General features: G+C 36.3%; 4 protein-coding genes and 2 long non-coding RNA genes across 10 annotated transcripts; all 6 read right to left on the bottom strand.

The window, feature by feature from the left end:
* Window positions 1–23746: 23746 nt before the first annotated feature.
* Window positions 23747–27281, bottom strand: LOC104886919 (ABC transporter G family member 6). Its single transcript, XM_010671472.4, has one exon. The coding sequence runs from the start codon at window positions 26244–26246 to the stop codon at window positions 23958–23960; it is 2289 nt and encodes a 762-aa protein (XP_010669774.2). The 5' UTR covers window positions 26247–27281; the 3' UTR covers window positions 23747–23957.
* A 3049-nt stretch (window positions 27282–30330) lies between these two features.
* LOC104886920 (protein RDM16) lies at window positions 30331–38487 on the bottom strand. 5 transcript variants are annotated; one of them, XM_010671474.4, is made up of 7 exons: window positions 37771–38487; window positions 36486–36767; window positions 35847–36278; window positions 35567–35761; window positions 35318–35478; window positions 30816–31733; window positions 30331–30697 (listed from the first exon to the last, which is right to left on the bottom strand). In XM_010671474.4, the coding sequence occupies exons 1-6, from the start codon at window positions 38281–38283 to the stop codon at window positions 30851–30853; spliced, it is 2466 nt and encodes an 821-aa protein (XP_010669776.2). In that variant the 5' UTR covers window positions 38284–38487; the 3' UTR covers window positions 30331–30697; window positions 30816–30850. The 5 variants fall into 5 exon arrangements, with proteins under 5 accessions (XP_010669776.2, XP_048494907.1, XP_010669775.2 ...); XM_048638950.2 differs by having other exon boundaries at window positions 30331–31733; window positions 36486–36604; window positions 36687–36767; window positions 37771–37831; XM_010671473.4 differs by having other exon boundaries at window positions 30331–31733; window positions 37771–38486.
* A 3053-nt stretch (window positions 38488–41540) lies between these two features.
* LOC125494808 (uncharacterized) lies at window positions 41541–42776 on the bottom strand. Its single transcript, XM_048638630.1, has 2 exons — window positions 42454–42776; window positions 41541–42297 (listed from the first exon to the last, which is right to left on the bottom strand). The coding sequence occupies exons 1-2, from the start codon at window positions 42774–42776 to the stop codon at window positions 41541–41543; spliced, it is 1080 nt and encodes a 359-aa protein (XP_048494587.1).
* A 34226-nt stretch (window positions 42777–77002) lies between these two features.
* Window positions 77003–80679, bottom strand: LOC104886921 (probable receptor-like protein kinase At5g59700). Its single transcript, XM_010671476.4, has one exon. The coding sequence runs from the start codon at window positions 79600–79602 to the stop codon at window positions 77173–77175; it is 2430 nt and encodes an 809-aa protein (XP_010669778.2). The 5' UTR covers window positions 79603–80679; the 3' UTR covers window positions 77003–77172.
* Window positions 80680–88951: 8272 nt separating this feature from the next.
* On the bottom strand, window positions 88952–89323 carry LOC104884418 (uncharacterized). The gene is made up of 3 exons (XR_008968455.1): window positions 89286–89323; window positions 89124–89193; window positions 88952–89030 (listed from the first exon to the last, which is right to left on the bottom strand). It is a non-coding gene; the product is annotated as an uncharacterized LOC104884418 (long non-coding RNA).
* Window positions 89324–89985: 662 nt separating this feature from the next.
* Window positions 89986–90688, bottom strand: LOC130590608 (uncharacterized). The gene is made up of 3 exons (XR_008968454.1): window positions 90588–90688; window positions 90177–90455; window positions 89986–90053 (listed from the first exon to the last, which is right to left on the bottom strand). It is a non-coding gene; the product is annotated as an uncharacterized LOC130590608 (long non-coding RNA).
* Window positions 90689–110000: the final 19312 nt, after the last annotated feature.

The raw sequence follows: 110000 nt of genomic DNA, 5'->3' as shown, positions 1-110000 counted from the left end.
CTGCCCCTAAAGCATCGAAAGTTTATAGAGTAGGAGTAGCTATAGAACAAGCTAGACTTCTTCTAGCTGGATTTCTTACTAGCGGTAAGATCTTGTTCATCTGAACTTCAGGAATATCATTTTGCTTCCTGCCCTCAGTTTGTACAGGTGGCTTTCTCATTCGCCATTCATGTCTTACTACATGTTGAGTCATGTAGTATTTTGATGATTGTAAACAAATGATGATTATCTAACTAACATGTGTGTTTGAGATGTGCATATTACATTAACATGAAACAAGTCATCAAAGGTTGAATATATCACATCATGAAGGTTTCCAACAAGTGAAGTTCCTAAAAGAGTTCCTATAAGGAACACAAATAGAGCGGTTCCTAGGTACATCCTATGAGGAACATTGAATATGAAGTTCTGGAGCAGTTCCTGAGTGGGAGCAGCAATATAACGTTTCAGAGTTGAAACAAGAAGTTCCTGAGCAGGAACTATGAGTGCGAAGTTTCTTAAAGGAACTAGCACACTGAAGTTCCAAAGGTGGAGCTATCAACATGCGGTTCTTGAGTTGGAGCAGCATGGAGCATGAAGGCAGAAAATATGAGTTTATTTTCTAGGATTCATGTAAGTATATGGAAACATGAAAGGTAATGGAACAAGGTCTAAAGGAACTCGTAAGGTCAAAGGAACTCGTGGAACTTAGAGTCAAAAGTATTTAAGAGTCAATAAATCTGATGCATATTATTATCTTAATCTATAAGAATTTATTTAGAGTTTATTTCTTAATAAATCTCTACGTGGTTAAATATTTATAAATAATATGCGTTAGTTTGTTTAGGATAAGTTTTAGTTTTAAAATAAAAGATAAGTTTTAATTTTAAAATAAAAGATAAGTTTTAAATAAAATAGTTTAATAAAATCGTTTCTTTGGAATCTGATTTTAATTAATTTAATTTTATCTTTTCAGTTTTTGGAAAATAAAAAGCCTAGATTTATAATACGTATAATGATGTAGTTAAGAAATTGTTGTGTTCCTCTCTAAAGGAACAGACGTGGTAGTCTATTAATCTAATTAAAGGAACTAACTATTAAAAGGAACTAGACTTAGGATGGAGCATTACAACGGTCATTATGTCAGTTGAGTAAAATATGCCTAGATTATAGGTAACCGTTTTATTTAAGGAAAAATCTGATTTTATGGAAAATCTTTTTAAGGAAAAGATTTGATTTTCAAAAGATAATAAAAATATTATTTGGTTTTTATGGAAGAAATTTAAAGATAATATTTTTATTAAAATGATTTAATTTCAGATTTAATAATTAATATGTTTTTAATTAAATCAGATTTTCAATAATGCTAAAGTGGTTGCTAAAATTAAGGAGCAGTAACTAAACTCTCACGTTTAACAGTGATCATGGAGATCATGGGATGTTAAGGAACGTGTTCCTTCGAGTAAGGAACATCATGGGATAATGTTTAACCACTAACACATGATTAATCCCACGTTCATTCTAAAAGACTGCTATAAATATACAAGTTCAATTGAGTTTCAAATTGTCTGACTGTGTCTTTCCATAGTGTTAGACTTATGTCATTCCATAAGTTTGGCTTAAGGAATAGGTTACAAAAGAATTAAATTTTCTATTCCTTGTTTGACTCAGTTCCTTTGATTTCAAGTTCCTACGAGTGCCATGTTCCTTTACAGTTATTCAGTTTCTATATACTAGAGTTAAACCAAATTATCAAGCGTCTGTATTTGAGTTTGGGGTTAAAGGGTTTGAGTGAACTCTTGTAATGGGAACTTGGTAAAGGGTTTGAGTGAATTCTTGTATCAAGTTCGAGTTAGGAACTTGAGTAAGTTCGAGTTAGGAACTTGAGTAAGTTCTTGTTGTGTATGCGTAGACTTAGGGTGAAGTCTATCTAGGGGTGAAGGGTTTGAGTAAACCTTTTGTAAAGAGTTGTGGGAACTCTTGAAAGACTTAGAGTTAAGTCTAGAGTATAGAGTGGAGATTGTGAGAGAGTTGGAGTTCCGAGTGGAACTTGAGTATGTAATAGGTTGAATCATAGGAGATTTCCTATTATAGTGAAGAGTTTAAATCCTGAGTAGGTCGTGGTTTTTCTTCTTGTATTGAGACAAGAAGTTTCCACGTAAAAATCTCTCTTGCACTTTCAGTTCCTTATTGCTTATGTTTTAAATTCCGCATTATTTGGGCAATAAGTTCCACACTACAATTCACCCCCCCTCTTGTAGTGTTCCTAGTGAAATAACAATTGGTATCAGAGCCGGAACTCATTGATAAGCAGGAAACCCTGCTGAGTTAAGTTCCTGCAAGAAGAAAGAACACGTACGAGAAAGGAACTCCACCCGATGTCATTCAAAGGAACAAGTGAAGGCAGACTTTTTATACACAATTAAAAGTCACTCAGGATTATGAACAACCCCTTTGATGTAAGTATCTCTTCCTTGAGATATTCTTTATACGCATATATTACATTGGAACTTGTTCCTTAAGTATTTCTAGTAAGATTGTTTTATTTGGCTTTGATGTTTTTATAGAAATTTAGGATAGCTTTAACATTGTTTTCTAAAGACAAAATTCAGATTTCCAATTTTTTAAAATAAAATTCAAAGAATCATATACTAGAAATAGTTGAAGGAACAAGTTATATGGAACAATGCATATTTGTGTCTTGGAACTTGGTTTCTCATCTTAAGGAAAATCCATTATTTTTGGCATGTTATATCACACTCATATTATTATTCATTTGCCAAATGATAGTTTTATTATGCATCATGAATATTTGAAATATTTCTTATGTCGGTACATGATGTTCCTTGTTAGTAGTGGTAGATATGTGCGTACATCATGAATATGGATTTTATGTTCTCCTACTAACAAGAAAGGACCCAACATATATTTGGGTACCAAAAACCAAGAACTTGCTTATTTTGCAGGTAATGTGAAAGGAACTGACATCTCTTGATGTAGAGGTTAGTTGTTTCTAGAATGTAGTTCTAGACATGAGTTCCTATGACTACAAAAGCTAGAAAAAGTATGTAAAAGGTGAAATATATTTCTTAGGAAATTGGGTAATAATCTTTACATACTATATATCTTGGTCATTATTATTATCAAATTTGATTTTTGATATCTCTTATAAATACATGATTGAAGAAGGTTATGAAAGAGAAGTTGTTTTATGGTTGTTACATATATATGAATTATTTCAATCTAACTTCTCTTCAAGTTTTTGTGCAAGTAAAATTATATCTTGTAGGTTGTCTACGGATATAATTAATATTGTAAAGGAACTTATAGATGTAATAAGAGAATGTATCAGTTCCTCTGAAACGAACAAACTTCTTGGCACAACTAAATTGATTCAAACGAACTCTAATATAATCACATGAGTATAGTAATTAAGCATGAATCAACAAATCTATTAACTGATGTTCATTTTCAAATAATAATAGAAGCTTAATTAAGGCTATAATTTAGGAAGGTTTTAACGAAAAAGATTTTGACTAAGTTAAATCATTTTAAAGATTTTTTTTGGTTATGGAAAGATTTTAATAATAAAAAAAAAAATTAAATCTTTTATATTTAAAGAAAAACCTTCTTGGATATTATTAAAAAGAACTAATATTAATTTTTTATGCTTAACAATTTCCTAGAATTTAGGAAAGTGAGATACTGGATATAACACGTTCAATTGAACGTATACAAAGTGGCGCATGATGTGCTTGTTCCTCAAGGAAAGGAACAACGTGTAAATCCATGATCCTATGATCTAATCTCATATGTTAATCTAAATAACTATTATATAGGATCTTAATTAATGAAGTTCTAAGTGTCTCTGACTAAGTGATTAAGTGAGTTAAGTAATTAAAGTCTCAGTGCCTTTATTCTCTTATAATAGCAAATTGTTCCTATTGCCTACTTATTCTATTTCCACCAAATTAAATGCATAAAATCAGCTTCTCAAATCAAGAAACATTGACTATTGATTTGAAGGAAGTGACGATAAACTAATATCAGTGGAACTACTAAATGGTATAGAAAATACCAACATTTGAACAAGTTTCTAATTCTTTTGAAATTAATCTTAGTTCACTTGAACAAAGCAGAAGTTCCTTTCATATGAGACTATATTTTTTAAGGACTTTATTTCATTATATGCTTTAATTATATTATCTCTTTTGACTAACCTACTAATATTAAAATGCACAAAGTATTTCTTTTTGGGTTCGCTTTAGGATTATATTTCTTAGTTTATGACCACCCAAAATGAAGGAACAAACAATATTTAGTGAGGGGAACAACTCGTAAGATATAGCTTGACAATGAGTGTTCCAAGCATATGATCGATGATAGACAAATCAACATTACTCTCGCTATATGCTTATTATGAAGGAACTGTAGCTTCAAAAACCAACGGAAAAATGGTTAGACTGTTTAATAATCAAATATTGGTAAGTTAAGTTCTTGTTTCATTGTATATATCTTTATTGTCGAGTTAATGAAGCACATTACGTTTACAGTTTTTAAAGTCACTAACTCTGGTTGTTTTGAATTAATTGTTCATAAAAAAAGCTAGAAATGTCTACTTGAAGGGAATCAAGTAGGGAACACATACTTTGTGGATCTCAATTTGGTTCCTAACAACATGACATGACTAGTCTTATTAGGATGATCTACTTATATCTATCAAAATAATAACATTCTAACTTCATCATGGTTGACAAACTTAGACCAATGAACTTGATTATAGGTATATCTTATATCTGTTCCTAAAGATAAATGTTTGTATACTTTGTCCATGAAGATATATAGTATGTGATCTTATCTTCTTTCAAAATTTGGTGTGCATCACAAATTCTTGGAACCTTTTCATATGAATTTGCGTGACATCTTAAGTGTTTAGATTAGAATTTTGAGAGGAGATTTTCTTGTTATAGTTATTTAAGGAACACTTGATTCTTTTCTTTAATCGCAAAGATAAGTATTCCACATAATGTGAATCATTGCTAAGAAGATTAAAAGTATAAGTGTTCATAAATTATTATATTCAAGATCTAACCATGGAACCAAGTTCCAAACAAGTTTGATGATGTATGCAGGAACAAGGAACAAGTAAGAAAAAACAATCGATATCACTTGCTAAATCATCAACAAAGGATGATTATAAATTGATCAACAAGACATCCTATGACATCTTCAAACGAGAAAACACTGGTATTATGTTCTTAAGCATTTGATTTAAGTGTTTTGGAAATAATAGCAATAAGAATAATCTAAGGAACTTTAAAAATAGAAGCGATGAGGTAGTGTTAAAATGCACCTCTAATTGTTAAACACAAAGAGCTTATAGCAAAATGATATATAATGTGTTATAAAGAGTTGACATATTTATCATGAGACTAACTTGTTTATTCCCAGTAAACAGGTTAAAGATGATTTTTAAATTTTTTTTGTTGAACTCACAAGTTCTTGTGGAGCTAGAGTTCTTAATATGAAATATGTCACTCTAAAAAGTAATAATAGCCAGCTATATGGACGTATGGAGAAGGACTTAAAAATGAAGATCAAGTTCAAGTTCATCAAATAAAAGTTCAACTCAATGAATATGTGGAAGCAAAGTTCCTGCCAAATTAGTAGGAACAAACAATTCCAACAATCGAGTTTCTTGATTCTAACTGGAACATAAGAAGTATTCCTATGGCTCATTCACAAACATAGGAAAAGAAACTCTATACAGGTTAGTTGTTGAGAGGAACAACTAAACAAAGGTATTGATTTTGAGGAAACTTTTATAGCTAGGTCATGAAATAGTTGAATATTCTTTTTGTTGCCTACATGGGATTTAGGTCGTTCCAAATAGATTTTTAATGTGTTCAAAAGAATTTTTTCTGAAAATCTACAAGGAACAACATCAAGTTTCTTCTTGAAAAATGATTTCAAAATTAACAATAATTTCTGTTTTCAAGAGGAATTGACTTAGTAGTTGTACATCGTAATATGGATAATATGCTTGGTACACTAACTATTTTATGCAAGAGTTTTTTCTAACCTTATACGCAAATGAGTACACGAGCATGATAAGGGAACTCAACTACTCTCTTGGAGCATAATGATACTATGACAAAGGTAATTTTATATTCATGGTGAAATATGACTTAAGTTATGATGTTCCTATTCACATTAATATATTACATTGTTAACATTTATTAATCTGAATGCATAAATTTTATAAGTCTTGCTTTAAAAATTTAGTGAATATATGTTCTTTATTATTTTCACCTATTCATGGACTGTTTAGAGGAACAAGACTTAATGAAGTATGACTTGAGCATAAACATGTTCTTTTCCAAAAGTTTTGTCGAATTGGGTTCTTACATATACTAAAATTGAAGTGATTATATGCACACTAGAGTAAATATGTTACACTTAATTTTTGTGTCGTAAAGGCATACTCCCTTGCTAAGAGTGTTAGAGGTCTCATTAGAATGGGATGCTGGCAAACATGAAGTCCTAAGTTGCCAAAATACAATGAAAGAAACCTTGTTGGAACAAGATGGTAAATTCCCTTAATATATTTCGTTTCATTTAACTTTTAGAGGGAACAAACCTATTCTAAGCCAACTATCAACAGTTCACACCACATTTCTTCAAACACCCTTTGATTAATTAATTTATCATTCCATTCATATCATGTCACTTCAAAATACCTAACCCGTGTGCTCTAAATTAAAATTCATGACTTTTTATGGTTCAATGATACATAAAGAGTGATAAATGGTAAATACATTTTGAGGGGAAGTTAAGAAGAAGTGAGAAGCAAGTATTATATGTTTTAACAATTGATGCTCAGAAAGATAATCATTAGATGGAGCTACTCATATAAGTTCCTAATGATGAAGAATGGTAAAGAACTCAGGGGGGAATAAGGAAGGAATCGATATATATGTTTACTTCTTTGTGGTAGGTAAATGTGACATTCTAGGAAAAGTACAACATCTTGTAATGACACCCTTATTTTAAAAAAAAAAAAAAGAAAAAGAAAAAAAGTAAACAAGGGTGATCCAATCTTTATTATTTTCTAGAATTCAATATGTCATATATATGGTTGTGAAAATGCTTACTCATGGATTTGATGATTTGAGAAGAGGAACATAAGCGAATGATTGAAATAACTTGACTATAAAGATGAATTCGTTCAAGTTTCTTCACTCAATGAGTTCCTCATGGCTGATTAGTTAAGTAAAGTGAACTTGATAGATATATATCAAGGTGAATGTGTGTGGGTTTGACAGAGATTTAAAAAGTGTGAGGTGAAGTGATTAACTATAATTATTGTTGAGAACCTCTTATTATAAGTCTAAACCATAGAGCACACAATATATCTCAAGTTCCTTTTACTCAAAATTTTCCACAAACTTCTTTCATATTTCTTTGAGCCGGATATTAATGTCCTATCTCTTTATCCATTCTTGACTTTCAAAATTGTTTTTGCTTGACTTTTATTTTCTTACCTGTCAAGTTCCTTCGATGGTTTTTGAAGTTGGGTCTTTGGATTGTGAGTTAGAAATTTGTGTAGCACATGCATCCTAAGTTTGAAAACTGAGATTCTTGAGGCTTTTGGGACTAACAGGTTCTTAACCATGATGATGGTAAGTGTAGCATATAAAATAATGTGTATATGATTTACCTAAAATAAATATGTACAAGATGATCCTTTTCGATAATGACAAAAGGGGGAAGAATATGTATGATGCTTATGTCAAATATAGTTAAGTCTATATCCTTCTATGATGAATGTTCTTTGTATATGATGTTTATTTATGTTGATATTTCCTTCATATACAGCATGACTTGTTTATTATGGGGAATTAAAGTACATCGTTTATTGCTTAATTTGTGATAAGCATCATTTGTTTGTCATCATCAAAAAGGGGAAATTGTTGAGTCATGTAGTATTTTGATGATTGAAACAAATGATGATTATCTAACTAACATGTGTGTTTGAGATGTGCATATTACATTAACATGAAACAAGTCATCAAAGGTTGAATATATCATCATGAAGGTTTCCAACAAGTGAAGTTCCTAAAAGAGTTCCTATAAGGAACACAATAGAGCGGTTCCTAGGTACATCCTATGAGAACATTGAATATGAAGTTCTGGAGCAGTTCCTGAGTGGGAGCAGCAATATAACGTTTCAGAGTTGAAACAAGAAGTTCCTGAGCAGGAACTATGAGTGCGAAGTTTCTTAAAGAACTAGCACACTGAAGTTCCAAAGGTGGAGCTATCAACATGCGGTTCTTGAGTTGGAGCAGCATGGAGCATGAAGGCAGAAAATATGAGTTTATTTTCTAGGATTCATGTAAGTATATGGAAACATGAAAGGTAAGGGAACAAGGTCTAAAGGAACTCGTAAGGTCAAAGGAACTCGTGGAACTTAGAGTCAAAAGTATTTAAGAGTCAATAAATCTGATGCATATTATTATCTTAATTATAAGAATTTATTTAGAGTTTATTTCTTAATAAATCTCTACGTGGTTAAATATTTATAAATAATGCGTTAGTTGTTTTAGGATAATTTTAGTTTTAAAATAAAAGATAAGTTTTAGTTTTAAAATAAAAGAAATTTAAATAAATAGTTTAATAAAATCGGATTTCTTTGGAATCTGATTTTAATTAATAATTTTATCTTTTCAGTTTTTGGAAAATAAAAAGCCTAGATTTATAATACGTATAATGAGTTGTTAAAGAAATTGTCTGTGTTCCTCTCTAAAGGAACAGACGTGGTAGTCTATTAATCTAAGAAAGGAACTAACTATTAAAAGGAACTAGACTTATTGAGCATTACAACGGTTCATTATGTCAGTTGAGTAAATTATGCCTAGGATCTAGGTAACCGTTTTATTTAATGAAAAATATCTGATTTTAAGGAAAATCTTTTTAAGGAAAAGATTTTATTTTTCAAAAGATAATAAAATATTATTGGTTTTTAGGAAGAAATTTAAAGATAATATTTTTATTAAAATGATTTAATTTCAGATTTAATAATTAATATATTTTTAATTAAATCAGATTTTCAAGTAATGCTTAAAGTGGTTGCTAAAATTAAGGAGCAGTAACTAAAAACACTCTCACGTTTAAAGTGATCATGGAGATCATGGGATGTTTAAGGAACGTGTTCCTTCAGTAAGGAACATCATGGGATAATGGTTTAACCACTAACACATGATTAATCCCACGTTCATTCTAAAAGACTGCTATAAATATACAAGTTCAATTGAGTTTCAAATTGTCTGACTAGTGTCTTTCCATAGTGTTAGACTTATGTCATTCCATAAGTTTGGCTTAAGGAATAGCGTTACAAAAGAATTATATTTTCTATTCCTTGTTTGAGTCAGTTCCTTTGAGTTTCAAGTTCCTACGAGTGTCATGTTCCTTTACAGTTATTCAGTTTCTATATACTAGAGTTAAACCAAATTATCAAGCGTCTGTATTATTTGAGTTTGGGGTTAAAGGGTTTGAGTGAACTCTTGTAATTGGAAGTTGGTAAAGGGTTTGAGTGAATACCTGTATCAAGTTCGAGTTAGGAACTTGAGTAAGTTCGAGTTAGGAACTTGAGTAAGTTCTTGTTGTGTATGCGTAGACTTAGGGTGAAGTCTATCTAGGGTGAAGGGTTTGAGTAAACCTTTTGTAAAAGAGTTGTGGAACTCTTGAAAGACTTAGAGTTAAGTCTAGAGTATAGAGTGAGATTGTGAGAGAGTTGAGTTCCGAGTGGAACTTGAGTATGTAATAGGTTGAATCATAGGAGATTTCCTATTATAGTGAAGAGTTTAAATCCTGAGTAGGTCGTGTTTTTCTTCTTGTACTGAGACAAGAAGTTTCCACGTAAAAATCTCTCTTGCACTTTCAGTTCCTTATTGCTTATGTTTTAAATTCCGCTTTATTTGGGCAATAAGTTCCACACTACAATTCACCCCCCCTCTTGTAGTGTTCCTAGTGAAATAACACTGCAGTTTTGGTGCACTTAGCCGTATCATGACCCATACTCTTACAAGTATTGCACACAATAGGTTTCCGTTCATTTATGAATGGGAACACCAGTAATAATATTTCTCTCATTTATAAATTTCAACTCCTCAGGGAGCTGCTGGCTAGTGTTCACCTACACCATGATTGTAGCATACTGCAACTTATCTCTTTTACTAGTTGAATGATCCACCTTAATCAGTTTTCCTAAAGGCTGAATAATCTTCTCCAAACAAGACATTCCCCAGTACTTAAAATTAAGCGTTAAGTGAATCCAGATGGGCATCATATTAACATCTTCCTTACACATATCAACATCAGCAGTCCAACGTTTCAAAATTATTGGCTTACTATCAAAAAAGGAGGGTTTCCAACAAGGACTAAATCCCTCTTTTCCATATATATAAACCTAACAACAGAAATTCCTTTTTTTAACCAACACTACTTTATCAATACCATGATTTCTTCAGATTCTCCGAAAGAAACCTTCCAATACATGAATGAGGGGATTGGCACCCATAACATAGCAATATAAAGCCAAATTCCAAAAATTAATTTTCAATTGAACATCCTCCATTCCAATTTTAACAATATTATCATTCTCATTCTGATTTGCAGGAGAATACAAAATGGGTATAGGATCTATATAACCTTCTCGAGGTCGCTTGTCCTGACCAATCCGTTCCCTAGTTTTTTGGATTGACTCTAACCAGTTCGAGAAGTTATCTCATAGGAGAGATTGTTGTTCTAGAGTCCTCAGTCATGATCTAGGAGATAGGATCTCTCCTTGCAGCTCGTCTTATTCTTCCTCTTCATCCTCAATCTCCATTTCTTCTTTTCAAATGACTTCATCGATTAACCTCACTTTCTTTGCTTGTGATTCAAATGGACCTTTCCCCTTCAGATTTGATGACTCGCCTGAATTGCCTTCTGCTTTTCTCTAGATTTTCTTGCCATGGCACCCAACATACAAAATACACAGAGAGAATCCTAGAGAGAGAAGCGCGCAAAACTCCATAACAAGTCAGATCGAAGGAATGAGCAAAATAAGCTAGTGACACATGTGCAAAATCATGTTGAAGAACTCATTTCCAAAAAAATTGAGCAAATGGAGGAGCTTGAAGAGACAAAGGCAAAGCTCCAAGAAACAACAATAAAAGCTTAATGAAACAAGTGTTATGAAAACTATACAAGATCAAGTTATTTTTTTACTCAATATGCAGTTTTTCGTTGAATCTTGAAACTACTATTTAGGCTTGCTCCAAATAATTATATCTTTTATTTATTAATGCTTTACTTTAAAATAATAACACCAAGTATCACTTGGTTTAGTGGATAAGCCTTTATGTTTGTGATTCCGGGATCAAATCTTATGTGATACATTTTCTATTTTTTATGGTATCTGGATGACATGGAGTAAAATACTCTAAGAAAAAATGCCACGTTGTGTCGTTCCTTGTTTAAGAACGCCTTTTAATATATTAGTGTAGATTACATCGTTTTGATAATGCTTGGTTATTTTGTTCAAAAATGGAGCTTTAATTTAGCAATTAGTGTTTTTTAAGGCATGAAAAGTTACATTGGTTCGGTTCCTAGGCAGATTGGGGGTGCATCTTTATCAACTTTATTTAGGTTTTTAGAGTAAATTTTCTTTTTTTAGGCTATGAATCAACTTTTACTGAAAGTTTTCATTATTTGTTGTGCTTATTGTACTAAAAGTTTTTAATTTTTATTTTACTTTTTGTTTAGGAAAATTGACAGAACTAGGTAGGTAAAATGTAAACAAAAAAAAAAGCAATGCTTTCCAAATTTTGTTGCTAGATTTGACAATCAAATAAAAATATTTATTGTAAATTTTAATGGTCGATATAGGAACTAATATAAATAATTTTGTTGCCACTTTTTGCAACCGGAGTGTATAATTTGTTGCCACTATTAGAAATTAAGATAAATATTGTGTTGCATTTTCAAAGAACATACTTGTTACAATTGTTGGAAGCTATTGTCAATAATTGTTGCGATTTCGAGCAAACAACATCAATAAGTTGTTGTTATTGCTAACAATTATGGTGAATAACATGTTCTTAATTTTAAAAACCAAATACTTCCTCCGTTTCTTAATAGATGCCACATTGTACATTTTTGGGTGTTCCAAAATAGATGCAACAATGATTTTTTTTTCCTTATTTAGTAAGTTTTGCCTTATACTTTACCATTTTACCCTTACTAACTTGTTTTAAGTACACTAATCTACTTCACTTTATATGTAGTCCCCAACAGTTTATTTTCCCTCCTTTCACATGGGGACCACTACAATTAATCTACTTTACTTTATACTACTTAAACATACATGCTTAGGAAATTTTGCCTAGGAGTCCATTTTAACAACAATGTGGCATCTATTATGAAACGGAGGAAGTATCTAATTATTTGCCACTTTCAACAAAAAGAACTATCAATAATATGTTGCTAGAGTTAGGCAAAAAGATGCAACAAAGCAACCTATATAGTTACCATATATTAATTGATGCAATATAGCAAATAAATTATTCTGAGTTTAGTAGACATAAGGAAACAAGCCTTTTAGAAACAAGACTGGTTAGCAACGAATTTCTTGCAAATAGCAACAACTTTTGACGGCTGTTAAATCGAGTTATTGTTGTAGTGTAATTTACATTAAAGTAAAAGAAAAAGGCAAAAAGGTTATTTCTTTCATCACATGTTATTTATACTAATTTCTCATAATTCTCCGTTTCAAAATATTTGATATTTTGACTTTTACACTATTCACGTGTTTTGTAAATTCAATATAAGAAAAAATTTAGTCAGATGAGATCTTGTTTAATTAATCACGACATATAGTTTCAAAATGTTAGCTTTTTAGAAATTTACATATAAGAAATTAAAGTCATTAATAGTTAATGTTATGTGTTGACAATCATTACCTGAAAAATGTAAAAATAATATAAAATAAAAGAAGTATATGTTGCAATTGCGGATGGGGCGAATAAGTTGTCAAATCTGCACCCACCCACTATGCTATTACCTAACGAAAGGTGTTATTTCTCATGAGAAAGGCTTGGTAACCAACTATTTGAGTCCAAAAAAGACTCAAACACCCAAAAAGAAACATAATGGTACTATTATAACCTGACATTGGTATCAAATTGTTATCAGGACTGGTACCAAGGTATCAATATTTTCGGAGAATGGTACCATTATAACCTAGCATTGGTACCAAACAAATGTTAGCCACACGCGCGTGAAATTTTCCAATGCATAAAATGACCAAATTACCCCCGTTTGAGTCCCTTAAGAGACTCAAACGGTTGGACGCCAAGACAAGCTCTATTTCTCATAGCCACACCTGCCTACTAACCACCAAAGTTATACACATAACCACACTTCAATTAGGATAGTGCAATGCGAAATCCACGAAATTATACCGGCCTCCTATCCCGAACTTTATTTTCATTTACGATCCTTTAATTTGTTATGTCTTCTAAATGTGCTTTTCTCTTAATTACCTCAATAATTTATAGATATCTCCTCAGTTTATCTATTTGATCAATTTAAAACTTTTAAGATGTATTTGTAATCTCTTGTACTTTCTCTGTCTTTATCTACTTGTTACATTTGTTTTTGCATATTTTTGAAGACATCTTAAAATTGTGAATATCTCTTATTCTGTTCAAGAAAAATTGTTTATAAAGTTTTGAACATATAGACAAATCTAACAAGACTGCACATCACTAAAAACAAAATAATTGGTCAAAGTTGATAATTTGCTTTCAAAAGAACAAGCATAATTAAACATCTCCTAATTTTATCTATTTGATCATTATAGAACTTCTAAGATGTATTTGGAATCCCTTAAACTCCTTCCGTTCTTATCCACTCGCTACATTTGCTTTTGCATAGTTTTCAAGATATTTTTTAACCGCGGATATCTCTTATTCTATTAGCAAAAAAATTATAGAAATGTGATATTATGGACCAAGACATGTAGACGAATCTAATAAGACCACATGACTATATTTTTGCTTATAAAAATCAAATTATTTGTTAAGTTGATAGTTTGCTTTCTCAAAAAATGCAGCAGATAAATATAGATGGAGGTGGTATTTAATTAGCAAAACTTGACAAGAACAGTCCCACCTATAGAAAGTTCACCATTTCCAGTAACTTTGGAATGTGTTTTTTTTAAAAAAAGATTCAAGTTAACTAGTGACCTCTCTAACCGGTAAATTTTTTAAATTTACTACTTTACTGGTTTTTCCTTACTCTTTTTCTCTCCTTACTTCATGTCTTGGCACCTCAAAATCCCCCCAGCTCTGCCACCCCAAAGAACCTTCCCCTTTCCCTCACCCTTTGCATCCCTTTATTTTCTCTCTCCTATGTTTGCGGGTCCTAAAGCATCCGTAGAGTGGTGCTTTGCCACTCTATCGTTGCTTAACTGGTTGCTGCCTTTGTGGTGACTTAAGTTGTCGTGCCATTGCTCCTTCTTCCTCTTTGGTGTTGTTGTAGTCTTGTGATTTTATTTTATCGCTTCACAATTTTCGAGGGTGGGGAGGGGTGTAACTTGGGAGTGGGAGGGGGAGGCTACTGGTGGTAGTTTGTAGGTGGAAGTGGGGTGGAGCGGAGAGGATTTCGAGGGTGAGGGAGAAGGAAATTGTTGGCCTACTTTTGACAATTTCGGGGTTGGGGGAAAGGTGATGGTTGTTTTGGATGTTTTACCTGTTGTAGCAAGTCATTTACTTGTTAGGATCAATTATGCAAACTTATCCTAAAGTTTGAGACCACTAAAAAATGTATCAAAAGTTGGGACTGAAAATGACAGAACGCCCATAATTAAAATTGTTTTGGTCAATTTTTCCATTTAATGATCCCAATAGTTTTCCCTCTCAAGACAAAATGTCAGCACAAAACGTCATTATTGTGGAAGACGAAAATAAATGTTTTTATTTCACTGAAACTTTGCATTTCCAAAGGGAGGATTGGTTCAATAAGGAGAATTTACTAAGCGCTTTTACCACATGAGCAAACCAACGTAAGATAGAAACACAAACCAAGTACTTTTACTTTTACCACATGAGCAAACCAACGTAAGATAGAAACACAAACTAAGTACTTTTACCACATGAGCTCCATGTGGGCAACGTGTGGATGACTATACTTTTCTGTTGTGAAATTGTTCTATACTATATCTTTCTGAAACTTCCTCCGTAACTTATCTTCCAAAATATAATCAAAGTTTCTTACATCATCCAGCATTTATAGCTTTGGACTAAGTTCATCTCTATCAATTCATTAAAAGGTCACTAACCAAAAGGCATTGCAATATTGCATGTTGAAGTTAGTGTCCACATATGCTCTTTTGGCCTTCTGGAAAGCCATCTAACTTGCATGGACGATTTCAAATTAGCGTACGGCAGGCCAAAAACACGTATTATTTTTTAACAATTTATTATATCATTCACAAATCCATTATATCATGTATATCCCACTATATCATGCGAAAACTTAGTATAGCATTGAGAAAATAACTATCATGCAGAAACTGCATTATATCTAAACAGCCCACTATCAGAAATCCACTATGTCATGAATAAACTCACTATATCATTTAGAAACATAATATATCATTGCTGAAACTACATTATTTCTGAACAATCCATAATTATATCATTCAGACCCTCACTATATCATGCAGAATCTCACTATTGAAGGATTTTGTCCTCCATCAAGTATAACAAACTAAATGTATATGGACAAATATGAAGATAATATATTCAATAATATTAGGTGACCGCAACGTTCTGGTAGAAGCTAAATGCGCTTTGTTGGACTAGTATAATTGGGCCAACTATTAATATATATTGGGTCCTATGAGGTCACACAATGTGACAACCTTGGATATTACCCAAACCCATTTGTGAAATGAGTTGGGCAGTTTTAGATGGGTGGAATAAGATTTAACTCATGAGTCTATTAGGTTCATAATGTGTGACATTATGAGGCAAATAAAACCTCATGAAACACCTCTTTGTAACCACCTTATATAGAGATATGGGGGTTAGTGAAGATATAAATTCCATCATCTTGAGAGGAAAAATTCTGATTTTCTCCTTGCTCTTCCTCCCCCCCCCCCCCCCCCCCCCCACGCCCTTCGACCACCATACACCCCAAAAGCAAGAGAGTTTTCTTCTCTTCCGTACTAGCATACTTGGTGATCCAAGGGTTGTTCGTGAACCAACACTAGAGGAACGGCGTTTGACATTCTAACTGATCTCCACTAGAAGGCTTGTGGTGTAAGAAGAATTCACGCACCAAGAGGTATAATTCTATAGTCTTATTAGATTCATGTTTAATTTATGTAAAGATCTTGGGGTTAGATTTTTGGGTATATGATACTCGTTTTCCCCATTGAGCATCTAAAGTCCTATAATGGTATCAGTTAACCTATTGCATAGATTAATATGATCATGTCGATGCATGTTTTATTTTTATCTCTATTATACAAGGGAAGGGGGAGCTATGGTGTTCCTCGAGTACATTACAGTACTACTCTCATGAATAAATTGACTATTTTGCCAAAAAAAATCCAAACTCATATATAGCATAAAAAAGTTAACAAAAATGTTGAAAACAATTATATCGTTATTATATATATATATATATATATATATATATATATATATATATATATATGCAAAGGGGGAGCTATAGTGTCCTATAAATTACTTTTCTAACCTTTACTTATCCAAAAATGCTTATTTTAAAATATTCAATTCCTTCTTGGAATACAATTATGTGTAGTAAGGAAATTTAAGATTTGTCTAACTTATAGTAAGATGCTGTAATTTATGCTTATATAAAACCTTTCCAAAAAAATGCTTAGAATGAAAAATATTCGATCGAAAATTAAATTGGTATAACTATAAGCAATTCCAAACAATTACAAAGTAAGAACTTACAAATTTTCTTTATACCTACACTTCCCATTTGAATTACAATTTCAACGAACATACATTAACCATCCATAAACATACCAAGAAAAATAAGAGGACAGTCTCATCTTTTTATTTTTTGGCTTTTAAAATTGTCGTATGTGTTAATTAGGATAATTATTTATTTAAAGGTTCGTATTAGTCATTTTTGTCAGTTGGGATGATACACTTTATCATTTAATTTTTATGTAGAAATATGGAATGATAATTATTAGATATATTATTTAAAAATATACTCCTAATTTAAATATATTAAAGACATAGGCTTATATAATTCAATTTCTCAATGTGATGTTATGCAATATATTACACATATATAAAGAGATTAGCATATATATATTATCTAATAATATCAACCTATAGTACGTACATTCTGATATATGTTCGTTTATCAAATTGAAAAAAAATTGTGAACGATCAAATTAAACTACGATAAAATAGTATTAACGCCTCTAACGGTGTCTGACGTCAATATTTAATATGTCGCCGCACTCATAGTGTGCATATGAGGCTAGTTTCATTTAGGGGAGGGTATCAGCATGAGGATATTTTTTGAATACTTAAAATTAGATTTTAATCTAGTGGGAGTATAAAAGTTGTTTATACATTTCTCACTACATGTGTATATATATATATATATATATATATACACACACAAGTTGCTCATGACTGCCGAGAAAAACATACCCATTTCACCTAAGAAAGAAGTTCTTATGGTTCAAAAGGGAAAAAGTTTTAAGAAGGAATGAGCTGGCAAGAAAAAGCAAGATAAGGGCAAGCAAGTTGCCACTAAGACTGCTGATAAGCGACAAGCAAAAGCAAAGCCAAAGGTGGCCGCAAATGCCAAATGCTTCTACTATGATCAAATAGGTCATTGGATCCTCTCCAATTCTAAAATAGATAGTTAATTTCATATATCAATTTCTAGTCCCAACTATTTATTTCACAAAATCGCAATCAAATAACCCAATCATAATCATGATATTTAAGGCGATCCTCTCCATTTTTTCCAAGAATTAGATGGTTAATTTTCTACATTAAAGTCTAGTGGTAGGCGTGTTTTTATTTCGCCTATGCGGGATGAGCGCGTATTAGATTTGGCTACCCCACTGTAAAGGTTTTTGTATTGAAAACGTTTTGAAGTCACCAACAAGTCTTTTAAGGAAGACTCATAAACCTAATTTGATATTGCGAAATCGTAGGGACAAATTGTGGGACTTATCCAATGTAGATTTCCCCGTCTAGATTCTGTAGATGGTCAAAATGAACCATAGATTGTTGCCCATTGCTGGCATTTACGAAATATCGATTCATGTCAATTTTTATGCAATAGAATAACCACATAATATTTTTAGCACGTAAAAATAATTAGTCTTGGTTGGTTTAGGAAACACATAAAAGACTATTTTTTAGTGATATGTTATTATACAATCAATTTCCAGGAAACATAGAAGGTCGTCCAAATTAATCTAATTAATATTAAAACGGTTCTTTAGGTCTTGATTAGCAAAAATAACATGTGGGTGATGAAAGCAATAATGTAGTACAATCATATAATATGAATATAATGATCACGCGAGCTTATAATAATATATAAACATAAATAAATAAAAAGAAGGAAGGATTAGAATACACAGTAAAGTGATTTTATATTAAGGATCTACATCATGAAAGTAACAGTTAGTAACTTCAATATAAAAATAGGAATTTATCAAAGGACCCTCGAGATTATACCGTAGATTGGGTCTGTGAGATTGACAACCTTCGAGAAGAGCAATCGTGAAGTCTGAAAATATGAATGTATGTGTATGTAGATTGAATGTATTTGTGTTTTAAAGGTATGAGTTTTATAGGGAGGTTTTGTAGAGAGAGTTCGTAATTGTATTCGTAAGGTGTAAAAAGTCGAATCTTAAATGTTGTGGAAAATAGTCACTTCTTATATGTATGGAAGTTAGGCATATTTATAGGAAAAACGACGACGCGCCTCACGCGTCAGCTGCGCCTGGCGCAGGCTGACGTCTCAAGCACATGACGTGGCATTCCTAGTAGAAAGCGTACACTTGGTACGCATTTTGAAAAATATAAGAAACAAAAACCGCGTCTCCCACAGAGAGATGTGCTTAACGTGGAACTCTTTATGATACAAAACTCTACATGGCACTTATGTGCGCCAGGCGCAGGCTTACGTGACAGTCTATGGGTCGGGACACGTGCGCTCGGCGCAGGCAGGTGTGCTCAACACACGATGGTGCGCTTAGCGCAGGGTTTTTGACACGTTTTGACAGTTTTTTAATAATAAAAAAACACGTTTCAAAAGCAGGCAGGTGCACTGGGCGCAGGTTGGTGCGTTTTAAAATATTTTCTTTTATCCTTTAATTTCGGAAACTTGATTTTACTGGATAAAATCTGGAAAAAAAAAATATCTTTGGAAAATATTTATCTAATTTAATTAGTTATTATTAAAAAAATTAATTGGGCTTTTCAATGAATTGGGTTCAAAATATAATAATTATCATGAATAATTAATTGGGCTTTTGAATAGGACTTTAACACTTTTTCAAAATGGTTTTGAATAGCTTTTCAGATTGCTCTGCCTTTGGGTCGGACTAATTAAAACCATGGGATGTTTCATCATCGAATGATTAAATGGGAAGATACGATTATTTGTCTATATTAGTGCTAAATATTTATTGTACAAAATCGCAATCAAACAACCCAGATATGGAAATCACAATTTGTGTAGCGATCCTCTCCTTTTTCTCTAGGAAATAGATGGTTATTTCCTATATCAACAATTCAAGTCATTCAATGGTCAAGATAGTATCAAAAGGAATTATACCAGAGTTTTTGCAATTTTCTTCTAATTACAGTGTCACAATTAGGGATGGCAACTCAGTCTGAATCCGACCCTAATCCGTTCTGCTCGGAAGGAAAAAATTTGAGTTGACTCCGACAAAGAAGTACTCCAACTCTGACTCCGTTTAAAAAGTATGACTCTGAGTCGGAGGAGGGTTGGAGGAGGATCTCATAAAATAATCCGACTCCAACTTTGAGTCAATCAATACTTTTTTCTTATTTATGTTAATGTATTATTTATTTATAACCAGATTTCGACTTTCAGCCAATTGTATTATATAGGATTTTTCCATTGAAGAGATGATTATTAAAAATAGTAATATTTAGATTATTTGTACTATATAAGATTTCCATATGATTATTAATGATTAGATTATTGTATTATAGAAGACTATTCTATTATAAAAATGGACAATAAAATAAGTCGAGTCGAGTTCGGAGTCGGATGTTCGGTTTTAATTCGACTGTTCGGATTTTAAGTCGGGTCAAATTCGAATTTTCGGAGTCGGGTGTCGGAATCGAGTGTCGGAATCGGACTCGGATTTGAAATCCGACTTATTGTAGGGTCGGAGTTGGATTATGCATAATCTGGTCCAAATCCGACCTGTTACCTTCCCTAGTCACAATCTTTTTTTTTTGATTCATATGAGCCACGAAGGCAATACAAAATACAAAGAAGGCAAGGGGCCGGGAATTCGAATCTGTGACCTACCGTTCACAACACCTCAATCTTAACTACTACGCCAAGATATCCTTGGTTTCCCTAGTCACAATCTAGATGTATAAAACAAAATGGATGGATCAGCAGGTCTTGGGTATACACCGTGTGTTCGTACACCAGCACACAAGAATAAATTATGAAAAAAAATTGGAGCTTTTTTTTATAACAGTGACCTATGAGTAGGGCTGCTTATCGAGCGAGCCGAGCCCGAATAGCACTGGGCTCGGCTCGAGCTCGTTTAAAATTTCCCAAGCTCGGCTCGGCTCGTGAGCTCGCCGAGCTTGGGAGAGCTGAGCTCGAGCTCGGCTCGTGATGGAAATTTGGGGCTCAAGCTCGGCTCGCGAGCTCGTTTAGGCTCAGCTCGTGAGCTCGAGTCCAAAACTTACAACTCGACTCGAGCTCGTTAGGCTCGAAAAGCTCAAAGTTCAACTAAAGTCAATATAATAAGGTCAGATTTCATAAGGCCCAAACATTTAGTTGTTTGAAGGCCTTATATCCAAAGCCTTGTTAATTGCATAGCCCAAAGAACTAGTAGGCAAGCTGTGAAGAATTTCTAACTCAAAGCTTTAATTTATAGAGCATTTCACACGCATCTTTGCTAAACCCACCGATGTGGGATAGCTGAAATAGTGAAATTTCAGCCATATACTTTATAATCACATGATTAAGAAATATCATGTTCAAGTATCAATCACATGATTAAGAAGTATGCAATTTAAGTATATGGCTGCATCATTTTTTTCATCATTTTTTTTAAATATTGTCTTTGTTTTTCTTGTTTTTTTTTTTTTTTTGAACGGTTTGTTTTACTTTTTTTCAAGTGTTCCTCTAATTTTTTTTTTTATTCGGTAGTGTTCCTCTAATTTATCAAACATATAAACTTTGGCTTTTGAGTTTAGTGCTTAAGACTACTACTTTTTTTCATAGTTATTAATTTTTTTATCCTATATTTAACATTAATAAAATAATTTTAGTAATTTGAATAATATCGAGCCTATTTGCTAGCTTTCGAGCCGAAGTCAAGGTAGCTTAGGCTCGGCTCATTAGGGTCTCGAGCCGATCTCGAACTCGAATCGAGCCATCTTGAGCCGAGCTCGAATTATTTTTGCGAGCCACCCTGGCTCATTAACGCCCCCTAATTATATACCTTAGTTAATATCTTAAAAGAAATACTTAATATAATTTTGAATATAAATAAATAATTTTTTAATATATAAATAGTTTTTTAATATAAAATAATAATCGAGCTATTCACGAGCTTTACGAGCCGAGCTTTGCCTAGCTCGGCTCGGCTCGGCTCGTTTAGCTTTGATCGAGCTTTGACCGAGCCGAGCCCGAGCTGCTCGCGAGCTTGTCAGGCTCATTATCACCCTGACCTATGATTGCTTATAAGTGAAAGATGGAGATTTAAAAGGAATACATATTTATATAAAAGGTAATTTATAAAAATTTTAGAATGAATCTATATAAATATATTAAAAGGCGTACGAAAACAAGAAATTGTGCCACGTGGCGCTCTCCCTAGGGAGTTTCAGTTCATGTAATCCATGCTCAATAAAAAAATTAAGAAATTGCATAATATAGGGTTTGATCCTGAGACCTCAAGTACACAAACTAAAGTTCTAACCAATAGGCTAAGTTGTATTTAGTGTTACTATCATAAAATTTTCTATTAATAAATGAAATTTTTTCTTACCGGGAGAATAGCCCGGGCCTAATAGCTAGTTGTCATAACTAAAAAGTGAGACATAAGAACTCAAAAGTAAACTAGAATTCTTATAGAAGTGAAAAAAAATCTTGCAGAAAATATTAAGTATACAAAAGAGACGAAAGAAAAGTATTCTTAAATGAAGAGAAAGGAGTATAAAAGGAAAAAAAAAATACTTACAAAAACATTGAGTCCAAAGAAGAATTCTTTTCAATAAAAAGAAGTACACAAAATGAAAGGTACAAAGTTAAAAGAGTTACAAAAAAGTTTAAATACAAAAAAGAAATGAAAAATAGAAACTCGAAATTCACTTTTAAGGGCCTGTTCTTTTCGACATAAAACAACTGAATTGAATTAAACTGATTGCAACTGAATTGAACTGAACTGGACTGATTGTAACTAGACTGAACTGAAAATAAGTTGGGGAGAAGATGCCCTAAGTCTTACTTTTTCACTTAATGTTCATATATAGCGCACTTTTTTATTATAAAAAAATTGCTACGGTTAGACCAAGTGTACCTATTGAAATATGCCTTGTAATATCGTTTTTGTTTTATTATTTTATCATATGTACAGTTGTACTCTCTCTCTACTAAAGATAATAAAACATTTCTTTCAAAAAAAAAAAAAAACTAACACATTTTTCTTCTACCTATGAATGTAGCTAACACATTGTTAGTAAACGTTAATTTTTGTGTCGATTGTTCTTAAATTTCGTTGTTATACCGTGTCCATTATAATAGTACCCCAACGGCCCGTTTGGTTGTTGGTCATAAATGGTGGTAATGAGAATGAATTTATGTGTAAATTTGTGAAAAATATCATTGTATATTCCCATGGTAATGCTAATTTATCCTAAAGTATCCACTTTCCTTCTTAAATTTTCATTCCCATCCAATACCACCTTGTAGGTGGTAATGAGTGGTAATGAAAATTGCTTCCCCTTGGAGACAAAAACACAAGTTTAGGATTAAGATTGTTTGTCCATGGAGAAAAAATGACTCCCTATGGAGATTTTAAGGATGCTTCCCTAATAAAATTACACTTAAAATTCATTCCCATCAATATATTAACAACTACCAAACGGGCCGCAAGTGTTTGTAAGAAAGAAAATACTTTCAGAGAACTATCAATCGTCATACTGCTATAGTGCTATATAGTAAAGGAACTAAAAATTCAAGCCAGGTGATGTGGGAGTGTACCTTTTGACGATATTGGAAGGCTTATTCGGAGCTTGGCTATAACTTTTCAAAGGTTGGCAAAATTGTTAACTTGTGGTTGACCAAAAAAAAAAACTTGTACAATGCATATCAATTAATCGGAAACAAATTACAATTGGTTGTTGAACTAATTTTTGTAAAAAAAACAGTAGTAGGATAAAATGCTCATTAGCAATGGAAGTAGTTGAATATCTGATTAATGAAATTGAGTTGAATTTCGTATGACCAAATTTATGAAACAGTTTTACACCAAACTCCAGCTTACTTCCCACTAAATATAAAATTAACAGCCAACTATATTGAAAATGATAATGATTTATAATAATAAAATGCACAAAAGGATGAGCCCATAAACCAAATTAAGCTAATCCAAACAAGTAACTTGATCAATTTTTACCTCCCTTTCACCTCCTCTTGTTCTTGCTTCCCAGTAGTAAAGAAAAGTAAAACAAAATCCTAAAGAAGAAACCCCAAGCAACAGTAACCCACAAACAACCCCACTTGGTCAAGTCAGTCACCCCTTGTTGTTGTAGTATATCAGCACCGGTTGTTACGCACGTCGACGGTGTAATCGTCATCCCCAACGACCCGCTAATAGTCTGCAAGAGCCGTACCTTCATGGCATTAGGCACGGCCCCAAGTGGGGTGTTGTCGAATATTTGAACTCCACGAATGAAGCACTTTGTAGGGTCTTGAAATTCATTTTGTAGGACACCTTCATAAGGGTACTTCACTAAGGACATGTAATGGAACCAAATCCAATAATTTGGGATGCGATCACGGTTGATAAAGAAGCCCGAAAATAGGAGGAAATATGCTAAAATAGCAACAACAATCACATAACCAAGCATAACATGAGGGACAACTCCGGAGAGAAAGGAAACGAAGGAATTACCCGCCCAAAACGAGGCGAAGATGATACCGAAGTAGAAGAAGAACCCAGATACTCCTCCGTCTAAACCAACTGCCCAAAATGTTGTTGCTGCAAATGCAAATGAGAGGAAGATCAAGGAGGGGAGCGCGGTGAGAGCATGAGAGAGTACATAGGAGGATCGGCGGTAGGCATTGTAGGCTGTCTCTCGCATGAATATGTACCTCTCCTGTAGGAAAACTGGGAGAGCGTCTGCACATGTGTAGAATGTTGTAGACATGGCGAATGCGAAGAATCCTAGACGCTCTTGAACCCCTTTAGGAGAGTTATCCAGCTGCCAAAACATAGTTGCAAGTATGAACCCTGTGACTAGAACAGCTCCTAGTCGAATGCCGAAAAGCTCCGGCGTTCTACGGGAGTTCATGACCGACCTCTTTGATAGTGTGACTATCTCATTCCAGAAAGGGTTGGCGAAGGTGGGGACCATCGAGGCGGGGCTAGCATCAGCGTTAGTAGCTCCTGAGACAAGTTTCCCCCTTGAGATACTTGCACTAATTGCCTCCTTTAAGGACAACCCACCCCTACTATCTTGGGGTGCCCCTTCAATGTTGGGAAATACACTTCTCTTTTTCATCTGCCATCCTTTGTGGAACTCTACTAGAGCTTTGGCCCCACCTGGAGCACCCTCCAATTCTCTGATCAAGTCTAGGGCGTATTCCGTCTTGTTCTCGTTCTCCGGTATCGATTTCCCGAACTCATCGAAGTACCCCGGCAAGTCGGAAGGTGAGCCACTGAATACAGTCTGTCCTTTTGATAAAAATATGAGTCGGTCCAATAACCCCATTATACGGTAGCTAGGTTGGTGTATTGACATCATAACAATACTACCACTTTGAGCTATCCTTTGCAACACTTTCACCACCATAAATGCACTAGTGGAGTCCAATCCCGAGGTGGGCTCATCGAGGAAGAGGATGATGGGGTCATGGATGATGTCCAGACCAATCGATACCCTTCGACGCTCTCCACCTGATACACCACGATGCCCTTCATCGCCTATTATTGTCTTGGCAGCGTTCCTAAGCCCGAGCTGATCGATCAACTGTTGGACACGAGCCTCCTTCTTGGACTTAGACAAGGTTCGGGGGAGTCGAAACTCCGCCGAAAACATAAGCGTCTCCTCCACAGTAAGCATGGGGAAGAGCAAGTCATCCTGCATCACATAGGCTGATATAACTTTGAGGAGCCGCGACTCAAGCGGCTCCCCATTTAAGGTTATCTTTCCTTTCAGACTACCCCTTGCAATACGATTTGCAAGGGCGTCGATGAGTGTCGACTTCCCAGACCCACTAGCTCCTAGCACGGCCATGATCTCACCATCTCGCGCCTCACCAGAAATATCATTCAAAAGAGTCTTCGTACGAGAGAACACCCCGTTGTTGCCAACGGGGTGGTGTTCTCCCGGGGTTGCAATGTGGGAATTGACCCCCGGAATTTGCATCTTCTTTGTAACTTTAACGTTGTAGGTGAGATTAGAGAACCGGAGAACAAACGGAAGAGCCCGTGTCTCGGGGCTCATGGCAAGAGTGTGGTGCACTGGGGTTTCATCCCCGGTGCCTTCCCTTCGAGCATCTCCTACCCGCTTCAAGAGCTGCCCAAGTGTAGGTGAGAACGACACACGACGACCACCACCACCACTACCACCACTATTATTATTATTATTATTGGATTCAAGGTCCATGTTATGATAGTGTGAGGAACCAAAATAAGGTAAGAGAGTAGGTGATGAAGAAGCAGAATTATCATCTACAACACGGGACATTTTAGTAGTTCCCCTTAGGATATCCAGCTTTACACACCTCTATTTATACTTCCTAAGAAGGAAGTATATACACTATATATGGAACTAGAGATTTCTTTCCTATGTTGTAATTAAGGGTTGTTTGGCAAAGTGGGAAAACTTAATTTGCTCTCCCCCCCTTGTTAAACTTGGAATGCTAAACTAGTTTGAAATGCAAATTTTGATGGAAAATGTTATATATATAGGAATTAATTTTGAGACAATAAAAAATTGTGGGTTGGTTATTGTTTTGTTCAATACTCTTTATAGTTTGTTGTGAATGTGAAATTGGGTGTGATAGTGGACAAAACCGTAGAAATTAGCATACTAAAAAGAGGGAAGGGAGGGTGAGAGAGAGGTGACCTAAAACCTCCTAATCTATTGTCAACACGTCTCAAATTTCTTGAGTGAGCACATCACATAAATCAAGGCTTGTAGTAAAAGTGTTTGTTTGTTGGTTTTTATTATTATTTTTATCTTATTCTTTACCATTGGTAGTTATTGGTGATGTGATGAAGACACGTGGCGAAGTGGGTGTTTAGTTTTGATATAGTCATGGCTTTTGTAATAGAGTATGGAAAAAGGGGGTAGGGTATGGAGGAATTAGGTGTGGGTGTTAATCTACTGTTGGCCTCCTCTAGTATTTTGGTCCAAGTAAAAAGGTCGGCTTTCTAGTTCTCTTGAAATCTTTGCTGCTTCATTATTGTTTCTTTACTCTTTCTATCCATTTTCTGATGTGAAGGAAACATAGATTTTTTTGATTGCTTAATTGGCTAGCTTTTACATATTTATTTTAGGAAATATTTAGGGACCCAGCTATTTTAAATACAATTGTGTCAAACTTTTAGCTTTAGGTGGGTACTTATATGTGGATTAGGAAAAGCACATAAACTAATACTTGTCAAACATTAAGATTTATAATATTTAAATACTCCCTCTACTGTTTTTCCTCCATTTTTCAATAATTATACCTATTTAGTCTCGTATAAATATTAAACGTTGTGTGTTCTGTACAATATATAGTAAGTAATAGGACGTAAAGTAAGGATGGTTGTAATCAATTATTCAATTTACTAGGTGCAGCCAACTCATATGAGAAAATGGGTACTAGATTGAGATACAAAGGAGACATTAGTATTATTAGGGAAAAGTTATATGCAGCCCTAAGGGTTGTATATAAGAAGCTAAAAATGAAAATAAGTTGCATTAATTGATCATTTATTACATCGGTTGATGCAAAAAATTTCCATAAATTCACAACTTATTTCCATTTTAAGTAGTGTATTTATGTCTTATATGCAACCCTAAGGGCTGCATATAGCATAACCCTTATTATTATTACGAATGAAACTATGATGTGTCAGACACTACTCATGTTGGACCGTTGAGCTGGAGACTTGGCCGAATACTGGCTAGTATTTATACCGAGCTTGCAATCATACCAAGGACTAAAATTAATGCATGTGAAAGAAAAGTTGCACTTTTTAGTAAAGATAATATGCATTAGATGTTATTAGGGACAATATGAAGGATGAGAATTATTTGTTTGCTAAATTTAGAAGTGAATGTTTATACATACTATCATTTACTAAATGTGCAACTTTTGTTTCATACTTTCATATGCGTTTTTTCAACAAAATGTGCATCGCGTCTCAACAAATATATATTTGCATATGTAGCTCAAAAATTATGCACATTCACTTTTAGATTATTGCACATGTATCTTTGACATCCATTTAATTTTGAAAAACAATTATCGGATCTAATATAGGAACTTCAAGTGTGATAAAAAAGGAAGAGAAACAATGGGGTAGAGATTATGAAGATTACCAAATGTGGGAACAAGAATTATAAACAAGGTTTAACATGCATTAATCATCTTTCAGCAAAGATAAAATTATTTGTTGTCTTCATTTTTTAGTAAACTTTATAATATGTTTCGAGTAAGAACTTAATTTTGTAGATATTACAACTAATATTTTAGGTTGTCAATTTTATTTTGGCAGACAAAAGATTTTTTATTGTAAAACCTAATTTGAGAGATTATCATCAATTTATCTACTTCTGTTCTTATATATATACAAATATATTTAAAGGCGTGCATAAACAAAAAACTGTGCCACGTGGCGGTGGCGCTCTCCCTATGGAGTTTTAGCTCATGTAATCCATGTCAATAAAAAAATTAAAAAATTGCATAATATAGGGTTTTATCCTGAGACCTCAAGTACATATACTAAAGTCTTAACCAGTAGGCTAAGTTGTATGTAGTGTTATTATCATAAAGTATTATATTAATAAATAAAATTTTTTCTTACCCGAGGTATTACCCGAGCCTAATAACTAGTTATCCCTCTAAAATGTGTGTTAAAACATAAGGTTGTGGGTTAAGAATTAAATTGATAAGGAGATAGGTACACAATAACAAAAAAAAAAAAACAAGGAGAGAAATACCCAGTCTATACCTTGAACCCTCACGATTTCTTGGTTTAACATTTGCCACACAAACACTTGGAGTATGGAGAAAAGTAAGGAACTCCCTAACCCCAATCACTGCAGTTGGGAAGATTTTGACCTTGTTAAAGTTACAAGTTTAATCTTCAACCAATACATCAAGCAAGCTTAGTATATTAAAGGCTTATTTTATAGGAAAATTTGCTAAAAAAAACCTTTTAAAGTTTAATTTGCGAAAAAAAAACCTTTTAAAGCATTCTTTGTAAAAAAAAAAACCACAAACTTAATTTCTTTGCAAGATGAAACTTATTCCCAATTTCTGGTTTAGTTTTTAAGATGCATAAAGGTGGTGCTGCAGTTAATGAAAATAGAGGGTTAAAAGAAGATTAAATGATCACCCTATACAACTTAAAAACCATTCAGGAAACCGAGATTAGGTTTGCAAAGAAAATTAGGTTTGTGGTTTTTTTTTTTTTTTTGCAAGAATGCTCTAAAAGGCTTTTTTTCGCAAAATTAAACTTTTAAAAAGTTTTTTTTACAAATTTCTCTACTTTATAATAGAGGCGAAGAGTTGTATATATGTTATGATTACATGCGATTTATATTGATATAAATTGATATAACTCTGTTATTGAAAATGACTCCATTATTACCCATAAATTTAATACAATATTAGATCATATGCGAAACTAATACTTCCTTCGTTTCTTTTTACTTACAACAGTTTGACTTTTTCACTATTCACAACCTTTACTTAATTAATCTTCGGTGATTTATTGTTAAGGAAAAACATATTCATGTAAAATCTTGTTAGGTTCGTCCTAATATATATTTTTCAAAAAATCTATTGTTAATATGTTTTAATTATCGAACCGAAAAATATTAATGGTTAAAGTTATATATTGAGAAGCGTGAAAATGTTACAATTAATAAAAGAAACAAAGAAAGTATTTAGATTATAAATTGTGCATCACACAAATGATATACTAGTTCAGCTACCTAATTTAACCACATAGTCATTCCTAATTTCCTCCTTTTAACTTCATCAAAGTCATAATATACAAACGGCCTTTGTGACACATGTCAACAATGTCAATTAATGTTGAGTACCTTCTATTTCTTTTTGATCTACAACACTTACACTATTCACCAACAATTCTAATATGCGATTTGTAAACAAGGAATAACTGTCGTATGTTACTGAATTAATTTTGTCTCAACATATATTTTAGAAATACAACTTTTTACTTATGATAATACTATATTTTAATCGTAAAAAAAATCCATTAACAAGCATTATCGTAAAGCTATGTAAATAAAAAAGAATCAGAAATAATACCTAAAACTCTCACCAAATGCGCCCATACTTTGTTGATTCTTGTAGAAGAACACATGGATTCACTACCAAAAGTGTAGGGGTACGAAGATGTGAAAAGAGAAGGTAAAAAGGTTCCACGCTCGTCTTTTCTCTAGTCTTTCCCTTTCAAGAAAAGGAAACAATACCTTTCACACGATGGTTGAGGTGAGAGGTAACAGCTCAGATCGAATTTACCCGTCCGATTCTTATATCAAGGGACAACCGACTATAGTACAAACTCAAAGAAACAGAACCAAGTGGTAAAGGATGAAAAAACTTCCGATCATAGGCACATCAAAAACCTCGGAGTTATAATCATTCAGAAATAGAACACACAACATGGAACAGAAAGCTACTGCTCAGAATCTGGGCATTAGATTAGTTGACAAAAAAACTTCAGATGTGTTCACCAGTAGTAGGTCGGAGCAACCATAATCCGATGGACATTCACGCTAGAGGCTTCAATTGATTTACATTGTTCTACACTTCTACTCGAAATCAGCCGTCTTTATTTCATAAAGACCAGCCAACGAGAGCGAATGTATGGAAAGCAATGAAAATCAGGTCATCACCGAAAATGTGCAATTTTATGCATCTAATATCTCCAGTCATTCCAGAGTATGCTCTGGAAAATCCACAATATTAATTACATAAAAACAGAAAATGATCAGAATGTTTATCACCAGCAGAAAGCATGGTTCTGTAATTGACTAGTGGGTGCAAACAGGGCTATATTGACTTACCACTCTCCAGTACAAAAACCACATATCCAGGCTTTTCAAAACTGGTCATCCACAAAGTTTGCAGCCAACTCCCAGTAGTGACCAACACCAGCATCAAAGAAAACTTTGCGGGCAGCAGCCTCAGTTCTGCAATCTTTGATGGAGAACCTGTCAAAACTTGGTTTCGCTGCTCTTCCTTGCCACACCAAAAGACATTGATTTGCTGGATTTTCCTCATCTTCATCTTCCTCTTCATCCTCTGTTTCCAGCTTGGCAGCCCAATTTATCCGCCGGAGCATCAGTTTCCCATACCTCTTGATGGATTTGCTCCCACCTTCAACAACCACAACACTAAAACCCTCAGAAATGACAGCACAACCAGTTAAACGGTTCTCCTGCGCATTGATGTCAACTTTAAACCGATTTTGTGGATGTGAAAGATCATTGATCTTGTAAACCGATACAATAGTCTCTAAGGTATTCGAATCTTCAAATAGCTTCCTCTCTTTCTTTTCACGTCTCTCAGCAGGTGTGAGTTTGCGAGCAATGTTCCTATCCACATGAGCCTGCTCACGCTCCGCAGCTGCAGCTCGGATTTCCATCTCCATTTTTGTTGGGTCCTGGGTTGCCTCAGAGCCCAATACTTTCATGAGGTTACTCATTTTTACTTTAGGTTTTGGGGGCTCAAGTAACCCTTGCCTAATCATCTCTTGCCTTTCCTTCTCCTTAGCCAAGCGACGTTGTGTGCGTAGTTTCTTCTGTTCCTTCTTTGTAAGCTTCAGGGGCTGAGGTTGTGGTGGGGCAGGCTCTGCAGGAGGCTCAATGGGTTCAGGATGCTCAACATAGATTGTGATCTTCTCCATCTTCACTTTATCTTCGTCAATAATACCACCATTAGCAATATCAACATAATCACCAGAACGCAAAAGAGGCACATCCCTGTAAAAAACCAGTAAATTAACAATAGAACAAAGATAGGCACAAAAGCTGGTTAACCAAAAAGGACACGTCAAATGAGGATGACAGTTCAGTTCAAGTTCTACTACGACTAAGCATCATGTCAACTTGCCGTTACTGGAGAAAGAACAGAGAATGTAAGGAGGGAGGAAAAAAAATTCATCTGCACTTGACACTATTGCTTTATAACGAACAGGTAAAAAAGAGAGTAAAGTTTTATCTCTTGGGAGCGGAAGCCTCACTATTTCACCCTTATACAAAAGTATAATTTCAACCGTTTATAAGTAGGAATGCTAACCACAAGAAATGCTTCTCAGATAAAGGGAACTGGTTCAGAGCCATAGTGACATCTGTATAACCCTGGTCAACAAATGAGCACACTACGCGGCAAAATCACCAAATCATAGATCAAAGGATTTGCACAAAGAAATATTTTATCAGGATGGGTATATCAAATGAAAATGAAAATGAAAATGAAAGCACATCATAGGTTATTTTTCATATAAGAGCAACTTCCGAGAAAGTATGCTAGAAAATCCCCTCATTCTCTAAGATTCGTCTCCTACAGTATAGCCAGACAAAGATCTTTGTCTAAAACAGCTTACATCTGAAGACCCATAGCTTGAAATTCCCAAGTTCTGCTTCAGACTACCTATGTGCTAAAGAAACCCTACCTAAGGCCTCACAGGACAGTAGCTATGAGACAAAATTCCAGGTTTCCAAACCATCTCCAATTCCAAGCAAACCATCAAGAAGTTGACATCAATTCCCTCCAAGGTTCTAAATTCTGATGCTGACTATGATCCAAGGCAGAGAATTGGCAGCTGTGTAAACAGAAATATACAAAATGGAATTTAGATAATAAGATAAAGAGATTTACAAATATTCTTAACAAAGATGTATATTGAAGGACTGGAATAGTCACTCATACCTACTTTTTGAAGTGATCTTCGAACAAACAGCCCCATCAACTTATTTTGAATACTTATGAAGCTATCTCGCCTCAGCAATATTAGGACGAGTTGGGTGAGGGGATTTCTAGAAAGGGAAAAATAAGACCCTCATTTACCTTAAAAGGGAATCTGGTGGCTCCTAAACCCACAATCCTAGATCCCCCCAGCATATTAACAGAAATTGGGTAAGGGGATTTCTAGAAAGGGAAAAATAAGACCCTCATTTACCTAAAAAGAGAATCTGGTTGCCCCTAAACCCCATGATCCTGAAATCCCCCTGCCCCCGGCCCCCCTCCAGAACCCATAACAATACGGATTAGAAACAACTCCTCTGCATCATAAGATATGGCCCAAACATGACCACTCCCATCCTAACCCCACCCCCACCACTATTTTACCAACATTTCATCTTCACCACCAGCCACGGACATATCGAACACCCACACTCCAATAACAAGAAACCACCAACCGTAACAACCATCAATCTGACCACCCAAGAACTAATAAAATGACCAAACCCCCCAACTTCCTACCCCCAGGCAACCCCAAAGGTATCGCCGCCACCCCAAATACCAAACAAAGCCTCAATTGAACAACCCTAAACCCCACCTTATGTTATCCGATCCAACCAACCAACTTTCCACCTACTCATACCCCCTTACAACAACACCGCCACACAAATACCAAAAAAATGTCCACTCCACCAGCAAATGTGAGACATAATTACTAAGAGATAGATAAAAACTGATAATGGCTTCAGGTGGCAGAATGTGGCCATGAAAGTTCCAAATCCAGAGTCTTTACGATCAAAATTGACCACCATTTAGTTCTTCACCAAGACGGTGGTTACAATTAGCCCATTACAAGGTGAAAGGCAATATTAAAAAGGAAACACTGGAAAAAGCATTGTCACTACTGTGAAGAAGAAAGGCATGGCAACTGATCTCAGCAATGAGTGATGTGCCATCATGAGAACAACTGATGAGTTAAGATAACATATGAGTAACGGGTGAGCCAATGGAGGCCTAACTTCATTTCCGAAGTCAAAGCAAGGGATAAAATAGGGGTTGGAACAACATATGAGAGATGGGTGAGGCAGGGGGTTTTGACTTCCTTTCCAAAGTCAAACCAAGCATTAAAAAACCAATTCAAATCATATTCTCCCTTCAACCAAACATATTGGAGTATTAAGAAAATTCACAGAACTACCTATTATAAAAAAACCATATTTTCTAAAAGCTACTCCCTCCATCCCGTAATACTCTTGACACTATCATAGCACGTAGTTTTAGATGACAGGTTGTTTGGTTATCAATTGTTATTTTATAGGAAAGGTAGATGTGATAGGAGTTAGTAGATAGTAGGAGCAGCATTATTTTATTTGGTGGAGAGAGAGTCTGGGCGAATGATTAGAGTTGGTAGGTAATTAAAGTGGTATTATTTTATTTGGAAAAGTTAGAGTATGGGCCAATGGTTAAAAGGTAAAAAGCTTAAAATAATAGTGGGTCATATCCAAATAAAGTCTAGAGAGTATTCTGGAACATATAAAAAAGGGAAAGTTTAAAGAGTATTCTAGGAAGGATGGAGTACCTTTCAAAAAAATTCAACAAACGGTCTTTTAAATAAGAATTATTTTGAGATTCTACCATAATACAATTTTCTTTAGGTTTGACCATTTAATTCCAACATTGACTTACGCGAGGTAATCAAGTGACCTTCTTGATTGCATTGGGTTTGTCTAATGGATCAACAAAGCAACTATAGAAAAGTCCCGGTAGTGGTGTCACATATGGTAGTGAAAAGGTTGAAAAAGGTTGTGTGACTACCACGTGTAAGTCAATGGCGTAATAAATGAGCCAAACTTAACAGCAACCATCACCCGGTAGTATTTTCGAAGAAATTTATTGTAAAAGGTAGTTTTTTAGAAGAACAAACATAGTAATTGAGGGTTTTCTATTCAGTCCTTTCATTTCCCACCCTTGATTCTTATCCTTTGCTCCTCTCTAAACCAGACTACCCTTATAAATTACTAGCTACATGCAGTGTCCTCTGAGCCTTATCTCTAGCCCTCCATCTTCCAGGTGAAGGGGTTACATTTGTAAACAATAAAACCTCATCATCTGAATGAAAATCTACCGTATCCCGAGTTCAACACCTATTGATATCCTTATCTTTTGTAGCTAATCCTCACCACTCCTCTCCCCCCTAGAAAAAGAAAAAAGGGAGAGAGACAGTGTTAAGAACAAATTTGGGAGATAGGCTCCATATGCAATAAAACCGATAATCTATGTTACTCAAACTCTTAATTTTACCTTAAGTACTATAATTAATTCAGTTGGGGCCACAATATTAAGAAGTTTGCACGAAATAGTATAGTTCAACACAAGTACCCAAATCTGAGTAACATTGCTCATAACACAATTAAAATGACCCAATGGCCCCCCAGATTGCCAAGCAGCAGCAAATAGACAGTAGTCAATACACAGGCAAATGCACAATTCTAACAATATTAAACCGCAACCTACAAAATTTAATGTAAAATATACCTTGAGCTTCAAGAATATAAAATTCACCATATAATCAAGTTATCTTAAAAGAAACTATATGCCTTACCACCATTCAACTTCTGGAATTGACTCCTTTGGCTTCTCTTTTGTGATAACTCTTTCTGACACCTCAATCAGATTTGGATTAATATTCGGCTCTGCCTTTGCCTTAGCCAACTGTGCCTGCTTAGCCTTCAGCTCCTTGGCTTGGGCTTCTCCAAATTGACTCTACATGACAGAACAAATACATAAATAGATGCACAAGAAACAAAAAACAACAATGCAATGCAACATAATCATAGCAAGAGATACATACCTTCAGTTTGATAATTTCTGCATCTTTTGACCATTTGCCTTCTTCCACAAACTGGAAGGTCATTCTCTTGGGCCTAAGAAGCTTGCTTTTGTCAATGCCCATCCTTGGATCATAATGAGGATTCGTTTCCGGATCAACTTCCAATTCTGGCTTGTGAATCAGAAATGCATCTTTTTTCTGCTTGTTAATATTCACCTAAAAAAAGGAAATGCAAAACTATATCAGTGATCGAACAGATTTAGACACAATAGTGGGACCGATAAACAAGTAACAGACCAACCTTAAGAGTACTTAAATTGCTGGGTTTAGATATATTGACAACATTTCCATGCTCATCAATTTCCCTACCGAGAGCATCCAAGCGAAGAACGGGAGCCTTTGCAGGCTTTTGAAGCACTGCCTCATCAGGTGGCGACTGCCCAGGAAAACAATTTATCAAAGGAGCAAATTCTGTATCCTGGCGGAAACCCATCTTGGCAGCAAGTTCCTGTGCACGCTTCACAGCTTCAAATTTAGCAGGGTCTATCATGCCAACCTGCTTAGCAGAAGCTGCTGCAGGAAAGGTAGAGGGAGCTGCCATCATTCCAGCAGCAGCCAAGCCGGCGGCTGTTGATGATGTTGGTGGAACCCCAGTAGCACTGGAGGCTCTAATTTCTTCTTTTGAACCCACTTGTGTGCTGACAGCATTGCTTGAGCTAGTACCTCTGTTTAACTGCCACCGCAAGAAAACACACATAAATAAGATGTAAGATATGACCTTACAACATTATGCAATTGGAGGCTGAGCTTTAACATAAATGACTATGAAAACAAAGAATAATATGTAAAAAAAAAAAATGAACTAATCCAATAAAAGTAGAAATGGAACACAAAATGACTGTAGTATATGAGAGTTCAATAGATAAACACACGAACATACCAACGGAATCTTCTTCAGCTTTTCCGCAAGTTCCTTCTGCATCTGCAAAGCTTTTTTAGCTTTTGCTAAAGCATCAAGGGATATATTTCCACTCTTGGCAGCAGTTGAAGGTGTCCCATCTGTACTAGATTTGCCAGTAACCTCATGAGATCCGGTAATATTAACTCCCTTATTTTCATTGGTGGTAGAAATTGAAGATACCTTGGTAGAAGTATGGTTATTCGCAGGGTTAATTTCAGATGCAAATCTTGATGACACATTGAGGGATTCCACAGCACCATCCTGACAGAGAAAGCGGAATGCAAATCAGTATCAAAAGGCTCAAAGTGTATTCATAATTTGTAACAATACATCTCCTCCAAAAAGAATTACTTAGCATGGTAAGTCAAAGTAACATCTCCTAGTACTAATCCTAACCTAATGTATCGATTGAACCACATCGGCAAATCGCAAGACATGATAGTTGCACGACATAGTAGTCACAGGCATAAGCATAAAAACCAGCCAGTGATAAAAGAAACAAAAGACTTTACTAGCTCTCTCGTGTCAGAGAGAAAAAGCACTACATTTAGTCCTTCAAATGATGATTTTCACCAGCCACTCTGACTCAACAAATTTACGTACCCCTCAGCTCACAGAAAGAAGAAAAAAGACAAGAGCCTTAAGTATCCATACATTTAAAGTACGACACACAAAACACTATACTACCAAAGACATATCCATATATGTACTTAAACCATTACACAAGAGGGTATCTAACGACACGTTTGCGGCATGGTAGCTAAATGATTCAGCAAACTAATTAATGAACAATCAAACACCAAGCTAAATTCAAAGCTACTTATCCAAAAGCAATAAACCTTAGTGGTCATTTAATTGACATAGAAATCCACAAGTGGAGAGCCTTTTGTGATGTTAAGCTGACAAAAACACTTAACTACGAAGAAGTTTTTTTTCTTTTGAGGGGAGAAGTTGCTAACCTAGTGCCGAAATTTGTCGTGAGAACTCCTAATTTCTATAATCTACTTTGATACACTTCCTAGGAATTTCCAATTGCAATATCCTTCCTAGTTCCTACACGCAACCAAACGACCATAGTCATCAATCAATAATCGTTGATTCCAACAATCCCGATAGCATACCTAATTCAACTAAAACAAATTGTTCAATTCAATAAAATCACACTAACAACACTCAATCATACCACATTATGAAACCGAAAACTTCAATTTGAAAACAATAATCTAATCTCAAAAACAACAATCATTAAGAAAGAGAAGCTCACATTGTGAAAGGAACCACTCTTGTAAGTAGCAGCAACCTCAGCAACCTCAGCAACATCATCTTTCTTAATATCTCCATCATCAAATCTCCTCCTCTCCCTCTTCCTACTCCCATTACTATTATCATTTTTACCATCACTCCTCTTCTCTCTCCTATCCACCTTATCAATTCCTCCATCGTTATCGTTATTGTTATCGTTGTCGTCATCGAAACGGCGTTGTCGTTCCTTCCTGACATCTGATACCTTAATCCTCTTATCATCGAATCTTTCCTGACTCACCTCCCTATCTTTCCTCTTCTTTTCTCTCTCTCTTCTCGAATCATGTTGCTGTTCCTCCTCGTCGAGCGATTTCTCTCTCCTCGATCGGCGGCGGTGCTCTTCGTCGACGTCTTCTTCGGTGGCATCGTTGCGGTGGCGATGGCGGTGGTCCTTGGAGGATCTGTGGTGGCGATGTTGGTGCTTGTGGTCGGTGATTTCTCTCTCCTCCCTCGATTTTCGACTAGATTTCTCCATTTCTATTTCTGGGGTTAGGGTTACCGGAGGAATTCGAAGAAATAGCGCAAATCTAGTGGCAGGAATGTAATACCGGGGAATGTTATGCCCAGGAATATGACGTGAATTATGAAAGTTGTGGGGTTTGTCTAATGCCCAAAAGTTAGGGTTTTGTTGTGTAGACGAAGGAGATGGTTATTTCACAAACAGACAGGCATCAAAGAGGAAAAATTGAACTGAAATGTATTGGATTGAACTAAACTGAACATTAGTTTTATAAGAGACTCCTCATTTTTAATTTAATATTAGGCGATGACCCAAGCTCAATATTAAGAAAATGAAAGATCATACTTTTTAAATATAGTGACTAGTTTAATTCTTTTAATAATCACATTATTTAATTTATTCAATGACTTGTTAAATCATTGAATGACTAGTTTAATCCATTTGGTAAGGCTGCAGTTAAACTATTTGTCGTAGTTCGAGATTAAAAGGGAAACAAAACAAGCAGAAAACAAAGGACAACTAGATTAGTATGAGATGTGTAGAGAAAGTGTTCGGTTAGAGTGAGATGGAATGAGTTTCTAAAATAATGTAGGCTTGGCTTTATTTAGTTTATGTTAAAATTAGACCATTTATTCTAATAATTTTTTTCTTTATTGACTTAAGACTGCAAACGAATAATTGATAACCATTGCAAAAATGCATAACAACCAAAGAGAATACCATTATCCATTCTCTGAATAATCAAGATCTAAAAACTCCTTTTGAAGAAGACAAATTTCACTAATAAATGAGAAAAGAGACTCTAAAAAAAAGAGATCGCAAACATAAATAATTCATTATATAACTCAAAATAAACTATAAAATGGGACTTAGTATTATCAAAATCGGTGCATAACAACCCTTAAATGGAGAATAAGGACTAGAAATTTTGTAGAGGGGGGAGGGAAAAGAAAGGGAGATGATAATGGTCTAGTGAGGGTTTATTTGACTTCTTTTGGCCGTTACTAGTATTATTTTCTTTGTTGTTACTATAAAATGAATATTGAAATTAAAATTGTTACTACCATGTATTATCTCTATTATATAAGGGAAGGGGGAGCAATGGTGTCCTCTTTTGAAATGCCTATTTTGCCCTCCTTCCCTTTCTAAATTACAAAAAGAATGTCAAAATCATAATCGACACTCAATAAAACTACCGAAAATTAATTTACAACACTCACTCACAAATCACTTAAAAGAAGAAATTTTACAAATCACTCATACAACTGAGAAAATCACGTTATAAAAATCACGCAAATCACTCAAATTATCAGGAAACTTTATTAAAACTTAAAATTAGCATACAAACTAAAACTAATAACCTAGAACGTCAATACATACAAAACATTTACAAAAATTTACTTACAAATCACTACTCTCAAGAACCATTCACAATTAATGGTGGGTCGTGATAAAAAACATTAAAGGTGTATTTGTAGTGAATTGAAATTTAGAAGTTTGACAAGGAAAAAAATTATTTACTTTTTTATAGTGTTCCCTACATATAATGAAACATATATTTGGACCTATCTTTTTCTATTATATAACAGTGATTAATTATCAAGGTAAAAAGGTTTATGTAAAATATCATTCAAGAATTAAAGTACAACATATCTCTATTATATAAGGGAAGGGGAAGCTATGGTGTCTCCGAATGAAGAGACTATGTTATCCTCTTCCCATTCTAAATTACAAATTTACTTACAAATCAAAGGGGGCTTCAAACAAAAATACAAAAAATATGATTATAACAATCACTCACAAGTCAACTAAAAAAATTGCATAATTTACGTTATGCAAATCACTAAAATGAGAAAACTTTACAAAAATTTAAAATTCACTTACAAACTACAACCTATGAAAAAATTGACTTGAAATCAAAGTGTCCACTTTCTTTACAATTTATGAAGTACTATACTTAATTCAAAAATCAACTACAAAATTATAATATTAGAAATCATAAATAAATTCAATAAAATTTCTAATTTGTTCACAGAACTTAACTTTTAAAAGTAAAAAAAAAAAAGACAAAAAGATTGGTGAGAGACTTAAGTGACTGAAACTAAACCAATCAAATTTTGCAACTAAAAACAATTATACTTCGTATGTCTAATATTCAAAATTTGACTCTTATGCCGAAGAAAATCAAGTATCTGTTTCGAAAAAATTAAGCACGCATCGCGTGCAAAAAAAATTCTAGTTACTACTATTAAAGGATCAACTGTCAACTCTATGTTAGGGCAAAAATGTCATATCAATAAGAGATAGGTTTTATGTTAAATTTTGGCGAATTTATTCAATAAAATAAATATGATAATTATATTTTTGAATGATCATTTTTTTTTCATATTGAGATGAATTGGTAAATTTGGGTTAATGTTTATAATTCACTAAAGTAATTAGATTGTTTAACATGAACACACAACCCATTAATTAAAGGATGTGAGTTAGTTTTGAACTAAGTGTGCTTGTCAAAATTTATGTGTCACGTGTAACCCTCCCTCTTGCACTAGAATTTGTCCATGTGTGCAATTGACCAACAGTAGACATGCCATTATGATTTTTTTGGAAAAAATATACTGATGTCCTGACCTCTTAGTAAGATTTACTGTATATTTACCATCTGAACTAATATTTCTTTTATTGATTCTTGTGTCCACAAAATTCCTTATATGCCCTGTAAAGCATTTTGTAAAGTGGCGGTAATCCCCTTTCTCTAGCCACAAAGTTGGAGCACATACTATTAAAAAAATTAAAAAAAAACGCATTGTATAAGATTTGATCCTATTACTTAAAGCTTATACACTAAAGTCTTAGCCACTAAACTCCAAGTGATATTTAGCATAATCAATCTAAAGTTATATATTAATAAATAAAAAATATAAGTACGTAGGGCATGACCCGAGCTTAAAAACAATTGTCATATATATTAATAAGGGATAAGTTTTATAATAAATTTTAGCTAATTTATTCAGTAAAATAAATATGATAATTATATTGTTAAATGATCACTCTTTTTACATATTATTATGAGTTGAATTGGTGAATTTGGGTTCATGTTTACAATTAATCTGAGTAATTAGATTAATTTAACATGAGCGCAAGGTCCTTTTATTAAAGAATGTGGGTTAGTGTTAAACTTTCAAATTCCAACATGACATGATGTCTATTTAATTGTGACGTTAATAGGTTTTTTTTTTTTTTTGATAAGGAGAAAAACTTAGGCTAACCCTCTAATCAGGGGGCCAACCTAAAACATCCTTGCGGATGATAAGGGAAAAATCCATACAGTACGGAGGAAACCAGTAGAGTAAAGATTGGTGGCGATGCGCCTTCTTTGCCATGAAGTCAGCCGCCTGGTTAGCTTCCCGAAAACAATGACGAAACTGACACTTCACAAAAGACCGAGCATCCACCCCTACATCATTAATAATGTTAGAAATCTCCCAAGGAATACGCCACAAATTTTTCATTGAGTTAATGACTGCAAGATTGTCCCCTTCCACAACAAGGTGAGAAATATCCAGGGAGATAGCTCCTTTAACACCTTCGCAAAGAGCCCACGCCTCGACTTGGACAATAGATATATGGGGTCCTAAAGATTTAGCTCCAACAAGCAAAACCTCCCCCATACAATCCCGAATCACAAACCCCAAAGCAGCGTTCCCATTGGGATCTTTCAAACCATTAAGATCAAGCTTACAGAAATTCTCGGGGGGAGGGGTCCAAACAATATTTTTACCTACTCTAACAACCTTTGGTTTAGCAGAGCACCTTGGAGAGGGATTACCCACATCCTCTTCCCCTTTTGCAGCAGCTTTCAACCATTGGGCAAAGAAACTACTAATCATGAAACTAACTTTACAAGGGGTAAAACCTTCCTCATTAAAAATGACCTTATTTCGAGTAAACCAGATGAACCACCAAACAAAAGAAAATTTCGAAATAGAAGCACCATCACTAATTGAATGCCATTCCTCAATCCAATACCTAAACGAAGGAAACTCCGACAGATTAATAAAGTCAGGAAGAATAGGCCATGAATCAGAAGCGTTAAGACAAGAAAAAACTTGCCTAGTGAAAGTGCATTGGAAGCATAAATGAGCAATGGATTCAGAAGAATGGCAACATAACACACATTGTTACGGCACAAATACCTTACATTTTTTCAGTCTATCCTTAGATGGTAAACCATCATGACAAGCTTTCCATAAAAATAGTTTGATCTTAGGGGGAACATTAAACTTCCATAACCATGCAAATTCCACTTTTTCAAAATTCGGGTTATAAATGCCTTGCGCTAACAAAGAACCAAACTTTACCGAATATTCACCATCCGCAGTCAGCCCCCAAACCAAAGAGTCGTCTTGCGGGGATGAAGGGAGAAAGAGGGAACCAATTTTATCAGCAATATGGAGGGGAACCAACTGGGTAATAAGGGCACGATCCCAACACCCAAACCTATCCATCACCTCACAGACTTTCAGGTTTTCTGTTCCAGGGGGGACTAACCACCGTTCTAATTGGATATTGGAAAACCTAATTGTCCTCCCAAAAGCATATATCTTTCCCAATCCCGACCTGTCATCGAAGACCCTTTTTTAAAAGAGGTCTGATAGACATAAGCCTCTTCCATTGCCAAGATGCAACAGGAGAAACCTTATACGAAAAAAGATCTTGAGATTTAAAATACTTCTTGGAGACCAAAGTTACCCATAAATTATTACTATGCTTTAGAAGTTTCTAGAGAAGTTTCATTTCTAAAGCAACATTGTTAACATCAGCCTTTCTAATGCCCAGCCCCCCATACATCTTAGGAAGGCACACTTTACCCCAACCAAACAGATCAGTTGTCTTTGCTAAAGGGTCTTTGTTCCAGAAAAAATTACGATAGGATTTATCCAATCCCGATAAGGTAGATTGTGGAAGATAAAAGCTTTGCATTTGGTAATTAGCTTTAGTAGCTAAATTCGCTTGGATTAGAATTATTCTACCAGCTTGGATAACGAATTAGCTTTCCATTTGGGCAATTGACTAGCTGCTTTACCACTTGTTTTGCCAAAAGTTTCCTTAGTCACACGCGAATCAATAATAGGAAAACCCAAATATTCACCTAAATGGTCAACTTCATTCATGCCTAACAAGGAGGCAAAATTAGCTTTAGCCACCGGGGGAACATGCGGAGAACACTAAAAGGCGGACTTATGAAAATTAACCAATTGACCAGACATAGAACAATATTTGTCAAGAATTTGCTTAATCACCACACAGCTAGAATCAGAAGCTGTAGCAAAAAGCATAGTATCATCCGCAAATGTGAGGAAGGGTATACGAACACCCAATTTGCCTATAGAGACACCAATCGACTTGTCTCGCCGAATGTTGGCTGCTGAGAGCTGTCTAGCAAGAAGTTCCGATAGAGAATAAACAGATACGGGGATAGGTGATAGCAATTTTAAACAAGTTATAAAACCCTATTCTTGCAAGTGTACAAGACTTAGTAGTAAGCGATAAATAATAGGGTATTGTATCTGTTGTAGCCTAAAAATCAACGGCTATTGCGCTGACACGTGTCCTCATCAGAGCCCTACATGTGGCATATATGCAGGGGAGTAAAGTACAAAGGGCCTGAAGGTGACAGGCCTAAAAGTACGTTTCTCTGAAGAAAGCGTACTAAAGGTCCTTCTCCTGGCCCCAAAAATTGTACTTAGGCCCAGTAAAAATGATCTACACCTTTATATGAAAGTGAGGTGTACTGACCAATTAATTGCTGCCACGTGTCCCACTAATTTGATTAGCCAATCAGATGCTCCCAAATTAGGGTGACATCAAGGCACAACAGTCATTTCAAACAGTATAAATATTCTGCCATAAATTCTTCTCTCTCTCTCTCTCTCTCTACTTTCTCTCTCTAAAAGTTCCTTCACATCCCTGATATCTGACTTAAGCATCGGAGGGGGAAATACCACCCAAACCTCCAGGGTGGGTCCCTTTTTTGCAGGTTGCTGGTCAGGAGTTTGCATCGGGATCCGAGCCAATCATTGTTGCACAAGTCTCCAGTTTTAGAACCCATCTTTGGGAGTGTGATATAAGTTTGCTAGTTTTAGACTACGTAACATTTGGCGCCGTCTGTGGGGAGACGCAGCAATGACGGATTGTCATTCATCGAATGTCACAAGGAACAGAAGCTTTAGAGTTCAGGTTGATGATACCGTTGATGACGAGAGACCACCTCGTGGACGGGATCAGGGCCATGATGCCGTTCATCTAGAGGGTAGGAATGTGACTCCAGTCATCCAAGAGAATCTTGACCGTCCAGTGACAGCTGGTCACTTGGAAAATGTGTTGAATGACTTCCAGGCAAGAATGACCGCTGTTATGGAAGAGCAGATTAAGAACAATATGTTGTTCTTTCAGATGAGTCCGGGAGGAGAGGCAGCTGCGTCGCTCAAAGGACGATCCCAGGAGGGTCGTCCAGGACCTAGTCGGCCACCTCGGCCAGAGTTGACTAGGCCGCCTTCCAAAGGAAAGCAGCCAGTGGTTAGTGATTCTAGGAGGAAGATGGACTGGAAACTGGTTTTCCGTCCAGCCGATAATATCCCTCCTACTGGTCACATGATGGAGACTGATGCCAGGGAATACTTGGAGGCCAAGAGAGCGGCAGCTCAGCAGCGTTCGGCCTCTGGCTCCACTCCATATATGAAGGATCCGTCCTTAAGACTCCCGTCCAGAACAGTGGCACGAAGCCGTGGTCCATCAGCTTTCCAGCCAAGGCAGGAGAAGACAGTTTTGCAGCCTATGGTGTACTGGCGTCAAGCCTTAGCTAACACCTCATCTAATCCGGTATTGAAAGAGTACCGTCAGGAGCACATACCTATTGAAGGGCAAGTGGCGGCACTCCAGATCAATTGGCCCACTCCTTTCTCGGTCAGGATCATGGAGTCCCCTCCTTTCCCAAAGGTTAAGCTCCCGACCATCGAACCTTTTGATGGAACTACTGATCCGGACGATCACCTATCAGCTTACAAGCATCAGATGTATGTCCAAGGGGTGGACGATGCTACTTGGTGTAAGAATTTTCCAGCTACTTTGAAGGGGGTAGCATTCTATTCACCAGTCACTTTGTGGCTAATCGTCAGGAACAAAAAACAAGCATGCACCTGGGAAAGGTCATCCAAGGTCCTAAGGAGGCCTTGAGAGGTTATGTGAAGAGATTTAATCTAGAGGCATTGCAGATCCAAGATCTAAATGCAGATGTGGCGTTTGACGCCTTCATCAGAGGCCTAAGGCCAGGAAGTTTTAAGTTTGATTTAGTGAAGAAGAAAATCACTACTTTAACGGAAGCATTGAGGGAGGCTGAAGCATTCATTCATGCCACAGAGGTTGTGCTGAAGCAAAACAGCCAGAAGTGAAGAAAGTTGAAGAAGCTGTTCAGCCAAAAAAGAATCCGCCCAAGAAGGCTGAGACTTGGGCAATGACTTCTATGACCACCTCGTCCAAGAGAAGTAGGCGGTCAGAGCCGGCGGCCTCAGCTGAACCAATAGAGTTCAACAAAGATCAATATTCCATTTTGATGGAAATAAAAGATCAGCATGAGCTAAAGGCGCCGGCCGAATGAAGACGCCTTATCGTAACAGAGAAGAGCAAGTATTGTCACTTTCACAAAGATTGTGGGCATGAAACCAATGAATGCAAGCATTTGAAGCGAGCACTAGAAGAGTTGGCTCGAAAAGGAAAGATGAACAATTACCTACCCTCGTCAGGAAGGAAGTTTCAGAAAAGGGATAACCGTCAAGGAAGAAAAGATGGACGGAGATAGCACGGATGATGATGTAGTATGGTCATCTCAGGAGGATTTGCAGCTGGAGGTCCGCACAAATCGGGCCACAAAAACATATTTGAGGGAACTCAGCCAGGTTATGCTCACCAACCAGGCCGAGTCTGATCCTTTTCCAAAAATAGTGGTCAGCGAGCTGGACCAGGGAAATAAGGACGCCTCATGATGATCCGCTGGTTGTGGAAATGAAGATTGCCAACCTTAGGGTTAGGCGAATTTTGATTGATATGGAAGCTCACTGAATATCAGTGCTGATTGTTTGTCTCGTTAAATTTGACAAAAACGATTTGATGCCAGTAAATCATCCTATAATTGGTTTTGGCGGAGGGGTCATACACCCTATGGGAACCGTCACATTGCCCGTCAGGGTTGGAGAAAAAGATGCGGCCAGGACGCTTTTTGTGAAATTTTTGGTAGTACGAGACTTGACGCTTATAATGTCATTCTCGGACGACCTACCTTAAATCACATCAAGGCCGTCATTGTGACCCATTTAATGCTGATGAAGTTTGAATGTGATGGAGGAAGATTGGATCCTTTATGGAGATCAGCAAGCTGCCAGAGAATGCTATCTCACCACACTCAAACCATCATCTTGGAAAGAGAAGGAGAGTCCAAGGGCAAGAAGATGATTCGGCCAAGAAGTTAAAGGCCAGATTGTTGAGCTTAGGAAGAATTGAGAAGGTTCAGAGGACCCCTTCCTAGAAACAATCCGTCCATGCTTTTGCCTAGCAAGAAGAGAAAGTGTTTGGCATTAAAGAAGAAAAACATTCATCTGAGATAATGGCTATAATGAGTCTGGGACTAGAACGTCCAGAACCTGTGGAAAGTCCAGTAGAGATTTGCTTAATCCAGAGCGTCCGGAAAGGACATTAAAATTGGATCAGTTTTGAGATCAGAAATTCAGGACGCCTTAGTTGCGTTGCTGCGAGAATTGAAGATGTGTTTGCCTATGCTGTAGAAGAGATGCCTGGGATAGACCCTGAGTGGCCGTCCATAAGCTCAACATTGAGCCGGGCAAAAGCCTATTCGGCAGAAAAAGAGGCATCTGGGCCGGCCAGAAATAAGGCCGTTGATGAAGAAGTTCAAAAGCTGCTCAAGTCTAAATTCATCCGGGAATATTACCCAGATTGGGTAGCGAATGTTGTGATGGTTCCAAAGCCGAATGGCACATGGAGAATGTGTGTTGATTATACAGATCTGAACAAGGCTTGTCCTAAGGACAGTTTCCCGTTGCCTAAAATTGATCGTCTGGTGGATTCCACAGCCGGCCATGCCCTACTGAGTTTTATGGACGCCTATTCTGGCTTCCACCAGATTCCTATGTGGCCGGATGATCAAGAAAGACTTCTTCATTACTGAGAAAGGATTGTATGGATGGCTCAGGATGCCTTCGGCCTAAGAAATGCGCCAGCACTTTCAGAGGCTCATTAATACGTATTTCAGCCCAGCTTGGCGAAATATGGAAGCTTATATCGACGACATGATCGTCAAGAGTAAAGAGAGAAAGATCATCTGGACGATCTGAGGGAAACCTTCCTCACTTGAGAAAATTAAGTTGAAGCTAATCCACAAAATGTGTGTTCGGGTAGTTGCTGGGAAATTTCTGGGATTTTGTTGATCAGAGAGGGATTGAGGCAAATCCCGAAAAATTCAGCTATTATGAATATGTCTTCGCCGTCCAAGTCAAAGAAGTTCAGAGTTGAGGGCTTTTGGCTGCTCTTGGACGGTTTCTCTCAAAATCAGGGACAAATGTCACCATTTCTTTGCTACTATCAAGAAGAATGCCAAGTTTGATGGTCGGAAGAAGCTGAGTGGCGCTTCAGCAAGTCAAAGATCATCTTCGGCAGCTGCCTAGGTTGATCAGTCCGGCCGAAGGTGAAAAGTTGTATGTATACCTGGCTGTATCACCCTTCGCAGTAAGCGCAGTCCTCTTGGCTAAAAGAGACACGGTGCAGATACCCGTCTATTTTGTGAGCCATGTGCTGAAAGATGCGAGAACAGATATTCGTCCATGAAAAATTCGGCTTGGCTTGTTGATGGCTAGCCGGAAGTTAAGGCCTTACTTCTTGCCCACAGCATTCTTGTTATACGATCAGCCGCTTAGGCAAGTTGCATAAATGGATGCTCTGGCCGGATGTTAAAATGGGCTGTTGAGCTAATATGTTTGATTTAACATTTGAGCCTAGAAAGGCAATCAAGGGCCAAGCTTTGGCTGATTTCATTGTAGAGCTTACTCGGCCTACGTAGAAAGCGTCCAAGACCGGCGAGGAAGGCGTCATTGGACCCTTATGGTGGAGGATCCTCAACTGCTAACGGATGTGGGGCAGGAATCATTTTTCAATCTCCAGAAGGGGAAAGTTTGAATATGCTATGAAGTTCAAATTCCAGGCGTCCAATAATGAAGCAGAGTATGAAGCTCTCTTAGCCGGCATAAAAATGTGCAAAGCGGCTGGGCCTTGGAAATTGAAGCTAAAACTGACTCTCTGCTGGTCGTCAGTCAAGTCAATGGTGAGTTTGAATGCAAGGAAGCGTCCATGAGAAGTATATGAATTTGTAAGAAGAGATCAAGTCTTTAAAGAGGTTCGTCCTAGATCAGGTGCCCAGATCAGAGAACCATCAGGCTGATGCCCTCTCTAAACTGGCCAGCTCGGCTGAGGGAGACGTTCCTAGAACAGTCTTCTGGGAGGTAAAGGCGGCCAAGAGCATTGAGGCCGGAGAAGTGCTGTTTCTCAGCCGAGAAGATGAGTGGATGAGTCCAATCATTGAATTTAAGAAAACTGGTCGTCTGCCTCTTGACCCAATTGAAGCCAAGTATGTGAAAGCAAGGGACAAGTGGTTTGAGTTGTGGAATAGACTCTATACAAGAAATCCTACAATCGGCCTCTTCTCAAAGTCATCAGCCGAAAGGAAGGTCTGGACGTTTTAAAGGATTGCATGAGGGAGCTTGTGCTCCCACATTGGAGGAAGAGCTTTGGCAGAAAAGGCTCTCAGGACGGGCTACTTTTGGCCGTCCTTAAAAGAAGATGCATTGCTGTACGCTAAGAAATGTGATAGTTGCCAAAGGCATAAAATCTATCAAAAGCCGTCCAATTACTTGACTCCCATTCTTTCTCTCTTCCCTTTGCTAAATGGGGGATGGACATCCTTGGGCCTTTTCCTATTGCTGCCGGCCAGAAGAAATTTGTAATAGTAGCTGTGGACTACTTTACAAAATGGGTTGAAGCTGAAGCATTAAGGGATCACCACTAATGACGTCAAAGGGTTCATCTGGAAGAACTTGATTACAAGGTTTGGATGCCCCAGTCGATCGTCTTTGATAACGGGCCACAATTTGAAACGCCGAAGCTCCGTCAATGGTTGGCTGACCAAGGAATCAAGGCTCACTTTGCCGCAGTGCTCATCCACAGGCTAATGGGCAAGTTGAGGCTTTAACAAGATTCTTTCGGCGGGATAAAAAAGAAGTTGGACAATGCAAGGGGCTTTGGGTAGAAGAATTGCAGCTGGTCTTATGGTCAATAAGGACAACGGCCAAGAATTCCACAGGAGAGACTCCTTTATGATGGTCTATGGCTCTGAGGCCGTCCTTCCTATTGAGGTTGAAGAACCCACTTAAGAGTAATGATGTACTCAGAAACGCTAACTGGGCAGCTCTTGGACGGCTCTGGACTTAGTTCCTGAAGTCAGGGGCAATGCTTTGCTGAGAATGCAACTATATAAGTTGAGAATGGCAAGGGACTTCAACAAAAGAGTTGCAAGACGTCCGTTAAAGCTGGGAGACTTCGTCCTAAGAAAAATGGAAGCGGTCGGCCGAGCCAAAGAGTTAGGCAAGCTTACTCCTAACTGGGAGGGACCCTATAAGATAATCGAAGTAGTTCAGAATGGCACCTTTCGTCTAGAAGGTTTGGACGGACGTCCCATTCCTAGGACGTGGAATTCTGACACTTTGAAAAAATACTTTGTTTAGGGCATCCAGCTAAATTGTAATCTTTTATTAATGCATTACAAAGAAAGAGTAGAATGTATACATGTATCTTGACTATTCGTCAAGCAAACTTCATATAATACAGCTCTACTTCTCTATGACTTTGTTTGATTTATTTGTTTAAAGTTATGTGCAATCATCCAAAGTCATTTAATTTAACAAAGCAAAAAGACACTGCACCTTTCATTAGGAGGTAGGCCGAACATATTATCGTCCTTAAATGGACAAATATGCAAGATTTGGCCAGTGGTTTACTTAAAGAGTTGAACACCTCCTGAACAAGGTCGGCTAGGATTAGGACGCTTTAGGCTATGTTCAGTTCACCTTATTTTTGCTTATTTCAGATCTAATCAGATCAGATCAGATCAGATCAGATCAGAAAAAATAAGTTCAGATCAGATCAGATCAGAAAAAATAAGTTCAGATCAGATCAGATCAGATCAGACCAGATCAGATCAGATCAGATCAGATCAGACCAGATCAGATCAGATCAGATCAGATCAGATCAGTTCAGATCATATCATGCTTATATTTAAAAACTTATTATTATTAAATATCTTTCACTACATATTAATAAAATTATAATAATTGAATATTAATAAAGTACTCATTGAGACGAATCAAACAAGACCCCACATGACTATATTTTTTCTTATATATTAAGAAAAATCTAAAAGATTATCTCTAATTGTGAATAGTGTCAAGATTCTAAGTGACAAAGATAAAAAAATACAAAGGGGTATTATTATTTACTAGTACATTTGTTCAAAAGAATTATTATTGTTGTTGTTGTTGTACTTATTAATTATTAATATTGGTAATTATTATTAATCTTGTTGTTACCATTATAAATGTCATTGCTATTATTATATTAAGTTATTTTGTTGTTATTAAATAATAGAAAATTAAAAGCCACATGTTAAGAACATAAGATTGACGCAAAAATAAGAAATATATAAAATATGATATCTCAAATTCATGACAACGAAACTACTAATTTCGGATTACATTTCAAAATAAGCTAAGTGTGACATACAAATTATAAATTTAGATTCGGTATACCTCTTCTTACCGAATTCCAAATCTCTCTAGCTATTTGAAGTTGCACGATATTTATTTATTTTTTGCTCAAGTCATAGTTGTTTGTATATCTTGTTCTATTTTATATGGAAAAAAAAAGAGTTCAGTTTGCCGACTTCTCAAGTGTGAAACTTTTTTTTAAGGGAAAGTGTGAAACATTGTATAAGTGCTCTTATAAAATAATGACTTGAGTTATATAATTATTTTAGTAATAATAATAATTATGATTATAATTATTATTGTTATTCTTATAATAATATAATATAAAATTATTATTAATAAAAAGTTGTATAAAAGTTGTAATAGAAATAAAATGATAATAATAGTAACACTATAAAGAAGATCTTATAATGTATTGCATAATAATGATTTACAAAGTAATAATATAATAGTAATAATATATTTTATAAAAGATAAGATCTTGTTGAAAAAATAAGTTCAGATCAGATCAGATCAGATCAGATCAGATCAGATCAGAAAAAATAAGTTCAGATCAGATCAGATCAGAAAAAATAAGTTCAGATCAGATCAGATCAGATCAGATAAGTTCAGATCAGAAAATTTCAGGTGAACTGAACATAGCCTTAGTAAAGGTGTCCTACTTTCCGTCTAAAAGCCACAAAACTTCGAAATAACAACCTTAGTAAAGGAACAAGTTATTTCATAATTTAACAAAGATGGACGAGTTACAACCATTCTTAGAAAAACGTCCAAGTCATTTAAAAATTATCCTCTTAACTCCTTCTTGAACAGGGAAAAGTTATAAAAACACTTCGTCCAAGAAGGGGGGCATATAGGGGCATAATTTATAAATTGACTAAGTCTTTGTCCAATGACGAAGGATACCCAGGTACTGGCCGGACAAATTATTAACTTGGTAGTTTTGAAACCCAAAAATTAAACTCTCTGCTTGAGCATCTGGTGATGGGCGTCCAGAAAAGAACTACTGGGTCAGATAAAAAATGGTTGACGAATTACTTTCATACTTGGATATTAATGAAGGTTGTAAATATAATCAGCCAAAAGAGTTGGTTAGATCAGCCAAATATTATGACGAGTTGCTTTTGTACTTTGTATAAATATGAGGTTGTAAGGTAATATGTCAAAAACAGTAAAGCATTGAACAAGAGAGATTGAAAAAGATAGCTTTTCATAAATATAAAAAAGATGATTACAACCTAATTCGTCTAAGTACAAAAATACAAAAAAGAGGTACATGTGGCCCACGGCCAAGATACAACAAAAGACTAGGCAGCAGGAGGATCATTGTCCTCTTCGTCCTGGGCCTCCATATCGTCTTCTCCTTCTTCGTCCTCAGAAGATTCCTCAAAGACGGGAGGGTCTGCTCCAGATATGGTGGCCTTGTGCAAGGCTTCTTGGAACTCCAGCCGACGAGCATATCTGGGGATATCCTCCTCCTCAGCCATCATACCAAAGGCCTGCACTGCCCATTCTTTTGAGGTATCTATGACGGTGTTCATAGCCTCTTTAGCCGCAGCAACTGTGTTCGCAACCTCAGCACGAAGGGCTTGGTTCTTGACCCTCAGGACGAGGTTCTCTCTATAAAAATCAGCAGCCATTGCCATGGCTGAGTTCCTCTCGTCCGTCAGGGCACGTTCCAAAGATACCCGTTCGTCCAGCATCTCCGTCAACCGAAGAAGGTAGACTTTGATCTGAGATTCCAACTCGGCCGATCGTTTTTCCAAGGCAATTTTGGTTTGCTGATGCAACACCTCTTGCTCGGAAATGACGAACTGAGCATGGTCAGCGGCCGCAGTTACGTCCTGGACGAGCTTCTTATTTTCTTTTCGAAGCGCTTTCGCCCAGTCCTCAGTTAGCATGCTGCGAGCAAACATCTGAAAATATGAAAGGAGGAGATATGTCAGGACGGTTGAAAAAGAAAGGAGTAAATGTCTAAGTAAAAAACATAAGCGTCTAAAGAGAGAAGAATGTACCTCGGCAGCAAGCTAAGACATGTATCCTACATGCCCAGATGATGCTCCCCTCAATCCCTTAATATAGGGTTCAGGGAAGCACTTGAAGAGCTCCAGCTTGAGCTTCTCCCGATCGGTTGATGACATCTTTCCGAAAGCCGGAGAAGATTCGTCATCAGAAAGAATAGGAGAGCCGTCAGCAGCTGGACCCTTCCCTTTATCTGAAAGGTTAGACTCGTCAGTACACCTGATGGAATAACCACGGTCTGTTTGTTGGACGGACTCATCGGACGCCCGCCAACCCGTAGTGTTCTAACTACGTTGGAATAGTAAGACTCACCAGAAGAACGGGACGCCGTCCTATAAGCAGTAGGCATCTGGCCTACCAGTTGGGCCACTGGCCCAGAGAAAGCGGACCCGTCTACAGCCGCGTCCGGCTGAGAAGATTGTCCTGCATCGTCCAGACAACTCGTCAGGTTGCAAAGAGGTGGGCTGCTCGGCCGGACCGGTGTAGGCCACGAGAGCCCGTGAGCCAACTTCGGTCGGTTCTTCTTTGGCCTCCTCCTTAGCCGGTAGGTCGATCACGACCTTTGGGACCGATCGTGTGGTCTTCTTCTTCTTGGCAGTGAAACCCTTTGCCTTTTTTAGGAGGGGCTTCACTGGTACCGCGCCGCGCGCTTCTTCGCCGCTGCCTTTTCGGCCAAAGCTTTGGAGGTTGGGGCATTTTTCTGAAAAAGATGTAAAAAATTAGAGGCTTTTCAAGGGAGGACATCGTCTGGATACGTCTGGACGACCTGCTCATCATGAAGGCAGACCGTCCAGTCATCATCTGGACGAGTGGCTCTTATAAGAAGCAGCTCGGCCAGCACTCATCTGGACGTACTACTCATTGAAGAGGCAAACCGTCAAAGAATCAACCTGGACGGGTTGCTCCTCAAATGAACAGCTCGTCCAGCACTATCTGGACGGACTGCCCTCGAAGAGGCAAACCGTCAAGGAATCAACCTAGACGAGTTGCTTCTCGAATAGATGGCCCGTCCAACACTCATCTGGGCGTACTGCTCCTCGAAGAAGCAACCCGTCATGCAAACACACTGGACGAATTGCCCCTCAGAGAGATGATTCGTCCAGGCTTCATCTAGACGGGTTACCTTCCAAAGAAGCAGATCGTCCAGCTTTTGCTTGGACGTAAAAAAAAGAATAAAAAAAAAAAAAAAAAAGTTATCTTACCAGAGTGTCGGCCCTCTTTTCGGCACCTGATTTGCTGTATTCCTTCCATAGAGTATCCGCAAATCTGGACGAGCTCATGTCTCCTATCCAAGATTTCCTTAGTTTGCTCCTGGCTGAATCTGCAAAAAGAAAAGAAACGGGTGTTGGACGAATGATAATCAAGCCGAGAATTTTACTTAGAGAATTCTTAGTGGATATACCTCTGTCCTCGTCCTGCCGCAAGCCGGCAGCGACTAGGAAGTTATCATGGTAAAACATCTCTTTAAAGGGAATCCAATTGGACGGACCCTTGAAAGAAACATTTCCATAGTATACTCCGAAATCCGGAAGTACTCCACCATCTCCTCGGCAGAGTTACTCTCCAGTTCCAGATATGAGGCCATCCGTCCAGTGTTCGTGTTGGACCGGCTAAAATACCGAAGTCGGTTTGCCACCGCTTTGCTGGGTGCCTGGACGAAGAGGAACTCACCCTTCCATGAGTGCATCTTGGATGTCTTATCCCAAGACGTCAAGAATCCTTGACGATTGCATACACTCAGCCAGCTTCCTTCAATGGTCCTAGGGACCTTGGCAACGTAATGAATGTGGGTAAGGCGGCCAGAGAAGGGTCCTTTCCTTTTAAATTACAAACGGCCAGAAAGGTAAGGATGTTTTGCCAAGAGTTAGGGGCAAGTTGATTATGTCCTATGCCATAGTAATGAAGAAGCTGGCTGATGAAAGGGTGAAGGGGAAAGCGCAGGCCGGCATCTAATGCCAGGCGATAAACTGCAAAATGGCCGGGGGGAGCACTGAAAATGGTGTCCTCTCGGCCGGGAAGGACAAAGTGGTAGCCGGGCATGGGCATAGCCACTGAAAAAGGTCTAAGGTCCGAACCTAATCGTCCTAGCCAAGTGTTATCGGCCAGGATAAACCTAGGGTCAGAAAGGGGCCTAGCCGCCGTCTTATTTCAGACGAAGTGGTCGACGGCTCCTCTGAATCACTAGCGGGGTTAGAAGAGCTGGCCGTCCTTGGCTCATCTGAAACCGTCCTACGCATGGACGGGCTGGGATCTGGAGAGCCCTGATTTCTGGTTCCTCCTGGGCATGCTCAGGAGAAGGAGTTTGGTTAGCAGGAGAGCACTTTGGGTCTCTCGTTCTCCTTCGGCAGGAATTCGCCAGTGGATTCCTCTCTTTCTGAGCTAGAGGCCGGCATGGTAACCCCTCTTCTGATACGAGCCGTTTGCTTGACGCGCGCCAGATTACCCTGCACAGGTAAAGACTGGGTCGTCTGACTTTGCCGTCCATGGCTAAAGAAAAAGAATGCATGTCCGGCCGAGATAGGACCAACTCTAGAAGATGCCGAGGAAGTTAGGCCCTCTGTTCTAGGGTTAGCACCAACCCTTGAGCGGCCGGAATTGTTCGAGGAAGAGGACGAATCCATTTTCTTAAAATATGTGTGCAAACAAGAAAAAGAGTTGAGAATATACCTGTAGAGAAAAGTTCGGACGAGCGTCAAAGATGACTTGAGGCCTCGGACGAGCAAAGTAACAATTGCAAGAGCTTGGACGGGAGTAGTTCTTCTCTCTAAAAGTTCAGTAAAAATTTACAGAGTCTCTCTCTCTAGAAAATCTCTCAGCGATGTTAAAATGATTCCAGGAGCGACTAAGGCACATATTTATAGAGGGGTGAAAATGACCCCCCATCCGGTAAAAAGTAACCGTTATGTATAGGGGTTGACCTGTGGAGACCGGCAAAATCGGCCTCTTTTTTGAAAAAGAGGGGCAGTTCCAGGTCGGTTAAAAGAGGAAGATTAACCGTCTTGGCGCCTAGAAGATAATAACTCCCTCTTTTAAGGGGCAAATGTTGTAGCCTAAAAATCAACGGCTATTGCGCTGACACGTGGCTCATCAGAGCCCTACATGTGGCATATATGCAGGGGAGTAAAGTACAAAGGGCCTGAAGGTGACAGGCCTAAAAGTACGTTTCTCTGAAGAAAGCGTACTAAAGGTCCTTCTCCTGGCCCCAAAAATTGTACTTAGGCCCAGTAAAAATGATCTACACTTTATATGAAAGTGAGGTGTCTGACCAATTAATTGCTGCCACGTGTCCCACTTTTGATTAGCCAATCAGATGCTCCCAAATTAGGGTGACATCAAGGCACAGCAGTCATTTCAAACAGTATAAATAGTCCTTGATTTCAGGGGAAAGGTACGTTTTTCAGAGCATAGTACTGTTATCTGTCATAAATTCTTCTCTCTCTCTCTCTACTTTCTCTCTCTAAAAGTTCCTTCACATCCCTGATCTGACTTAAGCATCGGAGGGGGAAATACCACCCAAACCTCCAGGGTGGGTCCCTTTTTTGCAGGTTGCTGGTCAGGAGTTTGCATCGGGATCCGAGCCAATCATTGTTGCACAAGTCTCCAGTTTTAGAACCCATCTTTGGGAGTGTGATATAAGTTTGCTAGTTTTAGACTACGTAATAGTATCCATAGGGAACAGTTGAGTAATATTAAATCTAATGTCTACTAATTTTATCCTAAATAGTGATATGATGATTTGTTTATAAATTAATTAAACTAATCTGAAATAAATAATAAACTATATAAACTTGACAATAACAAAAGTGAATCGGAGAACAGTCAATAATATGAAATCTAGGACATTCGAATTCACCACTAATAATATGACCAACAGTAAAATCAAAATGAGAATTAATAGGTTTATCAAGTACCCTAAACTACAAGCCGGAATACTCATAAAAATAGTAGTGCGATTAATTAGGTGACATAACTTATCTAACCAAAGCATAAATTATTCAACTCTTTAACCACAAATCATCAAACACCATTGCATAACATCACACCTTGAACTACAAGAGCAAAGTATGTAAATTTGATAACAATAAAACCAACAATCAATTTTACAAGAACAATTGTCAACTAATATTGCAAATAATAATAAACCCAATAATAATCTTAATAGTTACGCAATCATAAACCAACATCAATTCTCAAACACAATTAAACTATCAATTCATACTATAAGGGTTTCATCTAAGTCCTAGAAAATAGAAATTAGCTACTCATAATTGAAGAGAACATCACCCAATTATAAGAAACCATAGTCGGAAATCGGATGAAAAGCTTCGTGTCCTTGCTCTTCGCCGCTGCTCCTACTTACTTCTCTCGTGCTGCTACTTACTGTCGTCTCCTCCTCCTTCGTCTCTAGCCAAAACCCCCTTTTCTTTTGTGGTTGTATTGTGCAGGGTTTTAATCAGAGCCCACTCGTTTGATGTCTGTTGTGGACCGATGCTGCCCCCGCCTTACTTTTCCACTCTTTCTTATTGTTGTATGGATATAAATGAAAGCCCAAATTCTTAGTTCTTCACCTTGTTGCTGCGTGGGATTTGGTCCAAAAAAAGGAGTTTTCTTTGTCTCTTTCTTCTTTTTCCTTATTTACATTAATGGGTTTAGTCCATTAATTCACCAAAGGCCAATCTCCTTTTATTTGACTTCCGAAACGATTATGTACCTGCCAACATTCAATAACTTATTACTAGTATAGAAATATAATATAGGTAAAAGTAATATATAATCATATAAGCACAATTACTATATAACTTATAGAAAACAACTAAACCCACAACTTATTATTTATAATACTAATAAAGAGCTAGTAAGAGTAAATAAGAAGGTTATAATATATAATAATTCACCCTTATCAATAGGGGATCACCTTGACGAATACCTCTTGACGGAAGAATCCGCTTACCCGGAATACCATTGACTAACACCGACAAAGACGTGGTAGATATACAACTATGGATCCAGTCTACCCACTTAGAACAAAAACCCAACTTTTTGAGCGAGATTAGGATATAGTTCCATTCTAACCGATCATAAGCTTTTTCCATATCTAGCTTAATAGCTAGCCAACCCCCAGCACCTGATTTCTTACTAAAAGAGTGAAAAACCTCATGAGCTATTAAGATATTATCCTGAATAAAACAATCAGGAACAAAAGCACCCTGAAGAGGATGAATAATTTTACCTAGAACAGATTTCAATCGGTTTGTCATTACTTTAGAAATAACCTTATAAATGGTTGAACAAAGGCTAGTAGGACGAAAATGGTTAGCAGAGGAAGGATTCTCAATTTTAGGGATAAGAGCAAGGAAGGTATGCTTATTTTCTTTCAAAATATTCCCAGAGTGAAAAAACGTTATAACAGCTCTTATAACCGAATTACCAACCAAAGTCCAATACTTCTGGAAGAAATAAGGAGGAAATCCATCTGGTCCCGGCAATTTATCCAGTGCTAGGTCAAACACAGCAGCTTTAATTTCATCTGGAGAGACATTCTCTACTAGATATTCATTATCTTCATCAGATATAATGGGGGTGATCAATCTAAAATCTGTCTCCTCATCGAAGCCACAATCTGGGTTGGATGTGAACCGAAGCTCAAATTCTTGCGAAATGGCATTCGATATCTCAATTGGAGATGTAATTACATGATCTGATGATGTTGAAAAAGACTTTATTTGGTTTCGATTTCTTCGAATGGACGCATGGGTATGATAATAATGCGTATTAGCATCGCCTAACTGCAAGTAATTGGTCTTGCTTTTCTGCTTCCAGTACTCATGACTAAAAGAGAGTAACTTTTCCCTCTTTTGAAGAAACCGGTCTTGCTGGAGAGAAAGAGAAGAGCAATTAGGATTAAGAAGGAGCTGGTTTTGGATAGTTTGAAGTTTTGAGTCGACAATTCGGAGCTGTCTAAAAACGTTCCCAAACTGGGATTTATTCCAATGCTTTGACTTGTCCTTTAATAACTTACACTTTTTTACAAGAATAAACATATGAGAGCCATGAAAACGAGCACACCATGTTTTCTTAAGTAGAGTATCATAATCTTTACGGAGACACCACATTTTCTCAAACTTAAACGGATGAGCTTTAAAGGATTGAGATTTTGAAAGGTCCAAAGACACTTGACAATGATCCGAAGAGGTAAAAGGATGGTGGATTAATTTTGCCTGGGGGAACCAACTTAGCCACAAAGGACTCGCGATCCCTCTATCAAGTCTTTCTAATAAGTTGTTGGGTCCAGCTCATTTTTCCCTCCACGTAAATCTAGAACCCAAGAAGGGAAGTTCTATAGCTGAAATAGAAGATAAAATATTTTTCATATTACAAATTCGATTTAAGTTAAAAGGGGCACCCCCAAGTTTATCTTGCTCACAACTATATCATTAAAATCACCAAGGATAATAAATGGTGAAGTTAACGAATTAACATAGACAATAACTTCCTCCCAAAAATCCGTCTTATGAGCATTGTGAGGGGGAGCATACACAAAAATTACAACGAATAAAGGATAAATTCTCATTCAGGAGTGTAATTGAACAAGCCATAAATCGAGAGGCTTTAAATATTACAACCAGATTGAAAGGGGACTGAGAGTAATCCTTCCACAATATCCAAATACCCCCTGCAAAGCCCAGCGTAGGCACATAGTTAACATGATGAAATCCACATTGGGTTGCTGTAATCTGGGAGGGGGGGGGGGTTCTTAGTTTTGACTTCACATATCATGAAAACACTAATATGATTATGAGCAAAAAAATCTCTGATATCTGGGATAGCAGTCTTCTTTAACACACCTCTAATATTCCAGAACCCAGTAATCATGAAAAAAAAAACAAAAGCGAAAACAATAGCTAAAGACCCCTGCCAAAGAGGATGCCTTCAGAAATAATACATGGATTTAGAAGCATTAACCAACAATACCAAAATTTGTAATCAAAAATAGTAAACAAAGAGAGACGATATTTCCCATGGAAAAGCCTACAGGAGGGTAGACCCCAGTAACAAGACTTGCTATAATCCAAAGTCCACCAACACCAAACCAAAGGAATACACCAAAAAAAACCCAAATATACATACATCCAAAGCCGTCCTGGGAAGCAGACTAAAAGATATCATACTAAAGATAAAGATAAAAAAAAAAGATAAACTTGATAATTTGACTCACCAAGGAGATACATATTACATGGATGCCATACATCAACCCAGGGACATGGGGGAAAAACCATATGAGAAACCAACCCTCCTAAACAGAACAAAAGATAGAGGCAGGAGAAACCTGGTTTCACACGGCATTACCAATCCTAGCATATATACAGGCCAAAAAAACCATGAAGATTCTAATGCAACATTATTCTGAACCAACCTTCTAAACCTTCCCCGCACATCAAACATTAAAGATAACACAACTAGGCATCCCAAAAACAACCATCTTTCTTAAATGCTAAAAAACCTACGCTTTGGACCTCTTCAGATCTGAAGAAGTTGAATCATCCTCATTATTACCCTTCCTTCTCTTGGCAGCACTAGATAGAGAAGAGGGTTCCAAGGGAGGCTCCTACTCAACACCCATGGCACTAATGTGCCTAACAATAGAACTCTCAGAATCAATGGAATGGAAAGAAGTCTCATTGAGAGCTTGAATTTCACTCCTAGCCTTAGAATCATCAATAATTATCATTGTATCATTTTCCACCCCAGGTTCAAAAAGAGAGAAACCACCATAGTTTTGATCAGATACCTGCACAAGAGGGCTAAACTGATTGGCATGATAATAATTGTCTAGGTAGATTACTTGGAGAAGGACAGAAGATAACTCCACATCAAGAGCCACGGATGGAGCAAGGGCCAACCCTTCACCCTCACCATTCTCACAGTGAGAATAATCAAGCAACGCAGCTTGAAAGCAAGGAGAGGAAGGTAACTAAATTAAGGAGGGGCAGCAACAGTAGCAGAATCATCATCAGAGCCACTTACATTGTCATAATAAGGGGCAGAAGCAAACATCACAGCTTTACCCTTACCTTTTCCATAAACAAGAACAGTAGGAGGGCTAGGGAGAACCTTGGAAGTTTCTTTAATGATCACACCATGATCTTTTCTCTTACCACCAGGAGCAACAGACTTAGAAAAGTTCATAGAACTATTATGAAAACCATGCTTATTACCAGAAGATCTAAAGACTGACTTAGGCTTAGCTTGCACCACATTGGCTTCCACAGCCCTGGTAGCATGGTGATCTTGCCTTGTAGCCAGCGAGAGAATCTCAGTCAAGTCCTTTTGTTTAGTGCTTTTTAAAAAAGAGAAATAGAAATTTTCGTTTTTTGGGGCATGCAATAAAGGGCAAGCATCAATAGTGTGCTCCTCACACCCACAAAAAGAACATCCAGAGCTAAAATCCTCATACCATATGACATGCCCACACACTTTCCCACCAGCACGGGACAATTCAGCATACTCAAGCAAAGGTATCTTTTAATGGTTAGTAATGTTTTTCCTTTAACTAAATAAAATTTGTCCTTTTGTTGTATTTAGTTTTATAGGCATGATGTTTGACAGGCTCATCATAAATACGTTAAATAAAATTGTTTTTTTACCAGATACTCTTGAGGTTTCACAATATTCACACGGTATCCTCGCGTTTTTAACAATTCACCTAGTGCCCCTGAGGTTTTGAAAAATCATCATAATACCCTTAATGACTAACAACCGTCAACTTTGTTAGTCATTAAGGCTAAGGGTGCGTTCTGTTCAACTTAAAAAATTAAGTTTCAGGTCCAATAAGTTCAGATAAGTTAAGATAAGTTCAGATAAGTTGCAATAAGATCTAATAAGGGCAATAAGTTCCAATAAGGTCTAATAAGGTCCAATAAGTTCCAATCAGAGGTACAATAAGTTCCAATCGGGTGCAATAAGTTCCAATCAGGTCTAATAATGTCCAATAAGGTCCAAATAGTCAATGTTTAATAAACATTTGTATTATTGTCCATTTTTTTTGTTATTCATAATTCCATATCACTATTAGCTGATTATGTTATTATTATAATTTTAATTAAAGTACCACAATGATTATATAGTATTATACCTGTATCAGTGTCTATTATTTTATTATTTATTTGTATTATGTCTATTATTTTATTATGTATTTGTATTATGTCTATTATTTTATTATTCATAATACTATTAGCTGATTATGTTATTATTAGAATTTTTTTATTAAAGTACCATAATGTATAGTATTATACTTGTATTATTGTCTATTATTTGATTATTCATATTGCTATTAAATAATATATAATCATGGTCAAATAATTAAGGTTAACAATAATAATAATAATTATAATTACAATATTTTGCAATTCGTCTTTAAATAACTAGAGATAACATGTTAAATATATAAATAGTAAATTTTTTTGTTAAATAATTATCATAAGAGATAATTAATAATAATTAATTTTTTAAAGGATGAATTTTATTAATTATTACTTCATAATAAATTTTGAGGGGTAGTATTTACGTTATAGGTAATATTTATATTACTAATAGTCAATTTTTTTGTTTAGTAAGGTCAAATAAGTTTCAATCAGGTCCAATAAGATCTAATAAGTTTCAATCAGGTCCAATAAGGTCTAATAAGTTTCACTCAGGGCCAATAAGGTCTAATAAGTTTCAATAAGGTCAATAAGTTCCAATAAGGTCCAATAAGTTCCAATCAGGTTCAATCAGGTCCAATAAGTTGAATCAGGACCAATCAGGTTTAATAAGTTCCAATAAGTTCAGTTCAGGTTCAATAAGTTCAGTTCAGATAAGGTCCAATAAGTTCAGGGCCAATAAGTTGAATAGAACGCACCCTAAATCAACCAAATTAACCCCTAACTAAACTAACTAATACTAACTAATCCTAATTAACTCTAATTAAACCTAGTTAATAACTTCAAATCCTAATGAACCTATCTGTCTCCCTAACCCACCACCTAACCCACCAACTAACCCCACCCCACCCTGATGTCTTAACCACCAAAACCCCACCATATCCCTTCACCCCACCCTTGCAGCCCCCACACAACAACAACAACGCCAACCCGACCCTTGTAGCCGTCAACCCATCACTGCCATCCAACCTCGACCTCAGCCCCGATACCACCTTACAGTCAACCCAACACTACCATCCAGCCCCTAACCTACTGCTCCTTTTCAATGTCGCTTTTAAATGGTCACAAGTTTGAATGCAATCCTCAAGGCCCCGATGTATTTGAGAGAGCTCACACCGGCGTTTCTCTCTCTCTCACACTGGCGTTTCTTTTTCTCTCCCGTCGTTGTTGTTGTTGTGTTGGTCGTTGTTGTTGTTGTTTTGTTTTGGTGGTGCCTCGGGGAGAGATTTCGAAGGGGAGGGGTGGGGGTTGGGTTGACGTTCTGGTTGTGTGCATGACTGAGTACGTCGGGGAGAGAAATCGAAGGGGACGGGTAAGGGGTTGGGTTGGCAAGGGAGAGGGGAAGGGGGCAGCAATGGAGGGGAGGGAGATGGTGGAGGATGGTGGAGGGGAGGGGGAAAGGGTGGGGTGCTGGTGGAGGGGAAGAGGAGGGGGTGGGTTAAGATTCAAACACTTCAATAGGGTGGGGATCAACAACGAAAAAATTGAAGAGAGAGAAGAAAATCCAGTTGGAGGCGTAGGCACCGGCGAAGCGAAGAGTGGAGGGTGGTAGTTTTAGTGGTGATGCAGCAGTGGGAGGTAGGGGTGGTGGTGTTGGTGTTGTTGTCGTGGAGAGAGAGTGGAAATGTTGGCAATCGTGGAATCCTAAATTCTCACAAAGGGGTAAATGGTGAATAAAGTTTGTAATAGAAACTTAACGGCAGGGGCAAGTCGTGTATTTTTCAAAACCTCAGTAGCACCAGGTGAATTGTTGAAAATGCGAGGGTACTAGGTGAATATTATGAAACCTCAGGGATACCTGGTGAAAAAATCGTAAATAAAACCTACAGTACCAAATAATGGGCAAACAAAGGGTCTAATTCACTAGGAAACAGGGTCAAACATCAATTAACTTGTAAAGTGCAATGAGCTAAACCTCTTTTTGGTTTTAGGATTGAACTAGTTGTAGCCCCAAGTGACGTATCGGGTCATCGAATATAATTTGTTTACAATTTTTTTTATGAATAATGAATTGCATGTCCCCATATCAGCATATATATTTAGATGACACGTGAAGACCTCCAATAAATCATAACTTTCGATTAGAATTGAGCATCGAGTGCATAATAAATTTATTGTGATACCATTCCCTTTTCATTAAATGGCCCACTCTTTTCAGTCAAACTGAGACATCTTTAACAAAGAATAGTTGTTTACCGTAAACGAATCGCTTGTATATTAGTAAAAGTGACCCATTTAGGACAAAAGGTTACCCAGCTGAAAGGTAACTCTTTATCTTAAATAGATCACTCATATATAAGTTTAAAATTATACATTTTAAAATTATACATTTAAGACACATAGTTACTTACGTCTCACAAAATCATATTATGAAAGGAAAAATTGATGGGAACAGTCCCAACTACGGGCGTTCTTCTATTTTTGGTCCCAACTAATGTTTGTTTATGGGTGATCCCAAATTTGCCTCATTTTTTCTATTTTTGGTCCTTTCAGGTAAAATGACCTGTTGTAACAGGTTAACCCTCTCAGTGCTTGAGACCGTTAAAGCACGTGTTGCGTTTATTTACAAAACCCTCCCCTTAAGGTCGTGGACCCTAATTCTCTCTCTCTCTTTCTTCCTCACCTTCACCAAATTCCCTCTCTCTCTCTTTCTTCCTCACCTTCATCCAAATTCTCTTTCTCTCTTTCTTCCTCACCTTCACCCAGCCATGGCAGCGCATAATTCCTTGGCAAGTGGCTCAGTGAATTCAAGATCTACTTCAAGATCTACTTCCATAGTATGTCATTGTTGCCTTCCTGCAAAGGCGAATTGTTAGAAGAGGTGAACACGTGGGGAACCAATTCTTTGGGTGCTCAAAATGGCATGTGAATTTCTTGTTAAAAATACAGTCTTTTTTAATTAGTAATTGTAAATTTGTATTATGTTCTTTTTTTTTTATTCCAGGATCCTACAAAGTGTGAATTTTTCATGTGGAAAAGCGATTTGGAGGAACCAAATTGTATGGGATGCGAATATATGCAAGCAAAGCTACTGGAGCAAGTGACATCTTTTTATGAGCTTGAACTGAAATTTAAGCAACTAGAGGAGAAACTAAAAACAATAATCATGAAGAAACAGATAATGGAGGGCAAATGCATGGAATGAGGGAAGATACGATGCAAGGGCGTGTTAAAGTGGTTAAGTATTCAAAGGGAGAAAGTTATGCATTACTGGCCTTAGGAGTATCTTGGTTACTCTTCATTGTTGCTTTCTTTAGCATGTATTAGGATTGGAGTTAGGGCTTTAGGGTGGTTCTAATTGTATGTGGATTTTGTTATGGTTTCAAGAATTGTGTTAGTTGTTGTAAGTTGATGGGATTAAAAAACCCTAGTTAATTAATATGATGAAACATTTTGTGCCTTAATTTTGTGTCAACTGTCATATATTGTAATTTTTGAGATCAAGAGTACACAAGTTTGAACAGGACCATAAAATGACAGTTAACTTAATTGTTTCATTGTAACAAGAACCATAGAATTATGTTACAACTTAATAGTTAGCTAGCAGTGATTAACAAAAAAACCAAGCTCGTCTGTTACAACTTAAAAGCTAGCAGTACTTGACAAAAAAACCAAAAATAAAATGTTGATAGCCAAAAAAGGCAATACATAGGTTCTGGCAACAAAAAAACCAAACTAAGAGATGTTGTTGGCTGTATTGTTGTTGAATGTGGATTCTTGACTGCTGAAATCAGGCACATACACTAGTAGAATAAATGCTATTTGTTGCGGTGATAATGCTGCGGTTTTACCCATACGCAGCAATATATTACTTGAAAAGAAAAGATAAAATGAAAATAATCATATTGCTGCGGTTTTGGCCAGAAACCGCAGCAATATGGTTTCAGGGCAAATTTTTTCAAAAAAAAATTGACTATTTGACCAGATATATTGCTGCAGTTCCTGACAAAAACCGCAGCAATATATTAAAATAATAATAAAAAATAATATTTTACTATCCTCATATATTTCGTAAGAATATTGCTGCGGTTCCTTTGAACACCCGCAGCAATATATTATTCCTGTTTAAAAAAAGGAGCGCGCGACATTTTAGGGTTTCTATAAAGTTCGAGGACCCGTTTTCAATATCCTTAGAATTCTCGGCCGTTTTCCTCACTCTCATCTCCCTCTCTCATCCTAACTTCTCAGTTCTCATCCTTCCTCCATTTTAGGTTTTTTCTCAACTCTCATCCTCTCACTTATCAGTTATCTCTCCACCTCTTTTTTTTCTCAGCCGTTTTCACCCTCACCCTCTCACATATCCTTCATCCTCTCACATATCTCTCACCCTCTCATCTCGCCGGTTTTCATCTCACCGGTGCCGATCTTCATCTCCGGTCTTCGTTCCATCACTCATCTCGCTCGCCGGTCTTCATCACCGAATTCGTCTCGCATCTTCAGTCGTCATTCTTCGTTCATCTCTCTCGCTCCTCCTTCGTGGGCTCTCGCTCCTCCTTCGTTGGCAGTTTGTTTTGTTTCTTTTTTTAATCATATATGTAAATTTTTTGTTGTAGGATTTATTTTTTGATTTTATTCGTTCTTCAGTTGTATGTAGATTTTTGTTTTATGATTTTTTTTAATTTTTTCAGTTCTTCGTTCATCTCTCTCGCTCCTCCTTCGTGGTCTCTCGCTCCTCCTTCGTGGGCTCTCGCTCCTCCTTCGTCGGCAGTTTGTTTTGTTTCTTTTTTCGTTTTTTTTTTCTTTTTTTTAATCATGTATGTAAATTTTTTATTGTAGGATTTATTTTTTGATTTTATTCGTTCTTCAGTTGTATGTAGATTTTTGTTTTATGATTTTTTTTTTATTTTTTCAGATCAGTTTCTTAATTTTTTGTAAGTAGTCAGTGAGTTATAACAATTGTTTTTTTTTTAGTTTTTTCATTTTACTTTGCATTAATTATATAACTAGTTTTTTTTATTTTTATATATTAATGTTACATATGTCATTTCATATTTGTTGGTTTTTTGGTACTGTAATTGTCATTAGTTTCAAGCAATAGTGTTTCATGTTCTTTTAACTTTTTTACCTTTTAAATCTGATGGCAAAATGCGAATTTTTTTTTACCTATACAATACCTATTGCTGCGGTTTTTCCCAAAAAACCGCAGCAATATGTCTATTTTTTATTAATAAATATACCATATTACTGCGGTTTTCTCCACAAACCGCAGCAATATTACTTTTATTATTTTAAATTATTAATATTGCTGCGGTTTTGGGCCAGACACCCAGCAATATTGGTAGATATTGTTGCGATTTAAAACCGCAGCAATATAATTAATACCTATTGCTGCCCTCTTAATTGCTGCGCGCCCAAAACCGCAGCAATAGGGCACTTTTTAACCGCAGCAAATAACATTTATTCTACTAGTGATAATTTGTATTTTGTAAGTTCCCCTGCACAATGAATAGGTGTTAGATTTTGATTTCATAAGAGAGGTCTCAAAAACAAAGTTGAGGAACTTACATTGAGATATGTAGCGAACAACACCTTGAGGGACCTGAGCAGAAGGATAAAAAAAATAGTTAGATTAAACTGAGCAACTAGATCAAATTAAGAGCTTAAGGGAAGCAAAAGCAACTTACATTTACCCTTCCTCTACCTCTTCCCCTACCACCTCTTCCTCTACCAGTACCACTGCTACCACCTTTGGATCCCCTCCCACCCCTGATTGCGCTTCCATTTCTTTTAGTCCTGGATGGATGTGCAGTTGCAGACATGTGTTTAGGTTGGGAAGCATTTGCTTCAATTGGTGTAGGGCCACTTGCTATAAATAAAGCTTGGGCTGGTCACCGTCTTTTTGGATGGGCCTAAACAATCCCTTTATCTGGGCATCTCCTCTTATTATGGTTGACTGATTTGCAGATGCTCCACTCCTACTTTTGTAAGCCTACGTACCTGACTTCTTGGGATTTTCTTCAGGATCTTTCCTCCTGTTTCTTCTTGGCTTTCCCGGGCCTATCTTAATTGGTGGTGGTAGAAGAGGGTAGTCCACCTTGGGCCAGTGAATCTCCCCGACACGGGGAGGAATAGAGTTTTGGTATGATTTAAGATTCACATCTCTTTTATACCAATCTGCCACATAATTTTTAGCATTGTGGTGGTAGAAGAAGATACATGCCGTTGCATGACAACATGGAATCCCAATGATATTCCATCTTCTATAAGTGCAACTTCTTGCTTACAAGTCAACTAGGAGTGTGTCCATGTTGTGAGTAACTTGGAAGCAGATAGTGGCAGATGATGGTATAGGGAAGCATTCTGTAACATACTCCTTGTTCTTCTTCAATTTGGCTTGCACCCTATGACATATAGTAGTTGTGCTCTTCTCCATCTCAATCTTTTTCACAACAAGCCTTTGCATCAAGGTTGTCCTTATGTCCTTGAGTATGTGTATCAGGTGCTTGGTTCCGTAATGGATAATATATCCATTAAAAGTATCTGCAAGGTTGTTAACAATAACACCAACCTGTGTGTTTGTCTTCATGAATGCCTAGCAAAAGACTTTGGTGTTGTAATTCTTGAACCCATCAATTGCCTCTGTGTTCAGAGCTCCCATATCAGCTAAAGCTTCATTATACTCAGTCATATTGTATGCTTTTGCAGCTCTAAGATTCTTCATTTCATCACCTTTGAACCCCTTATGCCAGTAGGCAAAGATGTGTCTAGCACAATGCCTATGTTCAGACTTGGGTAAAATTTTCGCAACAACTGACAATATGGACTGCATTTAAATCAACCAATTACAATGCATAAGCACCAAAAGTACATAAGATACTATATATGTAAGGAACATAATATTAGGAAACAATAACTAACCTGATGCTCATCAGAGATAATGGCCAACTAATTGCCTTCTCCAAAGTTCAAACTTGACTGCAAGTGTGTAAAAAACTAATCCCAAGAGTTATTGTTTTCTCCTTCTACTACAACCCAAGCGAGTGGATACATCTGGTTATTTCCATCTCTTCCAATAGCTGCCATCAATTGCCCCCTAGAAAAGTCTTTAAAAAACTTGCATCTATGTATAACACTTTCTTGCAGCCTTCAATCCAGTCGTTCCTAATTCCATGAAAGCAAATAAAAATCCTCTGAAATACAGGAACATGACCCTTTGGATTGGGTTGTTCATCAGGTGTATTATCGTGTCAGGGCTGCCATTCTTCGCTGCAATGTAGCTTCCTACCTTGTTATAGTGGTCCTTCATGGACCCATGTAACATCTTATGTGCTAGTATTTGACCTTGTATGCAAGGTCCTTCTTAATTACTACCCTAAAATCCCTCCTTATTGTCTTTACTATTTCGTTTGCAGGTCATTGTGGCCTTATCTTGAAAATGTCAAGGAACTGAGTAGCCATCCAAGATGATTATTTTAGTTGCCTATTTCTTTTTATATTTCTTGTAATATGACCCTGATCTACAAATTTAAGCACAAAACAAGCTCTTTTTTAGTCCCATGACCCATACAACCTAAATTGGCATCCACTCATGCATTTCACTGCCAATCTTTGTTGCCTATTTTTGTTACTTGTCACAAAGGTGAGGTTTTTTCACTGAACAACAATGAACTTGCATACCATCCCTCCTAAAATCTTCCTTTTCAGGAAACCTTAATCCCACCTTCCACTCAAAGTTTGTGAAATCAGTATTCTCACTAACAATCACTCTCCTTTGTCTCCTCCTTCTCACACTCTCCCCTTCCTCATCACTCTCCCCTGGTGTTAGTTCTTCACCATCACTTGTTTCATATTCACTCACAACACCAGTGTTTTGTACCTCAGCATCTACTGTATTCCCCCATGATATGACCCATGTAGTGGAAGTACCTAATCTACCTAATGTTGCCTCCTTTTGCAACTCCTGTGCAAGTTCAAATAACTTGCTTGTACAACCTTGAACTCTCTCCCTTACTGTTCTTAATTCATCATCACTACTCTCATCAACCTCAGCATGATGTAGTAATTGGTCATCTCGATCCCCCTCTTCATCTGTTTCTACACCCTCTTCTACTAGATCTAGGTCACTCAAATGTATGTCTGATTCATCAGATTTAGAGGCTCATACACTACATCAGACTTCTTTGAAGCATCTTCATCTTCAAATAACTGGTCATAGGGTATTGGACTCTCTGATCTATCATCATAGTCAAAGTAATATGATGGATTTGGTGTGCAGTTGCTCCCAGGTTGTTCTAAGTTTGATTTGCCTAGTTTTGTTTTTGAAGGGGAAGGAGGAGGTGCTTCTAAAGATGGGTGAACAACAGGTGTTGAAGGGGAGGAACATGAGGTGTTGTTGTGTCTGTAGAGGGAGGAACAATAGGTAATGTTGTGTTTAGAGGGGGAGGAACAGTAGGTGTTGCTGTGTTTGGAGAGGGAGGAATAGTAGGTGTTGTTGTGTTTGCATGGGGAGGAACAATATGTGTTGTTGTGTTTGCAGGGGGGAACAGTATGTGTTGAAGGGGGAGGAGCAGCAGATGAAGAATGCAAAGGAGCAGCAGCTGAAAAAGAGGGAATAATAGCAGTTGAAGATGTGTTTGAAGGGGGGAGAAGCAGCAATTATGCTTGTATTTATGGGTGTTGACTCTAGGGTTTTTAAGTAGAACTCATCTGGGGGTATAATAAACACTTTCACTAGATTTACCACTTAGCCTAGGACTGCTCTTAGGTGGACTTCTACTTTTACCTTTCCTTTGGGTTTAGGAATGCCAAAAACAAAAGTGTCCTCCTCACTAGTTGTACCTAAATCAGCACAAACCTCACTTGTTTTGGACTACATTCTCCCTCTAATGACAAAATAACATTAGACTGATCAATCCCATGTTTGACAAATAAATCAACAGACCTCTTTTTATATTTGCAATCTCAGCCATGACAAGAACCTCTTTGTCAACATACACCCTCCTCAACCCTTCATCCAAGCTCTATCCAGGGACAAGTAATATATCTCATAAATGGAAATATACCCCGGCCCACACATTTTTTCACCAAAATACCACCAACATAGTTCATCTAGATCAACCTGAAAAGTCCTACCCTGACCACCAACATACTCTAAAGGCCCTATTTTATGCCTCTTAAAACTACCTCCATGGAAAAACCTTGGAGTCATAGAATCATCCATAATAGCATAACCTATGCAAAATAGAACAACTAATTAAGCAATATCGTAACACAACAATAGTAACAAGAAACAATTCCAAACAATTTATAGAAAAATCAAGGCTTTTGAAAAAAAAAATTGAAAATTTTTGAAATTCTTTTACCATGAAGACAAACCACACACAAACCAACAATTCCAATCAAAATAAAAACTAAAGAAATTAAAAAAAAAAAACTAAAAACAAAGAAAGTGGGGGAGGATTTTGAATTACCTACCCAAAGCTTCGAATTATGCCTCCCTAATTACTTTCCAGCTACAATGGCAGTGGTGAAAAAGAGAAAAGCTTCAAAAATGGTGAACTCACAACCGCAATTTCTCACTCCAAGCTTCAATGGCAGATGATAGAGAGAGGAATTTGAAGAGGGGAAGGTGAGCAGAGTGTGTTGCAGAGGGAAAAAGAGTAAATAACACAACAGTTACTTTCGTGAAACGATGGAGGGAAATAAACCCGTCTGACAAGTTCAATTGAAAAAAATTAGGGTTGACTCACTCAACCGGTTGCCTGTAATAAGGACAAAAAATAGAAAAAATGAGCAAAGTTAGAATCACCCAGAAATAAACGTTAGTTAAGACCAAAAATGAAAGAACGCTCATAATTGAGACTGTTCCCATCAATTTTTCCATTACAAAATTTGTCTTAAAACTTTTTTTCTTCTCAACAATTGTACTCTCATATCTTCTCTTGGTAATTCTTCCTCCCTTCTTTTTTTACTTTCAATTTATCGCCAGGAAATTCCATAAATGGTTTAACTAATCTTAAATTTTTAGAGGAAATGTAGTAGTGGAAATTTTAAAAATGGTGATAAATTGAAACTGGTTAAAAATTGAGGAAATTCCAGAAATGGTTCAAAAATCTTAAACTTTTATTTTTGGTACAAATATTTTGAAACGTAAATCTGTTAAAAATTATTTAAAGAAAAAACCTTTACAAAACCTTAAACTGTAATTTACCAAAAATATTAAAGAAAATGTAGCAAGAGAAATTAAAAGTAAAAAAAGGAGGGAGGAAGAATTAGCAAGAGAAGATCTGAGAGTACAATTGTTGAGAGCAAAAAGAAGTATGCACAGATGGAAAGTGGGAAGAGAAGCAGTGTTTAGGAGTTAACTACCTAGTAAGGACCTAAAGTATGAGAGTTTTTTCCAACAAGGACCTCAACAATTTTTTTGATCTACTAAGGACCTCATATCTACTATGGTTACATTTTCTATCCAATATTATTAACTTTTTTTTCTTTTTGTTTTAAAAAATTGAAATGGCCCCACCAACTCAATTATTCTTTATCTCTTTCCATATTCCTCTTAATTTGACTTTAACTTTTTTTTTTCCATTAAACTATGAGTATTTTTATCAAATTGGTACTTTAAGATACATTATTTGATCACATGAGCATATTTTAAAAAATTATCGCATGTGTGTATTTTCAAAGATTTTCTTTAATCATATGAGTATTTCTTAAAATTTGGACTACTTATAAGTATTTAATAAATCTTCATTGACCATATAAGCCCTTTAGCTAATGTTATATAGCCCTTTAGCTAATGTTATATATTCACCTCTATTTACATCTTATATATTCTTAGAGTAATTGTCTCAGAAGAACTCTAAAGAATCGATAATTACATCTCTCTCAATTCTTTACCTTTTTTCTCTTTTCTCTCTCAGACACTAATAAAAAGTCTCGGGTCACTAGTTAATGAATTCATGCCACAACTATTCACAAAAGCGGGATAAAGGGTAAAAAATAAGGGGTAAAAGAAAGAAAATACAGAAATATAAAGAAAAATAAGAACATGTATTGCAATCTAGTCAAAATAGTGGTTCATATTGTCAAAAGAAATTTATTAAATAAAACATACCCTAGTGATTTCTTTTAAATTCTCGTATGGTAAGATGATTTTTTGAAAAATACCCTTACTTTGTATCATTATGTTTTTTAAATGCCCATATTGCGAGAAGCTATATTTTAAAATACTCATTTGGTAATTACTAATCAGATCCTACACAACCGTCCAACTCTTTGTCTCTCTCTTAAAATATATCATGTTTGTGTAGGTCGTAGCTCTTATCCACCATTATCTTTACAAATCCAAAATTTATTCTAAAGTTAAAAAATTTTCCTCTTTAGCCTAATTTTTTCCATTGATAGTGCAAATTTTAAAATGTACGGTTTTTTCACCATATACCCCTGACAAATTTTTTTTTGCACCGTATACCCTTTCAACTTTCCAAATTCACCATATACCCCTCACTTTTCGAAAAATACATCAACTTACCCTTTTGACTAACGGTGTTAGACTTCCGTTAGTCATTAGGCCCTAATCCTCTCCTAATCCTAATTAACTACCCTAAACTCTAAACCCTAATACTAACTCTTAGCCCTAAACCTAACTAACTAAAAAACCTAACCCTAAAAGCCCACTAGCCCTTACCCACCCTTATCCCCAGCCCACCACCCCATCCCTAACCCATCTCCAGCCCACAACCCACCCCCCCTAACCCACCCTAACCAGCATCACCCCCTAACCCACCACCACCTGACCCACCACCACCTGACCACCACCACCTGACCCCCAACCCTGACCGGATTTTCGCACCCCACCCCATCCCAGCGGATTTTTGAGAACCACCTGACCCCCACTCCATCCCACCGGATTTTCGAGAACCACCCACCCACCACCCCTCCCCTTCTCCCACCCCAGCTGCAACCCCCTCCCTTTTCGCCGGCAAGCCCTCCCCTTTCCCCGACAACCCCACCCCCTCCCCATCCCCTTCCCTCGCTGACCCACTCACCACCACCCCGTCACCAACACCACGCCTGACACCATCGGACCGCCACCCTCGAGACTGTTCGCACACGTCTTTTCCCCTCCGCTCTTTCTCTCTCCTCCCCTCTGCTGGGCATTTCTCGCGCCGTTTTGATGCCGTCTGCGCGCTTTGCCGCGCTTTGCTCTGCCGCTGTCGGCTGCACAGCTCACTTTCTGCCACAATCTGTCGGAGGTTTGGGGGAGGGGGTGTACGATTACCGAAGCTCGAGGTAGGGGAGAGGGAGTACAAAACAGGGTCAGCGGGGTTAAGGGAGGGAAGGTGGTGGTGACGGGATGGTGGTGGCGAGGCGTTGGTGGTGAGGGGAGGTCAGCGGGGGAAGGGGAGGGGGGTCACTGGGAGAAGGGGATGGGGGTGGTAAGGAGGTGAGGGGGTGGGGGGTAACGTGGCAGTGGGCCCAAAGGGTGGGGGATGGTTCTCAGAGGGACGTGGCAGTGGGCCCAAGGGGTGAGGGGATGGTTCTCAGAGGGATGTGGCAGTGGGCCCAAGGGGATACAAGATCTTCAATAATTATCCTAAAAGGGATGTTAGTGTATTAGATTAGGGTTAGGGTTAGGATTAGTGTTTGAATGATTTAGGTTAGTTAAGTAGGATTAGGGCCTAATGACTAACGGAAGTCTAACACCGTTAGTCAAAAGGGTAAGTTGATGTATTTTTCGAAAAGTGAGGGGTATATGGTGAATTTGAAAACTTGAAAGGGTATACGGTGCAAAAAAAAATTTGTCAGGGGTATATGGTGAAAAAACCGTAAAATGTATCCTCTCGCAATGTGGGCATTTTTAAAAAATAGTGATACTGGTATAACGGTATTTTTCAAAATTTTATCTTCTTTTTTTAAAAAAAAAAATGATCATATGATTAAAGAATGTATCTCAAAGTACCAATTTGACAAAAATACTCATAGTTTTATGAAAAAAGAGTTAATGTCAAATTAGGAGGAAAATGGAGAGCGATAAAGAATAACTGAGTTGGTGGGGCCTTTTCAAATTTTTAAACAAAAAATAACAAAGTTAATAAAATTGGATGGAAAATGTAACCTATTGGATGGAAAATGTAACCATGGTTAATTTGAGGTCCTTAGTAGATCAAAAAAATTGTTGAGGTCCTTGTTAGAAAAAATCATCATAGTTTAGGTCCTTATTAGGTAGTTAACTCCAGTGTTTAGGATGGATTTTCCTTTTTTTTATATAAAAAAAACCAAAGGACTTTAATTTATATTGTGGTAAATTTTGTAATCTTGTTTTGTTGTGGGGTAATCTCGACAATTTAGGTGGACACCAAAGTCTTATACTCTCTGCGATTCATGTTAATCTATACACTTATACTTTTCACACATGTCACTGCAAAATTTTGAGGACATATATCTTTAGTTTTGTATTTGTAAAAATTATAAAAAGTACATATTAATAAAATACATGTTATGATGAATCTAACAAGATCCCACATGACTGTATTTTCATCCGCGTATAAATCACAAATGATGGTCAAAGTGAAATTTGTGAATAGTGTAAACTATCAAAGTGTGACAATTAAAATGAAACGGAGGGAGTAGTACCTTTATTTCTTTTTAATCTACACATTTTTTTCCGTCTTTTTCTTTTTAAGTCACACACTGTTGCTTTTTTTTATTATTTTGGTAATATATCACATTTACTTTCTCCTATTTTTCCAATCATGTTATCCACTTTTTAATATCTTAACCCTTTTTTCTAGTTTTTTTTTCCTCACTTTTCAGTTTTTCTCTCCACCTTTTTAGTTTATCTCTCATACTTTTGTACTTTTTCCTTGATTCCCCCCAAAGTAAAGTGTCTAGATTAATTAGAAACGGATGTGGTATAATTAGGGGTGTGCACCAATCTAGGAGCGGACCGAATCGGAGGACCGAAATTTGAATTTTTTTGGACCTTTGGACTGGTTGGACCAGAATTTGTATTTTTTTATGAAAAAAAAATCTTCTTTGCTTAGGTTTAAACATGTTTATAAATTCGATAAGTTAAAAACTAATAATTCTAAAAGCAATAAAGATAGATTTTAACTTTCTAACTTTCCTAAGTTTTAAACTTTTTTTTAAGCTTTAAAGCTATTTTTACAAAAAATAATTTCTGGTCCATTCCGATCTGGGCCGAAAACCCGAAATCCAAATTTTCATGGACCGGAAACCAGACCTAAATTTTCCGGTCCGTTCCCGGTCCTAATGTGCACAGCCCTAACAGTTTGTTTGGTAGAAGGAATTTGGAAGGAAAAGAAAGGAAGTGGAAAGAAATTTATTACTTTCCAATGTTTGGTTCATTGAAAAAAAATTAAGTGAAAGGAAATGGGAGGAATTGGAAGGAAAGATTCTTTAATAAAATTTCACATTCTTTTCCTCCCAAAAGCGGGGGAATTCGAAAGGAAAGAGAAAATTTATACCAAACATTGGAAATTAAGGTTTTTTTCCTTTCTCTTCCATTCTTTTCTTTTCTCTTCCCTTCCTTTCTCTTCCCTTTCTTTCCTTTACTAAAAATGAACCAAACACACTGTAAGTCTATAGTAGAGATAGGCATCACGAAGAACAAAATGCATTTCGGTAAAATCATGTAACCAGTGTGTATGAGTATGACGAACACAATGAATAATGCTTCTGTGCAGAAAATCGCCTGCATCAACTCTTAATTTGTAGCTAATGAAAAAGACATTAAAGAATGAATTGAACCAAACCGAATCCTATATGTTTATGTACAACAACAAATTACTGTGCAATTTGAAAGAATACTGGAGCGAAAATTAGCACGACTACTACTACTTCAAGTTTCCATTTCTCATTTGTGAGAAAACTGTATTCATTGAAATGTCAACAATATCTCCTGCACTTCCCAAGCTATATTGCCTGGTTGAAGGAAGAGTTTGTAGTGGTCGAGCATCATCAATTTGCAACGAGACGTCATCACTTTCAATTGACGGGGCTTCATCTTCCTGAAGTTGCAGCGCATATTCTAAATTCCACAACACCTCTCCCATTGTAGGGCGATCTAAACCACATTCAGCCAAGCACTTTTCAGCTGTCTCTAGAAACTTATTCAAAGACTCTACTTTTATTTGATCAGCAAGATTTGGATCAATAATTTTCTCCACTTCTCCTTTCTTTTGTAACTTTGTTGCCCATTCAACCAAATTCACCATCTCACGAGGAAGTGATGGGTCGATTACAGGCCTTCCACAGAGAACCTCAAACAGGACAACACCAAAGGAGTAAACATCTGACTTTTCAGTTAACTGTTGTCTTATGAGATACTCTGGATCTAGGTACCCGAAACTTCCTTTCACTGCAGTGGTGACGTGTGTCTTGTCTATATCAGGACCAGCTTTTGATAGACCAAAATCTGCAACTTTAGCCATGAGGTTCTCATCTAGCAGTATGTTTGCTGACTTCACATCGCGATGGATGACGGCCTTCGCAGAACCTGTATGAAGATAATGAAGACCTCTTGCTGAACCAATGCATATCTCAAGTCTCTGTTTCCAGCTCAAGCTAGGATTATCTGAGCCATATAAGTGGCTCTTAAGCGTCCCCTTTTCCATGTACTCGTATATCAATATCATTTCGTTCTGCTCATCACAGTACCCAATGAGAGCCACCAAATGGCGATGACGGAAGTGTGATAGCATTTCAATTTCAGTCCGGAATTCATTAAGGCCCTGTTGGGAATCAGAATTTCCCCTCTTAATAGCAACCTCTCTATTGTCCTCGAACACCCCTTTGTACACCTTTCCAAACCCTCCCACTCCAATGACCAAGCTTTCATTAAAGTTATCAGTTGCCTTCCGAATGGCAGCAAGAGAGAATTGGTAACCAGATTCGGGGGTTCCATCTACTTTGTTTCCATATACATCACATTGTGTCCGCTTTCTCCTTCTGACTACCAGGAAGAAAGCTGAAGCCAGAATCAAAATTACAAACACAACCCCAACAGCTATACCAGCTATCAGACCAGCTTTGACCTTCGAACGTGACTTCAAAGATTCAGGATCAACATCCAACAATCCCCTCGAATTACTAAGTTTAATAATCTCTAGCCCATTGAGCAAGGCATTGGGGTAAACACTAGCATCACTAGAAGTCCCAACACTCACAGAGAGCATATTACTATGACTTTCCCTCATCAAAACATCTAGATAATAGGGAGAGGCCAGCTTATTTGATGTTACCCTACTAAGATCAAGATGTTTATAAGCATACCAAGAGTTGATATAAACATTAAACATCAGCTGACCTGATGACTTGCTAATTATATCACAGAAATGAAATCGAACCAGATACTTAAAACCCGGATCAACATCGAAATACCAAGTGAGATTAACATTCAATGTAGGATCAAGTTCAGAGTTCAACTTACTGGCAGTTCCATAAACTGAAGGAGGAGCAATCTCTTTGGTTGTCCCACCTTCTGTGTAATTAACAGTTCGCGGCTGCGACAAAAACTGAACCAGATTGTGTGATCTTAGAAAGGAACCATCAGGTATCCACTGTCGGGAGAGAGTATCGTTTCGAGGGTCAACCGTGACATTCCCCATATTCACTCTAAAGACTGTCTCTAAGGCTTGGTGCACAAGGTTTTCACTAGAACCAGGAGGGTCAATAGTCTTAACACTATCAGGGATAAGTTCATCAGGAACAGAAACAACTTCCAATGCATTCAGGAACGCAAAAGATTTGGATGATGGAGTGATAATGAGAGCAAATTTATCTGATGTTATGTTCAGACAAAACTCTTTAATCACAGGAATATCTTCCTGTGATTGGAAATTCCGCAAAAGGGTGAAATTCAACGCTGAAACTGAAAAGTGGGCATGGCTCAGATTGTAGTTCTGGTATACAAAGGGGAAGAAATGAAGGCGAACCCAATGGCGGCCATGTTTGGATACAGAAAAGGTGTAGTTGGAGCTACCAGTAAAGATTTGGGCAGTTTTATAAAGGTCTGAAGAATATGAAAATGGGATTGAATTTGAGCTTGTGTTAGCCCAAATTGTATGAGGAGTTGAAAGAACAATACTAGAATTCACACTAGAATCACCCAAAAAAACCCGATTACCCACTGAAGCATTAGTGGGTGATCCACAATTTATGAGATGATTATCATCTGGGTCAAATTCTAAGGAACATTTTATCAAACACAAAGCAAACAACAACCAGAAATGAAATTTGGACTTTAAAAAACACATGATCACCATAAAAATCAATTCCAAGAGCAGCCCAATTCCTAAAACAATCTAATTTTCAATAAATGAAACCAAATTCAACAGAAATCAAGCAAAATTCGAGCTGGGTAGTTTTCAGATTTCTTAGAATATAAATATGAAGGTTTCAAATTTGAAGCAATTTATTGAACCATTCGATCGATTGAAGAATTGAGATTGAGGGTGAATATTAGTTCAAGAAAGCGACAGCACAGTAGTTGAATTGGTTGAGTGAGTGAAATGAATTTAGTAAGAGAGAATCACAACAGTTGAAAAAGACGTAATAAGTGAATTGGGTGACTAATATTTTGACGCAATCAAAGCACCATGAAAGGACAATAAAGTACATAGATTGAGTGAGAGAAATGGAGTAGCGGTGATGGAGGAGGAGGATTTTTCCTTGAAATTTCCAAAAGACAGCTTAATTTGTTTGTTTTTGAAAAGGGTGGCGTTTTCAGGAGCGGAAAACGCGTTGTTGGGACAACAAAAGCAATAGTGTCGGGAAGATGATAAGCTGATATTAGTTGTAATCACTGTTGCGCCAGCAGCGCCTGTTGTTGAGCTTGCGTGGTCCCACTGAAGCCTATCCACATGTGATTGTGTTGGGAACTTGGTATGGTTTGAATTTGGCGCTCCAAATGATCTAGTGCAAGGTTTTTGTTGTCCGGTTAGTGAGTCGGGTCTCGGATGAAGCAATATAGGTTCGAGCTGGACATTGCTACATCTACTCGGTGGGTAATTTATCCGTTACTAATAAAACCCCAAAATATTATTAATCATGTGAGTTGGATTCCATTATCAGCACTTACAGTGGCGGAGCTACACGTGGTCCCTGTTGGTCACCTGACCAACTATTATTTTGGAAAAAAAAAAAATTAAAACTCTCTCATTCACTGACCAAAAAAAATCAAACGTTGCCCCCTTTCTCTCTCTCACGTCTCTTTCTCTTCCTCTCTCCTTCAACCTCAAGTTGTTAACTAAAATTCTTGAATTTTGTTTACATGAATATCCTTTTTCTTTCAAATCTTCAACTAAAATTATCATCTCGCCTTGATCTACCAATTGATACCCGTTTTGCATTTTTCAGAGATAAAAAAATTATCATTCAAAACCCTAGAATTTGGGGAAAAACTCGTGTGTTGCCGGGTTGGTGTCGTAACTATGGTGAATCGGTGATTGGTGAAACTCGCGAAATTCTTCTTCTTCGAATTGTCCTCTTGAATCTCCTTTTTTTTACAGGTTAGGTTTTTCGTTTTACGTAATTTTTTTGAAATTAGATGATTTTGATTCTAGAATTCTTGGATTTGTTGTTAAATTAATTGATTTGGTTGTTGATTTTATTGAATGAATTGGAGGCCTTGTCAAAATTTCAGTTTCATGGATTTAGGGTTCTGATTTTGCATTAGATTTTCATTGATTTTTCGCTCAATTAATGCTTCGATTTGTTGTATTTGAAGTTTGGTTTGGTTATTCTAAAGAAAATATTTGAAATTTCACAACTATTCTATCGAAAAATCCATCTCTTTTCACTTCAATTCAACAGCCATGGTGACACCATTGATAAGAATCTGAAGAAAAAATGATGTCGGTTCGGTACCTTTTTAGTCTGATATAAATTAATTTGCTCATATAGTAATTCTAAAATTGAACGAGGACCTCATGAATTCACGATATTGCGTAAGATTTAGATGTCATGGATAACTTTGTGGCAAATATATTATCATGGATAATCTATGACAAATATATTATCATGATGTATAGGCCGACAGAGAAAGAAAGATGTAGTTGTTGATTGAATTTTTTTATGGCAGGTGTGGTGGAGCTTATCTCAGACTTGCTTATTTTCGTCGTATTTTTGATCCGTCTCTTGCTTATAATTCTATACTTTGTTGTTTGCTATCCTTTTCTTATGATTTTTGGCCTTTTCATGTTGTGGCTATGCTCTGATATTGGGAGTATTTTGTGATTTTTGTTGATACATTAATAGTTTGATGTGATTATTTGTGGAGATAAAAAGATTTCACTTGGAATCGTGTACATTGCAAGTTTAGAGCAATTGTAACTAGCATATGGTGTTAGCCTTGGTTCTGCAAATGCAAGTTAAGTTGTTGTTTTTTTCTTTTAGCTGAATTTATGTCGTACCCATTTTTAAAATTTTAATTTTGAGGTTTTCCATCCCTATACCAATCCGGCCGTCCCTTTATTCGTTTTCGTGCTACCTAGAGTGTGACCAACTATTCTCAGATTCCTGGATCCGCCACTGAGCACTTACCATTGCTCTTTATTAGTGGTGGGTATTAGTATATATCTTATTATCTCTATTATACTCCCTCCGTCCCATAATATAGTGCTAACTTCTCATTTTTCACAAGAATTAAGGAAAATGGAAGAGTTTTAAGGATTTCACAAAAATATATATTTAAGTAAATATTTATTGGGTATTTTTGTCTTGGAAATAGTTTTTTTTCTTCTTTTTCCTTTAAAATAAAATGAAAGAGCAATAAATATACCTTGGAATGGTGTAAAACAATAAATAGGGGGCACATATTTAAAAGAAAGTAGGGATATTTTGGAAAGTTTTATGTAAAAATGAAGGATAATTTAGTCCAAACAAATTAATAAATAAGAAATAGGCACAACATTTTGAGACACCCAAAGAGGAATGCAAGCACTATATTATGAGATGGAGGGAGTATAAGCCAAGGGGGAGCTATGGTGTCTCTTTTTTAAAAGACTTTTTAATCCTTCATTCAATAAAAAATATTACCTATTAAGATTTTGAGATTTACCTCAATCATAGCCCTTCCTAATTTAAAATATGTATATCAAAAGAAGTTCAAAGTAACTAAAATAAACTTTCATAAAAATATGTGTATTGAAAAAAAAAAGTTTATGATTGAAGAACAAATTAACATAACTAAAACAGTTTTCAAATCAATCACAAAACTAAAGACATAAAATTTTAATTTTACCTAAACTTTGAAATGCAATAAAAATATACCAACATTCATTAACAAGTAATATAAATACCAATAAAACAACTTCTTCATCAAGTAATTTTTATATTTTGTATTTACACTACATGATATTTAATTAGAACTAATGATGATTGTAAATTATATCCTTCAAAATTACATTTAGATGAAAATTAATAATAATCGCCAAAATAATTTACGCACGCATCGCGTGCAAAAAAAGCTAGTGTACTGTATTGTATCCTTTGTATATTAGTCAAAGATTAGTTAAGATATTTAGGATGGTTTGGATCATATTATGTTGTATATATATTGTTAACCCAACACTTGATATGGAAAGGAGAATTAAATCCTATATGGTATCAGGCTAGGCTAGGGTTCTCTCTCTTCTTCTTCCTTCTCTGCTGTCATCTTCTACATCTCCCTTCCGCTGCTCTCGGCCGCCATACCCGACTCTAAGAAGCTCATTCATCCTGCTCAGGCAGTGAGCAACATCAAGACATATCTCCCCATCAATCTTGAGATAGAAAAAGGGTTGTACTCCACTTGGGCCGAGTTGTTCAAGGTCATAGCAAAATCTTTCCAAGTCCTTGATCACATTATCCCTCCCACCAACACTGATAAAACCACCACCACCACAGAAAATGACCAAACCGAATGGAACCATGTTGATGCCACGGTTCTTACGTGGATTTATTCCACTATCTCCCCTGATCTCCTCCACACCATCGTCTCCCCTGATCAAACGGCCATGGAAGCATGGAACCGGCTCCGTGATATCTTCCAAGATAACAAAAATTCTCGCGCCATATACCTCGAAGATCAGTTCACCAAAACCTCCTTGGCAAATTTTTCTAATGTTTTGGCCTATTGCCAGGCCCTCAAATCATTGGCCGATCAACTCGCCAATGACAGCTTGCCGGTCTCGGATTCTCGGTTAGTCCTTCAACTTGGCAAAGGACTTAATCCTGCCTAACAAACCGTGGCCACGTTCATTGAACAAAGTGAACCCTTCCATCCCTTCTATCAAGCGCGGTCTCGTCTTGTGCTTGAGGAGACTCGCCGGAACCATCTTGCCGAATAAGATGTTGTTGCCGACGCCACTGCTCTCACAGTTTGCACAAACAATGATGATTCCTCCTCTCCTCCGTCTCACAACCATGGGGGTGGAAATTCTCATCGTCACAATCACCGGAATTCTCACCGCACCAATGATAGGGGTGGTCGCCACAAGCAGCCCGGACGTGGTCGGGGTCGCCAAAATAATGATCATGGTAATTCCAACAACAACAACAATAACTCCTGGCAGCAGCAGCTGTGGGGTCCTTCGTTGCCTTGGTCTCAAGCCTCGCGGGGCTACTGGGGTCCTTCTGGCCCCTATTATCCACCACCATGCCCTTATCCCACTCGACAGACCCCACCCCGTGGTCCTGGAGTTCTTGGTCCGCACCCCACCGCTTAGTCCTACCATGTTCAAGCCCCTTCCAACGTCGAGTATGCTCCAACGGACATCATAACCGCTATGCATACCATGTCTCTTTCTCCCCCTCGATGACAACTGATACATGGACACAGGCTTGACATCTCATATAACTTCCAATCCAGGTACTCTCTCATCTTTGCACAGTACTAATCGTCATATTATGGTTGGTAGTGATCACAATATTCCTATTCTTGGCTCTAGTCACTCTACCCTTCCCTCCCCTCATTCACCACTCATGCTTCAAAATGTACTTCATGCACCTCAACTTGTCAAGAATCTTGTCTCTGTTCGTCGCTTTACTACTGATAATCAGTTTCTGAAGAGTTTGATCCCTTTGGATTTTCTATGAAGGACCTTCGGATAGGGACTCTTATAATGAGATGTGATAGCGTGTGATCTATATCCTCTCATCACTACCACTCATGCACCAGTTTCATCACCGGTGTCATTTACTGCTTTATCTTATGATCTTTCGCATCGCTGCTTAGGGCATCTTTGTAACAGCCCATTTTCCCGAGCTGCTAGGTAAACACACTTAAGATTTACTAATCACAATTAATGCTTAATAAACCTCGAATTAAACATTTACTCGCAGCGGAAACATAACCTAAAACGATCCTGAACCTGTGGGTTATTGGCCACAAAACAAAATCCTTTATATAAGACTTCAATTACACCGATATCTCGACTAATATTCCCAAATATTGTATACAACGAAATATATCAAAACTATTCCATAATTGACTATCTAAAATACAAACTCAATCCATAAGCTACGACGACATCTTTATCTTGCTTCACTTCAGAATCCTGAGCTCACAACACCAAACCTGCAACAATGTTTGACTCTGCCACCCACCAAGTGACAGGCCACAGAAATGACAACACCATCAGCAAAGCTGAGTACACACTGTGTAATAGAAAATACAAGTTTAGGTGTATTTTGAAAACTAACACATAGTTATAATAACAGATAATCACATCAACTAGTTATATATTTCACAAAATCAAATCGTTTGGCATGAACGCGAGTGGAGAGGGGTACCACGCAGTACCAGCTGTCTCCAAACTATTGAGGGTCGTCACCCAGCCTTTTATTGTTATGCTTGCAAGACTTACCCGGACATGTCCTATAACGCCAGGATTTCGCCCTTCCTGGAAGGCAACAGCTAGGGACTCTACCCGCCCTAACTCGGGGTGCCTATTCATGCCTCACTTTCATATTTATAAAATAAGATATTTAATGATTCATACTTGAATCCTCAATACTCATAACATAACACCATATTCGACCTTATCTGGTCTTAACTCATATTGAATCATTTCCTCATTATCATACCAAATCATATTTTGAGAAATATAGTATTTTCGAACGATTTCGATAATTGAACAAAATGATACTTTTATAACAATCCAATAGCAATTCACAACTAACTCATAGAGATGTATCTATAATCATGGCCATTACCACAAACGATATATGATATCCAAAATTCAATATAACGCCCACGGGAGCATTTAAATATATTTTGCTGAACCTAAAGGTTACCTCAACTCTATAACAATTATACGAAACCTCCAATCATCATAACTTGATTTCCCATATCATCTTCAATTCTATACGTCTACATAGCCATCCTCCAACAACCACCTCACAGTAACATCAATAATCAATAACCAAACTTAACTATTCTAATTATCTTCTTCTAACGCAACCATTATGCTAATCAAACTGAATCCCGTAAATAGAAATTAACGAAGTCATTCCATAACTCATAACTCGACTTCATGCATATCAACTCCAACTACAATAATTATAACAGTCTCCCAATTCTAAGATTATGACTTCCCTCGCATCATCAACAACGACTATCCAATAAGAACGATACAACAACAACATAATAACAACAGCACATACAACAATAATACCACCTCCACCACCAACAATAACTCCAACACCAATAACACAACATTAAGCACAATAACAGAACAACACAACCACAATACAACAGCACAACCAACAACAGAAACCACCACCTACTATGTTCATAACAAACCTAAGTAAATCATATTCCCAAATTTATCACTCCAACTTCTTGAATCATAATAACAAGATGAACCATATTGTTCTACTGAATACTTTGGATAATATACTTAAACTATAAACCACATGATACTAGCTCTGGACACATCATCGTAACCTTTTTAATCATATCCAAACTAATTCATCTTCCAAACTAGTAAACTATTTTAACTATAACCCACCACAACATCACCACAACAACAGAACAACAACATAATAAATCTACCACAACCATCACAACTACTCCACAATAGCCACCACAACTACAACAACAACCATAACAACGGCGCAACAACAACAATAGGCAACAACTTTACAAACTCCACCACAACCACAATGACAGAACAACAATAACCCAACAACACTACTACAACAGAGCAACAACAACAATAACAACTTCACCACAACAACTCCACAACAACAATAACATAACAACTTCACCTCAATCATCACAATCATCCACAAGTCCATGTACTAAACATATTCCATTAAGAAGAATAATCGTATTACTTAGTGTATAAGTGTTGTTTAGGTCAAATAAAACATCTCTAATGAACCTTAGCATGTTATACTCATGTTACATACTCAATATACACATAATAAAATACACATCATAAGTAAATTCATTTCATAGACATGCTTTACACTAGAAAGAAACAATCACCTAACTATAGGTATGGAAATCTCTAGGGTAAAACCAAACTAAGTGTGTACCTTACTAAGGATGCTTAAAGCCACAAATTCCTTAATCCACTTGGTTAACTACTCCTACAGCTTCCCCTGAATGTATAAAATGCTAAAGATTAGTTTCAACAAGCTTATAGATATGAAAAACTAAGCTTAAATACAAGAGGTGTAAACTGTTGAACTTACACAACTTATGTGATCTTTCAGCAAGGTTTTCTATATGATTTAAGGTCTAAAGATTGGAACAAAGCTTGAACTACTTTGTATGGATGTTAGAAGAGTTTATGTAAGAAAAGTGGGTGTCCAAGAGGAAGAAATAAGAGAAAGAGACGAAAACCAGAACAGGCTTTTATAGTCTGTTCTGGCGGTACCCCAGGGAGGGAAACCTCTTCTGGGCAAGGTCGGTTTCTTGGAGTTTTTGGGTGATTCTTGCTTGAGGTGTTAGCCTAAGGTGTTGGCTTTCATGCATAAAAAGGTCTTTGAGAGATCGACACTTAAGTAGCTGCTAAGCAGCTTTCTTTGAGGATAGGTCTGAGCTGTAATTTCAGCTGGCCAGGTTTTACTATGTAAGCAATTTACCTATTGAGCCACGTAATTCTTGGGATAAATGACCATTTTAACCTTAAGACATCCAAGCATGTCATATATCAAGTTTGGTTAGGTTTGAGCTCGGATTCAACCCAAAGGCTCTTTAACTAGAAGTTCTGCTACCCGATAAAACAATCTCCAAACGATTTTCATAATCTTAATGTTTAAGGCTCTCAAGGACTTTCTAACTTATCTATTGGTTTCCAAAGCCTTCTTAGCAATAAGAATGATGGTTCTTATCCTCTTTGACCTTTCTTAACCATAAGAAGATAGTACTTATCCACAAGCTTTCTTAACCCTTAAAAATGATGATGCTTATCCATAACTTTCTTAACCATTAAGAATGATGATGCTTATCCACAAGCTTTCTTAACCATTAAGAATGATGATGCTTATCCACAAGCTTTCTTAACCATTAAGAATGATGATGATCCACAAGATTTCTTAACCATTAAGAATGATAGTCTTATCCACTTTTAGCTTTTAAATAAAGGTTCTTAAAAACAGGGATATCATTAGTAGAAAAAAGGCTACTTGCTGCGGTTAAAAAGTGCCCTATTGCTGCGGAATAGGGCGCGCAGCAATTAAGGGCGCAACAATAGGTATTAATAATATTGCTGCGGTTTTAAACCGCAGCAATATTACGTAATATTGCTGCGGTTTTAATTACCAAACCGCAGCAATATAAGGAATTGTGGTGACATAAGGTGGCCCAAAAAGGTAATATTGCTGCGGTTCTGGGCCAGAAACCGCAACAATATTACTTTTTTATTATAAAAAAGTAATATTGCTGCGGTTTCTGGCCCAGAACCGCAGCAATATTACCTTTTTTATAATAAAAAAAGTAATATTGCTGCGGTTCTGGGCCAGAAACCGCAGCAATATTACCTTTTTTTTTTAATTTTTTTTTGTTTTATATTAGTGAAGAGGAAGCTATATATGCAACCTTGATGAAGCTATGCAGCAATATGCTAATAAATATTCTGCATAAATTTCGGCAGAGCTCCGTTTGTAAATTGGATAAACCCATAATAGGGACTTAATTAACCTGTACAACAACCAATAACATCTCCGAATCCACCATCCAAGCAAATCAAAAATCCATCAAACACACCATGATCTCCAACATACATCATCCAATATTCAAGCCAACAAACCAACATCATATTCAACCCAACCAACATAAATACAATTCCATAATAATCCAACAAAATATTTATATATCATGATAATCCATCACTACAAAGTTGGTTGTACAAGTTGCAATAATGTATATGTTCGTCTAAAGTTAGCTAGAACAAAAAAAAGAATATTAACATAAACTAACTAACCTATGCAATGCACTCATCAACAAAGTATCTTGCCCACTTATTCTTCACCTCATTGATTTGATCCTCCGTATAAGGATCTTTGGTAAAGGTTTGAGCAACCTGAAAATAATTTACCAAAGTTAGCATCAAATAGTTAAAATATATTAAATATGAAATGAATAATTATATAAACTTACTTTGTCCATATCCAACGAATCAAAATATGAAGCGAGTACGTCAAAAATGTACCGCATCACAAAATAACCGCACTCCGTGCCTCCTTGTTGTTGCGGGCACTTTATCAAAAGTTATAAGAAAATGAGAAAAATTACCGCATAATGAGAATAAAGTAAGCTTTAAATTGAATCAAGAATTCGATCAATACATACCTCAACATATTTCCACAAAAGCTTCTCTCGACGAACTTTGTGGCCGCTCATCCGAAACCTCCTAAAAGCACTAGATAACACAACATTGTTTGATTTAGTCCTTAATTGTGGAATGTTACCATCTCAATTCATATAAAGTATATCAAACATATATCAACTTACGCTATCATAGGCAATTTAAGCTTTAACTTCCGCTGTTTTGATAGCTGGCAGAATCAAAGATAAACTATCCCAGGCAAGGGACATATGACAAGTAGCATCCAATGTTGGCTATTGAAAGATTAAACAACAATAATTACTTGAAAAATCACATATCATGCAACAATAAATATTTGTAGATATTAAGAAAGAATATTACTCTTGAAAGATTGGCGCGAACATGATACTAGCATTTACATCGACGCATCCAACCATAGCATGCAGAATGTACTTTGTTACCTCCTCCGATGATGAATGCGACTCCATAACGGTGCTTTGTGACACATCCAACAAACACGTCCAATAGAATCCCCAAATCCAGCCAAGTCCGACTGCGTAGCCCTAAAAATTGGCAAAAGTAAACTATATGTGAAAAATACAACTACCATATAATTAAATGTTAAAAAAAACATAACTTTGATTATTGTTACCTCATGTAGACTTGGATAATAGAAATATTAATCATTTCTCCTCTCAAAAACTGACCAATATCCTCCTTGGTCAGAAAAGCGGTGTCATCATCTGTCAAATAATGGAACAAGGATCTCGGCAAGGTAACACCAACAACATCATCGTCTGCAACGGCAAGGGCAAGCGTATCTGCTAACTCCCTGCAGTCCTCAGTAAGGGAGTCCAAGAACGATCGATCGTCAATAACTGGACTAAACTGAGAAGCCGAACCGGCTGATGAATGCAACTGGCTAGAAGATCTAACAGCCTCCCCCGAAATCCCTTTCTGTTTTTTAGGTGTCGGTGTAACCTAATAATTATTTTTCAAAACGGACATAAGATTATGAAATTTTTAAATTGAAAGCTATTATATTTACAAAAATAGAGGCCTATATGAACAATTACCTCATCACTTAACATTTGTGCTAAATTTTTTGGCCATTGCACCCAAGTACCCAAAGCAGTAGCTGTAGTGTCGATCTCATATGCAGGGACGGGAACAGGTAGTGGCAAATGACCATATTTCTCTATAATTCGATGAATTTTCACTTTTAGGTGATCATTCATCATTCTAGACCCATGAACTGTAGTGGTCTCATCAAAAGCATAAGAATATGCATCTGCCACTAGACAAGTCTCTCCACTAGTTGGATCTACCAAATACAATCGACATGGAACCTCGTCCTAACAGCAACACGTAATATTGATATTATTTGAATAAAACACACATGTAAATATGATAATTATTTGTATAGGGCGCCTGTATATAAGATAATATTTTGTATAAAGCACATGTATAATAATAATTATATATACCTTCAGCTGAGGAGAATGAGTGTCTGATCCAGATAATGGAGTACGTAGATGAGTGGGCTGTGAAGCAGCTACCTCAGGAGATGGCCCAGGAGATGGCCGAGGAGGTGGCCCAGGAGATGGCCCAGGAGGTTGCCCAGGAGGTGGCCCAAGAGGTGGCCCAAGAGGTGGCCCAGGAGATGGCCCAGGAGATGGCCCAGGAGGTGGCCCAAGAGGTGGCCCAAGAGGTGGCCCAAGATGAACCAGTAAGAGTGTGACACGTATCACCATATACCGTTTATTGCAAATAGGCCCAATAGTTGGTACTGTTTTTGAATAAACGATAGTTGGTACCGTTTAAAATAAATCGCTAATAGTTGGTACCGTTGAAAGTAATTTTTTCTATTTTTTATTATATTTATTCAGGCTAATTTTTTTGCATTTGCGATAGCTACATATACATGGTCATACAATGTACTTCACCCGAACCATAGTGGATAAGTTGTCTCATATGCACCCGTAATTTGTACCCACCTTCATTGTGGTTTTTCGCGTCACCATTTCTTATATTCTCTTGCTTTATTTTTCTTGTTTTAATCTAGTTTCCCAACCAATAATTATCCCTTAGGCAATTTTTCACATAAACCGTTACAATGCGTAGGTATGGGTTATACTTCATATAACAATTATATAAGACTAATAACACAATCCAACCTAGCACACTAATATAGGGCTAAAACAGGAAAACATAATGAATAACCCAAATACCATAAGTATTGGGCCATCCCTCTTGAAGCTCCAACAGAAGATAATTCGTCTACCCACCGGGTAATATACCCACTATTAGTATATATCTTATTATGTACTATATTGTATCCTTTGTATATTAGTCAAATATTAGTTGAGATATTTTAGGATGGTACATAATAAGATATATACTAATACTTATGCATAGGTAAGTGTATGGTGTTAGACATTGTATTTGGTGATGGTATGATATTGTAAGGAAGAAGCAGTGGGTGGATTAATGGGCAATTAGAATATTTGCAAGAGATACTTATTTTGATGATGACATTATCCAACTTCCTATAATCGATGCGTAATCTCATACTCCCATCTTTCTTCTTCACAAATAGCACAAAAGCTTCCCCAAGGTGACGCAATAGGCCTAATGTAACCCTTATCCAGCAACTCTTGCAATTACATCTTCAACTCACTCATCTAAAGAGGTGCCATTCTATAAGGTGCCTTAGATATATATAGTTGTAGTTCTAGGAACTAAGTCTATGGTGAACTCAATAGCTCTAGCACGCGACATACCCAAAATCTCACTCGGATACACCATTATAAACTCATTCACGATTGGAACATCCTCGAATCTTCAATCCAACCTCTTTACTCACATCTTGCACACTACAAAAAAATAGCTCACACCCCTTCTTCATTAACTTCCTCAATTGCATTGCAGAGATAACCCCAAAGTTCTTACACTTCCCAAAACGTCTATATGAGATCAATTTCCCAAAAGGGCTTCTCAACACTACTTTTTGGGCTTTACAGTCGATCTTGGCCTTGTTGAAACCTAAACAATTCTTCCTAAGAATGACATATAGGTCTCCCAAATTGAATTATATCAAATCAGAAGAAAATACACAATCTCCTATCTTTAGAGGCAAATCTTTAAACAACTTAGTACACCTTATGATCTCTCTAGTAAGTATACTAATAGGCAAATCAATCACCTCAAAATCTACCAACCCCAGTCTCTTAATGATAGACGATGAAACAAACGAATAAGTCTCCCCCGAATCAAACAACGTTTTAACAAGAACGAAGTTTATAGAAAAATACCAGAAATAACGTAGGTAGATCGTTCAGCTTCATTGCGACTCATCACAAATACTTTACCTGGAGCTTTATAATCCGCCTTTTTAGTGTCTGAATTTAGCGTCCGACAATATAAGCGGACGGTAAATTTAATATTAGCGTCTGATAAACGACATATGCTAATTAGCGTCCAATTTCTGAAATTTAGCGTCCGTTCATTAAAGCTGACGCTAATTAGCGTCCGTTTACTTAATATACCGTCCGAATGGCGGACGCTAAATAAGAGGTATAAATTAAAAAAAAAATACCTCCAGTCGACCAAAACCCACGCCTCTCTCTTCCTCACTCTCATCTCACGTTTCTCTCTCTTCCTCACTCTCATCTCACATTTTGGTGCCTCTCTTTCTTTCAGATCTCACGAAATCAGGTATTTCTACTCAGATTTAACTAATAAATTTGTTTTTTTTTTGTTTTGATTGTTGATTATGTAGTGTATTTTCTCGATTTTCTTTGTTTTTTAATTTATTTTGCGTTTTCTTGTTCTTGGTTTTTCGGTTTTTCCTAGATCTGAATTCCCTAAGATTTTTTAATTTTTTTGTTTTTCGATTTTTCTTTATATTTTTGAGTCTTCGGTTATGAGATTTTGATTTTGTGTGTTTTTATTTTCGATTTGGTTATTCAATTTTTCAATTTCGCGATTTTGGGTTTTTGTCTTTGTTTTTTCGGTTTTCATCTTTTGATTTTTCTGAGATTTTGAGTTGTTTCTTGTTTTATGAATGTTGTTTCCAGATCTGGTTTTTGGGCATGAATTTTCGTCTTTTTTGGAATTTTTGTTTTTTGGGCTGCTCTTCAAGATGAACACTCTTCTCTCCTCAATCGCATCAACCACGTCAAATCAATTGATAGGGGCGATAATAAAAGTGTTGAGAAGGGTGATTTGAACATAAATAACATAATTATAAACTTTCAATAATGTGGTTATAATAATACTAGAGAAATGAGAAATATGCAAAATGAAGTAGTGAATACACTTTCTTATATTTGTGGAGGTTTAGTTAATGTTGAAGAGATTTTCTTTGCGATTGGGATGTCGATATGTGTGCAGTAGTTGATTCGTATGTTCTCCTCCTATGCGTATTGCGTGCTAAGGCTAGGTGATCTATTTGGGATTAGAAGCTAGCCCTGCTTCTCAACTCATTTAGGCAGCTATGTAGTTCTGTGCAATGACACATCTAACAAATCTCCCTGAGCCCATGCTTCTTGTCCACTTTGTCTCTTCTGTATCCTTCAATCTATCTACTTAAACTGTCAATCTTTGAGAAAATTATGAATCAAAGGAGCTTAATCTTCCTGTAGATTGAGGAAGGCAGAGTTAGTAGAGATGATGATGGTGAGGGGAATAATTTTTGAGGGTTGGCAAGCCTACTGACAAGGTTGAGAATTTTTATCATTGACTAAGGCTGCACTTGCACCATCTCGGAAATATTGTCATTTGTCAATAAAGTGGGACTCAAGGATGCAGCTGGAGTTTGAGCAGTTATTTTCTTAATATCACTTGCCATTGAGAGTCAACTGGAGAGGGAGGAAGAGAGAGTATAGTCTTATTTCTAACTTTTTAAAAATTTGGTTTTATACTTAATTGTCTTGGATTTGAGTTTGCAAAATAGCTAACTTGATATAATACCCATTGCTCATTTCTGACCTCAATTCTTCTGGAATCTTCGCTTCTCACCTTCGCCGCCTATTCGGTGATGATCACTGATTTCTCATTTCTCTTCAATTTTATGAGAATCTGATTTTGCAATGTTAGGGTTTAGGTTTTATATGATGGTATATGATTGTGCTACCTCTTAGCTTAGATTTATAACACATATTGATTATTGACCTCCTCTTATGAAAGCATATGGCTACCTCTTAGCGTAGATTTATTATTATTATTAACAACTCTTTTCTCTCTCTTTCCTACTTAGATTGGACTTAGTACTACTACATTTTTCTGGGTATTTTTCAAATCTTCTTAATTAATTAAAATTAATTAACTTAATATAATTGTTTCTCTTAAATGGAAATCGAAGTTCCTATTAATTGTGCTGTCATCGAGTCATGCTTTGGACTTTGCTCAACCTTGTAAGCGACATGATTTTACATGTCTTAACCTTTTATTTCCTTTGAAACTTTATGTTCTGAATGTCTTAACCTTTTGCCACTGAAAATTGTCAACTGTAACCACTGACCCTGTTTTTATTAGTGCGCAGGGTGTCTCCAGCATCGCAAACTTGTTGACAACTTGGGGCTTGTGGTAATTAGTATTTAAATAATGTGAAATGGATACTTCTAGGAAAAGAACCTTTACAGCACTAATTCCATATTTTGCTATACTACAAATTTCGGCCTTGTTTGGTATAGAGAGGTGTGCGGTAAATTTAGAGGGTTAAACCACTCTATACCACCAAACAAATGGGAATAGATTACCTAGAGGTATCACAAAACACACACTGCTGAGGCTGAAAACATGGCTCCTTTCGAGTTTGTCTTTGGTGAGGAGGCCGTCATTGAAATTCTCATTGTTGTCTTTTGGGGAGTGTATGTCAAATATGTCTTTATAAATTTGTTAGATTGGACATTTTAGGGCTTGATACGTGGGGCAATTTGACGCTTAAATAAATTTGCATCAAATGTATGTATCAACTATATTATAGAAGACAGCTTTATTGAAATGATCGACATCAAAGTAGGTTGAATTAGTTAAGAAAGTGTTACACAGTTATTTCCCGTATGAGCTATATATATAAGTGGATGTGGATCTCTCTATTTTATCCAATGAAGCTACGCCTGCTATGCTCCCATATCTCTTACTTCTGATGTGTGGTAACATCACTTTTAAAGTTTGTGAAAACACAATCACACCTCTGTCTAAATTTTGGCTGGGTGATGGGGGGTTGGGTGGTGGGTTAGGCTGGCTCGGGTTGGGGTTGGGGAAAAATAGGTTCCAGATTTATTTAGTTATTCATTTAATTCTTGTTAATAATAGTTTTTTTCTAGTTAATTTCATTAATTTCTTTGTTTTTGTTGATTTGCAGGGTTATCAGATTTGCGTTTGAGTTCCAAATTTTTGTTGTGGAGTTTAAAGTGTACATGTAATTATATGAGATTTGTATTAGATTTTGTTCTAAGTGTACTAGAATTTAGTTCTAGAATTATTTTTTTACTTGTATCTACATTCATTGTCAATAATAATTGAATTGATTAATTTGTTTGCCTTAATAAAAGAAGTATGGTATTTGCATCATTTCATATCTTATTACATTTAATATCAATTAATTAAAATCAAAAAGCTTCCAAGAGTATCTGTGAAAACGACTGCCAAAGCCATCATATCCTGGGAAAACGGTCGCTAATTAGCGACCGCCAAAGCGATTAGCGACCGCTAGGCGGTCGCTAATTAGCGACTGCGTCTAACGGTCGCTAATCAGCGACTGATCTGGCGGTCGCTAATTAGCGTCTGCTCTAGGCGGTTGCTAATTAGCGACTTAATATGATGTGGTCGCTAAATTCGAAATTTCGGACGCTAAATATTTAGCGTCCGCCTTGCGGACGCTAGTTGTTGAATTAGCGACCAAGGGTTTTGCATCAGCTGTTTAGCGTCCGTCGGCGGACGCTAATATATTTAGCGTCCGATTCCGTGTTTTTTGCGTCCGATTTTTGCGGACGCTAAAGGCTGACATTCTTCTTGTTGTGTATTATGGTTGTTGTTCTCACTAGCAGGCTTACTGTAGCTCCCTTAGTTGTTCTGAGACCCTACAGGCTTAGATACTTGGTTTCTTGACTGGTTGAACCCAAACCTCACATAATTACCACTCAAATTGCTATTCTGCTCTTTCTTTTGCTCAATGAAGCACTCATACTCCCTATGGCCCTTCTTTTAGCAGTAGTTACAAGTGGTTCTTACCGCAGTTTTTACAATGGTAGATCCTCTCAGACTGGCCCTTATTGTTATAGCCCTAACCATTTCTCCCTTGGACATTTCCATTCCAATTCCTATTCTTTTTGAAATTCCCTTGATTTCCCCAGCATTCAATTCCTCTCTTTTCTCACCCACTATAACATTCTTCTTATCACGCCTTAACGGAAGTCCATATTTATGGGCGGCTCTTACATACACAATGTTTAAAGATGAAAAAGTTTCACCACCTAACCCAGCTGGATTTCCTCAGTCAAACCTTGCTTAAACCTTTGAGCCTTTAACTCCTCAGTGGCTACTACCTCATGTGCAAACCTCGATAGTGTTATGAACTTACTGTAGTACTCCGAGATGGTCATACTCCCCATCCTAAGGTTGATAAACTCAGGGCCTTCTGTTTCCTCATAAAAGCAGCGTAGAACTTCCCTCTCAAAGCAGTTCCAAAGGAATCCACTTAAATCTTTCAACAACACTAAGTCTTGCCCCATTTTCTCTCCACCACAAATCAGCCTCATCTTTTAGGTACAATACAACTTGACCTAGTTTCATACCCTCAGAACAGTTCACAACCCCGAAAATCTTTTCAAACTCCCTAATCCAACTCTCTAAGAAGGTAGGGCCAGCTTACCCCTTAAAGTATGATTACTTAATTTTGGATAGCTTTTCAAACATGTCCCCAGCAAGATTGGGACTCTCAATTCTTTCTCGAGTTAATTTCTCCGTCAATAGGCGAATAGCAGAAGCTAAGGCATTATCGTTGTTGGCCATTCTACTTCGCAACCCGAAGTTTAACATAAATCTACTTTAGGTTTCGATTCACAACTTACATGCCATTTTCTAAGAAGGTAACACTTGATTTGTCCATACAAGATCGCATCAACATACGATTATCATGGAGTTACCATAACAGTAAGTTCACACACTATGAACCAAACAAAGATATACTCATGCATGAATAAATTTTCACATTAATAATCACATAAGGATCAACTGCAACCAATGACAATAATAATTATAACACTCCGTATTTTTATAGCTTTTTTAGTAATTATTTATATTATTTTAATTTATAAAAATAATTTAAAATACTTTTTATTAAATATATATATTTATTTTTCATTTGACTTGTCTAAGTAGTTAAAACAAATTCCTAGATTTACTAGGTTTACTACCTAATACATATCACTATATTATTAGTATAAGGAGGGAGAAAGTGAAAAAAAAAGAAATCAAAGAAACAAAAAGGAGAAGAGCTACTGCGTACTGCATCTCATCCAACACGAGCAACCTTCTGCTTCCTACAAAAAATAAAAATATCTAACCTTCAACATCATCAAAGTTACTAAGATCTTTATCCTCCATCATCACACTTAAACTCTTTTCCATTCTTCTTCAATACCTTCAGTTTTTGTGGGTTTTTTGAAGAGGTTATTAATGTGCTTTGGTTTGCGGTTTCGGGCCAAGAGTCAAATCAAAGAGCGGTTTTTGGGGTTCTTCTTATAGAGTAATCTCACCTCATTACTTCCCCTAATCAAGTAAGTCATAATTTTAAGTTTTAATTTTTTATTTAATTGATTATCCGAATATGGGGTTTTTGTAAATTAGGGTTCTTCAATAAATTGAATTGGGGAAAAAATTACTATTGAACGAAATTTGTGTAATTGGTTTATGTTTGATGTTTAATTCGACTTAGTTTACATATTTTTGAGTTGCGCTTTTAAAATTATTGTTTTCGAAATATGTTCTAAAATTTGTGATATGTTGGATAGTTTTTCAATAGCGTAGTTTGAATTATAAGTCCATTGTTATAGCAGAAAAATTTGTATGGAAGTAGTATAGATATTATTGTAGCATAGTGATGATAGGAAAATGTGGTGTTCTTATATATGTTGCCTTTGTTCGGATGGGTTGTTGGAAATTGTGGAATATAATGGAGTTGGATTAGTTATTCAGAATGGCATCAAGAATGAGTAAAATTGTTGAATAATAATATATATAAAAAAAAGTCTTATGACCATAGATCACCCTGGTTACTATGTCTAACACCTGTGATCACCACTATGTATATCAACCACATCACGTTGACTACAAACTTTGGCAAACCATCAGGTCATCAACGTGGTTCACATCTAATTTGCTTAAGGTATTATTGAGCAAATTAACAAATAGTCTCAACTAGTATTCTAATCCATCAGATTGGCCAGAATTGGATGATAGGCTCAACTGCTCAGTAGTAGGTACTATATCTTCAATAAGCTCGGGTAAACGAGATTTTCATATCATTATTAAGACCATCCAAGCTTAACCAATTTGCACAATTTGGTATCTTAGACAGTTAACCTATTGATTTTTGTGATCTTTTAGAGTAAGTTTAATTTAATTACGTTGTGGTCATAATCAGTGAAAGCTCATTAGCTAGGTAATGTCATTTATAGGCATGATTTGAATTATAATCAAGTGACTTATACTATATTATTATATTGTAGATTGTGGGTTCGTAGAGGAACCTTTTTGACTTGAGATTGAGATTCATTAATTGTGATTGCTGATAAGGAAATATTTCTTATTATGCTTGTACATATGAGTTCAGAAATTGTTTTACATTGTTTGCAAATTTATATTAATAATGAGATAGTTTTATGAAGTTTATAAGTTGAGAATTAAATAGTTCTCGATAATTATATTGAAAGAGTTTATGAGAGTATTTATGAGATTTATATTAAAAGGAGGAAGTTCCTCAATATTACCAAGTTTAATGGAAATGTAGGGTTGCTGGTAAGCGGTATTCCTCGACTATGGAAGTATGTTGAGTTAACAATGTCATATATTTAGTAGTTGGGAGTATATTGATCAATACTCTTGCCATTTATGTTTCTTCTTGGTACGTTATCAAGTTAGGGGTACGCATACTAGGAACTTTGGTGCTTACCTTATCTAGTGAGCCGAGCTAACTTATTGGAATTTTATTACATCCTACTCATAGATTACGAAAGGTTATATTTGAAAGTTTTACAGAATAGTTCAGAAAGAAAGAAAGATTGGATTTGAGGTTATTAGAAGTTAATATATTATATATATAATCTGTATAGCTTTTAAATGAATTTATAAGATATTCCTATATATCTTACCTGCACATTGAATAGTTTTGTTTTATTACAGTATTAAATCTTGCTCAGCCTTTGGCTGATATTACAGTGTTTAATATGCAGGGACTTGAAGATAATTAGCTCCGGTTGGGTTAAAGAGTGCGTCGGATCTCTTTCAATTTAATAAGACCATAAAAAGACTTCCGCTGTTATTATTTAACTATAAGATTTATATTCTGGTTTATAATAATTAATTTACATTCTATTTAGTTGGTCTGTAATAATTATTTAAAGCTTATTATTTATTATTTTAATTAGAACCATTAGCCTTGTTGTTATTATTACTAGTTATCGCGGCGTAGCACCTTTGGATTTTCGAGTTTATTTATGTTAAGTTGTTTTTAGAAGTATTGAAAATTTAGGGTTGTTACAATAATTAAAGAAAATATTCCCCTTTTTGCGTACTAAAATATATTCTTACTGAACTCAAATAACCGAATAATAACTTTTATTCCTCAAACAATAATAAGCATATTTTTCCAACCCATAATAACCAACTTACTCGGTTACTACTCAACAATATAAAGATGCTAAAGAAGGAAATTTAAACCATTGTAGTTTAGCTAATTATTCATCTACTAACCTTAGAACATAAAAAATACTGTATGGAGTTACATTATCATTCCTATCCTTATTTTCTTTATACTTTTATGGAGTAAACATTTTATTTCCCAAGTTTCCAGAGTCTTCACTAAAAAAATAGTAATTTGAATTCCCAGGTCTAGTAGATCTTTGAATCCTTTTGGGTTGAGGTCCATCCTCTTCTAACTCTGAATCACTAACATCGGTCAGATAAGATCTCCAAGTAGCACTATAGATTTCCTTTCGAGTTTGCCTTCTAGTACGATCAAACTCTCGAATTACCTCATCATCGTTATCAGGGATGCCTACTGTCAAGATACAACGCATAACAACGTCTAAACTGGTGTAGCTCTCACTATCAGACTCTCCATCATACTCATCATCACTCAATACAATTGGGTTGTAGTAGCTTCCTACTCGAGTAGTTTCTCTATCAGTCATATCTCGAGGTCCATTAACTGAAGAATACAATCACTTAGTGTATATTCCCAACAATAAACAATAAGCAAGAATAACAACAATATAAAGCATAAGAATACATAAACAGTTAGTAGGGTAGAAAAGTATAATTGTTGAACTAACTATTTAATGCAGACATATAATATTTCTACCCTATATGTCCTTCCTATACTACCCATTTCTCACAAAATAATAAAGAAATCAAAATAAACTAGAAGTATTAAAATAAATAACTAATATATATAAATTTTGAAATAATGCAAAGAACCGAAAAAATATAATATAAAGAGAATTTACGGACCTTTTAAAAAAATTTTTTTGACCCGAATATAATAAAAATTTTTTGAACTTCCAAAAATTTAATCGAACCCACATAAAGTTAAATATTTCGAATCCAAAAATATTTTTGAACCTATTTTGAAAATTTGTAACATGTTTCGAAAAGTGGTATGAACAAAACGAATTAGTAGGAGCTCGATTACTATGAAGTTCATTTTAGGTAACTAGCTAGTTAGGCGCCTACAAATTAAAAGTTGGCATAAAAGGCCAATGAAACCTAAAGCTCTAATACCACTTTTTAACACCTCGACAATTCTCTATTTTCCAAAAATACCTTTTCAATATAAAACTTAGAGAATTATCAAAATATTATTGCCCGTGTGATAATGTATCGGCCTATTCACAATTTTGCAGCGGAAAACATAATAAATAAACTTCATAAATAAAACGTAGTCAGCCGGAAAGTCAACTCGAAAAAACAAAGTCAAAGTCAAACTCAAAAGTCAAAGTCAATGACAATAGTCATCTACAAAAATAGAAGTCAAAGTGTGATAAAATAATATACACAAGCTCTCCGATCCCGAACCCGAACCCATGATGCATCATCTTCAAACCTGTAGATGGACGATGCACTATTGATCCCTAGAGAGTAGAGACTGCTAACTAAAATGGGTCATCACATGATCAACAAGGCATACCCATAATCAACACACACACAAAGCACGTAATCAGCAAAGCTGAGTACTAAATAGAAAAGAAATAAACAATCCTAACATGAATATAATAAATAATAAACAAAAGTAAATAATAACCTTGCAGACAACTTTTACCGAGTATAATCAATGGAACGAGTTGTCTAAACCAAAACCAGTCTTCCCTTTAGAAGACAAAAATACGGACGCAACTTCGTATGCCCATGACATACCTACGATATCGTGGAACCTTTAAAATAAAAATAGGACACAATAATCAATTTGGTGCCAAGAAAAACCATGGGCTACCACCATGTACTCCAACTCATACTTGTCAAACACTTCCGATGTGCACAAGTCTAAAGCTATTGCTATCAATGTTTCACTTTACATGATTAATAATTTATTACTTGTTATGACTCACAAGTAGAACAACCATTATAATCATAAGCTTTTAGTTTTATCTTAAGATTAGATAAGGTGATCAATCAACAACTTAACAATCCAAGATTAATTCCAACTTTAATCAATAACCTTCCTCTATTTGTTGAACCAAGTCAACAACCAACCAACCTTTCATGGGTATAATAATTCAACTTACCAAATAAGACCATCGATCCTCATAAAGTAAGTAAATAATCCAAAGGAAACAACATGATTAAATCATGATCCAACCAACATATATATTAATCCATCATATGAATCAATAAAATAAAGTTCCCAAATCCCATTTGCTCGCATTAATCTTACACAAACATAATATAAATATCATAACCAACATGTCTCACACAGATTGAATAAAACATGCAAATCCAATTTTAACTGAAATCACATATGAACTATAAATAGTTCCCTATACATGATAGTACATAATTGTCATCCTTAGAATCATGATACTAATCCAATCAACACATAGGTATGTACATATCTTGTGTAAATAAATTGAGAGGCCACTTTCACAACCTTAAAAGTTGCTTAAAGAGTATTCTCCGCCTAAAGCAACCAATATAAATCTACAATCAATCCGTCATAAATTTACCGCGATAATAAAATACTTTAAACCCTTCTTAAAAGTGTTTATAACCTTTCCCATGATTAAAAATTGATTATTAAAACCTCATAGCATACTACTACTACTACACTCGTTGTTAAAAACTCTCAAAACTCATGTTTTAAAATCATAAAACTCCCTCATCAACACTCTCTTTAAATTTCCAGCAAGATATAACATATTAAAACTCTTTCTAAACACACTGAAACATGTTTAAAATCATTAGAGTACTCAATTTCATAAACTAATATGTACTACTATGATTTTCTAACTTTTAACACCATAAAAATCCATGCTTTGATCATTGAAAATCCAATTCAAACATGATAAGTAAATCTGAATTTTTATTTCTTTAATACACAAAGTATATAATCTTATATTCATAACCAAACTATCAAAACATAACTTTTAATCATAAACATATTAAACAAACCTTAAAAACATAATCTTTGCATTAAAATAAAAACTTGAGGAGGAACAAATAACCAAAGCAAAGGAAGAAGGGGGAACACAATAGCCACGAAGGGGTGTCGGCGCTGCAGTCAGTGGTGGTTGGCGTTAGTGGCCGTCGGCGGATAAGGAGCTATCGAGAGAGAGAGAGAGAAAGAGAGAGAGAACCACGTCGGGGAAGAAAGAACAGAGAGAAGAAAAAGAGGAGAGGAGGCCGAAAATCGTGGGAAAGGAGAGAGAAAATAAGTTGTGTGGGATATATTTGGGAGAAGGATTGTTGAATTGAGTGTTTCGGTTCCTCATACCGAATTAGAAATCCTTTTCCAAATCCTAAAAAAGTTTTAAGCTTTTTAAATATTTTTCAAAGCATGTCTAGACAAAATGTTTAATTTCTTTAACTCATTAAAATAATTCCTTTGACTTTCAAGTAGTCAACCTTTGAAGAAATTAAACATTTAAATACTAAAATATATTAAATATAAATAACTCTACGCTAAAATATATTTATAAAATTCATAAATTTATTGGGGATTACAACCCCCACCCCCATCGATTCTTTTCGTGGAAGTGGAACAACCCAGTCAATGGGGTGGGGGGAGGGGGAATTCGACAGAGGTTAGGGGAGGGGGCAGTATTCGACAAATTTTTTTTTTTTTGGGGGAGGGGGTGTTTCTATGGAGTTTAGGGGAAGGGGAATTCGACGGGGTGGTGAGTGAAGGGGGAATTCGACGGGGTGGTGGGGAAGGGGGGAATTCGATGGGGTGGTAGTGGTGGGAGGGGGGCTACGACGGGTGGGGGAGGGGTTAGGGTTAGGTTGTGGTTTAGAGTAAGGGCTAAGGTTACAGTTAGTGGTTAGTTAGTGTTTAAAAAAGAAAATTTGAGTTAATAACTACTGATCGTTATTGCTACTAGTCATTAGCTGTATTTGGGTGTGTTATTATGAAACTTAGGGGTACCTCGTGTATTTTGAAAAGTTGGGGGTATCTTGTGAATTTTGTGAAAAGTCGAGGGTATTTGGTTAAAAAACCATTGACGATGAACGTTGGTTTTTGGTGATGAATATCTTGCATGGTGTCGAACAACTGATGTTTAGTGTTTGGAGTCAATGGAAAAGGGTACTTATCAAGAATTAGGATTTTGTCAATGTCATTACTACATGATTGATCTGCAATACAAATTGTAAACGCAATGGCCATCTTTGGAGGTGTAAGTAAGAAGTACTTTCAGAAGTATGATAAATATATATATATAAATACACACACACACACACACACACACACACACACACACACACACACACACACACACACACACACACACACACACACACACACACACACACACACACACACACACACACACACACACACACACACACACACACACACACACACACACACACACACACACACACATATATATAAATACACACACACATATATATCTATATATATACATATACATTAGAGGTGTCAAAAACTAGGCAGACCCACGGGTGAACCCGCATGCAACCCAGACCCAACCTATTACGAGCTAAGAGTGGTCGGTTGGAAAGCCGACCATTTCGACCCAACGTTCACCCTTGCCCAGTTTAACCCGTGCCCAGTTTAACCCGTGGAATTGGTAACCCAACCTGAGAAGGGTCGACCCTGTTTGACCCATGCCCAGTTGCATCCGTGAACAACGACCCATACCAACCTGTTTCCAACCCAAAATAACCCGCACCTAACTTCACCCGCCAATGACCCAGTTAGACCCACCCAGTAAGCATCCAACCTAGTTACCACCCAACTCAGTAAGCACCCAACTCAGTTACCACCCAACCTAGTTGTGACCCAACCCAGCTATCACCGACCCAGTTCTGACCCAACCCAATTATGACCCAACCCAATTTCGACCCAACACAGTTACCACCCGACCCAATTAAACCCGACCCAAGTAAACCCGACCCAACACTATTCCGACCCAATACAACCCGACAATGAGTAAATGAGTACTCTTTTTGGTCAATTTATATAATTTTTGAACAGAAAATATTTCGTAACTATTTTTGGTCAAAGTAATTGACAAATATTATTATCAAGACATAAATACATAATTAAGATCTCTATCATTTATAACCACCTCGTTAAATTTGATATCCCCAATATTCAATCCCTACGGCCCCACGCGATTGCTTTTCTTTAAGTTCTCCATTGTACGGTATTTTGACGGTAACTGTAAACCAAGTGGTATTATGTACGGTATTTTAACGGTAAACCGTAAACTAAGTGGTATTATGAATGTTTGCTGTTTTGGTATATATGACATAAAAAGTTAAAAGAATTTGCCAAAAGAAAGAGCGTATATTAAAGAAATATCGAATATGTAATATGTAATTTATTCTAATAACTTAAAAATACTTAATATTTAATAAGTATTGAAAATAAAATAAAATAAAATCAGAATTAGAGTATTAGACAAACAAAACAAAAATAAAAACAGAATTTGACAAAAGAAATTCCAAAAGATTTCGTTTCATTACCCCTTTTCAAGTTTCCAACATTCATTATAAAGCTAAATAAAAAGTAGAACATTACAGCATTACCTAATACTTAGCAAGTTAGGATAGTCATTACTAACATAAACAAAAAATTACATAAGTCTATTGATTATAATTTACATGGCCCAACAAGGCAGCAAAAAATTACACCAAAAATTTACATCACATCTAGTGGCCCAGCAGGGCAGCAACTAATACGCTCCTCGGACGATTAGAAAACAGTGTTCTTCGGGGGTCCAACTCCCCACTGATGCAAGGGCTCTAGATCTCACATATGACAAAAAAACAAGTAAAATAAGAAAAAAAAAAGATACAAATAAAAAAATCATTATTAAGATCGAAAAATAAACATGATATTCCTAAAAAAATCTAGATCTCACATATGATAAAAAAAGTAAAATAATCAAAAAATAAGATACAAATAAAAAATTAGTATTTAGATCGAAAAATAAACATGATATTCCTAAAAAAAATCTAGATCTCACATATGACAAAAAAATAAGTAAAATAATCAAAAAAATAAGATACAAATAAAAAATCAGTATTAAGATCGAAAAATGAACATGATATTCCTTAAAAAATGCTAGATCTCACATATGACAAAAAAACAAGTAAAATAATAAAAAATTACATGATATTCCAGTAGATTTGCAAACTGGACCATCACATAATCCCGCATTCACATGGAAGCAGCATATCATCCTAATTCTAAAAAAAAACGAATTCTAGAACTCTAGAAGTGTAGAACGCTTACCTGGTTATTGCGACATTCTGTTTTTAAATATTAAATTTGCTTTTTTTTTTGCTTCTTTAATCTTCTTTTTCGCTTCTTCTTTGCTTCTTCTTTCCTGACGATCACCGTCTTTTTTTCTGACGATCTTCACTTCTTTACCAAAAGTCCAAAACCAAGAAATAAACCAAGTGAACAAAAACCCGTAAATCGTATTTAAGAGAAGTGAGAAATTTGGAAGATAAATATGAAAGAAGCGAAGAAAATAAGATAGAGAGAGAGAGAAAAAGAGAGAGTAATAGAGATTGATCGAAAAATAGGCGAAGAAATCTCAAAGAGGGGAAGAAGATCTGAAAGAGGCGAAGAATTTTAGGGTTTGGAAGGGGGAGAGGAATAGAGGATGAGGGATGAGAGATTGAGAGCCGAAATGAGAGAGAAAATGAGGTGAAGAAATGAGGCATGTGAGGTTAAAAATAGGTTTATATACTAGGGATTAGGGTGGAGGTTTAGGGTTAGATTTCTGATTCAATCTTAACTTGGATTTAATCATTGAGTGGCTAAGATTCATTTTAGTGAGTTATTTTAGGGTTTTAGATATCTGATTTTAGAGATTAAAGAAATGAAGGTTCAAGGGCTCAGATTTAATATTAGCTAATCAATGGTCTCAAACCATGATCCTTGACATATTTTAGACATATTTTATTTGTTGACCAATGAACATCAAGAGTGACCAAGCACATTGATTTCAAAATCTCAATGGTTGGATTTACTCTTTCTCAAATCAAATGGTTAAGGTTAGACCTGGCAATCGGACCAATCGGATCGAATTCGGACCGGACCAATTCAGATCGGACCGTTTTCGGATCAAGTTACATTCGGACTGGGATCGGACCGGATCGGACCGTTTCGGATTGGGTCATCGTTCGGACTATTATTTCGGATCGGAATCGGACCGGACCAATTCAGATCAGACCGTTTTCGGATCAAGTTACATTCGGACCGGGATCGGACCAAATCGGATCGTTTCGGATTGGGTCATCGTTCGGACTATTATTTCGGATCGGGTTTCGAATTATGGTTTCAGATGCACCAGATGCACCAGGCTTTGACCGAGTGGAGTTAGAGGCTTAGAGCTATATTTATATGTTTTTTAATAATCAATTAATCATATACTATTAAAATTTTAGAGTGAAAATTTAGGTGGGAAAATTTCCCTCCTATTAAAATTTACCAATTAAAGTACATAACCAAAAAGCTGAACCGCACTACCTTTGCTCATTTTCGTTGCTCACTAAACACTTCACTAGTCACTACCTCTGCAGCTCTGCTCATCTTCAAAACAAAACAACTCACTCCCACATACTCGTCTCAACTCAACTCTCACCCTATCACTCTCACTCTAACTCTGACTCAAATTCTCAGATCTAAAACCTCATGTCTCAGTTGCTCAATTTGTAATAAACAAAAAGTCAAATGCTTAGAGATGCTGCTTTCTCTTATGTCTTAGATATTTAGCTTCTTTTATATATATATATATACATATATATATATATATATATATATATATATATATATACATATATATATATATATATACATATATATATATATAATATATGTTGACAATATTGTTACGTATGGAGCAGCAAGCCTCCAACATTAGTAATTTGTGTAATTGTGGCATTTATGTTTTGTTTGACTACGGTAGAATGAATGGAATACTTATGCCAATGATATTTTTTTTTATATAAAAAAACGGGTAAGTTTCGGGTATTTCAGATCAAAGTCTAATCGAAACCAATAATTTCGGATCGGTTTCCGATCGGTTTCGGATCGAGTAAGATTATATCGGACCATTCGGATTTCGGATGAGTTTCGGATCAAGATTATTTCGGATCGGGATTCGGACCGGATCGGGACCGTTTCGGATTCGGATCAAGGTTCGGACCGTCTCGTTCGGACCCAGATCGGACCACGGATCGGATATTTCGGACCGGATTTTCGGATCAGGACCAACTTTGCCAGGTCTAGTTAAGGTTATGTCTTAACGGCCCGTTTGGTAGTTAGTCATAAATGGTGGTAATGGGAATGAATTTGTGTGTAAATTTATGAGAAATATCATTGTTCATTCCCATGGTAATGCTAATTTATCCTAAAGTGTCCACTTTCCTTCTTCAATTTTCATTCCCATCCAATATCACCTTGAATTTATCCTAAAATTGCTTCCCCTTGGAGACAAAAACACAAGTTTATGGGTGAGCTTGCTTGCCCATGGAGACACAATACCTCCCCATGGAGATTTTAGGGGTGCTTCCCTAATAAAATTACACTTAAAATTCATTCCCATTACCGCAATTTATTAACGACTACCAAACGGGCCGTAAGAGTTGTTAAGACAAGTAATGCTTTTTTCTAGTTTTTATATTTATAATTCTATATTTTTTATATCTATTGTAATTATAGTATTGATTTGTAAATCTGTTTAGTAATTACTAATTAATAATATTAGAAGTTTAATTACTATTTTTAATTTTAAACAAGATCATTAATGTAAAAATTACTATGAATGAATAATGATGTATTGATGTGAAACAATGAAAGTAGAAACTGTAAGTATGAAATATGAATGTATGATTATTTAAGTAATGAAATAGACGGAGTCCTATAATGACTTTTGATTCAGATCCACAACGATACGTATGATTAAGTTGCTATACGACGTCACAACGATACGTATAGCAACTTAGTAAGATACTATCTTTTAAGATCCAAAACTGAAACATCAACGATGAAAGTCGATCAATCTATTCTAAATTTCTAATGATGCTTTGATTATTGTTAAAACCGTGTAATAACATCGATGATAAATCTTATGATCATTTGATGGTTTTAACTTTTGATTAATGTTGAAGCTAATCAATCTTATGATCATTTGATTAATTAATTTATGCCAAGATTGTGAACCTTAACTTAACGAAATTTGATCATGTTCGTCCTCTACTAATACAATGTTTGATTATGTATCATCTTCATATGACATATTGAAATATTCGATTAAGTGATAAGTGATTAACATTTATCATTGTTACTTCACTACTTGTTGAGTTGTTCCATGAACGATGAAAGTCTAACTCTTTTTGTTGCTATATAGTGACTCATTCAGACTTGAGAGTGAGTAATTCACTAACTAACAAAATGTTTAAGTTGAATAGTCTATTGACTCTAACACTATAAGTCTATAATCAATAATCAGTATGGACTATGGAGTATGAACTTATGACTTAAGCCCTTAACAACTTAAATGCTTAATCCTTATGGTTGTTAGTTGTTAGTTGTTAGTTATTACTTGTTAGATGTTAGTTGTTACTTGTTACTTGAATACTTATGAAATCATGAATAAGAATAAGTGAATAACCGATAAGCGATACTTAGGCAATAGGCCAATAGCAAATGCCCAATGGTGAATGACCCAATAATACAAGTATAACTTATAAGTATTACTTTAGTAACATTTAAAATTAGTAATATAAGTATCAAATTATTAATGATTCAATTTATTATTACAAAATTCACATTGCCTCAATCACAATTCACAATATTAGTATAATTACTATAATATATCACTATAAAGTATAATCTATACCACAATATCACAATATCACATGCTACAAGTTTATAGCGTATAAGTTATAACAATCTCAACCCAGATCAATACGCC

This window comes from Beta vulgaris, chromosome 2 (genome assembly GCF_026745355.1).
Source record: "Beta vulgaris subsp. vulgaris cultivar EL10 chromosome 2, EL10.2, whole genome shotgun sequence".
Classification (NCBI taxonomy): Eukaryota; Viridiplantae; Streptophyta; class Magnoliopsida; order Caryophyllales; family Amaranthaceae; genus Beta; species Beta vulgaris.
The sequence above is the reverse complement of the archived record's forward strand: the minus strand, read 5'-3'. Positions and strand labels throughout refer to the sequence as shown.

What these genes read in the sequence shown, in the direction of transcription:
- LOC125494808 (XM_048638630.1), bottom strand. Translation starts at nt 42,776, where the DNA reads ATGGATAGGTTTGGGTGTTGGGATCGTGCCCTTATTACCCAGTTGGTT. An exon ending in AAATGTAAGGTATTTGTGCC is followed by an intron (nt 42,298 to 42,453) that starts GTAACAATGTGT and finishes TCCTTCGTTTAG; the next exon opens with GTATTGGATTGAGGAATGGC.
- LOC104886919 (XM_010671472.4), bottom strand. Translation starts at nt 26,246, where the DNA reads ATGTCCCGTGTTGTAGATGATAATTCTGCTTCTTCATCACCTACTCTC.
- LOC104886920 (XM_010671474.4), bottom strand. Translation starts at nt 38,283, where the DNA reads ATGGAGAAATCTAGTCGAAAATCGAGGGAGGAGAGAGAAATCACCGAC. An exon ending in AGCTGAAGAAGATTCCGTTG is followed by an intron (nt 36,279 to 36,485) that starts GTATGTTCGTGT and finishes TTGCGGTGGCAG; the next exon opens with TTAAACAGAGGTACTAGCTC. An exon ending in GCAATTTAAGTACTCTTAAG is followed by an intron (nt 35,762 to 35,846) that starts GTTGGTCTGTTA and finishes TCCTTTTTTTAG; the next exon opens with GTGAATATTAACAAGCAGAA.
- LOC104886921 (XM_010671476.4), bottom strand. Translation starts at nt 79,602, where the DNA reads ATGGTGATCATGTGTTTTTTAAAGTCCAAATTTCATTTCTGGTTGTTG.